The sequence below is a fragment of the Nuphar pumila genome, chromosome 13 (assembly GCF_984573655.1).
Source record: "Nuphar pumila chromosome 13, dmNupPumi1.hap1.1, whole genome shotgun sequence".
In the NCBI taxonomy this organism is placed as follows: Eukaryota; Viridiplantae; Streptophyta; class Magnoliopsida; order Nymphaeales; family Nymphaeaceae; genus Nuphar; species Nuphar pumila.
Window position 1 is genome coordinate 52,723,338 of NC_143261.1, and position 144,179 is coordinate 52,867,516.

The 144,179-nt window shown below is 36.2% G+C and overlaps 3 protein-coding genes across 4 annotated transcripts; all 3 read left to right on the plus strand.

The window, feature by feature from the left end:
* The first annotated feature begins 40,106 nt into the window (after positions 1–40,106).
* Positions 40,107–93,025, plus strand: LOC149818385 (uncharacterized). 2 transcript variants are annotated; one of them, XM_089985636.1, is made up of 10 exons: positions 40,107–40,472; positions 41,803–41,846; positions 43,227–43,332; positions 43,779–43,911; positions 44,689–45,368; positions 83,716–84,103; positions 89,085–89,388; positions 89,957–90,121; positions 90,895–91,395; positions 92,155–93,025. In XM_089985636.1, exons 1-10 carry the CDS (start codon positions 40,301–40,303, stop codon positions 92,449–92,451), a joined length of 2,790 nt encoding a protein of 929 aa, XP_089841762.1. In that variant the 5' UTR covers positions 40,107–40,300; the 3' UTR covers positions 92,452–93,025. The 2 variants fall into 2 exon arrangements, with proteins under 2 accessions (XP_089841762.1, XP_089841763.1); XM_089985637.1 differs by having other exon boundaries at positions 83,719–84,103; positions 92,155–92,585.
* Positions 93,026–97,152: 4,127 nt separating this feature from the next.
* On the plus strand, positions 97,153–105,078 carry LOC149818386 (uncharacterized). The gene is made up of 9 exons (XM_089984887.1): positions 97,153–97,326; positions 97,861–98,046; positions 99,492–99,621; positions 99,730–99,810; positions 99,923–100,110; positions 101,880–101,975; positions 102,059–102,152; positions 104,026–104,163; positions 104,807–105,078. The coding sequence occupies exons 1-9, from the start codon at positions 97,204–97,206 to the stop codon at positions 104,908–104,910; spliced, it is 1,140 nt and encodes a 379-aa protein (XP_089841013.1). The 5' UTR covers positions 97,153–97,203; the 3' UTR covers positions 104,911–105,078.
* A 10,289-nt stretch (positions 105,079–115,367) lies between these two features.
* On the plus strand, positions 115,368–120,435 carry LOC149818387 (serine/threonine-protein kinase D6PK-like). The gene is made up of 3 exons (XM_089984098.1): positions 115,368–115,587; positions 116,219–117,328; positions 119,353–120,435. Exons 2-3 carry the CDS (start codon positions 116,412–116,414, stop codon positions 120,221–120,223), a joined length of 1,788 nt encoding a protein of 595 aa, XP_089840224.1. The 5' UTR covers positions 115,368–115,587; positions 116,219–116,411; the 3' UTR covers positions 120,224–120,435.
* The last annotated feature ends 23,744 nt before the right edge of the window (positions 120,436–144,179 follow it).

The window sequence follows — 144,179 nt, forward strand, 5'->3', positions numbered from 1 at the left end:
ATCTCTAGATTTCGACGCATGGGTTCCCAATATTTTTTGAAATAGTTGGGGTCATATTGTCGTTCCTTATAATCATATGTTATGGCACGAGCACCTCCTTTCTTCCAGCTATCCAATTGTTCCCTGAAGCGTTTGTGCCAATTCACGTTCCTGGCTCCACCACTATTCATCTTCCTTCTCACTTTCGCAGGCTGCTTTGGGGTAGACTGTCTCAAGCCAGCTTGTAGGAGAACTCGACTACCATGCTCCAACTTGGCTTCATAATTGCTAAACAACCAAATATTATAGTCAAACAATTTCGTAGCCTGAGCAATAACCTCTTGGTTATTGTCCTCCCCAGCTTCATACGGTCTTCACACAACCTGTACATTGAAGATTATGGTTTAGGTATAGATATAATTATTTATGCTAATGAATGCTAAATATTAAAATGAATTATAATAACGAGTGCTAAATATATTACAACGACTGTTACTAATGAGAGCTTTGTATTAAAATGATTTACACTAATGAATGCTACATATTATAATGATTTACAATAACGAATGCTAAATGTTAAAACGATAATGCTTTGTACTAACGAAGAAAAAATTCTGCAATGATCATTACTTAAGAATGCTAACAATTACAATGATTTACACTAATGAAAGTTAAATGCTCAAGCGATAATGATTTGTACTAAGGAATACAAAATCCTACAACGATCATTACTTAAGAATGCTAACGATTACAACGATTTACACTAATGAAAGTTAAATGCTAAAGCGATAACAATTTGTACTAAGGAATATAAAATCTTGCAACGATCATTACTTAAAAATGTTTAACATTAGAATGATTTATACTAACGAAGACAAATTTCTGCAGGGATGATTACTTAAGAATGCTAAACATTTCAACAATTTATACTAATAAATGATAAATGTTAAAATGATTATAAATGATTTTAAACCATTTACCTTATTTAATTGCAGACCATCTAAAATGAACTTAGCATTATCTTCCTTGACATTTATTCTTGCCCACCGCCCGATCTTTGGAAAACCACAAATCGCAGGGCCTCACTAAGGATGCAAGGTGACAATATGCTCCCACAACCATGCCTACAAAATCAATATATTAGTAAGACTATAACCATCAATGATCTTAGTCTACAACTACAAAATATATAATAAACAATTACCTGGACAAATGACTAAAACCCTGTGACAATTTTATACCCTTACTCGCACGGTAAAGTTGACTATACAGGTATGCGAGCATAGCAACACCCCATGCATAGTTGTCAACTTTATCTAAGTTTTCTAAGAATTGCAGCCACAAGTAACTTATCCTCGAACTAGACAAATCAGAAAATAAAGTAAGTCCAAAAAAATAAAGAAGAAAGCCACGCAACTCTTGTTCAGCTCTTTCAGATGCATATGTAGCGGATCGGCCTTCCCATTTATTACAGAAAAAATAAACTTTCATCGATGTGAAATTACTTCCACCAGAAATATATTAACTTCAGTCCTCCATCGATATTCCTAGAAGGGTCCTGCACTTGTTCCTTGAGTTATAGTTTGAATCTCGTAATAGGATAACACTTTCATGACACTTAAGGCTCGTAATTTGCCCCACATCTTCTAGGGTCATGATGATCTCAAAAGAATCAAACTGAAATATGTTCGTCTTATGATTTCACTTATTTACCAGGTGGATCATGGTGTTCCAGCATGTTTCAAAATAATGCTGGTCTAGAAGGCCATCGAAGTGTATGTTTCGTAATGAATCTTTCTGATATTCACTCAGTTGTCCATATCACGACAGAACCACAGGCCACTCATACCACACTCTTAGCTTTTCACCTGGTGTTGTACTTCTCTTCTGACCTTTTTGTAACACAAAATAGCATATTATTCGTATCAAATTAAAATCAGTCCCATTTGTACTTTTATATGTTGTTGTATATAGTAATCGCTATCAATAATAATCGTTGCGCACTCGCTATCACAGTAATCGCTATACATAATAATCACTATACATAATCATACCTATAACAGTAAATTGTTCACAGTAATTGCTATCACAATAATCGCTATATATAGTAATCACTATACATAGTAATTGCTATCACAATAATCGTTATGCATAATAATACCTATCACAGTAAATCGTTCACAGTAATCGCTATACATAGTAATTGCTATCACATTAATCAATATACATAGTAATTGTTATCATTGTAATTGCTATACATAATAATACTTATCATAGTAAATCGTGACAGATAGGATCGATTTGCGTACCTTAGTCACACTTTTCTCCTCGTCATCCCCTCCTCCCATCCTTTGCCTTTCTTCTTCCTTCCTTCGCACCTTCGCCTCCCTCCTCTACTTTTCAATTTCTTCTTTCCTTTCCATTTCTTTCTCTTCCTCCTCCTGCTTTTTCCTTTCACTTTCCTTCTCTTTCTCCTCCTGCTTCTTCCTTTCTCTTTCCTTCACTTTTTCCTTTCCCTTTCCTTCTCTTCCTCCTTCTGCTTCTTCCCTTACATTTCCTTCTCTTTCTCATCCTCCTTCTCTTTCTCGTCCTCCTTCTCCTTCCTTTGCCTTTCATTCTCTTCCTCGTCCTCCTTCTCCTTCCTTTGTGTTTCCTTCTCTTCTTTGTCCTCCTTCTTCTTCCTTTGTCTTTCCTTCTCTTTTTCATCCTGATGCTTCTTCCTTTACCTTTCCTCTTCCATCTTCATCATTTGCCTTTCCCTCTCCTCCTCCTCCTCCATTTGCCTTTTCTTCTTTTGATTTTCATTCTCCTCCTCTTTCTTCCTTTGTCTTCCCCGCTCCTCTGCCTTCTTCTTTATTCATTTTCATTTTCTTTCTTTGCTTTTCATTCTCCTCCTCCTTCTTCCTTTGCTTTTCCTTTTCTTTATCATCCTTCTTCTTCTTCATCTTTAGTTCTTTTTCATGCTTCCTTTGCTCTTCAGCCTCAATATCTGATGGATAATGCTCTGCATTATATAATTCCAATGCTTTGTCCCTGTCTTTATCATTCTCAATCTTCATTATATTTTGGTATCTTTTATAACGCTCATATAGATGGGACTGGCAAATAATTTCTCTAATAGTCATCCCATCGAACGACAGGGGATTTCTTGTATGACAAGCTTTGGACGTTACTAACCTGCACAACACATAAATTTAACTGCATTATTATATGTTATAAGTGCTTGCCTAAGTATATAATAATATAAATTATCTCATTCGTTAAACAATCACCAATATTACAAATCATCACAATATTTGGCTTCATAAGTAAACATTGATATAAGATTTAGTAAACTTAAGTACAAATCGAGGTAACTTCATAAACACACATCGCTACTGCTTTAAATGTATAAAGCGTTGTTGCTTCAAACTTACAAATCATTATAGAAATTGCAACATTCATAAGTACATATCGTTGTAACATTTGAGCTTCATACGTAAACATTGTTGTACGATTTATCAAACTTAAGTACAAATCATGGTAATTTCATTAAATCGTTACTACTTCAAACATATAAATCGTTGTTGCATCGAACGTACAAATCACTACTGCATTAAATATATAAATCATTGCTGCATTTCAACATACAAATCATTGTAGAAATTTAGCCTTCATAAGTACATATCGTTAAAATGTTTGACCTTCATAAGAACAAATCGTGCTAACTGTTTTTCGATGCCCATAAGGTAGATAGGTACAAATCGATTTATTTTAGTATGAAAATATGTGTAAGATTTAGCATTCAGGTTTACAAATTAATTTGTTTGCATAACAAAACCTTATACGAAACTCACCAAAATAATACGAGTTTTGGTAATCCGACTGTGGAGGAGAAACACCCAAAAGGTAGACGCAACTGATGGTGGCAACGATGTTGTCACTGCACAGATGATGACAAAGGATGCTCTGACGGTAGTAGATGACGATAAAGGGTGCTCCGGCAATAGCAGACGATGGCAAAGGGTGCTTCGGCGGCAGCAGACGATGGCAAATGGTGCTCTAGTGGCAGCAGATGACGACAAAGGGTGTGTCATCAAAGGGAGCTTCTGTTATAGCAGATGATGCAAAAGTTCACTGCTTAAATCAAAAACAGAATGTTTGGACTTTGAAGAGTTAACATCATCCTCGACTTTCTGAATGGAAGACATTTTTGTCTTTTTCTCGAACCATTGTTTGCCTTTTTTAGATGGAGGACATTTTTGTCCTTTTCTCAAACCATCGTTTCATGGCGAGAATGGTGAGAAAGGGTACTTAAGTTTTTGCAAGCGCACCGAACTCTGATGCTAAGTGATGTCGACACACACGAGGTATGAGCCTCATGTGCTTATATACATGGTGCTTATTCGGACCCCCAAACATGCACTATAGCAAACAGTTCATTTTCGGGGGGGGGGACATATAACCTGCTTCGCTCTCACGCTCTCATTACTCTCTAACACCCCCACTCTCTGCTCCCTCTCTCTTTCTCGTCTCTTCCAAATTCTCTCTCTCATTCTCTCACTCTCTCCCTTACACTCCCTCTTGTCACTCTCTCGTTCTTCCATGGAGGCAAGGGTGTCGACCCTCACCCCCTAAAGTAGTCGACAACACCATCCCCATAGCCACCTCCTATGTCTACTTGACCTGACGCCTAACTGCAGACCGCCTCAGCGTCCTTCTCCTTTTGGTTCTTTGTCAACACTACCGACACCCTACCTTTTTCAGCGACAACAACACCACCTTGGTGCTGCCTCTCCCCTGTCGCAACTGCACCCACAGTCGAAGCACCCTGCTACCACACTGTGGTGGTCGGCCTGAGTTGCCCACCTTCTTTCTTCTTTTGTTGTCCTATAAACACCAGCCCGGTGTCTGTCGCTAACTACACATGCCTCCTCAATCGTGCCATCAGCTTGCACCCACTTGCGCTCCTCACCATCGCCTGAGCCAACGAGACCCAACTACGTCTGCTTCTTCCTCTTCCTGTTTCTCAGCAATAGCACCACCAGAAAAGAAAGGATCGCCACTTCAACGACCTCCCTCCTTCTTGTTTGGTCGTTCAGAGCAGGGCTCGACCCAACCAAGCATAAACTGGGCATAGACCAACCATGGGTGAAGTTGGTGCCACCTGCTTTTCGCCCATCCCCTGCTACCTCTATCGGAGCTCAACCTCGTTACTATGATGCTGCCTTCGTTGTAACTCAGTTTGCCAACAGCTCACATGCATGCCCTCCTTTATCTAGAGAGAGTTGATCATACACTTTCTCTCTCTTCTGTATTTATGGCACAAAAACTAAGGCACACACTATTGGAGTCACCTACGTAATATGGGTGTTACCCACATTAAGGACTCTCGTAAAGGTGCCTTTATCGGATAAGTCGTATGAATGTGGAAGGAAACAGTTACGTAATTGTTACCTAATAAAGACTGATGCTATAAAAGGGGTTGTTGATGAGAGGCCCCTGTGCAGAAAAATACATGGAAATCATATGTGATTTCCATTGTTGGGATTGGATCCTGCTCACCATCGCTGAAGGTGCCTACTCTTATTGGAGGATTGTGATCGATTGAGGAGTCGAACATCCTAGAGTCATTGATTTATGTTCACTTACCAGCTATTTTGCAGCTCGACATGACCGCTTTAGGTATGCCATCACACTTCCCTTGCACGGGCCCCAACATTGGGTTATGGACCCATGCCACGCTTTTTCGTTGTGTGAGCTTGATGGCATTTTTTTGAAGATTGTCGCCATGGGACAATAGTGTTTTCTGGCATCCCATCATCGCAAGGTGATGCGGTTCATCAATATTCAGCCATCGGCGGAGCAGAGTCGTTGTGGGGCGATATTGGTCGTAGGAGGCAACATCCAGACACAAAAAACATGCAGAGTTGGGGTTTTATCTGCATCGTTGGATTGCAGGGAGGCCGACTAATGCCGGGGTTGCCTCATACTGTCATCGGGGGAGGGGGGAGAGGGAGTTGTTTTCGCCGGATCGTCGACATTCATCCAACGACGTGCAACAAGGGTTTTAAAACCCCCTTTTTCCAATTCTCTGTTCCATCTGCCATCGAGCAGTGGGGCTTTCTCACCGACATCTACAGGATGTCATGGGTGTATCATCAGGAAGAGGTGGCCTTCGTTGGCCGCTTCATCAGTGTCGTGGTCCATCCAGCGTCACACGACATCCAGGGCGGCGAAGCCCTCTTTCTTTTTTCATTTTTCGGCTTCCCCTCTACCGTCAAGCAAGGTGAGAGGAGCGTCGTCGACGAGGCTCCGGTGTGGGTCACCGGCAGGCGACGTGGGTTGCCGCTCAGGCGATGTAGGTCACCATGAAACCTGAGAGAAACCCTTTTGGTTTTTCAGGATTTATAAACAGAAATCAAGTTTCTGTTTTTAACGTTGGAACCATTTCGGATCCAATATTTTTGACCCAGTGGCAGGCCTGATCCAAACCCATTCAGGGTGGATTGGTATGTCATTTTTCCTTGGATCGAACCCAGACCCATAATGGTTTCGAGTTTGGGTCTGAACCGGAAAGGCCAGGTCTGACCTGGATTATGGTTAGAACTGGGTCAGACTCAAATTCGGTTAGAACTGGATCAAACCTGAATCCAGTATGTACTGGGTCAGACCCAGATTTGGTTGTACCGGGTCAGACCCAGATTTGGTTGTATGGGGTCAGACCCAGATTCAGTTGTACCAGGTTAGACCTAGATTCAGTTTGTACCGGGTCAGACCCGAATCCAGTTAGAATCGGGTCATACACAAATCCAGTTAGAACTGGGTCATACCCGAATCCAGTATGTACTAGGTCAGACCCAGATTCGGTTTGTACTAGGTCAGACCCAGATCCGATTAGAACCGGATCAGACCCAAATCTGGATCCAATAAAGACCGGGTTAGACCTGAATCCAGCTTATACCGGGTCAGACCTGGATCTAATATGATCTGGATCAGGATCCTGGCACTATTTGAAACTGAACCGGATCTGTGACTGATACGGCCTTTTCTGGGACCAGTTCAAAGTCATTTTTTATTGGTTCCTTTCAGTTTCTCACCGGTTTCGAGATGCTAAGACCTTGTTTTTATAAATAAAAAGATACAGGAATTTTGGCATATAGTTATAGGGTTTTATGAACTTTTGTTCATACTTGACACCAGTTCATAAGGTTTAGAACTGGTTCAAACCCTTAGATGACTGATTTGAGGCTGTTTAGGACTGATTCAGTGTATTTTCAGATTGATTCCAGATTATGGATCCCAAGTTTTACCCATTTAAGCTTGACTTTTGATATTGTTCATGCATTTTATTTGTAATTATGCATGCATAAATAAATGCATAATATTGGCATTAAGGATTGCAAGATGACTTAGTAAATTCATGTCACCAAAGTGACTGAATATACGTATGTTGTCAGTTTTTTTATTCTATCATATAGCTTTGGCCAATATTATTGTTGTACTTAGATTTATGAAATGATAAACGACCCAAAGCTAGTTTTATTATATTTGGAATTTAGGTAGGGTAAAATGAGGCAAATATGTTGAGATACATCTCACATGTGTATTCAAAGGTATCATGTATTAATGGTCTAGCTTCACATGAGCATTAGTTTTACCAAGTATGGTCAGTTGACATAATGATTGTGCGTGTCGAAGCTCTTACCAAAGTAGGTCTGATGACCCCCTACACTCACCAAGAAATAAGCATATGTAGGGCCTTTTATTTATTGTTTTTTCTATCAGGTTTGTCTTGTATATTCTTTCTTTTGATATATGTCTTTTGTCATGTTGTTTCTAGTTATGTGATTCTAGATGGCTCAAGTTCTATTCCTTTTCTTGATGGATCTAATTTTAGTGACTGAAAAAAAAATTGTCATTTTCATGTTAGGGTATATGGATCTGGATTTAGCCTTAAGAATGGATGAGCCTACTGCCCTAACACATTAAAGCACTGCTGAACAAAAGAGTGCTTTTGAGAAGTGGAAGCGCTCGAATAGACTTAGCTTATTGCTTTTGCAATCTAAAGTGACTAAGAATATTCACAGTGCTATCCCACAATGCAGGGCACTGAAGAAATTCCTGAGTGCCATTGAGGCACAGTTTGTCAGTTCCAATAAGGCCAGGGCCAGTACCCTAATGTCGAAACACATAACTATGAAATATTCTGGAGGGGGTAATATTTGCCAGCACATTTTGGAAATGAAGAACATAGTGTCTCAGCTAAATGACATGAAGCTGACCATTTCGGACTCATTCCTAGTGTATTTGATTTTGGCATCTTTACCTTTGGAGTATGGACCTTTCAAAATATCTTACAACACACATAATGATGAATGGGCATTCAATGAAATTATGTCCAAGTGTATTAAAGAGGAAGAGAGATTGAAAGGAGAGAAGGTGTAAAGTGCACATATGGCTTCTCATGGATCCAAAGTAGGACCAAAGAAGAATGTATTTAAGAAAACTGCTAGGAAAAAGTCAGCAAGAGATAAGATATCTCAGAGAAAGCAACATGATTTTGCTCTCATAAAGTGTTTCTTTTGCAAGAAGGGACACAGGAAGGCAGATTACATAAAGTACAAGAAATAGTTAGAAAAGAAAGGTAATTTGTCATTTGTTTTTCATGAATGTAATTTATTATAAATTCTTGAAAATAGTTGGTAGATTGACTCTGGTGCTACTGTTTATATTTCTAACTGTCTACAATCGTTCCTAAACAGAAGGGAACCAACAATGCATGAGAAGAGCATCTATTCGAGGAACAAGATGTGTTCGCATGTGAAGAGTGTTGAGACCTGCAGGATCATTTTAGATACATCCATAAATTTGGATCTTCATGATATTTTTTATATTCCATTATATAGTAGAAACCTAATTTTAATTTCAAGATTGGATAAATTTGGATATTGCTTTTAATTTTAAAATTCCAAGTTATTCATTTACAAAAATTCTATTGAAATTGGTTCTGCATTAGTTTATGATGATTTGTACAAACTAAACGTGAAGATCCAAACTCAGAAGTCTATGACTTTTGAGTACACATTGGTTGGGAATAAATGTAGCATGATAAATGATAAATCTTACATGCTTTGGCATCGAAGGTTGGGTCATATCTCTGAAAAGAGAATAAAGAGACTCGTAAATGAAGGGATCTTGAAATCTCTTGATTTTACTGACAATGACCCGTGTGTTGATTACATAAAGGCTAAGTATACAAACACATATAAAGAGGGTGTCAAATGTAGTAGTGAGATATTGAAGATAGTCTATACGGATATATGTGGACCTTTTACCCCATGTTACAAAGGCAAAAAATATTTTATCATATTTATTGATGACTATTCACGGTATATGTATCTCTACTTGATTTATGAAAAATCTGATATTTTTTAGATATTTAAAGAATTTAAAAAAGAAGTAGAGAAATAAACTAATAAAGTTATTAAAATAGTCAGGTCTGATAGAGGTATCAAATATTATGGTAGGTTTACTGAGATAGGGCAAAGGGAAGGACCATTAGCGTGATTTTTCAAAGAAGAAGGCATTGCGCCTCAATATACCATGCTTGGTAATGCTTACCAGAATGGTGTAGCTGAAAGAAGAAATTGTACGCTTAAAAAAATGGTCAGGGTCATGTTGAATTATTCAACACTTCCCATGAAGTTGTGGGGTGAACCTTAAGGACTGTTGTGCATATTTTGAATAAGGTGCCTATGAAGTATGTGCCTAAAACTCCCTACGAGTTATGGACAGGTAGGAAACCATCATTGTCTTATATGCACATATAGGGATGTCCTACAGAGGCTAAGTTGTATAACCCTAACATTAAAGCCTTTGATCTAAGAACAATTAGTGGATATTTCATTAGTTATTCAGAGATATCAAAAGGATACAGGTTTTACTGCACATCTTATTCATCACAGATTGTTGAAATGGGTAAGGCAAAATTCTTTGAAGATGGTTCAGTACGATTAAATACACTTCAAAACCTTGGTTTTGAGGAAATGCAGGATCCAGTCTCACTACCTGTTAAGGAAAACACAGAAAGATACCATATTGTTATACCTAATGATAATGTGGTTGATCACCCGATTGTTAATGCACAAATCCAAAATGAACCTATTATGGATAATATGGAAGAGTATGAACATGATGAATAGATTCAATCTGAACCTATAGAATGACCTGTTTGGAGATCCGTAAGAATTAAAAAATCTGCCATACATCCTGACTATATGGTGTACCTTCAACAGCCTAATGATTTCATAGATATAGATGATGACCCATTGACTTTTATGGGAGCTGTTGAAAGCAAACAATCTCCGCACTGAATAAAAGCCATGAAAGAAGAGTTAGACTCTATGACTAAGAATCAAGTGTTGGATCTTGTCGAGTTATCTAAAGGAGTAAAACTCATAAGGTGTAAATGGGTCTTTAAGACCAAAAAGAACTCCAAAGGTGACATAGAGAGACATAAGGCAAGATTGGTTGCTAAAGGATTCACCCAGATGAAGGGCATTGACTATAATGAGACATTTTCTTCTATCTCAACTAAGGAGTCAATGAGGATAATTTTGGCCCTCGTAGCTCATTATGACTTAGAGCTACATTAGATGGATGCAAAAATAATATTTCTCAATGGAGATCTGAATGAAGAGGTATACATGGAGCAACCTCTTGGTTTCTCTGAAGATGATTGTTTGGTGTGCAAGCTTAACAAATCAATATATGAACTTAAACAAGTCTTCTGACAGTGGTATATTAAATTTTCCCAAGTCATCATGACTTTCGGATTTACAAAAAACATTATTGATCAATGTATATACCTTAAGGAAAGTTGGAGTAAGTTCATTATATTGATGTTATATGTGGATGACTTTTTGCTTGCAACCAATGACATAAAGTTACTTACAAAGATAAAATAGTTTCTTGCATCACATTTTGATATGAAAGATATGAGTGAGGCTGCTTATGTACTTGGCATAGAGATTCGTCGAGACAGAGCAAAAGGTTTTTTAGGCCTCTTCTAAAGATCCTACATAAATAAGGTATTAAAGCAATATGAGATAGAGAATTGTTCTCCTAGTACAACACCCATATCAAAAGGTGACAAATTGAGCCTAAAGGATTATCCACAAAACAAAATTGATAAAGCATAGATGAGTGCTTATCCATATGCATCAGTTGTTGGCAGCTTGTAATACGCGTAGACTTATTCACGTCCAGATATCTCTTTCGCAATAAGGGTGCTTGGTAGATTTCAGTCTAACCCAAGCATATCTCATTGAAAGGCTGCTAAGAAAGTCTTACGGTATTTGCCAGAAACAAAAGACTATATGTTGATGTATCATAAGGTTGATCACCTTGAGGTCATTGGCTACTTAGATACGAACTTAGGAGGATGCCTTGATAGTAGAAAGTCTACTAGTGGGTATGTCTTCTTACTTGTTGTGGGAGCGATCTTTTGGAGGAGTGGGAAGCAGACGACCATTGTTGCTCACACCATGAAGGCAGAGTTTATAGCATTGTACGAGACTACTTCGCAGACTATATTGTTAAAGAACTTCATATCACAGTTAAAGGTGGTTGATTCTATTGAAAAGCCACTGAAGGTCTACTGTGATAATAAAGTTGTGGTGTTCTTTTTGAATAACAATAAAAGTACTACATCATGTAAGCATATGGAATTAAAGTATTTTGTTGTTAAAGAAAGAACAGAGAATCATCTAGTGTATATTGTTAATATTGGTACCAAAGAGATGATTGTTGATCCACTTGCTAAAGGGCTAGCACTGGGATTGTATTTTAAACATGTATTAAGGATGGGCTTATTAAACTCTTTTTGACATATGCATATGAATAAAGTGATCACATACAGTTTTGATTCCTATTATGGTTGTTTATTATTAATCTCATAAGAATTAGAGATTTAATTAAGGATTTATAGAATAGATTTTCAAGGCCAATCTATTCATCAAGTGATTCTCATAAGGTATTCAGTCAAGGGTTTATCACTTGGACAAGTGGGAGAATGTTGGAGTCACCCACGTAATGTGGGTGTTACCCATATTAAAGACTCTCGTAAAGGTGTCCCTATCGGATAAGCCCCATGAATTTGGAAGGAAACAATTACGTAACTGTTACCTAATAAAGACTGATGTTATAAAAGGGGTTGTTGATGAGAGACCTCTGTGCATAAAAAGATAGGGAAATCATACGTGATTTTCATTGTTGGGATTGGATCCTGCTCACCATCGCTAAAGGTGCCTGCGCTCATTGGAGGGTTGCGATCAGCTGAGGAGTCAAACATCCCAGAGTCATTGATTTAGGTTCACTTATCAGTTGTTTTGTAGTTCGACATGGCCGCTCCAGGTATGCCATCACTCTTCTCTTGCGCAGGCCCCAACATGCACTAGTTTTCGCCCATGTTCAGACCATCAGCGAGTGTGATCCACATCGCACATTTCAGAAAGAAAATCCCTACTGATATTTTTGGGAATTTTTTGCTTCTCTCGTAACTTCATAAATTACGATATGAGAAAATACCATAACTCATATGGTTGTACAGTTCTATTATGTGCATGCTAGTGTAGGAATTTATGCATATGTTTTGAATATTATACACAAGTAAATGATGCATACATATATACATTTTTTAATATTAATTATGCATATTTTATGTCTTAAATATTTAATAATGATTACATATATTGCAAGTTAAGAATTACACATATAGGAAATTACATGTTTTTAATGTGCATGCATGTTCTAATTACACATTTTTGAGTTTCGAATTATGCATGCATGAATTTAACCATTTTTACGTATGCATGAATTTACATGTTTTAATATGCATGCATGAATTTATGAGTTATTATGCATGCATGGATTTATGTGCTTTTAAGTATGTATGAATTTACGTATGCATGCATGGATTATGTGCTTTGATGTATGTTTGAATTTATGCATACATGCATGGATTTTTTTGTGAAAAAACAAGAATGCTTGTGTTGTATGAAAATTCATGAACGGTATTCATGTACGGGTTTGATAAGTAAATCACGTAAAAATGCTTGGTAAGTGCATGTATGATACACACTCAGAAATCCATTTATGGTAATTAGGCATGCTATAATAGAGCACATATGCAAAGACAATTTTGTCATTTGGAATGTGAATTATGATCATGTTGTAAATATTATATTTATGATGTGAGGCATGATTCTTATATGTTGTCACTCTGTGAAAATATGTTCATGTGAAGCATGATTCTCATATGTTGTCACTGTATTTATATAAACCATGATATCGTATAGTGCTATCAGACATGCATGCATGCATATACATGATTTCTCGTAATAGGGCAGGTGACTCAATAGAACCAATATGGTGCCTTAATAAATAAATTACATAAGTGACATATGATTAATATGTTTATACTATAAGACATCAAGGCATGCATGTACGTGTATTGACTCTATAATGAATCAGAGTTTATGACCACTCCTGAGGTGTATCAATGCACCGAGTTATGAAAAAACACATGCACACTTAATTCTCATATTGCCTTCACTTTCAAGATGCTCAATTGATTTAAAGGCACTTGAGCATATTGAATGAGTTATGTTAATGCACAAACTATGTAAACCTACACAGATGAGGTAGATGATGCGAACTGATAGGAGATATATGCAAAATGGTAAATTCGTTTAATAAAAAAAGGACACAGTATCTCATTCATATTTTGGTTCTTATCTAGAGAGATGGTAGGTGGTACAAGCTCCAATAGACATTTTATTACTACTATGCTCCTCGAGTAGCAATGACTTGATGTCCCCAATGATTGAAGTTAGGGGACATGACTACCAATATTTGTCCTAGGTGGTAGATTTCATAACTTCTACAATAAGTTTATGAAGCATCATCGATTATCTCATCCTTTAAAGAACCTTCTCTTAGTTATTACATCATCCCTTTTGGAGTAGATTCAGGTAGTCATTTAAGGTAATAAAATACCAACCATAATAAACCCCCAAATGGTCTCAGTCTATCTTTACGTTTTCATCCTGTTAGTACCCACAGGTGGGATAATATCGAAACAAAGACATTATATTCACACAAATATTTAGAATGAAAACATGCTTTGTTTATACAAATAAGTAGATTATACAATTGCATATTTTGTGACAAATATTCATTATTGCCTGATTGATGTATACATTGCTGAATGTATGATTAAATCTTCATGTATGTTTTAGTTCTCTACTATTATATAATGTTATTGTACCTACCGGACTGGATATAGTTTGACCCCTTGTCATTTCAGGTGATGAGTAGACTCAGTTACGGGCGATGGCGAGAAGGCGCAGACTAGTCACAAAACCACATTATGTCTATTTCTGTTTCTTAGATGTGCTTGATGTTTAGAGATGTTACTTATTATGATAAACCATTTTTAATTCAGCTATGTTTTGAAGTTCTGAATCACCTTTGAATATTGCCTTCTCTATTTTAAAATCTATGTGTGTGGGATCGGACCCAGACCTAATAAGATTGAGATTTATTATTTGTTGTCATGTATTTCTTTGTAACTCACCCAATGTTGCTATCTTAGATTTTTCGAACAATTTCTCACTATGCGATCGATTTGACTTTAAAAAGTTAACTATTACAAAATTTTAAATTTTTCCTAAATTTTCAAATTAGAAATTTTGGGGCATTATATCTCATCTCTCATTGTATACTATTGTCAATGAAAACTTACATCTTTTACACCCAAAACTATGAAGTTACATAATCAAATCATCCCTCTTAATTCGGTTAGGCCCAAACCAGGTGGAAAACAGTTTTAGTAATGCTCTAAATTTTTAGACCCTTTAATTATGCAATTATTCAATTAAATATGTGCCTTCACATTGAGATTGTCATTTAATATTGATGAATATTGTGCCATCATGAAAATTGAAGCTTAAATTGGTCAAAATTAGGTCTAGATTGTACCTATTGTGATTTGGGGATATAATGGTCATTTTGAGAATATTGATGGCTTTTTGGTCAAGGGACATGCTTAGTATTTTGGAGAAAGACCATAGATATTTTTGGTATTGGGAATACAAATGAAAAATACTTGTAAAAGACCTTGGTTTTTAGGAAAGAAGGTAGACTTCTTATTTGGTTTCACCCAAAGAGCATTTTTGGTATGGAGGGGCATGCTTGGTATTTAGTTTGCATTTGGGGGTATTTTGGGAAGATCCTTATTTTTGTTGTTGCCATGTGGCTTCCACTTCGTCCCTTGTTTAGCCATGTTAACCCCCCAATCTATTTTTTAATGGAGTTATTTCCCCTTAACTCTCTTTCTCTCCCCGCTAATGTGTGCCCCCCCCCCCCTCCCCTCCCCCTCTCTCTCGTACGCTCTCCTTTGCCTCACCTGCACACTATCCACCCTCATTTTTATAGCCTCTTATTTCTCTATCATCTCTATCTTGTTAGTGGAGCTAGACCGGAGGAGGAGATTTTTTTTTGCATCTTGGAGCTTTTCGAAGGAAGAGACAAGTTTTCAACGGTTTAGAGCTTGAGGCATGTGGTGGACCTTGGATTGGTATGGACTTTTATTATGTTGGGCGATTTCAAGGTATGGTCCATAACTTTGTAATTTTCTTGCTAGCATGTAGCATGGGAGTAGATATCATGCTGAAAATTAGAAAACCATGTTTAGATGTTGATTTTGGGAAAATCACATGTATATGTTTTGATCTTGGGAGAATAGCATGATTAATCATGATTTTCATGTTTATTTCATGAGTTTTAGCATGTTGCGTGATGATATAATTATCCTACATGTTTTGGAGTTTCTTGAATCAAAATTCTTGAGAAATATTTATGTTAGCATATTAATTGTGTGGTTACTGTAGGATGGGTTATGATTCGGCTTTTATGAGATGATTTTAGCCTTATTATGAGTATTATTCGTGTGGTTTTTGTTATGTCCTTGGGTGGAACGTGATTTCAAGTAATGGTTGATTTTATGGATTTCAATCCTATGAAAATGTTGAGGAAAATTGTGTTAGATTGATTGGAAACGCCCCTAGGAATATTAGGGAAGAAGTCCATATGTTTTGGATGCATAGATCCTTGAGTTTTCAGTGTTTTGAAGGTGGGAAACCAAGAGCAGTGTTGTGAAGGGTCGATTCTTGCAGTTCAAGAGTTGACTCCCTATAATATCTGTAAATTCTTTTACAATTATTCAATAAATAAAGATGATTTTTCATGTTTAGAATTTGGGTTGAATTGCTATTTGAATTAGAATTTCAATTTAAATGTGAATCTCAAGTTAATCTCAATTTGAATTTGAGTTTCATTTAGGATTTAACTTCAATTTGAGTTGAATTCCAATTAAGATTTAATTCTAATTTGAATTTAAAATTTAATTGAATTTGGATTTGAATTAAATATGAAATTTAATTGAATTTGGATTTAAATTTGATTTGAAAGTTAACTTGGATTTGGATTGAATTTGGATTTAAATAAAATTTGAATCTAATTTGGATTTGAATTTAGTTTATGAATCAATTAGGATTTAGATTTAGGTAGTAATTGAAGTCAATTAAGGAATCTAGACCCATAGGGTGGGATGCCCCCCTAGTTTTCTTTTTTGATTTAATTGAATTCTAATTTATTTGGTGTTCTACTTAGATAATTCAATTAGAAACCTAAATATTATTAGAGATACAGTTCTTAAATGAGAAGGGAGTCTATTATGTGATTGACTCTACCTAATCAAAGGATTGAAGGGAGGTGGGACGGCCCCACCTACCTTATAATTTCAACTAGATTAGCTAAAATCAAATTAGTAAATAAGGTCGTCATAAAGTGTTAGTGAAGCAGGGGCATCAGGATCCATGCTCCACATACGAGGAGTAGAAGCAAGATCCAAAATGCAAAACTAAAGTTACCCGATCCATTTTTTAACCATTTGGGCCAATTCGGGACTCGAGTGTATTTTGGTAATTTTACCTATAGTAATTTTTTGAGAATTTTGTGAAATATATCTCAGAAAATTCATTTTGTATTTGGTGGCTATTTTGTAAATTTTTGAACATCGAACAATATTATAATATTTTTATTTTTTGTTTTTTTAATAAAAAGCAGATCTTACAAATCCAGATAATTCTTGCACCATGTAGAATCCGTTTTGTGGTACTAAAGGGTGTAGTTGGTCCATGGTAGATTTTTTTTTCGAATACAAATATGAATCCAATTGAGTATGAAAGCCCACGTGACAAATGGTTTAATGTAATTGATTTTGGAGGGAGGTGGCCACTTAATGGAGGTGCCGCCCAAGGCCACTAGTCCATTCTCTCGTGGTGGCTCCTCATTGGCCAGCCAAGAGGAAAATATGACAAACAATTTGAAAAGTAGTTTCTTATTGGCCTCCAAGGCGGTGGCCTCCCTTGTGGCTAATGAAAAGTTATGCTACATTGTTTGTCATTTATAAAACTTTTTCAGCAAAAAAGGTGAGGGTTTTTTGTCTAACTTGAAAAAAAAAATCTGGAAAAAAAGATGGAAGAAAAATGGAGAAAATGTTGGCTTATGAGGAGTTTTGCATCTTGAAGAAATTCTAAAAGGCCAAGTGTGGGAAAACAATGGAAGAGGAATATGAGATCATTGCAAAATTTGTGTTTAGCATCATTCCTTGGAGAAAATGAACATCTAGTTGTTGTTGTTTGTGTTTAGGGGTGAACTTAACACCTTAATGAATTTGATCCATGTGTGAGAGCATTGAGTGAGCTCAAGAGGTCGAACCTTGTGCGAGAAGGGTGACCCTTGTGAGTGAGGCGTGATTGTGAAGAGTGAAGGGCGCCCCTTCTTCTTCAACGAGAGCTTCTTGACATCTACTCAAGGACATCATTGGTGGTTGTTGTACCAGCAAGGGCATGGTGTGAAGGGAGCTACCGAGGAGCTCATTTGGTGCCGGAGCCATTCCTCGACCATTGGATTTTTTAGTGAAATTTCTGTTCAACTCTATTTTTTTTGTTATAACCAATAGGCTAAACTGAATCTATTTTTGTGTACTGCGTTAGATCTGAAAATAGATTAAATCAAATGGTTCTCTTTATGTTGATTATGTTTTGAAATATGATGTTGTGACGTTGGAAAATATGGTTGGGTGTTGCATGTTAGTTAAATTAAAATTGTGACACATTGTCTTATATTTTTATTGATTAGCATATGAATAGAGTTTATAAAAATTTAAATCTCATATTCAGAATTGAACACCATGTCATTGAGTAGGTTAAAATTACTTTAGAATCGTTGGGAAAGAACTTGAACCGAACTCTTTCAAAAATTATAAAAAAACTTTGTTTGAACAAAATCGGTAGCTTAGAAAATATATAAATCATGCATTTTTTTCCAGATCTGTAACCTAGTTAAAAATATATTTTGAGGGTCTAATACAATCCTTAAGACCTAGTCCTAGGTCTGTACCAACTCCTCTTAAAGCGGAGAAAGTGATTTCCTAGGTTTTGCAAACGTTCTTTCCAATTTGGAAGAACTCATTTCTCATTTGCTTGAAAATTTCATCGGATCTTTGGTATCTTTGATTCCCATCGATGTGATTTGTTTATATATGTTGTTGGGCGTGTTTTGGAAGTGATCCAGACCACCTACACGTCATATCAGACCAGAAATGGGTCAAGTCTGATCCGGGTCCGATCCACTTTGATAGGGTTAGGCGATTTTGTCTATTTTTAGCATTTCAATTCCAAAAGAATAACACTTGTGAATTTTGATTTGATTTCAGTTTCTTAGTGAATGTTTGCCTACTATTACAAATCTGTTTAGGGATTAAAAATATTCATGATTAGGTCTTATCCATTTCAGATCTGATTTGGATTTGATCCACGAATCCATTCTATGTGGTTTGTCCCATTTGAGCGTATAAGCTCCAAAACAAGACAATTTGCATTTGTGGGACTGAAACTCATACTAGGCCACATTATTACACTTTTGAGGCATTTCTTAGGCCTGAGATCGAGTCTGATGTGAACCTATATCTAATCTGGTTCAGTGGATCACACTTTTGTGTTTGCATCCATTCCAAGTCGTGTTATCGAGTTCCAAAATTTGCAATATTCACGTAGCTAACTTGTTGGGTGTAAATACTCTATTTTTGAATTGTTTATGGACTGATTTATCAAACGAAATGAATGTTTGAATGAATGCTCAAATCTGATATATATATATATATATATATATATTCACATATATATACATATATCTCTCTCTAGATATACCTATATACATTTACGTAGATTGTCTTAGTTGAGTCCAACATAGTTAGTATTTTATTTTTGAAATACAACAAAAATAGTTTTCATAATTTATTTTCTCATTTAGGTTTAGTAGCTTCCGCATCATAGGTTCTTAGATGTCTTATATTGGAAAAAATGGTTTATAATTGAATTATGATTTGTATTATATGTTAAATATATGATCAATATGTATTAAATATGATCCATGTTAAATATGAGATTAGTTGCTCATGATTGATTTAATATATAAAGTCATCTACATGAAAATTGATTTTTTATTCATGGATGAATGATCAGTTTATATAAGATTCTTGATTATTGTTTGGATTTATTAACAATATGAATTAAATGAGATTCATGTTAAAATTGCTATTAGATGTGTACATGCATATATGATGTGTTTATGTTGAATCAATTCATTAAATGCATGTTTTTGGTGGTTCTTTGTGAAAGTCATCAAGTTCTTTAAGTGCTTCTTGAAAATGCATGTTGTCTTGTTAATTTTATTCTCACTAGTTTTAAAAAAAAATTATACTTCTCTAAAATGGTGTACTATTTTTTTTTCAAAATTTAGAAAGATGTTTCAGACGTGTAGAAGCATTCTAAAAAAAAACTTTAGGCTCATTTGATTCCTGGTTGGGATATACAACCTCTACAAGTCAGCACAAAATTTCTGTCCTGACATAAATTTTGTGTAAACTGCACGTTTTTGTAAATTTTACTGCTCCCAAACTATTTAAGATTTATAACCAATAATTTTATGTGTGTTAATTTATATATTAAAGAACATACGATAAAAAACATGTGTACTGATTAATTATTGTTTGGGAACTAAAAATTATGAAAGTTTGTTCTAAAACCTAAAATTTCTGAAATATAGTCTGTCAAAAACCAAAAATAGGTTGTGATACGTGATTTCTAATTCTTTTTTAGGATGTAGTTTAGAACTGATTTCTTTTTAAACTTATTTTAGACACACCAAGCTAGCTACAATAAAATTTTTAGAATTTATTTTATTCTATAAATTCATTGGCAGATGGTTCTTCAAAAAAATTAAACTAGATAAGTCTATTTTGTGAACAGAAAAACAAAATTCAGTTAATGAATTAGTATTCCTTGATTCGAAATGAGTTTTAACCTAGGTTTTTTTTATGTAGATAGGTAACACATATGTGCATCTACAGTAAAAATCTTATATTTAAATGTATTATATACATCATCAAATTTCTACTAATTAAAAAATTTTGTCCTTAAAGTTATGAATTTTGAACTCGTGTTTGCATACATGTCATGGTTCAAGAAGTGAACCAGTTGGACATGATTGGATCCAAGAGCTGGACCAGTTGAACACATATCTTGTTAGAGTACAATGTGTGGGTCTAATAAGGCTACATGGTTGTGCCTTTACTTGTGATCATTTATCGATTCATATGTTGTAATTTTTGTTATAATGCTAAAATGATTGAATGTTATGTTAATATATTTATATAATGACATGATATGCAATAAGATGATATGATATACAACATGAAGTTATGATATATAATATAATGTTATGGTATGCATCATGATGATTTATGTTATTATTATGTGCTACGAGACATGAAATGCATGTTTGCACATGTGAATACTCGTGAATGAACTTATGGTTCAAGAAACCAATGTAGTGTTATGAGAGCACGAATTTAATATGTTGCATATTCTTATATTATGATATGTTGTAAGACATGAAAAGGCATGCATGCACATGTTGATGAATGAATTTGTGGTTCAAGAAACTAATGTAGTGTCATGTGTGCACGAATTTGATATGTTGTATATGACTATAATGTGATGTGTTTGTAGTTCAAAGGAACCTAGTGCCTTGAGTGCACAAGTATGTATATTATGTGGCATGTGATGATGGTGTGTTGTAAGGCATAAAAATCATGTATGCAAACATGATCACTTATAATTGAGCAAGGGGTCAAAATAACTCATTGGGTGTTAAAAGTGCATCAACTTGTAAAATGAATACACATGCAAACATAACATAAAGATACCTGAGAGCAGATGAGGGGGTAACTGGCTATGAAAGGGCCGAATATTGTATGGCACATATGAATAAACTACTTTGATCTATTGTCCTTAATAAAGATAACTCTATTTGGCAAATTTTGGATACACTTGAAAGATGTATGCTACCAGATATTCGTTGATTCTAGGTATACTTGTAAGGTGTATGTTACCAGAATCCTATATTTTACGTATACCTTGAAAGGGGTGTATGTTACTGGATATTCCAAGACCTGGGTACACTTGGACGGTTTATGTTACCAATGATCCCTGGTTTACCATAGTAGAGTGTAGGTGGTACAATTCCCGAGTGACCACGTAAGATAATTTTGTAAGCGCAAGGCATTTTATCTGGTCTTCGGTCCTCAAGTGATAGGAGGCATGAACTGCTAATGTGTCATAGGTGGTAGGTCTCATAACTACTCGAGTGATAGGATGCATCCTAGTTTATGTTGACTTTGTGGGGTCTCTCTCAGACAAGGTTCGTCTACTTAGGGATCTGATTCATTAAGTCACTTTGGGACAAATAAATATGCCATAATAAACATCATTTGTGGTCTCTTTTGTCTCGATGATTTTTTCACGCGTACCCAATGAGAGTGGTAATCAAGAGAAACAAAAGACCTTATACTTAATCACATTTATTTTGTAAACTTGTGTTAAAATACATCCTAATAATTTAAATGCATATTTATGAACTTGTCCTTGTTTTGTGACATGTTGCATAAAGGTATTGGCTATGTATGTTCAGTTGAATGCCTTGTAATGATTAAGTTGTAGTATATATGTTTTAAATGATGTTTGATTCTATGGCTGCATAGTTTTCGTATATGCATGCTTATTTTGGTAATGATGCATGGATTTGATTGTTATACTTTTTCAAGTGAATGCACACATTTCATAATGATGATATTTATTAGAATAAATTATGATATGATTGCATGAAATATGTTTTAAAGAATGCATATTTCCATGTATGCTTGTTTTTGTATACATATGCATTGTTGTGGTGTTCTTATTAAGACTTATAAGTTTAACCCTTATATTACTAATGTTCAAGTCATCAGTAGGAAGCTAAATCTTGGATTTGTTTTGGAGATTATTTATAAATGGTTAAGACTTGTTAATTATTTTATTATGTTTCTTAAATAATTTAATTAAATTTATGAATGATATTGTTCAATTTCTATATTAGATATCAGATTCTCAAGTTGAAACTGAATCATGAGTTAGACTTGGACTCGAGTCCAATAAGAAAATTTGATCCAGTCTCATGTGCAGTTATCATATATGTAACTCATCCAACATTTTTAACCAAAGTCAAATGATTATTTTTCGTTGTGTTTTCGGTATTTATTTAATAAAGAATTCTTATCATTGGTTGCCTCTTTCTCGAACTCAGTTATAGTGAGCTAATATACGCTTGTGCTTAGGTGGGCCCCTTAGTGCTTAGTTTGTTTAGAGCAATGCCATCGATAAGGCCTTGCATAAAAAAATCTTGTATTTTCGGGTTATAAATTTTGGGGTATTACACTCCCTACTATTGTTTTGTTCTTATTCGACCTGAGAGTCAACTTTTGCTAAGGGAGAGTAGACTTTTGCTGAAGGAGAGTTGACTCTTGTTGAGGGAGAGTCGACCCTTACTGGGGGAGAGCTGACTCAAGGGTCCAGGAGGGTCGACTCCTGAGTCCACCAAGTATGGTTTTAGGATTTCTTTTGGTTGCTTGGGTGTAGGTTTTTGCTTTTGAGCCTAAGATTTAAGGAATGCAACATGATATTAGTGTGGAGAGGGTTTGTGGGACCCTACCTTGCAGGTGTTAGAGGTTTTAGGCATGGGTTTCGCTTTCATAATAGGGTTTGGGCTGAGGGTCAACTCTTACATAGTAGGAGTTGACTCCCTAGTGTTGGGAGTCGACTCCTACAAAGCAGTGGCTGGCTCCCCAGTGTTGAGAGTTGACTCCCCATTGTTGAGGGTCGACTCCTGCTGAGCATGAGTTGACTCCCTAGTGTTGAGGGATGATTCCTGTAATGAAGGGGTTGACTCCTTGAGATGAAAAACATGATTTTCTCGTGATGGAACTTGGATTTTTAGCTATTTTGTCTGAGATTTCAGTAGATTTCGGTTAGGGCATTGTGTTGTGTTTGATTTGATGTACTTGCTTATACCGTTGAGCACATAATTCATGGTATATATGCGATGATGCACCAATATGAGTTTGGTGGTCCAAGGAGAGACCTAGTTCATATTAAGATACACGGGTGGTACACAAGCATTCATGTGGCAATACATAGATGTGAGTCCATGTAATGCATGTTGCATGAATATTTTTCTTGTTCTTTATATGATAAGTTGCAAGTATGACAATGGGATACAAATGCATGAGGCATGTTTGAATGAATAACATGATTTATGTTTGTATTGCAAGTATGACATTACGTAGTTTGAGTATTCATGAGAGTTGGTTTGTTTGAGGATCATATTGCAAGTGTAGCAATAAGTAACTGTGGTGCCTATGTGAGCATAAATTTTTGAGATTATATTGCAAGGTTGGCAATATTTTGAGAATTGCATCAAACATTATCATGAATGTTAGATTTGGGGTGTTGACCCTCAGTGTGGCTTGTGTGGATGTTGACCTGTGGTACCAAGAGGGTATTGTTTGATGCATAAGCATTAAAACAAAATAATAACAAGCTATACTAAATGATTGATTTAGCTCACCAATGTTTGTGGTTGAAGCTCGCTTTTCAGATGTAAACAAGCACACACGAATCTCGTAAGAGTTGTTAGATTGTGGATTGAGTTTTTGTCTTTTATATCATAGGGATCCATTCTCCACCATGGTTGCTTAGGAAACACTAGACTCCGATACTCAATGTGGAGGTGGAGTTGCTGCAGTATACCTATTAGTGCAGTACGTTGATCACAGTGAGAGGGACAAGGTATTCCAGACTTTGGGTCCCAAGGAGGCGAATGACCTTGACAAAGGATTCTAGACTCTGATGCAAGTGTTTCGATGTCCTCCAATGGTTAAAAGATTCAATAAAATGAATGAATGAACACTCCCTTGGATGGGTCAGAGATGCCCATTGTTGTTTGGAAAGTATTGCCTCTATGGTGTTAATTAGGATCATACTAATAAATGTGAGTAAAACATAGCATATAGTGCAAAAACAATTAAATAAAATTATTTAATAAGATATTCATGCATATAGGTAGACATAGTATGAGTTTGTGGGCTTGGTGCATAGGGCACCTGAGGGTCGACTTCTGAGTTTGGTAGGTCAACTCTTATTTTATTCAGTTTGGTGTTTATATTGGACCGATGGTTGACCCCTCAGTTGGGAGGTCGACTCCTCTTTTGTTTTATGTTATGTTCTGTTCTGGGAGTCGACCTCTGGGTTGGGAGGTTGACTCCACCTTGTTATTTTTGTAAGATTTAACCCAGTTGAGGGTTCACCCCTGAGAGTGCAAGGTCAACTCCTTGTTCTTTTTGTGAGGTTTAATCTTGTTGAGGGTTTACTCCTGAGACTGTGTGGTCGACACCTTCATAGTTTAATTTGTTTTGCCTTTTTATTTTAAGGTTGACCCTTGGATTGGTAGGGTTGACTCCTCCTTTAAATTCTTAGTTGTTGGATCCTCTTATTAGTTGACCCCTGTGTTTAGGAGGGTCGACTCTTGAGTTACCTAATCATGGTTTCTTGGTGATTTTTTGATCGGGTAGGGGATATTAAGCCATAGATTCGATAAAACCAACCTAGGAATGAGGTGTAGATGGACATTGTGATCAATTCTTGTTGAGATACGTGGTTTTTGAGCTAAGATGTACTGATTTGAGATGTGTTGGAACAAGAGAAACTCAGTTTGTGCAAGAGAGCATTGTTTGCATATGAGTATGATTGAAGGTGGTGTTTCGCATATGTGATGGTTGGATCTCAATTACTCCAGTGTTGGATTTGAGTTTTGGCCATAACAAGCTTTCCAACATTAGATGCTTGTTATGCTAGTCTTGTGATTCATGTTGAATATTGGATCATGCTTAGACACATGTAATCTCACCCCAGTATTTGAATTAATTTTAGGGACTCAGTAGGTGGTGGGCGAATGGTACAACATGGTGGACTCGATGGCATCTGCGTAGCTGGACCTGAGACTACTTTTGGGAGTTATTTTGTTTTTTTATACTATGCTATGAATATATGATGTATTTTGTAAACTTATACATTGTGAAATGAATAAACATATTTTGTGCCAAAACCTTGTCTATGAAATGAAAATGTTTTAGGTATTGACCTGGTGTCGTAATGGTACATAAAGAAAATGATAATTTTGCAAAGATGTGTAAAGTATTTAAATATTTAAGGTTCGGGTTTGTAACTCATGTTTTCAAAAGGGGTTTTACAGGAAAAAGCCTTTCGTTGAACTTGCTTTCGAAAAAGGAAATTTGAAAATGTGTTAAAAAAAATGGGTGCCAAAGTTTATACCCAAATTAAACCACAATAACCACATTTTGTAGACTTGAGGGATGTATGATTACACTAATTTTAATCCAACCCATTATAAATCATATACATTTAAATCAAGTCCAAGCCAACCTGTTAAAGACTTGGTCGAACATGTACTCAACTAATTGAATTACTTATTGAAAGTGTTGCAGGATCGAAGAAACGAGCACTAGAGGGGGGGGATGAATAGTACTTTTAAATAACGTCTTTGGAATTTTAAAGGATTTTGAAATTCACACAGCAATCACACAAAGAACACAAGATTTTATCCTGGTTTGGTCTTCCAGACCTACATCCAGTCCCCAAGCAAAACTCACTTGAAATATCCAGTATCAACCTTGTGTCACCACAAGAACATACAGATCAAATCTGGTCTCACTTTCAGTAACAACCCTACTGAAAGCAAACACCTCATTTAAACCAAGGAGATCTTTTTCCTTTTACAGAGAAAAAGAAACAAACAACTTACAGTCAACCTGCAAGCCTTTCTTATAAATGCAGATAAAATGCAATTAACATATGAGGTTGTTGAAATACTCAACTCACGAATTCACTATCTCACAAAAGAATTTGAGTGAAAAACTGAAGTGAAAATATCAAATGAGTGAGAAAATGAATACTTGAATGAATAAAAGTGAAAAGCAAAGAATTAGATCTTTGTAATTCAATGTAATTTAATGTTTTTGAGTGTAGAATTCACTCTTATTTATAGTTGAAAGATTTCATACGTTGAGGGTATGAAAGGGTGTCAAAATAGTCACTTTTAAACAGTCAATTTGTTTGAAAAATAAAAAGACACACCTCTTAAAAGTTACATAAAAATAACTATATTAGTCGACTAGAACAGTAGTTAGTCGACTAAAATCAAATATTAGCAGACTGACAGTTATCGCCAGTCGACTGCTGTGTTTAACATAACCGTTTTAAAATCTAAAGTTTGAATTTTAGTCGACTAAAGAAAAGTTAGTTGACTGATGAAATCATAAGTAGATTGAAAAATCTTTCAGTCGACTCTTGCTAAATTTTTCTAAAAACAAACATTCTGTCCGATCGACTAAGAAAAATCTTCAGTCGACTCCTGCTAAATTTTTCAAAAATCAAACATTCTGTCTTGTCGACTAAGAATCAATTAGTTGACTAATCAGAAAGTTGACATTTTGCTTTAAAAAATTAGCGTGAAAAAGTTGGTCGACTGATGAGTCTATTGGTCGACTGATAAACATGAAAATGTGAGTAAAGATTTTTCTAAAATGGTTTTCGTCAAGGGTTCTTTTAGAAAAGTTATTTAAAAGAATTTTTAGGTGTAATGCAAGTGAGATATGCACTCTAAGTAAGGCTCTTACAAGAATCTAAGACATTTAAGGAAATTTATATATGCACACTAGTCTTCAAAGATTCTTCATCAAATTCTTCAATTCTTGTTATCTTTGTTCATTGACTTAGCTGAAATGCAGTTGATTCACTTGTTCATCATCAAAACCTTGTACTTGAAGTTTCATGTACAACTTCATTATCGTAACAATCTCTCCCTTTTTTATGATAACAAACTAGTCATAGATAGAGCAATGGTACACATATGAAGATTTTACTCTCCCTATCAATATGATGTCAAAACATAAGAAGTTAGCAATATTAAAGCATATATAACATATGGTTCTTATGAAAATTGTTTTAAAGCATATATAACATATGGTTCTTATGCAAATTGTTTTTCTTCTCTCCATATATCGCATACTTCTCCCCCTTTGTCATAATCAAAAGGAGTAAGTGCAGTCATCGTATAAGCAAAATGCAAATTCAAGTTCAAAATATTACAACTCCAAAAATTATCAATGTTCAGGAAAAGAAATGTTGTTTTATCAAAGCAATAACAGTAAACAAAGTTCAAGAGAAGTGTTGCTTAATCATATCCTTGAGTTCAGCAATATCATTCTGAATGGATGAAAGCTTCTGAGTAACATCTTCACGAAATGTATGTTGTTGAAGTTCCAAAGCTTCAATGCATTTGAGAATTTCATCATCATCTTTTCTAGTAGAGAATCTCTTCCTTTTGCCTTGAGATGGAGGCGATACAGGGGATGGTGATGGTTCAGAAGATGTAGGAGATCCAAATAATGAAGAAACTAGATAGGTAAGTTTCATGCATTTAAAAACAGTTTAATCAAAGATTTCCTTTTGCGAAACAAATTTTTCATTAGTCAAAGGCACTTTGAAATATTTGAAAATGCAGGTAAGAAGACATCCATATGGAAGAAAGGGTTTTTGTTTCCACAACGTAGTAAAATATACATTTGCCCAATTCACATAAATATTTACAAATAAGACATAAAAAGCAGTAGAAAGATCAGTTGAAAAGTAATCAAAGGATCCAGTTTTAGGGAGGACATTATGGGCAAGAATTCGTTCGACAATGCGAGCGCGAGGTTGAAGATTAGTATTTTTGAAGGGAAGACAATGAGGTGTACCGAGAAGAAGAATCTGTTCAAAATTATTTTCATTATTAAGTTCAATAGAATTGAATGAAGTTTTCGAAGATGGAACATCGAGGATTTGTCCAAGGAGTTTGGAATCAAACTCGATTTTAATGTCTCTAACAAGAGAGAAAATAAAACTGGTATTGTGATTGATTTGCAAATTTATGTAAAACAAATGAATTAAGAACGAATAATAATCACGATCAGAAGATGCATAAAAAAGATGTGAAATCCCTGTAAACAATGCCTTACGACCATATCATGAATAAACGTAAAAAAGAACACTTCTATTAGGTAAGATGGGAAGGGCTAAAATAGATCCAAATGTATCGTATAGAAGGAAATTTCTGAGTAGGCTAAGAGAAATCCATGACGTCCTTTGCCTGTAGGTGTAGATAAAGGGGAACCTTGTGTGGAGGCGGCTTTCTGATGAGGCATGTTCGTCAAGAATCAAAGATAAAAAGAGTGAACCTGTCGAGGAGAAGCAGTACCACAGGGAGTGGCTGATCGACGAGGTCACAGAGAGGAACATATGGAGATGTTGTGGATGTCGGCTCTCCAACGCTTTAAGGATGGCGTTTGGTGAGAAGATGATGTCATTCAACGTCGTGAAGGATAATCAGTGTTGCAGAGGGATGCTAAGGTGTCGTAATCATGAGCTACTGTAGACGCACTTTATCACAATCAAGAAAGTTCCGGCGAGGAAAAGGAGTGCGATCGGTAAGAGATTAAGTCTACTAGGGTTTGTGGAAGAGTGACAAGAATGGCAGAGAAGAGGGAGTATGTACGGCTTCTAAAGAAGGGAAAACACACAGGCGTGTTTTTTTTTTAAAGAATAATGACTTCCTTTTTAAACAAAACCAAGGGGTATCGGGTCCCTTCCTTTTAAAATTTAAAAGAAAGTTATCAGTCGACTAATCATTTTTCATCGGTCGACTAAAAAAATCGATTTTGAGATTTTTTCACAAACAAAATGTTTAAAAAAAATTATAAATCTAAAAATGCGCAAATGCCTAACTCTCTCCTAATTATCATAAAATCTTTTTTTTTATGTGGTTTAGTGAAGATATTGGCATGTTGTGCATTAGTGAGTATAAAATTTAATGAAATATCTCCTTTTAACACATGATCTTGTAAGAAATGATGTCTTACTTCAATATGCTTAGTTTTTGAGTGATGAATAGGATTTTTTGAAAGATTTATAATACTAGTGTTATCACAATAAATAGTTATTGTGGAGTAATTCAAACCAAAATCTCTTAAGGTTTGTTTTATCCATAGAACTTGTGAACACGCTAAACTAGCCGCTATATATTTTGTTTCAGTTGTCGAGAGTGACATTGAATTTTGCTTTTTATTGAACCAAGAAACTAAGAAATGCCCTAAGAAGTGACAAGTTTCACTAGTACTCTTGCGATCAGACTTGCTTCCAGCAAAATTTGCATCACTATATGAAACTAAATCGAAGAAAGATGATTTTGGGTAAAACAATCCAAAGGCAAAAGTATCTTTTAAGTATTGAAGAATTTGTTTTACTACAATTAAGTAAGATTTCTTCGAATTGGCTTGAAATCTAGCACACATACAAACACTAAACATTATATCAGGTCGACTAGCAATTAAGTATAATAGAGATCCAATCATACCTCTATAGAGCTTAGTATATACAGTTTTACCATTTTCATCTTTGTCAAGAGAGGTAGTTGTGCTCATAGGATTTCTTCTTGATTTCGATGAATCTATGCCAAATCTTTTAAAAAGTTCTTTTGTATACTTGGCTTGGTTGATGAAGATTTCTTCTTCTGTTTGCTTTATTTGAAGTCCAAAAAAGTAGGTCAATTCACCCATCAAGCTCATTTCAAACTCTTCATGCATAGCTTTAGCAAAATCTTTACTAAGAGAATCATTAGTAGAACCAAATATTATGTCATCAACATAAATTTGCATAATAAGAATATCTGAATTAAGATTTTTAATAAATAAAGTTGAGTCTACCCGACCAATGGAAAAACCAGATTGTTCTATAAAATTTTGTAGTCTTTCATACCACGCTCTTGGTGCTTGTTTGAATTCGTACAAAGCTCTTTTTAATTTGTAGACATTTTTTGGATATTTCTTATTTTCAAAGCCTGGAGGTTGCTCTGCATAAACTTCTTCATTGATGTATCAATTTAAGAATGCACTTTTAACAACAAATTGATATAACTTAAAATTCATGTAGCTAGCAAAAGCAAGCATCATTCGAATTAACTCTAATCGAGCTACTGGTGCATAGGTTTCATCAAAATCTATGCATTCTAGTTTGGACACCACTCTTTATTTCTCCAATAATATACTCATGTGGATGATTGAGAACTTCTTTCCAAACCAGTGGAAGAGAAATATTTTCTTGAGAAGTGCTCTCTATCAAGAAAATGTACCGTGGTGTATGTTGTTTGTTGATGATATTGTTTTGATTGATGAGTCTAGAGCTGGGGTTAATGCTAAGTTAGAATTATGGAGACAGACATTGGAAGCTAGAGGTTTTAAGTTGAGTAAGAGTAAGACTGAATATATGGAATGTCGGTTTAGTAAGCAACGAAGTAGTGATGGGAGTGTAGTGAAGCTTGGTGAGCAAGAAATATCGGTGAATGATTATTTCAAATATTTGGGATCCATCATTCAAAAGTATAGAGAAATTGATGGAGATGTAAATCATAGGATAAAGGTTGGGTGGATGAAATGGAAAAGTGCAACTAGAGTATTGTGCGATCGTAGAATGCCATTGCGGTTGAAGGGAAAGTTTTATAGGACGACTATTAGACCTGCTATACCATATGGTACGGAATGTTGGGCTGCCAAGAGACATCATATTTAAAAAATGAGTGTAGCTGAGATGCGGATGCTTAGATGGATGTGTGGAAATACAATAAAAGATAAGATTCAGAACGAGGAGATACGTAAGAAGGTAGGTGTTGCACCCATTGAGAATAAGATGCGAGAGAATCGTTTACGGTGGTTTGGACATATTCGGCGAAGGCCTAATGATGCTTCAGTTAGAAGGTTGGAGAAATGGGAAAATATATTAGTTAAAAGAGGTCGGGTTAGGCCTAGGAAGACTTGGATGGAGATGATAGGAAAGGATATGAATGCTTTGAACCTCACCGAGGACATGGCATTGGATAGAAATGATTGGAGGAAAAGGATTCATGTGGAAGACCCAAAATGAATTTCTTTTTTGGTTCATATCGCTGACCCCAATTGTTTTGGGATGAAGGCGTAGTTGTTGTTGTTTGTTGTTTAAGTGCTCTCTATCAAAGGTTCTCCTTGAAGTATGACTTCTTCTCCTTCGCTTAGATGTATAATCTGCTTACTATTCTCATTAAATGCAGCATGTAAAGAATCTTCAATGCAAGATGTTCTTTTATTAAAAACACGATAAGCTTTACTTCTAGAAGAATATCCAAGAAATATTGTTTCATCTGATTTTGAATCAAACTTATCAAGATTATCTTTGGTATTTAACAAGAAGCATTTACTACAAAAAATTTTGAAATATGAGATCTTTAGTATACGATCATAATATAATTCAAAACATATTTTATGTAAGAATGGTCGAATAAGAACACAGTTTAAAACATAACATGTTGTATTTATTGCTTTAGCCCAAAACTATTTTGGTAAAATTTTATCTTGAAGCATGGTTCTAGCACATTCTTGCAAAGTTCTATTCTTTCTTTCAACAACTCTTTTTTGTGGAGCCGCTCTAAGAAAAGCAAAGTTGTGAGATATATCATGTAAATCACAAAACTTTAGAAAAGATTCATTTTTAAATTCACCACCATGATCACTACAAATGGTAATAATGGATGTAGATTTTTCATTTATAATTCTTCTACAAAGTTTGAAAAATTCAGAAAAAGCATCAATTTTGCTTTTTAGAAAAAACACCCAAGTAAAACGAGAATAATCATCTATTATAACAAAAGCATATTTACTACCATTCAAACTTTGAATTCTAGATGATCCAAATAGATCTAAATGTAAAAGTTCAAGAGGACACTTTGTTGAAATTATCTTTTACTTTGAAAGAACTCTTGATTTGTTTACCCATTTGGCAAGCATCACATAAGTGATCCTTCTTATATGGTATTCTAGGTAGGCCTCTAACAAGATCATTCTTTGATAACTTAGAAATTAATTTGAAGTTAATATGTTCAGGTCTCTTGTGCCATAACCATTGAATTTCATTTGAAGCGATAAGACATTTTTCATTAAAAGTGGGTAACTCATCTAGATAAAGTTCATATACATTATTTTTTCTTTTACTTTAAAAATGATTTTTTTAGAACAAAAATAAAAAATTAAGCATAAATCATGTTCAAAAGAAACGAGAAAACCTTTATCACATAATTGACTAATGAATAATAAATTATGCATTAAACCATCTACTAAAAGAACATTTTCTATCAAGGGAAATTTTGGATTATCAATGTTACCAATATTGATTACTTTTTCCTTGTTATTGTCACCAAAGGTGACAATTCCTCCATCCTTATTTTGGAGGGTGGAAAATAATTTCGGCCTTCCAGTCATATGTTTGGAACAACCGCTGTCCAATATCTATTTGCTCCTTAGACTCCTTTTTATTTTTGGGTCTATGAGCGTTAGTCTTAGGAACCCATATCCATTTGGATTTTGGTTTTCTTTGAGAGTAAATATTCTTTCTATAAAAAGATTTAGCGTTTCTAGAATAATCATGTATAGGCTTATAAGCTTTATAAGTACCATGATTAGATTCATTTCTATTATAACTAGAAAATTGAGTTCTTTGAACCAATGATTGAGAATTTTGACTTTAATTTTTTACCACATAATTTGGTCTATTTTGAGTATCAAATAAACTATATCCCAATCCAACTTTATTAACCGAGCAAAATTGAGAACCAATAAGTCTTTCTAGATTTTCTTGGCCATTAGTGAACTTAGTCACTATAGAAAGAAGATCATTTGATTTTTCTTTCAGACTTGATATTTCTTCTTGTAAGACATTGGTTCTAATTCCAATTTCTTTTATCTCAGATGCTTGACAAGAGTTTTCCTTCTTGAAATCTTCTATCTCTTAAAGTAACACTTTATTTTTAGAGTCAAGAGTTAAGTTTTCAGTTCTTAACTCTTTGTTTTTAGAACTTAGACTCTTAAATCTAGTATATAAATCATTTAAAACTTCTAAGAAATCATCATACTCAAATTAACTTACCGAGTCTTCTTATGTTATAAAGCACATATTACCGATTTCTTCATTTGATTCTTCGTTGGAGGAGGAATCACTTTCATCCCAACTTGCTTGAAACGCCTTTTTCTTCTTGAATTGGTCTTTAGTCTTGATTTTGAGAAGAGGACAATTTTTCTTTATGTGTCCTGCCTTTTTGCAGTTAAAGCACTTGACTTCATTAGGATTAGAAAAATCAGTTTTCTTTACCTTCCTTTGAAATATTATCTTTTTGATGAATCTTTTGAATTGCCTAGTAATAAGGGCAATATCTTCATCTTCTTCTTCATCTTGCCTAGTGATAAGTTGGACTTTATATGCCATTAAGTTGCCAACTAAATCTTCAAGAAAAAAGGTGTTTAAATCATTTGCTTCCTCTATTACTGTGGGTTTTCTCTCTCATTCAGGAGCTAAACACCTTAGGATTTTTCTAACTAAATCCACTTACGAATATTCTTTTTTAATAGATTTTAGAGTGTTAGTAATATTGGTCATTCTTGTTACCATGTCCGATATAGACTCATTTTGCTTCATTTTAAATAATTCAAATTTATGAACTAAAGAAGCAATCTTAGATTCCTTTACCTTTGACATACCTTAATGAGTAATGATAAGAGTATGCTAAATTTTATTTGTTGTAAAGCATTGAGAGATGTGATTGAACTCTGCCTTGTCAACGACACAATATAACGTATTCATAGCTTTGACGTTGAGTTAAACAGTCTTCTTTGCTTCATCGGTCCATAGGTTGGAATCAGTTGATGGTGCTTGATACTTTTTTGAAACAACTATCCAAATCTTGAGATCCATAGATTATAAGAATATTGTCATTCTTACTTTTCAATAGCCATAATTCGTTCTGTCAAAGAGAGGAGGATGAACTAAGGAACATCCTTCTTTGTGTTGAGAAGACGATGTTGTTGTCATGCTAGAGATGGTAAAATCATGATATAGCAAACCTTTTTCTGATACCACATGAAAGTGTTGTAGGATCGAGGCAACGAGCACTAGAGGAGGGGTGAATAGTGCTTTTAAATAACGTCTTTAAAATTTTGAAAATTTTTAAAATTCATACACTAATCACACAAAGAACACAAGATTTTATTCTGGTTCAGTCTTCCTGACCTACATCCAGTCCTAAGCAAAACTCGCTTGAGATATCTACTATCAACCTTGTGTCACTACAAGAATATACAGACCAAATTTGGTCTCACTTTCAGTAAAAACCCTACTGAAAGCAAACACCTCCTTTAAACCAAGAAGATCTTTTTCCTTTTACAGAGAAAAAGAAATAAACAACTTACAGTCAACCTACGAGCCTTTCTTATAAATGCAGGTGAAATGTAATTGGCTTCTGAGGTTGTTGAAATACTCAACTCACGAATTCACTATCTCACAAAAGAATTTGAGTGAAAAACTGGAGTAAAAATATCAAGTGAGTGAGAAAATGAATACTTGAATGAATAGGAGTGAAAAGCAAAGAATTTGATCTTTGTAATTCAATGTAATTCGATGTTTTTGAGTGTATAATTCACTCTTATTTATAGTTAAAAGATTCCATACATTGATGGTATGAAAAGGTGTCAAAATAGTCACTTTTGAACGATCAATTCATTTGAAAAATGAAAAGACACACCTCTTAAAAGTTACAGAAAAATGACTATATTAGTCGACTGAAACAATAATTAGTCGACTAAAATCAAATATTAGCAAACTATTGTGTTTAACATAACTGTTTTAGAATCTGAAGTTTGAAACTTAGTCGACTAAAGAAAAGTTAGTCGACTGATGAAATCATCAGTAGACTGAAAAACCTTTTAGTCGACTCCTGCTAAATTTTTCTGAAAACAAATATTCTGTCCCATCGACTAAGAAAAACCTTCAGTCGACTCCTGCTAAATTTTTCAAAAATCAAATATTTTGTCCAGTCGACTAAGAATCAATTAGTCAACTAATCAGAAAGTTGACATTTTGCTTTAAAAAATTGGCGTGGAAAAAGTTGGTCGACTGATGAGTCTATTGGTCAACTGATAAACATGAAAATGTGAGTAAAGATTTTTCTAAAATAATTTTCGTCAAGGGTTCTTTTAGAATTTTTTTTCAAAAGAAGTTTTAGGTGTAATGAAAGTGAGATATGCACTCTAAGTAAGGCTCTTATAAGAATCTAAGACATTTAAGGAAATTTATATTTGCACACTAGTCTTCAAAGATTCTTTATCGAATTCTTCAATTCTTGTCATCTTTCTTCATTGCCTTAGCTGAAATGCAGTTGATTCACTTATTCATCATCAAAACCTTGTACTTGAAGTGTCGTGTACAACTTCATTGTCATAACACTTATACCCTGCTCTAATAACTCCAATGAGTTTGAATTTCAAAAGCTGATTCATGTCAATTTTGGCTTAGCTTTTTGACCAAAACAAAGGGTTTGATGAAATCATAATTAGACTAACCAACTCCATTACTAAAGAAAACTAGTTGAATTCAGGTCTAGTGTCCATCTTTATTTCCAAAGTAATGTATTACATGTCCAATTTTGTCTGATAAGTAAAACCATAGCTAAATTGAATATGAAATTTGTGTCATTATTGGTGTGCAATGGTTTTACAATCTTGTTTAGGTCTTGGCGTTACAGTCGAGCAAGAAATACACTAGGCTAAGGTCATATAAAACAAAACCCAACTTGCATGTTTGAGCGACATCTATTAGTAACTTGTTATGTCAATATCATGCCATTTAGGACAAATTAGAAGTCATGCTAACCAAGTAATATCCAATTTTTTTCATAGCAAAGCTATGGGCATTAAGCCCCCCTCCTTTTACAACAATATAATCAGTCAAATTGATTTGGTGCTCTAGATTTGAGTTTTTAATTTAGTTTTGAATTGAACTTTCCAATTCCAATTTAGGTTTGAACTTGAATTTGAAATTCTAGTTTGATTTGAAAATTTAAGTTCTAGTTAACATCAAACTTGATTTTTAATATTCAAGTTTGAGTTCAAAATTGAATTTGAATCTCATATTTGGAATAGTATTTGAATATGAAATTTGATTTTAAATATAAAATTTAAATTAACATCAAGCTTGAGTTAAAACTGAATAAAGTTTGAATTTGGAATTCAACTGGAATTCAATAGCAAAATGCAAGTTTGAATTCAAATTCTAGTTAAAAATTCATCATTGATTTTCACTTTAAAATCAAATTTGAATTTGCATGTTTAATTCAACTTGAAGTTTGAATTTTTAATTAAGTTTCAACTTCAAACTTTTTTTTTGAAATTTACATGGAGAAACCGCCTCTAGGAACAAAGACCTAGACACGTTGGCTCTGCTTGCCATACTTACGATCACTGTCCTGTCAATGTAAAACTTTGTGAGCTTACCACTTGCCTTCATGGAGTCACCACGCTTCGACTTGCGCAAGGAGTGACACCCATGAGATTTGAACCTAGACAGCCTGCCTAGCGGTTAAGGTCCCATCCCACTATGCCAAACTCCTTTGGGATCAACTTTGAACTTAAATTTGAAATATCTAAGCTACATTTAATTTAAATTTGTTTTTTAAAATTAAATTTGAATTTAAGTATGCAAATTGTTTTTTTTAATTCAACTATATAATTCTCAAACAATGATGTTGGACACTCGAGATTCTATTATATTAATTGTGAAGCTTTGTGGTTTCACGTAGAGCCAGAGTAAGTTCATTGTATTAAGTTGTTGGATAGTCAGTAACAATGTTGAATTAAGAGCAAGAGTTGGGGGGATTGACTTGCTTCAGCAGCGCTGAGTCAACATTTCACTCCTCCTTCTATCTTGAATTCAAATTTATATTTGAATTTCAATTTTAATTATCATCAAAACTTGAGTTTCAAATAAGGACAAACTTTTTGCCCCTAATATCAATTATTAATTCTTTAGACATACTTTTGCAGAAGATGACATCAATGTTAGCTATAAAAATGTCAAGAGCAGAAAAATAAAATAAATTATGTCACAATGGAAATGCAACTTTTAATAGAATGAGAAAATCTATTAAAATATAATCATCCTTATTTTAGTTTGAATACATGTGTGTCTCTATATATATATATAATCTTCCTCGTTTTAGTTTGAATACATTTATGTAATATAAGCCGTTTTTATATATCATCTAGTCTTTGGATTATGGTTTGGTTGAGTGCAATATCAATTGATTATAGGTTGTTTCAAAAACATGTTTTTTAGTGTTTATTGTGCAACCAATTTTTTATTAGCACTTGACTTACTTAAAACTAAGATGAATAATATGTTTTTAATTGTCTCACTCTGGTGAGTTTCATATAAAAAGTGCTATTACCTCCACTAGTCATGACATAATTATAGTAATTAGTGCTTAAACTGAGTTAAAGTAGAGTTGCAATTTAGAATGATTCAAGTTTGACCAAACTGTTACTTCAATGTATTCAATAGTGCATTCAAACTTCATTTTGACTGGCAAAAGAAAAAGTGAGTTGATAGACATCTTAACAAAACGTGGGGTGGAACTAATTGACTTTATATGCGTTTTTTCACAAGTAAATGCCTTGAGCGTGCATAGGATGACCTACATTATCCATATTTTGGATGAATCATGTCATTAAACAAGTAACTCAGGGTTATAGCTATAAGTGACTAAACAAGTAACTCATTATCTTGGGTAGTAATGAGTTGTCATAGACAAAACTTTTAGTACCATCGAATTATTAGGACACGATGAGGACAAAAATCAACAAAATGCTCACATATATAATATAATTTGATGACTTACAAAAAAAAAACATTTCACATGGTGTTCATAAATTTGTCATCATAATGATCTTTTTATGATGTTGCTTCAAATGTGATGTCATAAAGCGGGACACTTATACAACATAACAAGGATATGGACCATTTGATCACATATAAGAAACTACCAAATCAAATTGTTTTTTACGTTCTATCTAACATATATATGGTGATTATTATTGGATTACATATGCCTCAAATACCAATAACCTTCATGTGAACATGTGGATTTCATAGTGTTTTGACAAAGATTTGGTTTTTGAACTGAATCCGGATTAGTTGAAAAAAATATGGGATCCCGGCTTTGCAAGTTGAGCATTTTTTCTTCTTCAATGAGAAGGGATCAACCTTGTCCTCTTGATCTTGGCTTTAGCGTGAAACACCATGTACCTTGTACACAATCCTATGAAATTAGTTGAGCTTAATGGTGTAGAGATACCACCAAGACTTGAAAAGATCCAAAACAAACAATATTGTATCCATTAGATAAACCCATACTTAAATAAAATAAAATAATAGATAAATAAAAAATATGTGTGGGTATGAATCTCACCTTGAGACTATAGTTCATAGATGAAAAAGAGTGAGCTCATAGTCACTTATGTACATCTTAAGAGAATCCACAACCAAGAGTATTGGTAATGAACTAGTCTTCTTACAAACATAAGTTAAAACATGGATTAAACATACATTTTCAAAGTTGATCAAGTAAAGTAATGGAGCATTGTGATAATCTAATCATCTCTAATATACAGGGATTCTGCATATCTGCTTAGCTGGGTCAACTTAGGGAGGTGTTTGATTCGTTGACAGGGGATGACAAGGACACCATGTCCTATACCAAGACAGCCTTTGACAAAGACACAAAAAATGTGTTTTTTATTTTTGTTGTTTTCTCAAAGGTGTCTAGGTGTTGCACACGAAGTCTCAAAGAGTCTTGCAGCATGCCAATGGTACGGGAACCCGTGATCATGCTCCCTTCTTCCATGGGTTTCATGTACCAAAAAACATGTCTCAAAGGGATGTGCGGGACATAGCATCTCGTGTTTGCCCCAACGTATGATGGATATGACGGATGACGGATATTCACACAATCAAATGCTCTCTTAAGGATTTTTTGATGACGAGAAACCTTAGCTGAAGTGAGGGAAACCTCGGGTGGGTCCCCATGATCACCCTGCCTTACGTAACCCACTTTCGAACCCCGCTGGCCACAGAGGCAAACCCCGGTGTGGTATAAGGAATTCAACTTAAAGGATATTAAAAGCTTGATATTCCGGGTCCACTTCTTTTACCTTAAGGCTGAAGCAAATAGATCCCCTAGTGAGCAAGAGGTTTTTAACGTTATCGAGGACATATGGGTAAGGCATCAATCTTCTTTTCAGCCTTTTGGACCAAAGTTTTTCACGTTAGATACAAAATAAAAGTCCCGTCTTTCCTTATCATCAAGATAATTATGTTTCAATCAAAAGTGTAACCCTTTTTGAAAAGGCATACTCATGTAAATAAATTGAAATCCATGTCCCAAATATCCATACAGAAAAAAGATTATAGGCATTTTGGTAATTTACCACCTCGTGGAAAGGGTTTTCCCTTATTGCCTTTTTGTGTGTGTTTTATTTTGAATAATAATGTTTGATATCGTTATTGTGAAAAGCCCTACTGCATATAAGTGTTCTATTCTTCCCCTCACCTCCTCTTTCTCTCTCTAGACTTAAACAATTCAAAACCCTCTCTCTCTCTCTCTCTGCCACCCCTCACCACCCCCATCAATTGTTTTTTAATATTATTGCTTTCTCCATTTTCCCCCTTCCTTTACTCCTAAGCTGCCCTCCCTCCTCTCTCTCTCTTTCTCTCTTCCTCTCTTACCTCCCTCCCTCTTTCTCACTCTAAAAATGAACGGCGGATTTAGGGTTGGGGTCTCGAGCTCGGTTCCCGCGAGCGTGCGGAAGACCATCCAGAACATCAAAGAGATCGCGGGAAACCATTCCGACGATGAGATATACGCAATGCTCAAGGAGTGCTCGATGGATCCCAACGAGACCGCTCAGAAACTCCTCCTTCAAGGTACTTCTCTCTCACCCACAAAATTTTTTTGTAACGTTTTCTCCCTTTTCCCCTTTGTTGGTGTCTCGCTTTCGGGTTTGGGGTTTGTTGGGGTGTCGCGAATCGGAGTCAGAATCGGGTTTTGAGGCAAGGGTCGCTGGTTTCTGTGGGAAATCTGAGGTTGGTCGTGTCTGGGATTTGATTTTGATGGGTGTTCCCTTTCTATTTTCCTGTTTATTTAACGAATACTTCGACGGGTTATTGTTTTTCCGGAATTTAAACGCTGCTTTTGGTCTTATTTTTTATGGAACTACTGTAACCTTTGATTGGGGAGGAGAAGATCATGTTTTAGGGATGATGTATGGTTTTGATTTGGCTAGCTGTTGGTTTAGCAATTGGATCTGATTGGCCATAGTGTTGATGCCGGTGTTTACGTGCACTAGAAAGGATCATACATTTCTTTCCCTCTCTCCCTACCTTTTTTTTTCTCTCTCTCTTGGTTGTTGGGTAGTTTAATTTTGATTTTACTTCTAGTGGGCTGAGTTGACTTTGAAAAAAACTGAGATTTGTTTGATTTTGTGCTGGTTTCTGAGTAATTACTAAATTCTTCTTGATCCTGCCTATGCAAGGATTGATAGTTGTCAATTCAATCAGATGTTAACTTGTGATTCTTGAGAAAGGGCTGAAAGGCTTCTACCAGAGCCAAGGGCACTAGCTGTGTCTGTGTTCTGATGGTTATGCTGTTGCTTTTGCCACCAGATCTTCCATATTCTGGGCAGATTATTTAGTTTCTTTTTTATTCCGTAGCTCCGTCTGAGGTTACGTTTACTAACATGGTTGATTTACTTGGTAATTGCATGCCTCCTGAAAACAGAGCAGAAGAACCTGTTTATGGACCACAGAAAGAGGCATCGGTGCTTAAGAACTTTAGAGTCTCAAGTGATAGGTGGTTCTTACAGACTGGATCCTTAGTTGGATCAAGTTGTCGATAATGATGAAGATTTAAGAGAAAAGAAGCGATACCTTTGTAGGTTTTTCTTTGAGAATTATCTGTCTAGATTTATTCTGTAACATAGGAAGTAGCTTCCTAGAACATTTACACAGGCTGGTAGCTGCTTCGTGCATTGCGACGTCAATAACCCTCGATTTTAAGTTTGTCCAACGCTTTATATGCTTTGTTTGCAAGGTGGGTTTGTTTTCCCATACTTCAACAAGTACTGTTTCCTCATAGAATGAATACCTAGTGAACTTGTTACTTGCAAACATAGTTTCTTATCTTTTGTTTATACATGTTTTCATTTCTTCAGCCATCTTGAGGAGACAATTGTAACATACATTTATGGTTTTGCAGATACTTTCCACGAGGTGAAAAGAAAGCGTGACAAAAGGAAAGAGGTATTTTGTTGTGTTGTATTTTGTGCTTGTTTTTTTGACGTTTGGATCCAGGAATCAAGAACTTGTATAATTTTATTCTAGAATATCTATTTGTTTTGTGTGTATATTTGTTGATTGGCATATGCTCTGTTATGAAAGAGTTCTGCTGATTAAACTTATGGTTTCAAATACTGGCTAACTACTGAAGATATTGATGGTTTGCGTGGTATATAGAATCATTCAGTGCTAGCTAATGCTATCTTTAACTGTTGTTTGATTGGTTTTCATCAGGAGTGAAATATGTAACTTTATGTAAGACAATTCCATGTGGAATGATTTATAACCGTGTGGGTGTTGTTGATCTCTTCTACTGCATGGAACCCTTGTATTATTGCTTATCCTCTTTCTAAGTGAAAGTAGGTGTCTATGGATGTCATTTACACATGTATTGAACCCTTTCGTGCAATGTTAATGCTTCTTTTATGGTGTTTTGGATAAAACATCTGCTCAAAAAATGGAAAAAAATATTCGTGTTTTTTTATTTCTAAGGATTTTTTAATAGGAGTTACCTTGTAAGGGAACAGGGGCACCATGCTTGTCATTATCTCAATCTTCTCTTTCACAGCGTCTGAATGCCTATCAGCATCCAACTGTAGCTCTTGTGAGGTTCTGGGGTCTCAGTAAATGGCATTAGGAAAAACCAAAATTTGAAGTCCATATAAGCCTAACTTTTTGAATTTAAAGAGAATGACTGAAAATAAATCTGAAGAAAAGATCAGCTAGAAAAGTGTGAATAGAGATGGATCTATTAATAGATTGTTCTTTGTGGTTTTATTGTATAGCAGATTTCTTCTTTGCATTGTTCAAATACCAGTAGTTGTGGTTGGTCAGTTGAAAGATCATAAACAGTAATTCGGATATGAAAGGGGGTTTGCGCCTGCTGTTTAGAAACGCACATTGTCAATTAACCCTGTTGGAATCAGCTAGAAGCCTTGGATGGAAGCCCAATTGAACTCTCTAAGCATCAACATAAATGATAAACAAAATAGGCTCTGAGTATTGGTATCATAACATTTCCACCCAAGCTGCACATTTCTTGAGATGCACATTCTTTGTTTTCTGCTATTTTGTATTGTCAATAGTAATGTGATGTATGGTGTTTATCAGGGAAGTATGGAGCTCCTCTAGATCTGATGAATACTTTATTATTCTGTTAGAAATCTTGTTTATATGTTTTCTTAGGTTTTTTCTTCATATTGAAATGAATTCCATGATATGTTTTGTTTCACCTTGTTATCTGGTGGTAGATTAACGTTTATTTCAGATATGCAAAGAGTTATGAGATGACTCGTTCCTCTTCTGCTTGATTGTGATGCTATTTTTCCATAAATGGTTTTGTAGAATGCAAACAACAAGGAGTCTGGTGATCAAAGGTGGAGAGGTGGTATGCAAGGCCGTGGGGGGAGGGGTGGGAGAGGGAGTGTGTCTTCTCGTTATATCTCACATGGTATGATTTTTTAAGACTCGGTGCCAATATATTTTCATTTTGGTAGTCTGGTTATTTAACTGGATCCAGTCTGAATTCTTACTGATGTATGAATTAATTCTCATTTTCAGTTGACAGTTTCAACCAATTTCTTTTTCCTGCCTGTAGTTATCAGATAATATGATGCTTTGTTAAGCAGAACTTGACTACTTTGTTTGTATGTGTGAACTTCTTAAGCTTGTTTCGTATATTGCTCTGTTTGTATATTTTACAATGAGCAAAATCCAATAATGCATATGAAAAAAAATATGAACCTCTGTGATTGTTACTAGTTTTTTTCTTTTTTTTTTGCCCTTCTGTTCCATGTGTTTCAAAGGGTAATATGTTACCTTCCTCTCTCTTACAATTGAAGCTTGCGAATGTTTATGGAATAATATGAAGATTTTTGATGTTTTCTATCTGGTCAGATGTTGGTGGGAAAAACTCTAGTGTTGTGAAGGAAAATGGGGTTGACCAAACAACAGACAAAGGAGCTCCACTGGCAACCTCTTCATCTGCAACACAGACTTTCGAGAACAAGATGAAGAGTCCTGTATCAAGGTAACTTTAGCCATAACCTCTCCATGCACATCCAAACATCTAGGAACAAAAGATTTGAGTCATCTTATGTCTCCATATTTTTTGACATTGGACTTTTTCTTGAATGTAAGTTTATTAAATTCCGTGTGACACGTGTATCTTATCTGCATTGCGGCTGTGTTTATGAGCCACTGCTTCCCTTGTGTTATGACCATCTATTTGTACTACACATGTGCAACTGCATGCCCTGCTGCCATGGGAGCTTGTCTGATGCAGCATGTTGCTGGGAATAATAAGAAAGCTTGACTGATGTTGACACATTTAAATCAGTAAAGGTTTTAAGAGTATGCTGTGATGATTTAACTTTTATGGTAAAAATGCATTTTTCCTTGAAGGCTATAGTCGACCAGTCAGTGCTGAAACATTTACTGTTGGAAGTTGTTTTACTTTTGTCATTTGAAGTGTTGGGCTAGCTAAAATTGACCAACTCCAATATTTTTCCAATGTATGAAGAGGTATTGTAATAGTGGCATCCATTGGGTATCTTCACTTTTTCCTCTCTTGATTTCATCATCAAAGCACTCTATTTGAGGGTTTTTATTGGTTTTAGCTTATCATAAAGTGTGTGGAAAAGAAGGCAGCCTTTGTAGTTTGTACTCCACTGGCCAACAATCTGTTACTGTTTATTGAAATGATATTTCATGGGTGTCTTATATGCTTTTGCATGTGTCTTTGAAATATGTGATGTTTACATGCTTTATTTGCACAAAATGCTTATTGAACTTTTTCTGTTTGCAGCCCAATATCAACAACATCTAATGGCCCAGCAAGTGCAACATTTGAGAATTCTACTCATGGTCATGCAGCCCAGGTGCATGGAATAGAGGGTTCTCTTGCCAGAGAAAGTTTGGTTGACAGTAACAAGACAGGAAGTCCAGAACTGCCACCATCTGAAGTAGAAAGAAGCACTGCTTCTATAGTTGCTGCTAGGAGTGGACAAGTTGCAGCAAATCCTAGTCAAAATTTATCAACTCAGACCCCACCATCTCTGTCAGGTGTTTATTCGTCATCGTCTGATCCTGTGCTAAATCCATCTCATGGTCCAAGAGTCCCGGGTGTAGTTGGAGCTATTAAACACGAAACAGGAAGTCATCGACCAAATCATGAGGCAACTGCTACAGTTTCTTCAGACGTGAAGTTGGTCACACCATACTTGCCAGATCAGCTGCACATCAATAAACTTGCTTCTGGTGATGTAACTGATTCCGAGCAGTCATCGTCCGTGAGTGATAAGGCTGCGTTGGGAACTGGAAACTCCTTCCTGCATGGGGCAGTAACAAGTAAAACTCAAGGAGTGGAAAGAAACCATCTCCAGGAGGCTCAGTCTGTCGTGGTATCCACCCAGTCTGGCTGTATCATTAATAGGCCCTCATCTAACTACAGTTCACGGTCACAACCACTTATTGGTCCTCAGAAAGGTATTTTACTGTTATGCCATTGATTTTTATGATTTTTCTTTCCCATTTTTTCTGTCCAAATGGTGGTGGTTCTGCATTTGGACATCTATCAACTCTTCTTTTTCTTCTTGATTGTGATTCTTTTTTCTGTTTTATAGTTGTGTATTTCCTATTTTATGTAGTATGTAAACATGTTGCACAAACTTGCCTCTCTTTAATTGGTCCAAGATTTACTCGTATATTAAGATTGTGGTTCATTGTTTTGCTTTTCTTGTAGTTTGCTAATTGGCCAAGAACCCTGGTACACAAGGGTAGGATCATTTGGACTACGTCCCTGGTAAACTAGGATATGATCCTTTAGGGTATGTTTGATTGCTTATCCAAGATTAGACAGAACAACGGAACATAACAGACATAACATATGTTTTGTCTATTATGTAACAACTGTACTACGTCCAGCGTTTGTTTCAACTGGGCAAGAAACTGTGTTCCTTGTGCCCGGTGTTTGACTTTTACATTGTGCGGACAACTTGGACACATATGGATAATGGGTCGGATATATTCATTTTGGATTATACGACTCGATTCACCCCACCATATGAGTGTTTTAACATGTTTATTATGGATTTTAGCTCCATATATGAATTTAAAGACCAAAAATTGTTTAAAATTTGAATAATTTGAGAAAAAATAAAATTTGATATTTTTTGATATATAAATGCTTTAATCAATGTCATATTGGATCTAATTTTGAAAGTTTATCAAAAAATTATGGATTTTAACACCGAATATTGATCTCAAACTTGATCCAAATACGAGAAAAAATGTTTAAGTTTTAGGTAATTTGAAAAAAAAATTAAGAATTCATTTTTTATATACAAATGCAAAAACCATAAATAAATCATAAAACCCTAAAATGCAAGAAAATAAACTATAAATAAAAAAACCCTCAACTACAAGAAAATAAATCATAAAATCAAAGAAATTATAAATAAATCATAAAATTAAATATAAAAAGCCCTAATTCAAACACTAATAAAAGAAAATCAAAGAAAAAAAAGCTTAATCAAATACAAGAAAAGCCATAATCAAATTAACTATAAGAAGTTCTAATTAAAGAATTTGATGCAAAGCCCTAATAAAAGAAAATCAAAGAAAAAACCCTAATTAGATCAAAGAAAATCCCTAATCAAATTAAATATCAAAAGACTAATTAAAGATATTTGATTCAAATCCCTAATCAAAGGAAATCAAAGAAAAAAACCCTAATCAAATAAAAGGGAAGCCCTATTTGATTCAAAGCCCTAATCAATGAAAAACCCCTAATCAAATCGCTAATCGTGGCCTTCATCAAAACCCTAATCAGAAAAGAAGAAGAAGAAGGGGTCACGAGAGAGAGAGAGAGAGAGAGAGAGAGAGAGAGAGAGAGAGAGAGAGAGAGAGAGAGAGATGTTGAGAAACTATGTTTTGATGATACATGATAAATATGATATGCTTTCATGATGCATATATATGATACATGATATGCTTTCATGAGATATGATAAATATGATATGCTTTCATATGTGAAACTGAATATGTTATATTATGACTGGATATGATGTGCTATGTATTTAACGAGTATTTGATGCAAGGTTATTTCACTTAAGAAGAGTGAAGACAACTTGATCAAGTGCAACTATTTGATGCGATCATACTACTCTGAAGAAAAAGCTTGATGGGCCATACATTCATAAAGATTATCCAAGAAGATCGGCTACCTCAAGATGGAGATTTTTTTCTTCTTTAGAGTCATATGTAACAGAACCTTCAGAAGCATGCATATTTCATATTAGACTATATGCTTTGAAATCATACAAGCCATTTATTTACAAAAAGTTAAGCTTTCATAAAAGGATACGTTATGTATATTGTAGCATTTCAAAAACACCTTTTTGAAACAAATCATTGTACTTCCTACAAGCATTTATGAAAAAGACATTTTGACAAGATATAATAGCTCATGATTTCAAAAGCATTAATTGTACTTTCTTACAAGCATTTATGAAAAAGTCATTTTGACAAGATATAATAGCTCATGATTTCTAAAGCATTAATTGTACTTTCTTACAAGCATTTATGAAAAAGACATTTTGACAAGATATAAAAGCTAATGATTTCAAATATGAAAGAAAAAGACAAAATGAATTAATTCATAATACACAAACATTTACGTAAGAAATTTTGGTTCATAATACATAAACATTTATGTAAGAAAAGACAAATTATGAAAAGATAATACACAAGCATTTATTTGAGAAATGACTATTTGTAATATAAGTATTACTCAAGCATTTAGTGTACTTCACAACCATTCATTTTAGAATTGACGATTTGAGAAAATAAATATTATTTTATTAAAAATGAAATGACCATTTATTTCTTTAAGCATTAAATGTCACCTCAAAAAGCATTTGAGAAATGACTATTTATTTATAAATAAAACTCACACTCAAGAATGTCGACTTACTTAAAGTCATCATTCCTTCTGTAAACATTAAATGCTATTCCAAAAAGCTTTTAAGAAATGACCATTTATAAATAAAGTACTCAACAGACATTTATCACACTTACATACATTTATTATAAGTGACGACTTGTAAGAAAAATATTAATATACTAATATTCATTAAATTGAGTAAAGACAAAATTACATGATAGAATATATTCCAACGTTCAATGTACTACAAACCATTAAATTGAGTAAAGACAAAACTACATGATAAACTACACTTCAACGTTCAAAAATACTACAAAACATTTATTATGAGAAAAGACCTAATACAAAGAATAACTCATTTCAAATACACCAACGAATAGTGTACTCCAAAAATACTTCCTTTGGAAAGAAGACTTTTTGAAAAAGCAATATAGTACACTTATCTTTCTTACACTAAGTTGTTTTTGAAATGACCTGACTTCTCACATCCCAAAAGGACAATCATTTCAAAAAGACAACGACTAGTTTTCTAAAGACTATATATATACAAACACAACAGTGTGAATAGACAAGCAAGCTTTCAACGAGAAAAATTCCTGCTCGACACTCTGAGAAAAGAGCTTAGAAAAAGAAAGAGAAAAAGTCAAGAAAGCTCTCAGAAAAATACAAGAGTGTGTAAGAAAAGAAAAAGATCATTCTGAGAATCTTCATACGTGCATTCATACTCTGCATATCATTCTGAAGGTTCTATAGGAAAGTGTTGTAACTTTCTGATTTCTGTTGTATCCCTTCTCTGTTGAGAGAAGTAGACCTCTGTGAAAGAGGGTGTTTTCCTTCTCTGTTGAGAGAAGTAGACCTCTGGGAAAGAGGGTGTTTCCCTTCTCTGTTGAGAGAAGTAGACCTCGGAGGAAGATGGTGTTTCCCTTATCTGTTGAGAGAAGTAGACCTCTGAGTAAGAGGGTGTTTCCCTTCTCTGTTGAGAGAAGTAGACCTCTGAAGAAGATGATGTTGTACTATTTATCCGGTAACTCGGATGTTATAGTGGAAGGCTCAAGTGTTTTACTTGGGGACTGGATGTAGGTCAGTAACTCGGCCGAACCAGTATAAATTCTGTGTTTATTGTGTTGTGCTTTATTGCCTTATTTTTTATTTTATCGATCTGCATCGTATTTCACTATTCACCCCCCTCTAGTGGAATTTCATTTGGTATCAGAGCAGGTTCTGCTGGTTTCGACATAACAAGTCTTCCAGCACAAAAATGACATCAACCTCTTATGCTCGTGATATCGAAGGTCAACACTCATCTCGCCCTCCTTTTTTTAATGGCACTAACTATGGCTACTGGAAATGTAGAATGATCATATTTCTCAAGTCTGTAGATTTTGCTGTATGGAATATCGTAGAATATCCATATTCTTCTCCTACATCAGACTACTCTTCATGGACTGATGAAGAAAGAAAAATGGCAAACTTAAATGCAAAAGCCATGAATGCTTTATACTGTGCCATAGACCAAAATGAATTTAACAGAATATCCATTTGTGATTCTGCTCATGATATTTGGCATTCTCTGGAAGTTATTCATGAGGGAACAAACAGAGTAAAAGAAGCTAAGATCTCATCATTGGTTCGAAAATACGAACTTTTCAAGGTGATCAAAGATGAAACCATTACTGAAATGTTCACTAGATTCACCAATATCACCAATGATCTTAAATCTCTGGGAGAAACTCATTCCCAGACTGATAAGGTAAAAAAGATCTTGAGATCTCTCACAACTGACTGGGAGAAAAAGACTACAGCTATTGAAGAAGCCCAAGATCTTTCCAAGCTTATTCTGGATGACTTAATAGGCAATTTTATGGCCTATGAAGTTCATATGAAGGAAAGAAGGGAAGAAGAACAACCTCCAAAGAAAAATCTAGCCTTCCCAGCCATTTCTGAGAATGAGGACTCAGAAAAAGAGTCTGAAATTGCGCTACTTACTCGAAGATTCCAGCGCGTTATAAGAAAGAATAGGCTGTCCAAAAAGCACAAAGATTCTAAAGAAGATACCATGTGCTATCAATGCAATAAGCCAGGTCACGTAAGACGTGACTGTCCGCTTCTGAAAAGAAAATCTAAAGTCGAGGAACCAAAGAAAAGGTTCTTCAAGAAGAAGGCTCTCCATGCTCAATGGGATGATTCAGAACCATCCACCAGTGAAGAGTCAAGTGACGATGAAGCCGAAACTGCAAACATGTACTTCATGGCAAACGAAAGCTCTGCAAGTAAAATTTATGACTTTTCCTTTGAAGAACTTCTAGATGCTTTTCAAGAACTATTTGAAGAATCTAGAAAAATGAGTCTAAAAAATAAAGTTTTAAAATCTGAAAATTTAGAGCTTTCCCAGAAAAATGAAAAACTCAGTATTGAAAATTCTGAGTTGAAAAAGAAAAATTTTATGCTTACTTCTGAAATCTCTTCTACTAGTTCCAAGACTAAAAATCTTCAAGTAGAAATTTCAGAATTAAAAAGTAAAACTGAAAACCTTATGAAAACGGTTTTCAAGTTTACCAAGGGAAAAGAGAACTTGGACAAACTCTTATCCTCTAAAAAATTCTCTTTTTACAAGAATGATATTGATTACTCTTATTATAATAAACCTTCTTGTTCGAATCAAAAGACCACTTTTGTCAAAGGTTCTGTTGAACCTAAACAGGAGTATTATAATTGTAATTTTATGTACTCCTCTAAGATTATAGATAAACCCAAATCAAAATGGATATGGGTTCCAAAATCTAACAAAAAGGGACAAAAGAGTTTCTACTTGATCTATTGCAGGCATTGAAAAAGAAGAACAGATGGATATCGGACAATGAATGTTCAAAACATATGACAGGACATCCAGAATTTTTTGCTGTTCTTCATCATAAAGAAGGAGGAACCGTCACCTTTAGAGATAACAACAAAGGTTTGATAATTGGTATTGACAATATTGGTAATATCGATAAACCTCTTATCAAAGACGTTCTCTTTGTTAAAGGTTTAACACAATCTCTTAAGCATCAGTCAAATGTGTGACATAGGATATAATGTCAGTTTTAAACATGATGCATGCTTCATGGTGGATACAAACGAAAATATTGTTTTAAAAGGTATAAAGAAAAATAATGTATATGAATTATACTTAGATAATATTACTGAACATTGTCTCATAAGCAAATAATGACTCTTAAAATTTATGGCATATGAGAATGAGACATGTTAACTTTAAATATATCTCTAAAATGGCTAAAAATAACTTGGTTCGTGGGTTACCTAAAATACCATTTAAAAGAGACTATTTTTTGTGATGCTTGTCAATTAGGAAAATTGTCAAATTCATCCTTCAAATCAAATAATATTGTGTCAAGTAAAAGACCTTTAGAGCTTCTCCACCTGGATCTTTTTGGTCCTTCTAGGGTAGCTAGTCTTAATCATAATAAATATGCTTTTGTCATTGTTGATGATTACTCAAGATTCACTTGGGTAATATTTTTGAAAAAAACAAAAGTGATATGTTTTGTGAATTTGAAATTTTATTACAAAATAAAAAATCCTCTACAATTGTTAAAATTCGTAGTGACCATGGAGGAGAATTTGATAATGATCTTTTTTTTAACTTGCATGGTATTTCTCATAACTTTGCCTTTCCTAGAGCTGCACATCAAAATAGTGTAGTAGAAAGAAAGAATAGAACCCTTCAAGAATCTGCTAGAACTATGCTTCAACATAACAATCTTGCTAAATATTTTTGGGATGAAATTGTTAATACTGCATGCTATATTTCAAATAGAGTACTTATTAGACCTTTGTTGAATAAAGCTCCCTATGAATTATTCTATGACAGAACTCCAAGAATAGACTACTCTAAAGTCTTTGGTTGCAAATGCTTTATCCTCAACACAAAAGATAGCCTTGATAAATTTGATGATAAATCTGTTGAAGGTATATTTCTAGGATATTCAAGTCATAGTAAAACATACAGAGTTTTCAATAAGAGTACTAATACTATTGAAGAATCTATGCATGTCAGTTTCTATTGGTCAATCTTTTCATAATAAGACTAATGATGATGATCTTGAAAGTACAAATTTTCTTTTAGATAACACAGCTGAATCTAATGAAGATGATCATCAAAGAACATTTGCTGAAATCAGAGATCATCCTCAAAAGCATATTTTGGGAGACCTGACCAAGGGGGTTCAAACAAGAGCTCAATTGAAACATATTGCAAATATGGCCTTCATTTCTCAACTTGAACCTAAAAAGATTGATGAAGCCATCATAGACGAGTTCAGGATGCTAGCAATGACTGAAGAACTTAACCAGTTCCAAAGAAATGATGTGTGGGATCTTGTACCAAAACCAAAAGATCATCAAATCATTGGGACAAGATGGATTTTCAGAAATAAGCTGGATGAATCAGGTAATGTTGTAAGAAACAAGGCAAGGCTAGTGGCTCAAGGATACAATCAGGAGGAAGGTATTGACTTTGATAAAACATTTGATCCTGTTGCTAGACTTGAATCTGAAAGAATGTTTTAGTATATGCAAGCTATATGAATTTTAAACTATATCAAATGAATGTTAAAAGTGCTTTTCTAAATGGTTTTATAAATGAACAAGTTTATGTAAAACAACCTCCAGGTTTTAAAAATGAACAATTTCCTGATCATGTTTTTAAACTAAAATGTGCTTTATATGGATTAAAACAAGCACCTCGTGCGTGGTACGAGACTTAAAACTTTTCTATTTTACACTCGAACTAAGCACATTCAAATTAGACACCACTTTTTAAGAGAACAAGTTCTAAACAATATAATCAAACTGAAATTTATACCCATTAATAAACAATTAGCAGACATTTTCACTAAACCTTTAAAAAATGAAGACTTAGTAAGAATTAGAAGAGATTTAGGAATATGTAAATTAAGTGATTTATAAAATTAATTCAAACAACAACAACAACAACTACGCCTTCATCCCAAAACCATTGGGGTCAGCGATATGAACCAAAAAAGAAATTAATTCATATGACTAATTAAAATATATAAAAATGAGTCTACTCGAGTTCACCTTTATAAAATATTAAAATATAATCTTTACTTGACAAAATTCATCTTAACCAAAGCTGAATGGTAAATTCACTTTATGTCAAATCTTGGTTTCATTTACAAATTATTTTTTATCATAATCGAGTGTTTGTCTTTCTTATTTTGTCTTCATCTCATTCACCACCTTTTTCAAAGTTAAAAAAAAAAGGTCCTTCATGTATTCACGTACATCACATGTTACCTTGAAAACAAAGACTTTATGTCATTTTTTTTCTATCTCTTAAAGTACAATCTACTTTTTGTCCTATCATCTTTCACACTTTTCTATAAAAAAAATCCATAAAAAGACTCCTTCTCGACAAACTTGTCTTTCATCTTATCTTTTAATTATTAAATGTTCTTTACATTAGTACCTTTAGTACCATCCTTCTCTCTCTCTTTCTCTCATACGAATTGAGCCTCCATTCTTTTCAATCTGTGATTTTGACTCCTTTACTAGTTTAAAACTTAACTTTATTCTCTAAAAACTATGAACTTCCTCCAATCGAGTTTCTTTAAAAATATGTTTATCAAATAAACATTAATTCATGTCAATCATAACTTTATTTTATGTCTTTCATCTCATATCAATCATGAATTTTTTCTTGTTTTTTTATTCCTATCATACTCGAAAATCCATATATTTCATCTCACTTTTCTTCATGTTTATTCTTATTTTTTAATCTATCATTTATCAATTCTTATTTTTTCTCGAATATATTTTTGACTCTTTCTCTTTTTGTCTCATAATCTCTCTTACCACTATTCAAAGTCAAAGTGCGTCCTTCTCATATTTACGCATACTCATAAAAATTACAAATATGAAAACACATTAATCATGACACATTTTTTAAGTCATTCTTTTCTTTCAAAAATGTCATATCTTTCAAAGTACACATCACATGATCACCCTATGACCTATTTTCTTTCACGTTTATCCATAAAAACTATTTATATATTAAATAAGCAATCATGACATTTCTTTATCTCTTTCATCTCATATCACTCATTAATTATTTTTGTCCTCTTCTCTATCCATGTCTTATTTGAAAATCCATGTCTGTCATCACTCTCTTCATACGCCCAACTTAAAATTTCTTATTATGTCTTTTCAGCTTGACTTTATCTCTATTCATCTCTCTCACATGAATTGAGCTCACTTCCTTCTTTACTTTGTCTCAAAACAATGGATCGCCCCATGTATTATTTGAAATCCATTTCTTGACTTGTTGTCTTCAACTTGCTTCAACCTTGTCTATAATATTAACTCTTTGACTCTGATCCCTCCTTTTTGTCAATGACAAAGGGGGAGAGAAAACCTACCTCTCCTATGTAGGAGAAAAACGTTTAACTCTTTATCTCATACACATGAAGTATACACAAACTTTTTTAATGTTAATTATGGTGTTTTTTATGATTACTATTTCTATGCATTTTTTATTTATGATATCATATTTAAATCATCATAATATATATGGCTTATTGACAGGGGGAGCATATATTGTCATCATAAAAAATGGGGAGAATGTTGAGAAACTATGTTTTGATGATACATGATAAATATGATATGCTTTCATGATGCATATATATGATACATGATATGCTTTCATGAGATATGATAAATATGATATGCTTTCATATGTGAAACTGAATATGTTATATTATGACTGGATATGATGTGCTATGTATTTAACGAGTATTTGATGCAAGGTTATTTCACTTAAGAAGAGTGAAGACAACTTGATCAAGTGCAACTATTTGATGCGATCATACTACTCTGAAGAAAAAGCTTGATGGGCCATACATTCATAAAGATTATCCAAGAAGATCGGCTACCTCAAGATGGAGATTTTTTTCTTCTTTAGAGTCATATGTAACAGAACCTTCAGAAGCATGCATATTTCATATTAGACTATATGCTTTGAAATCATACAAGCCATTTATTTACAAAAAGTTAAGCTTTCATAAAAGGATACGTTATGTATATTGTAGCATTTCAAAAACACCTTTTTGAAACAAATCATTGTACTTCCTACAAGCATTTATGAAAAAGACATTTTGACAAGATATAATAGCTCATGATTTCAAAAGCATTAATTGTACTTTCTTACAAGCATTTATGAAAAAGTCATTTTGACAAGATATAATAGCTCATGATTTCTAAAGCATTAATTGTACTTTCTTACAAGCATTTATGAAAAAGACATTTTGACAAGATATAAAAGCTAATGATTTCAAATATGAAAGAAAAAGACAAAATGAATTAATTCATAATACACAAACATTTACGTAAGAAATTTTGGTTCATAATACATAAACATTTATGTAAGAAAAGACAAATTATGAAAAGATAATACACAAGCATTTATTTGAGAAATGACTATTTGTAATATAAGTATTACTCAAGCATTTAGTGTACTTCACAACCATTCATTTTAGAATTGACGATTTGAGAAAATAAATATTATTTTATTAAAAATGAAATGACCATTTATTTCTTTAAGCATTAAATGCCACCTCAAAAAGCATTTGAGAAATGACTATTTATTTATAAATAAAACTCACACTCAAGAATGTCGACTTACTTAAAGTCATCATTCCTTCTGTAAACATTAAATGCTATTCCAAAAAGCTTTTAAGAAATGACCATTTATAAATAAAGTACTCAACAGACATTTATCACACTTACATACATTTATTATAAGTGACGACTTGTAAGAAAAATATTAATATACTAATATTCATTAAATTGAGTAAAGACAAAATTACATGATAGAATATATTCCAACGTTCAATGTACTACAAACCATTAAATTGAGTAAAGACAAAACTACATGATAAACTACACTTCAACGTTCAAAAATACTACAAAACATTTATTATGAGAAAAGACCTAATACAAAGAATAACTCATTTCAAATACACCAACGAATAGTGTACTCCAAAAATACTTCCTTTGGAAAGAAGACTTTTTGAAAAAGCAATATAGTACACTTATCTTTCTTACACTAAGTTGTTTTTGAAATGACCTGACTTCTCACATCCCAAAAGGACAATCATTTCAAAAAGACAACGACTAGTTTTCTAAAGACTATATATATACAAACACAACAGTGTGAATAGACAAGCAAGCTTTCAACGAGAAAAATTCCTGCTCGACACTCTAAGAAAAGAGCTTAGAAAAAGAAAGAGAAAAAGTCAAGAAAGCTCTCAGAAAAATACAAGAGTGTGTAAGAAAAGAAAAAGATCATTCTGAGAATCTTCATACGTGCATTCATACTCTGCATATCATTCTGAAGGTTCTATAGGAAAGTGTTGTAACTTTCTGATTTCTGTTGTATCCCTTCTCTGTTGAGAGAAGTAGACCTATGTGAAAGAGGGTGTTTTCCTTCTCTGTTGAGAGAAGTAGACCTCTGTGAAAGAGGGTGTTTTCCTTCTCTGTTGAGAGAAGTAGACCTCTGGGAAAGAGGGTGTTTCCCTTCTCTGTTGAGAGAAGTAGACCTCGGAGGAAGATGGTGTTTCCCTTATCTGTTGAGAGAAGTAGACCTCTGAGTATGAGGGTGTTTCCCTTCTCTGTTGAGAGAAGTAGACCTCTGAGGAAGATGATGTTGTACTATTTATCCGGTAACTCGGATGTTATAGTGGAAGGCTCAAGTGTTTTACTTGGGGACTGGATGTAGGTCAGTAACTCGGCCGAACCAGTATAAATCCTGTGTTTATTGTGTTGTGCCTTATTGCCTTATTTTTTATTTTATCGATCTGCATCATATTTCACTATTCACCCCCCTCTAGTGGAATTTCAAGAGAGAGAGAGAGAGAGGGAGAGAGAGAGAGAAACGAAGAAGGGGAAGAAAGAAGAAAAGGTGGGAGAAAGGAACAAAGAAGAGAGAGCGGCCCCTGCCAGATTTTTTTAGCCTTCCCACCATCTTGTTCTCGGCGTAACAGGGAGGGGTGGAACAGTGATTCACCATTCCACGGACGTGGCCGACAGTACGCGTTTGCCGCATCCAACATTTCATCGCCACGATGTACCTCACATCTGCGGCATCCTGCGCGATGCACAATCAAACATCCCCTTAAGTTAGTGGTTGGGATCTAATTGGAGGATCCTGTAATCTATGTTACAGGGACACTTCTCCCAGGCTGAAGTGTCGGTGTCAGAGACTTCTCGACATTGACACTGACATGCTGTTTTTAATATCAGGAGGGTCCAAAAATTTGGACACGTGAGTGAGTGTCCATATGAGTTTCTTGTTTCGTGCATCATGGACACAGGTGTCCAAACAAGGAAGTTAACAAGTGTCAAGTATATGTTTTTGTTGTTCTTTGTTTTGCCTTAGAAGTGATGTTATTGATTAGTCTTGATGATTTTTTTTGTACTTACAATCTTATATGTTTATATTATGTCATTGACATTTGTGCAAATCTCCTATGATCAAATTACAAATGAGAAAGGAATGTGCATTTTATATTTTATGCTTTTGTTTTCATAATTCTTTAATCTCTCTTTTTCTCTTTTTTCTCTTATATATATGGGTTAATATAACATTAAACTAGTTGCGTTTAACATTAGATGGATTCAACCTTATGAAAATGATTAAAACACCCTTAAAATAATGGTATTTTTGAAAATGCAAGGTTACTTTTTTGAGGTAAAAAAGGTAACTTTGATAGCTTCATAATGTTACTTTTTTGGAAAAGATGCTTGACTTTTCAATTCCCTCCAAGTTCAAAAGACCTACAATGCTAAAAAAGTAACCTTGCATTTTGGAAAATGCTATTATTTTAAGGGTGTTTAAGTCATTTTCATAAGGTTAAATCTATCTAATGTTAAAGACAACTAGTTTAATGTTAGATTAACCTCACATGCACGAGCACACGCGCGCGCACACACACACACATATATTAGAGAGAGAGAGAGTAGGGCGCAATTGCTGAATCAATAGCTGATTAACCGTAGCTTAATCGCGCTGACCGTCCATCATGCTTGTTGATGGACGGTCAATGCACAAAAAACAAAAAAAATGCTAAAACATATCAAAACACGCAAATGGGGTTTTAGCAGCACTTTTGAAGTTCCACTGGGACCTTTAGCGACACTAAAAGGCAATGCTAAAGGGTCAAGGGATAGCGACACTAAAAGGCAATGCTAAAGGACAAAGGGATGCATGCGGCATTAGAAATTTTTAATGCCGTGTGTGTCCCTTTGGGGCTTTAGCGGCTCTTTTGAAGCACCACTAATGGCCTTTTTGGCCCTTTTTTGTGCATTTTTCCCGTTTTGCATAAAAAATGCTGAGTGTCCATCGTGCACATGATGGACGCCCAACAACATCAAGTAGGTGTTCAAACACCTATTGTTTCAGCAGCTACGCTCTACGATATATACACGCACACACACCCCAAAGGGGTTTGGCATAGTGGAATGGGGGCCTAGGTCACTGGGAATGTGGTCTAGGTACAAATCCTATGGTCATCACCCCTTGCGCAAGCCAAAGCGTGGCGACTCCCTGGGGGCAAGGGGTTAGCCCACCAAATTTTACACTATCAGGACAGTGATAGTAAGTGTGGCAAGCAGAGCTAGTGCGGCTAGGTCTTTGATCCTGGAGGTGGTTTCTCTGTGTAAATATATATATAGGGAAATGAAAACCTCCCCAATGGAAAACCTTCCCAAACCTCCCCGATGGATGTTTTATTGGATTTTTGGTGTTTTTTTCAAAATTTTGACCGTACATATGTGATCTATATGCTTGTTTTTATAGGAATCAGTTCTTGGAGGATTTGATTCTGATGCATGGATATGTTTTCATAAATTTCAAAATCAACGGCATACAATTCTCATAAATTTTTGAGGCTCCAAATACCATTTTTTCTATCCAAAATTCATGATCCAAGTGTTGATTTATAGTAAGTCAATCATACAGTCAGAATTTTGGAAAAAACACCAAAAAAATTTCCATTGGGGAGGTTTGGGAGGGTTTCCATTGGGGAGGTTTTCATTCTCCTATATATATAGCCATGTCCAAGTGTCTAGTTTTTTTAAGACCTTTCGTGTCTGACATCGATTCCCATGTTGCTGGCAGGCCTACCGGGATCTTTTGCTTGGCAAGCTACACCAGCAATTACGATCTTATGACCATGGATTGCACTCTAAACCATGACATTTAAAGTGTCAGACACACATGGTTCATGTGCTTTATTGGATAGGGAAACTAGTGTGTGATGCTGTGTGCTAGAGACTCATGATCCAAGATCTGGGACAAGTCACAGGTCTGGGCCAAATTAGAGAATCTGGTGGTTTAGAATTAAAAACAGCAGTTGTGTAGGCCCATGAGGGGGTACTTATAAGGTTTCTTATAAATATCGCTGCCATTTCAAAATTACCAGAATTCATGGGAGAAGTTTTGGAAAATGAGAAAAAAAATCATTGTTATGTTAAAATTATGAGTATCTCCAAAATATTTTCTATGATGAACTTTTTTCATTAACTGTATCCTTCTTTGGGGGTTTTCATATAATTTGAATAAATAACTGAGCTCTCAAATTCCTTCCATCTTTTCTTCTTTGTTATAGTACTTTGAAAACTTTGCCTAGTTTTGACGATACCCACAATCTTTTTTATCTGGCATGAAAAAGGAACCATGTGCATCACCTGGTCAATTATTTTCTACAATTTTTTATGGCTAGGCCCTTTGAACGGTTAAGAGGGAGGTCACAAACCTACACAGCACTATATCAGCCTGTTAAAGCTACATGCATTAATAACTTCATTGATGCCATAGGTGAAGTCTATTCCTTAAATGCGGCTTGGTGGGTCAAGGTAAACTGTTCATGGGAGATCACGGAGCCTAATTTATTTAAGCATGTCGGTATTCATTGGCATTTAGTGGCTGAATGGATTGTGAGAAGTAAACTAAGCTGAACAATCTGAATCCTAAACAACAAATGAGTTTTGCAGTAAATACGGTACCATGATTTTATGCAGGAAATATGTAGGCTCATCCAATTATTGGTCCATATTGGAAAGTACACCTAATTTAAAAACTCAGATAAGTTTTCGATAACACCCGGACATCCAAGTAATTGGACATTTGATATAAGTAAAGACTTTCCTCTGTCCTGTTTAACTCGTTGAAAAAAAATCATCCTTTTCCATTTCTCAATGAGAATGGCTTCTGGATATTCCCAATCCAGAAATCATGGTCATGTGCTTAATATCAAAATTATCAATAAAAGATCTAAAACTAAAGTCTAAATATCAAATGCGAAAAACTGCATGCATAGCTAGAAGTTTTCTCTAATCCTCAAGTGAAAACAAAAAATTTAGTCAAAGGTAAAAGGAAACTGTTTTTTAATATATATATATATATATATATATATATATTGTCTGCGTTGCACCCATTGAAAATAAGATGAGAGAGAATCGTTTACGGTGGTTTGGACATATTCGGCGAAGGCCTAATGATGCTCCAGTTAGAAGGATGGAGAAATGGGAAAATATATTAGTTAAAAGAGGTCGGGGTAGGCCTAGGAAGACATGGATGGAGGTGATAGGAAAGGATATGAATGCTTTGAACCTCACCGAGGACATGGCATTGGATAGAAATGATTGGAGAAGGATTCATGTGGAAGACCCAAAATGATTTTCTTTTTTGGTTCATATCGCCAACCCCAATTGTTTTGGGATGAAGGCGTAGTTGTTGTTGTATATATGTATATATTGTCTAGATTGCCCATTAGGGGTATTTTTGTCTTTTGACAATTGTTTCTAGAAACAACTATTTTACTAGGTTAGATTTTTAGTTTTGTTTAAATATAATTTTTGTTTTTTCTTTTTTTAATCACATTGGGGGCCCCACAATAGAGTTGTTGGGGCTCTAAAGGTCATAAATATGACCATTGGGAGCTCCCAATGGTCTCTCGTTTCCTCTTTGTGTTGTATAAATAGGGGATGTCTACCTTTGTTTATGTTGCCTTTTTAAGGCTTTTGTTTTGTCCCATCGTGGACTTTTTGATTGTATTATCCTTGTGCCATTGTGCTTGTCCATTATTGGACTTTGTTGATGCTTTTGCATCTTTGGGTTATATTTCCGCATACTTCATTACATGGTATCAGAGCAAGGTTGTGCTCTTGATTTTGTTAAAGGTATCTATTGATAGATTGTGATTCGGGAATTTCTTACATATTTTTTGTTCATCTTCTCTCTAAGTCATTATAGAGAATGAGCATAGATTGACCTTTCCTTCAAGTTAAATGGCACCAACTATATGATGTGGGCATCCGCCATTGTGAATAACCTCATAGGCAAAAAGTTTTGGAGATACGTGATGGGCTCCATTCCAGAACCACAACTCAAGCTTACTAAAATGGAAGGAGGACAAGAAAAGGCTCTAGAGGGAAATGCTTGCATCAAAGTTGTAGAAGATGCACCGAGCCTTAGATATATATATATATATATATATATATATATATATATAGAGAGAGAGAGAGAGAGAGAGAGAGAGAGAGAGAGAGAGAGAGAGAGACGGCTGCACAAGAAAAAGAGAACTCAATTTTGTTATTAGGGCCTCTCTCTATGTTAAATAGAGAGAGACTTAAAAGCATAATTATAATCAAGCCCCATTATAAAAGCAAAAATACAAATAACATCTAATATAAAAGGACTTAACTTAAAACCACCTATTCTCAACACTCCCCCTCAAGCTGGAGCATAGATATCAATCATGCTCAGCTTGTTACAACATTTTGAGAAATTTGGTCTAGCAAGAGGTTTTGTAAACACATCTGCAACTTGGTCTTCCGACTTTAGAAATTTGAACCATATCCCTTACATAGTGGCAATCAACCTCAATGCGCTTTGTTCTCTCATGAAATACGTTCTCTCATGAAATACAGGATTGTTCGCTATATATGTTGCAGCTTTGTTATCGCACATCATGGTCATGGGAGAGGAAACCTTCACCTGAAGATCAAGAAGAACAGTACGAACCCACATCAATTCAACAGCTGTTTGGGCCATAGCCCGATATTCTGATTCTGCACTCGACCTAGAAACCACATTTTGTTTCTTACTTCTCCAAGAGATCAAGTTGTCTCCCAGGAACACACAAAATCCTGTGGTAGATTTTCTATCCACTACAGATCCTGTATAATCAGCATCAGAATAGGCCACTATCTCCAGAGTTCCACCTTTCCTGAACAATAACCCCTTTCCAGGAAAAGATTTTAGATATCTGAGAATCATAATAGCTGCATTCGAGTGTACCTCAGTTGGTTTGTCCATAAACTGACTAACTTTGCTTACTGCTAAAGCAATATCCGGCCTGGTCACAGTTACATACAGTAGTTTCCCTACTCGGGAGCGATAGCTTTTGCTATCAACCAGTTTTGACCCTTCTTCAGACAACTGAACTTTATGGTCCATGGGAATATTTGCTGGTTTAGCTCTCAACATTCTCGTTTCCTTTAATAAGTCAAGAACATACTTCCGTTGAGACAAAACCATCCCTTCACGGCTCCTGGCAACTTCTATACCCAGAATACCTGAGTGAACCAAGGTCTTTTGTAACAAAGTGTTTTTGAAGATGAGCCTTTGTGGCTTCAATAACTTTCACATCATCTCCTGTAAGAATGATGTCATCCACATATACCACCATAACAACTATGACAAAGCTAATTTTCTTTATAAATAGTGTATGATCTGCTGCTGACCTATTAAAGCCAAAGCGTGACATCACTTCAAACAACTTTTGAAACCATGCACGAGGACTTTGTTTCAAGCCATAAAACGCCTTTTTTAATCTACACACCTTCTGACACTCCCCCTCAACCTCGAATCCTGGAGGTTGTTGCATGTAAACGGTCTCAGATAAGTCCCCATATAGAAATGCATTTTTCACATCTAATTGGTACAAGCTCCAACCATGCTGAACAACTACTGAGAGAACAAGACGAATGGTACCCATCCGTGCAACAGGAGAAAAAGTTTCAAAGAAATCAATACCATATGTCTGAGTATACCCTTTGGCTACTAATCTGGCCTTGTACCTTTCAATAGAACCATCAGATTTGTACTTTATGGTATATACCCATTTACATCCAACAATGTCAGCATATGCTTGGGAATCAACTAGATCCCATGTATGTTGAGATATTAAAGCATCCATTTCTTCTTGCATAGCCAGCTTCCAGCGAGTATCAAGCTCTGCCTGCTGATAGTTCAGAGTAATAGTTTCAGCAGATAAGGCTGAAATAAAAGATTTCATCTGATTTCCAATTCTGGCATCGGAGACAAAATGAGATATGGGATATAAGGTACATTGTCGTGTCCCCTTTCGTAGAGCAATAGGCCTGTTATCATCATCATGAAGATCACTATTGTCAGGAGAACTTACCTCAGGGGAAGAAGAAGATGAAGGCACTTGCAGTGGTGGATCTCTACGCACATATACCAATGGAGGATTATGAAATCTGGAAGAGGATGAAGTTTGGTTCGGGAATGAGGGCACGGATTCCAAAGGAAAAGGAGGTATAGGTAATGGACAAGACTCAACTGGATCAACCTGCAGCGGGGAACCGGTACTAGAGTAATATGGAGTGGATTCCAAGAAAGATACATCCGCACTGACATACTCTCAGCGAGAAGTAGGATCATAACATCGATATCCCTTTTGATTTTTGGGATAACCTATAAATATGCATTTTGTAGCTTGAGCAACTAATTTATCACGGTCAGGGCCAAGTTTGTGTACAAAACAAACACATCTAAATACTTTGGGCGAGAGGGAGAAGAGGGGGTATTGGGTTTTAGGATATGAATTGGAATTTGATCACCCACAGAAGATGAATGCATGCGGTTGATCAGATAGCAAGCAGTTGTAACTGCATCACCCCAGTATAACACAGGAACATTGGATTGAATCATAATGGTCCTGGCAACATCAAGTAGGTGACGATGTTTTCGCTCAGCCACCCCATTTTGTTGAGATGAATAGGCACAAGAAGTTTGGGGTTGGATGCCATTATCTTGGTAAAATTGTAAGAGACCTTTTGATTTAAACTCGAGAGCATTATCAGTGCGAACAATCTTGACACTAGATTCAAACTGAGTTTTTATTTCAAGAATTAAAGATTTGATAATACTTGGAACGTCAGATCGTTCCTTTATTAAAAACACCCATGACAACTTAGAGAAATAATCAACAATAACTAAATAGTATCGACACTGAGTCCTAGTAGGAATCTTACTAGGACCCCATACATCTGCATGAAGATTCAAAGACTTTATTACTAGACTGACTCTGACTCGAAGGGAACGAACTTCAATGATGCTTGCCTAGCTGACATGCTTCACACTGAAATGATGTGGTGGAATGAATCTGAGGAAAGACCGAACGGAGCTTTGACAATGAAGGATGACCAAGACGACGATGCCACTGAACAAGACTGAATGAATGTTCCACTGCAGCATGAACAATACCCATTGGATGATGTAGGTAGTAAATTCCATTTTCTTCATAGCCTCCACTAATCTTCTTCTCCGTCAGCAAATCCTGAAAATGACAACCCATTGGATCAAATATTACTCTACAGTTTTGTTCTTTTATAAGGCAACTAACAGAGAGTAAACTTTGAGAAAATTTTGGAGCATGAAGAGCATTTTTCAACTGTAATGAGGAGGCTATAGAAATATTTCCCTGACCAACAACCGGGGAGGAGCTCTCATCGGCTAATGAGACTCCAAGCTGAGCCTTAATATCCTTTAGATCTGAAAAAACAAGTGAATTTCCACACAAATGTCTGGATGCACCAGAGTCAATAATTCACTTATTGTCAGTCGGATGAAGATGATTTCCAATAGAATAGGCAACACCAGCTACAGGAGGGGTGGAACTCAAAGGACGAAGAGCTATCAGCTCATCATATTCAGCACGACTGAGGGTGATACTACTGTCACTTGCAGAGATATTTTCCTGTGCCTTTGTTGCCTCGAGAGTAGTAACATTTGCTTTAGGAGCATATGACTTTGATGAAGAGGAGGTTGGCCGGCCATGCTTATCCCAGCAACGATCTTCTAAATGTCCAGATTTTCCACAGAATGTACATTGAAGCTTTCCTCTGCCTCCCACACCTCGTCCGCGACCTCGTCCTCTGATGTTCTGAAGATTTCCACGCCCATAACCAGATGAGACAACTAAGGCAGATGACTGAGTCACAGGCTGAGAATGTGGAAGAGAGATCGCAAGTCTACGTATATGCCTCAGCAAGAGTAGGTACATCCGAACTAGTTAACATTTGGACTTTTGCAACAGAGAATTCTGAAGATAAACCTGTAAGAAACCGAGCAACCATAGTTTGTTCTTGATGATCCTTTTGTTTCGAACAACAGAGGGGTCTGTGAGCATTAAGTCTTTCAAAGGCCGCTTTTACGGAGGCATAGTACTGGGCCAAGGTTTGATCTCCCTGCTGTAAATTATATATTTCCTGTTCAACTTGCAGGATGCGACTCACATTAGTCTCTTGTGAGTACGTATCTCAAAGATTGTCCCACATCTGTTTGGCTGTATTATAGTAAATTAAACCATCTGCAATATGGGGTTCGACACTATTCATAATCCATGACATAACTATGTCATTATCTTCATCCCAGGTAACATATTTTTCCACCTTTTCAGTGGGTTCGTCTTCCAACAAGATATGTTTTTTATGATGTCCAGATATCGACATCATAAATGTTCTGGACCACCTAGCATAGTTAGTTTCATTCAACCTTACAAACGAGCCGTACGAAAATGGATTGACAAATGCCTTATATTCTCCAATATTTTCCAATTTTGAATCACATTTCGAAGATTCAGCCATACTTTTGGTTCAGCAAAAAAAAACTGGACAGACTCCAATCAACACAGGGAAAGCGTGTGTTACACTCACACACCAACCGATATGACAATCAGCAGCTGTTCACACACGAACAAAAAAACCCACGACAGTAGTGAACAACAACCCACAAACATGAAAAAAAAATTCAGCACGTCAGTGAATCACGACCAACATAACTTCTGCATACGCAGAACCTGTTTCATAACAGGGGCATCTCCCCAGACATATAGAGCTCGACAATCAGTCATTTTTCAATCATGAGCAACACCACTACGAGTTGAATTGCTGTTTCTAAAAAAAAAACAGGAAGTCACAACATGAAATCACGATAAAAACAAACTCAGGGCCCAAAAATTAGGGTATCACGACTGAAATAAAAGCACTGATATCTTTCACACATTCACTGCAGATCAGAAAGCAAAGAGAGTAACACACAGGAGCTAAAGTGGTTCAGTGCAAACTGTACCCATGTCCATGATATCAAGATCTCACGCGATAAAAAAAAACTGGGCCCAAACATTTGCAGAATCACCAACGGCAATCAAACTCCCAGCGTAGGTAGTCACGAGAACTCACAGCGAAATTACAACCAACATTTTCAGAACCACCAACAGCAATCAAACTCCCAGCGTAGGTAGTCACGAGAATCACGAGAACTCTCAACGTAGGTAGTCACGAGAACTCACCAACAACAATCAAACATTTGTAGAATCACGGCAGGAACTACCAACTCGGCAGTAGGTAGTCACGAGAACAAAAAAACAACAACACCGAGGAGCTACGAAACCCACAGCAAGCATCCACGACCAGCAACACGCCCAGATCTGTCATCAGATCTTAAAAAAATTTTTAATCGCTGACCTGATTGGAAAAATATTCATTGGATCGAAGTTTGATCACGATCAAGAAAGCCTCCACGATCGACTGTGCTTTGATCACACTCGATCACGCGGCTCTAATACCATGTAGAAGATGCACCGAGCCTTAGATAGAGAGAGAAGAGAGAGAGAGAGAGAGAGAGAGAGAGAGAGAGAGAGAGAGAGAGAGAGAGAGAGAGAGAGAGAGAGAGAGAGCTGCACAAGAAAAAGAGAACTCAATTTTGTTATTAGGGCCTCTCTCTATGTTAAATAGAGAGAGGCACAACAACAACAACAACAACTACGCCTTCATCCCAAAACAATTGGGGTCAGCGATATGAACCAAAAAAGAAATTCATTTTGGGTCTTCCACATGAATCCTTTTCCTCCAATCATTTCTATCCAATGTCATGTCCTCGGTGAGGTTCAAAGCATTCATATCCTTTCCTATCACCTCCATCCAAGTCTTCCTAGGCCTACCCCGACCTCTTTTAACTAATATATTTTCCCATTTCTCCAACCTTCTAACTGGAGCATCATTAGGCCTTCGCCGAATATGTCCAAACCACCGTAAACGATTCTCTCGCATCTTATTTTCAATGGGTGCAACACCTACCTTCTTACGTATCTCCTCGTTCCGAATCTTATCTTTTATTGTATTTCCACACATCCATCTAAGCATCCGCATCTCAGCTACACTCATTTTTTGAATATGATGTCTCTTGGCAGCCCAACATTCCGTACCATATAGTAAAGCGGGTCTAATAGTCGTCCTATAAAACTTTCCCTTCAACCGCAATGGCATTCTACGATCGCACAGCACTCCAGTTGCACTTTTCCATTTCATCCACCCAACCTTTATCCTATGATTTACATCTCCATCAATTTCTCCATACTTTTGAATGATGGATCCCAAATATTTGAAATAATCATTCACCGGTATTTCTTGCTCACCAAGCTTCACTACACTCCCATCACTACTTCGTTGCTTACTAAACTGACATTCCATATATTCAGTCTTAGTCTTACTCAACTTAAAACCTCTAGCTTCCAATGTCTGTCTCCATAATTCTAACTTAGCATTAACCCCAACTCTAGACTCATCAATCAAAACAATATCATCAGCAAACAACATACACCACGGTACATTTTCTTGAATTGATCTCGTAAGCTCATCCATCACTATCGCAAATAGGAAAGGGCTTAAAGCAGATCCTTGATGTAACCCAACCGTTATCGGAAAATTGGTTGTCACCCCTCCACAAGTGCGGACATTGGTTACTACTCCTTCATACATATCTTTAATTATACTAATGTACTTGAGAGAAACACCTTTCTTCATCATTGTCCACCAGAGAACGTCCCTAGGTACTCTATCGTATGCCTTCTCTAAATCAATAAAAACCATATGCAAAACCATATGTTAAATAGAGAGAGGCTTAAAAGCATAATTACAATCAAGCCCCATTATAAAAGCAAATATACAAATAGCATCTAATATAAAAGGACTTAACTTAAAACCACCTATTCTCAACAAAAGCCATTGAAGATCACCAATCCAAGATAGAGGATTGGGAAAGTAAACATGTAAAAATCTTTGCATGGTTTATGAACAACGTGGAGCTCAAGATATGTGCAAACATAGCCAAACTCCGCAAGACAAACATGACATGGTTTCTCATGAAAGGTATGTATAAACAAAAAGACCTTGCAAGATAAATTTTTCTTCAAGAAAAAATACGTACTATTAAGCAAGGGGACATGAGTGTCCGTGATTATTTTAGCACCCTTAGTCCCTTATGGGATGATTGCTAGTGAAGATATTGAACTTAGAAGAGAGCAAATGGAAAAAAGAACATTTTTTTCAATTTTTACATGGGCTTAGCCGCTTAGGCTCGAATATGAACAAGTTAGATCTTCCCTCCTTCATGTATCTAAGCCCCTTCCCTTAGAGGATGTCGTTGCCGAAATATGCCTAGAGGAAACTCGTCTTGGCATGTTAAAAGGAGGAGATGAAGTATTTGTTGTATCTAAGCCCGACAATAACGTTAAAACTTATAAGCCTCCACACTTTGAGAGGCAAAATGGCTATAATGGAGGCTATAGGAAAGCCATTTGCCATCATTGCCATGAACCGGGTCATATACGGCCTAATTGTCCCAAGTTATATGAAACCTTAAATAACAAAGTTGCTTCCGTCGAAGAATCTACACCAAAGAAGGAAGAACCAACCAAAGGAAAGAATTATTTTTTGCTTGCTCAATTATCGGAGGCACTTCAAATTCTACTCAATTACTCATCCACATCGGGTGCCGCAATTGCCTCATCTTCACCTTCACGATCTTCAGTCCGGAAGGCTGATTGGGCAAGGTCATAGGAAGGGAGATCTCTACTACATGAACTATTTAAATCTTCCTACCAACTCTTTTTGTAGTTATGTCGAAGATAACAATATTGAAACTTGGCATAAAAGACTTGGAGATCCAAGTTTATCTAAGATGTACCTTTTTTCCTTTGGAAAAAAATGTTGTAATGAGAAAAATTTTGCAGGTAAAGATTTTATCTTTGAAAAAATGAAATTATCCCCCTATGAAAAATTATTTGAAAGAACACTCGACTTCAATAGGTTGCGGATCTTTGATTGTAAGTGCTTTGTGTTTTTTCATAAAAGAGATAAATTGTTTCCAAAAGCCATTGAATGTGTATTCTTGGGTTATGGAGAAAACAAAAAGGGATATAGATGTTTTGATCCTAAAAACAATAAATTATATGTTTCTAAAGATATAACCTTTTTAGAAAATGAAAATGGTTTTGAGAAGACCAAAGACAACAATGAAGTTGTATATACGTTTTTATTTGATCTTTTACCACAAGAAGAGTTGAACTTTTATGATGATTCTTTGGGTGACGGAGGGGATAATCCCCTAAATGTCAATGAAAATGGTAATGAGAACATGGATGAAGAAATACATATAAATGATGATATTGTTGATAGACCTATACAAACTTATACCCGGCGTGATCAAAGAAATCCTCTAAAGTCTTTCGAAAAATATTCTCAAAATTTAACTTTAGAGGAAACCTCTCTTAGGAGATCCAATCGTATTTTCAATCCACCAAATAGATTTGTATCTTAGGACACATTAACACCAAAATAAAGGTTATGTTTAATTGCATTACATTCATTTCATGAACCATCTCATTATAATGAAGCAAAAATTCTTCTACAATAGGTTGAAGCTATGCATTTAAAACTTAGTGCTCTCGAAAAAGCTAAAACTTGGGAGATAACTTCATTACCCATAGGAAAGAATTCTATAGGATGTAGATGGGTTTTCAAAATGAAAACCAAGAGTCATAGGTCTTTAGAACTTTACAAAGTTAGACTAGTGGCAAAGGGATACTCTCAAGAGTATGATATTGACTATGAAAAAACATTCGCCCTGGTTGCTAGGATGACTAGTGTTAGGATCCTCATAGCCGTTGTATCTATTAAACAATGACCCATTTATCAACTGGATGTGAAAAATGCTTTTTTAAATGGTGAATTAAATGAAGAAGTTCACATGGATCCTCCGTTGGGGGTTTGCATTGGAAAAGGAAAAATTCTTAAACTTAAAAAAACCTTATATGGTTTGAAACAAGCTCCAAAAGCTTGGCATGATAAATTTAGTAATGTAATGACTCATCTGCATTTTCATTCATGTTATACTGACACTACTTTTTTTGTTAAAAGTACAAGTCAGTGACATTATTTAGGTTTCTTAAGATACTTCTTAGGTATTGAAGTTGCGTACTCTCTCAGTGGGTACATTCTTTCTCAAATGAAACTTGCTGCTGGCATTTGTACCAAGTCTAGTATTTCAGATGATAAGAAGATAGAAACCCTAGAAGTCATTAACGCCAATTTGAAGCTGAAAGATGGGACACTACTTGAAAATCCTACCCCTTACCGCCAACTTGTTGGGTCACTCAAATACTTATCCATCACTTGGCCTTACATAGCTTCCGTGAGTCAGTTTCAACATGCTCCTACCACTGTGCACATGAGTGTTGTCTTAAGAATTATTAGATATATCAAGAATATTATAACCAAAGGGGTTTTTCTTTCCTCATCCTCTTCATTTGATTTATATGCCTATACTGATGCTGATTCGGGTGAAAATCCCAATGATAGAGTCTCAACTACAGGGTTTTGTGTAATTTTAAGTGACTTTATGATTTCATGGAGATGTAAGAAGCACCACAAAGTATCTCTATCCTCAATGGAGATATAAGAAGCATGAAGCTTGTGTGGCTTTGAAGTCTTCTCGGTGATATGAGCATAGTCATCTCCACACCTTCGAAGATGTGCTGCGATAATAAAAGTACAATTTACATCGCAAGCAACCACACCTTCCATGAGCGTACTAAACATATTGAGATGAACTCTCACTATGTACGTGATAAATATCTGAGAGGAACTATTACTTTGTCGTATATCACATTAGAGTACCAATTGGCGAATTTCTTCACTAAAGCTCTTCCTGCTCCTCGTTTTAATTTTCTCCTTAACAAACTTTTGGTTATTTCTCCGTAAAGTTTGAGGAAAAGTGTTAATATATATATATATATACGTGTGTGTATATATATATATATACATGTTTTGTCTAGATTGCCTGATAGGGGTATTTTTGTCATTTCACATAGTTGCTTCTAGAAACAACTATTTTACTTAGTTAGATTTTAGTTTTGTTTAAATGTAATTTTTTATTTTTTGAATCACATCGGGGCCCCCGTCATAGAGTCGTTGGGGCCCCAATGGTTATAAATATGACCATTGGCTCCCAACGACTCTACGTGGGAGCTCACAATGGTCTCTCTTTTCCTCTTGGTGTTGTATAAATAGGGTTTGTCTCTCCTTGTTATTGTTAAGCATCTCAAGCTCTCTTCAATAAAGATTTTATATTCTTTACTTGTTTATGTTGCCTTTTTAAGGCTTTTGCATTGTCCTGTCGTGGACTTGTATTCTCCTTGTGCCATTGTGCTTGTCCATTATTGGACTTTGTTGATGCTTTTTTATCCTTGGGTTATATTTTCGCATACTTCAGAGCAATTGATAGCTTAAGACCAATTGTTCTATTCCATCTGATTTCAAAGGTACGATCTCCTTTCCTAAAATCATATACTTTGCATTTGATCATTTTTCCACTTTGATGCTATATTTTCGAAAGTAAAGTAGAGGAAAAGATAATGTCACAAGGTGGTGATGTTGATCTACAGCTCATGGAAATATGAAGAGACAAAATCTATGGGATTCATGGAGCCCAACGAGTGGTGCTGCTCACAAAATCTCTTTTTCTTTTTCTTCTCTCATCTATTCTTTCTTTTTTACACTCTTGTAAAAGATGAATGACAAATCAGCATCATACCCATGAAATTAAATGACACCAACTATGTAATGTGGGCTTCAATCATGAAGCACCACATTTAGGGAAAAAGGTTGTGGGGGTATAGTTGATGGTTTCGATTCGGAACCAAAACTAATTCTTACAAAAGTTGAGAATGACAAAGAAGTACCTCATACGGAAGAAGAGAAGAACAAGGCATTGGCAACCTATGAGAAAAAGTAGAAAGAATTGAGAATAGGTCTCGCCAAAATTATGTCATGTCTAAGTAATAGCGTTGACATAAAAAAAAATGCTCTAGTTTTGCTAAATTTGTTCATGCCGATAAAGCTTGGAAATATCTTAAAAATATGTATTCCCTCAAAGACATTGCACATGTGTGCAATTTACAAGACAAAGTCCAGACGATGACTCAAAATGACAAAACTATTAGAGAATAGTACAATGAGTTATCCAAACTTTGGGAGGAATTGGCTCTTCTTGAGCCAAAATGACATTGTTTCAAAGATATCGAGCTTCGCCAAAAGCAATTCGATATGGAACATTTTTATCAATTTTATAAGCGGTTTATCGGAATTTGAGTCGACTAAATCGACTTTTTTAAATTGTGGAAAAGTTTCCTCTATCATTGAAACTATAGAGGAACTAACTATGGAGGAAAACAAACTTAGGAAGAATACTCCAAAAACTGAAGATGACTCCATTCTAATTGTGTTTAGACCGGGTAACTATGTCCTCACTTATAGGCTTCGAGTTGTTGGACTAGGTCTAACGACTCTTAGGAAGAGCTCTTCCCACCTCACTCTCCTCTTGTATATATATGGGTGACCCCTTCTTTTGTATCTCAATGCTTTTTAAGCATCTCTTGTGAAGAAATAAATATTTATTATTTTAGTGTGTTGTTCTATTTTTACCTTTTTATGGGTTGTGCTTGAAGTGTCTCTAATAGACACTCTTTTGAAGGTTTCTCGGGATTTTGTAGAAGACCACCATTTTATTACATGGTATCAGAGCTTTGAAGATTCCTGCTTCGTTTTCCGTGCTCCCCTTGCAAGGTGTGTTTTATCCTCTTCTTCGTTACTCAAGTGATCGTTTAAGGAAAGGACTTTGGAGGAAGTTTGGCTACGAAATTTTGCGATTGTTCTCATTCTTCTCCTCTCTTATCTTTTTCTTCTCTCATCTATTCTTTCTTTTTTACGCCCTTGTAAAAGATGAATGACAATGATAATATCACCATCATACCCATGAAATTAAATGACACCAACTATGTAACGTGGACTTCAATCATGAAGCACCACATTTAGGGAAAAGGGTTGTGGGATATAGTTGATGGTTCCGATTCGGAACCAAAACTAGTTCTTGCAAAAGTTGAGAATGACAAAGAAGTACCTCTCACGGAAGGAGAGAAGAACAAGGCATTGGCAACCTATGAGAAAAAGTAGAAAGAATTGAGAATAGGTCATGCCAAAATGATGTCATGGCTAATTAATAGCGTTGACATCAAAAAATGCTCTAGTTTTGCTAAATTTGTTCATGCCGATAAAGCTTGGAAATATCTTAAAAATATGTATTTCCTCAAAGATATTGCACATGTGTGCAATTTCCAAGACAAAGTCCAGACGATGACTCAAAATGACAAAACTATTATAGAATATTACAATGAGTTATCCGAACTTTGGGAAGAGTTGGCTCTTCTTGAGCCAAAATGGCATTGTTTCGAAGATATCGAGCTTCGTCAAAAGCAATTCGATATGGAACATTTTTATCAATTTATAAGCGGTTTAAGATCGGAATTTGAGTCGACCAAATCGACTTTTCTAAATCGTGGAAAAGTTTCCTCTATCATTGAAACTATAGAGGAACTAACTATGGAGGAAAACAGGCTTAGGAAGAATATTCCAAAAACTGAAAATAAATCCATTCTAGCTGTGTTTAGACCGGGTAACTATGTCCGCACTTATAGGCTTCCTTACTTTGGTAGACAAGGTGGTGATTTTGACAAAAGAAAAGTCATTTGCTATCATTGTCATGAACCGGGGCACTATAGGCCTCAATGTCTTAAGCTCAAGAGAAGAGACTAAAAGAAGATTGCATCGGTCGTATCAGAATCAAATGATCAAGATGCACTGTTTTTTATGGCTGAATTGATGGAAATTCTTCAACCTCTTCTCAAGGGATCCTCCTCCTCAACTGAAGCCTCAACTGGAGCAGCTATTTCATCATTCTCTGATTTCGGTAACTTTCTTTGGCTCCTTGATTCTGGTGCTTCTTTTCGGTTGACCCCAAATGTCAATAACTTATCCGAATGTTTGAAAAGTAACTCAAGTGTGTCAAAAGTTTTCACAATTGATGGGACCTCTCTTGAAATATAAGGAATAGAAAATTTTGAAAAACTTCTTAAAACAAAGAAATTTTTTATCCCAGAAGTTAGATATATCCCTAAACCGAATTTCAATATCTTATTTGTTTCTCAAGTATCTGATTATGGGTGTAATATCTTCTTCTCTTCTCATGGTTGTTCGGTACAGGATCTTCAGTCAGGAAAGCTGATTGGGAAAGGCCATAGAGAATGAGGACTCTATTACATGGATTTTTTTGAATTGCCTAAGAATGCTTTCTGTTATAATATTCAGAAACTAGAGTTGGACTTATGGCACAAAAGACTTGGTCATTCTCATATGTCTAAAATCCAACATTTTTCAAGTTTAGGAAAATTTTGTAATTCTAAAAGTTTTATTTATAAAGACTGTATCCTTGGCAAATTGAAAAGATTACCATTTCAGGATACAACTTTTGTTTCCTCTAGACCACTTGAATTAATACATTCAGATGTTTGGTGTTCTGCACCAATTATTTCAAAAGGTGGATATGCATATTATGTTATTTTTATCAATGACTATTCTAGGCATACTTGGATTTACTTCCTTAAATACAAATCTTATGTTTTTTCACATTTTCAAACATTTCATAAAATGATTAAAAATAAATTTCAAAATGATATTTCCATTTTTTGCACTGATTTAGGGGGAGAATTTATGTTCAAAGAATTCAAAGACTATCTCAACTTACATGGCATTACACACCAAAGGTCTTGTCCATATACACCACAACAAAATGACCTAGCCGAATGTAAACATTGACACATTTGTTAATATATATATATATATATATGTATATACTTCATCAAGAACTCTCTTTTCTTTATTGTACATCCAAAAACCTGATAGGGCTATTTTGGTAATTTTTCTGTACCATTTTTTATTTTTAGGATTTTCTTTTAATTTTTTATTCTTTGTATTCTTTTTACTTTTTTCTTTTTATTACATCATGTAAAAGGACTGCATGGGGCCCCACCCATTTAGTCGTTGGGGCCCCAACGATCATTAATATGACCGTTGGGGCTCCCAACGACTAGAAGGGAGCCCCATGTGGTCCCTCTTCTTTTGGTTTTTCATCATCTATAAATAGAGGGCTCTCTCTCTTGTAACATATGGCTTTTCAAGCCCTCATTCAATAAAGTTTATATTTTTATGTGTTGCCTCTTTGAAGGCTTCTTGTGTTGTCCCTTAGTGGACTATTTCTATATTCTCCATCGTGGGTTTGGGTTTGTCCATTCATTGGACCGTGTGAATGTATTAAGCATTCTTGTTATACCTTTCCGCATACTTTCTTACATGGTATCAAAGCTCGGTTATAATCAAGCTAGTCCTTCGGTGCATCGAGAAGCGTGATATTCAAAAATTTGAAAAAGTGGTGAAGTGTTTGTTATCCCTTATCTCTCTTCCTTCTGCTTGGAATTACTTGGCATGCATTCTTACACTTTTCAAATATTTAGTCCATGCATTGTGCATGAGAAAAACTTGTTTTTTCTTTACCATTATATATATATATATATATATATATATATAGAGAGAGAGAGAGAGAGAGAGAGAGAGAGAGAGAGAGAGAGAGATGTAAACATATATACATATATTTTGCATGATTAAAATAAAAACGAAATGTATGTTTTTTTGAAAATTCTAAAATAGTATTTTAACCATCATTGAACTTGTTTTAAGGAAACTAGATATGTGTATTATGTTTGAATCTTGAACCTTTTATTTTTATTTTTCTTGAAGCTTTTTTGAAAAATAACTCTAATATATATATATATATATATATATATATATAAAAAACCATGAATTATTAATTTTAGATGTTTTCTTATCTTAATGATTTGATAACGATGTCTTATTTTATAAAATATAAACTTGTATTTCATATATATATATGTGATAATTGTCAAATACAATTTATATTTCATCCTTGATAGACATGCGTGTTCATGTTTAAAACTTTTTTGACTCATTACATGCTTAAAATGTAAAATTTTATATAAATCCTATCACTTGCATTTATTTGGTTGTAAACATGTCTTTTGTATAAGATATGTGGCCTTAATTATTGCATGCGTTTTTTCCCTCTATGAAAATATGTGCACATCCATAAAATGATATGTGGCCTTAATTATTTCTATATTTCTTTTATTTAACTCTCTTTAATGATATTAATTGTCTCATAATCATGTTGTGAGCAAAATCTAAATAGTATTTTTCGATATCATTTACATTATTCTAAGAATCATTGGATTCCTTGCATATGATATGCCTTATTGCATTTATCTCTTGATTGATGTACTCATGAACTTTTTTGAAGAATTGCTTATAATAAGCATGGTTCTTATTAAAACTTACTTTTCTGTGTGGGTTCATCCCACTTTAATGAGATATTTTAACCATCATTGAACTTGTTTTAAGGAAACTAGATATATGTATTATGTTTGAATCTTGAACCTTTTATTTTTCTTTTTCTTGAAGCCTTTTTGAAAAATAACTCTAATATATATATATATATATATATATATATATATATATATAAAACCATGAATTATTAATTTTAGATGTTTTCTTATCTTAATGATTTGATAATGATGTCTTATTTTATAAAATATAAACTTGTATTTCATATATATATATGTGATAATTGTCAAATACAATTTATATTTCATCCTTGATAGACATGCGTGTTCATGTTTAAAACTTTTTTGACTCATTACATGCTTAAAATGTAAAATTTTATATAAATCCTATCACTTGCATTTATTTGGTTGTAAACATGTCTTTTGTATAAGATATGTGGCCTTAATTATTGCATGCATTTTTTCCCTCTATGAGAATATGTGCACATCCATAAAATGATATGTGGCCTTAATTATTTCTATATTTCTTTTATTTAACTCTCTTTAATGATATTAATTGTCTCATAATCATGTTGTGAGCAAAATCTAAATAGTATTTTTCGATATCATTTACATTATTCTAAGAATCATTGGATTCCTTGCATATGATATGCCTTATTGCATTTATCTCTTGATTGATGTACTCATGAACTTTTTTGAAGAATTGCTTATAATAAGCATGGTTCTTATTAAAACCTACTTTTCTGTGTGGGTTCATCCCACTTTAATGAGATATATTTTTCTCTCTTGGTGTGTGCACTGTTTTGAGTATCTCGGTTCTTGTGAGTGTGTTGAATGAATCTTTGTGTTCATTGAGAAAGATCTCTTGTGAGCTTTTTTTTGAAATTCCGTTTGGGGTTCTTAAAATTGATTAGTTATGAAGTTTTATCCCACTTGAATGAAATTCATTCCTCTTTTATTTTTTGCTTTCTCTTTATTGTTCTTATGTGTGAACCCTAGTGGTTCGTGTGAGAAAGCCTTATATGTGAACCTATATGGTTCTTGTGAGAGATCATTTGTGAAGAATCTTCTTGTTTGTAAATTCTATCTTCTTACATTGCCAAAATTATCATAAGAAAAATTTTGGAACTTTATATGTTCCAATCGGTTCCTTTTATAAACTAGATCAAGTTAGATGTTTATAACTTGCTTATATTCACAATACTTATAATTACATGAGCATATAAGTTCAAGTTTTTCCATCTACCATTATTTGATTTGAAACCATGTCTTTTTATCAAATCGGTACTTTGCTTGAAAAATAACTTCCATAAATATTTGTTGCCTTCTTATGGCATTTGTATAGACCACCACAAACTTTATACAATGCATCAATCTTCTTGGACTTGTTATTATTGAATCAGATGTTTGTTGAGGTGAGTTATGTGCACCTTGTGTTATGTCATTTTAGATTGTCAACTTGTAGTTTGACTCTAAATGACATGTTATGTGATATCTGATTATGAGTGTGTCACTCGTTTGTTTTTTGCTATTGATTTTATTATGGATGCTCTTAATTATGTATACCTGTGATGGATGTCTAAGGTTTGAAACCATAGTGTTTCAAGGTTTATTGAAAAATTGATATCGTTCCTGTTAAATGTTTTTCATTACAAGCCTTCTTGCCTCAAGTGTCTTCTCTTCTTATGCCTCTTATCTAAGTGTCATCATATATAGACAAGAAATATTGTTCACACCTTTGTATGTGTTAGCCCATTGTTGGATTTGTTCTCTTGATCTAGTAGCTAAACACACTTATTTTGAGCATCATTATATGTAGACAAGGCTTATCGTTTCGCACCATTGCGTGTGATGTAAGCCCATGGTTGACTTTTGTGTCATTGTTCTAGTCGTTGATACACTCATTTCAAGTGTCATTTTATGTAGACAAGAGATGTGTAGTTACACCTTCGTGTGTGTTTTAGCCCATGGTTGACTTTATACTCTTGTTCTAGTAGCTGAACATACTTGATTTAGAGTATCATTATATGTAGACAAGAGATGTTTATTCACATTTTTATGTGTGATTTTAGCCCATGATTGACTTTTGTACTCTTGTTCTAGTCGTTGATACACTCATTTCAAGTATTATTATATGTAGACAAGAGGTGTTTTTACACACCTTTGCGTGTCTTTGACCTTTAGTGTCATTATACTTATGTTCTTGTTCTAGGAGCTTATACACTTGATTTATGAGTTTTGGAGGACAATAAGGTGATTGCTTGTAGTGGATGAACTATTGTTGAAATTTGCAAAATTTCATTCTTAATTTGTTTTTGATCTGCATATATCATATGAGATTTCCTTCTAAATGAATTTTTCCTTAATCCTTACTACTTGCAAAGAAAAACATTTTGTTGATAAAAGGATCATATCATTGATATGCATATTTGAAAACCAATTTTACATTTTGGCATTTACCCTATAGGGAATTCAGGTACCTTGCATATTAAGTGTTTATGGTTTTCGGCCACCTAGTGAGCTTTTGTATTTGCAAATATTTGAGTGAGAAATTCCTCAATGTGTAAGGTTATCTACTCAAATAACATTCATTCTTGACTCTTAGGTGGATGCCTTTATTATACTTAATTAAATCATGTTCTTGCATGACATTTGTTGGTATAGACTTTTTTCTCTCTAAGATGTGTGAGAAATCATTAACTCATCTTTTGTTGATAAAATATCTCCTTATTATTGATTTGTGTGTGTTAAACATGCTTTCTTTCGTGTGCTCTTATACACATTCTCTTGGGAGCAATTAGTTCTTGTGTGAACATTGTCTTTTTAAAGATATTTCTAATACATGAAACTTTTCTAAAAGAGTCTTGATTTTAATACAAATCTCATATTTTGTGTGTCTTCGTGCACTTGTGAGTGTTCTCCGTGTTCTTTTGTGCACACACTTCTTACTTTCAAGTATTGATAAATTCCTTTGTGAGTATTTTTTGTGCCTTTGTGCACATTTCTCTTTGTGGTATTTGTGCTCATAGTGCACATTATCTCTTTTTGAGGTATTTTCACATGACATACCTCTTTGTGGAGTTGGCATCTCTCTTATACATTGTCTCTTTGCAAGACATTTTCACATGTTTTCTCCTTTGTGTCTTGTGCCTGGGTGCATATATCTTTCTTTAAGAATATAATGAGTTTATCAAATTGTGTTTATGTTTGATTCTTAGAAGACCACTATTTCTTCTAAAGACATTTTGTATGTATAAGTAATTATCTTGTCTTAATGGATCGTGTTCTTTAAATAAGATAATTATGATTTTCTTAATGATATTTTCACATAGTGCTCAATTGAAATGCAAAGATATTTTTTACTTGGAGCTCTTTTGTTTGTTCTACTCATTAAAGACAGTTAAAAGCTGACATGTACAAAATACTTTCATGGGCTATAAAGACGACGACTTCCATTGAAGACTCTTGAAGACTTGAAATCCTTCCTTTGTATCTTCAAACTTTCGGTTATCCCCACGTAAAGTTTGAGGGGGAGTCTTAAAATATATATATATATATATATATATATATATATACTTCATCAAGAACTCTCTTTTCTTTATTGTACATCCAAAAACCTGATAGGGGTATTTAGATAATTTTCACGTACCATTTTTTATTTTTAGGATTTTCTTTTATTTTTTTTATTTCTTTTTATTTTTTTATTTTTTTATTTTTATTATATCATGTAAAAGGACTCCATGGGGCCCCACTCATCTAGTCGTTGGGGCCCCAACGATTAGAAGGGAGCCCCATGTGGTCCCTCTTCTTTTGTTTTTTCATCCTTTATAAAGTTTATATTTTATACGTGTTGCCTCTTTGAAGGCTTCTTGTGTTGTCCTTTAGTGGACTATTTCTATATTCCTCATTGTGGGTTTGAGTTTGTCCATTCATTGGACTGTGTGAATGCATTAAGCATTCTTGTTATACCTTTCCGCATACTTTCTTACAACATCATGGAAACTACTAGGACCTTACTAATAGCAAATCAAGTTGCCCTAATTGCTACCTATCTTATTAATCAAATGTCATCTTCATCTTTGAAAAACATAACTCCAATAAAAAAACTTGTCAATTTATCTCCTGATTATTTTAGATTAAGAGTCTTTGGATGTAAGTGTTTTGTTTTCACCAACAAGAATGACAAACTCTCTTTCCGTGCGATTCCTTGTGCCTTCTTAGGATTTGCCGATAATAAAAAAGGCTATTGGTGTTTTGATTTCCAAAATGAAAAATTATATGTATCAAGAAACATATCTTTCTTAGAGAAAAAAAGTTTTTTTTGAATTCAAAAAACCCAAAGAAGTCACTTAATATTCTTTTTTAATAGATTTAACTTCAAAGTCCAATGAATGAGATCTTGAATGTGACTTTGACAATGATCAAAGTCTTATTGTTGTTGAACACAATGATGATACTGAATAGCAACCCATAGGGACGTTAGTATACAATATTCAAGACGTAGAGGTTCAAATCTTTCATGTGCCATGAAAACAGAATTGGACGCACTATAAAAAGGCTAACACTTGGACCATTCAAGATATTCCTCCAGGTAAGAAACCTATAGGCTTTCGATGGGTCTACAAAGTCAAAATCAAGAGTTATAAAACCCTTGAAAGGTATAAAACCCGATTAGTGGCCAAAAGGTATGCTCAAGAATATGTCATTAATTATGAAGAAACTTTTGCCCCAATTGCTCATATGAGCACTGTAAGAACATTAATATCTTTGCTTCCGTTAGAAACTGATCCATATTTCAAATGGATGTCAAAAATGCTTTTCTCAATGAAAATCTAGTTGAAGAAGTGTACATGGAAGCCCCACCTGGTATTAGTATCCCTAATGGTAAAACTATTCGTTTAGAAAAAGCTCTTTATGGTCTTAAATAGACACGAAAACCCTGGTATGATAGATTTAGTCATGTTATGATTGATATTGGTTTTCGATCTTTTTTGACTGACACTGCTTTGTTTATTAAGAATTCGGATGTAGGAATTATTATTCTTTTTCTCTATATGGATGACATGATCATCACCGGAGCGACAAACAGAGAGTTGAAAACATTAAAAAGCTTCTTAAAACTCATTTTGAAATGATTGATTTAGGTTTATTTAGATATTTCTTAGGAATTAAAGTTACTTATTCCCCTCAGGGTATTTGATATCTCAATCTAAATTTGCTTTTGCTATTGTTTTCAGGCCTATACTTACACATGATAAGAAAGTGGACACTCCAGAAGTTGTCAACGTTAAAATGCGAATTGATGATGGAGAACCTCTACATGATCCCACTCCTTACAGACAACTTATCAGTGCACTTTCCTATCTTTCTATTACTAGACCAGACATAGCACACGCTGTACACATAGCTAGTTAGTTTTAGCTTTCACCTCTGTTTACATGGGAGCCGTTTTACGTATTATTAAATATATAAAGTCTTCTCTTTCACGAGGCCTATTCTTGTCTGCTTCATCTTCATTAGATTTAATTGTCTATACTGATGATGACTGGGGATGTGATCCTAATAATCGACACTCAATCATTGATTTTTGTGTTTTCTTAGGTAAATTCTTAATTTCGTGGCGGTGCAAATCTCTCGTCCACTGAAGCTGAATACCGAGTCATGACAACCATGACCATGAAAATAGTTTGGCTCAGACGTCTGCTTGCTGACATTGAAGCTGAAACGACACAAGCTTCACAAATGTGTTGTGACAACAAGAGTGCGATCTATATTGCAAGCAACAAAACATTTCATGAATGCACTAAACATATTGAGACGGGCTCTCACTATGTCAGGGAGGAATATCTACATGGGACCATTGATCTGTCATATATTACATCAAAGTATCAATTACTAGACTTCTTCACCAAACCTCTCGTTGCTCCCAGATTTCACTTTCTCTTAAATAAACTTTTGCTCATTGTACTGTAAGTTTGAGGAGTGTTAAAATGTAATACATATATAAAATATATATTAATAAAATAACATATAAATATATTTTTTATTTATTTTCTTCTTTTTGTTTTCTAGTTCATTTTGAACTAGTTGGTCAAGATCTAGTTAGATCTTGACCATTTTTATAGTCATTGGACCTAGTCCAACGGTTACAAATCGAGCATCTCTTGTGAAGTATATATGGGTGACCCCCCTCCTTTGTATCTCAATGCTTTTTAAGCATCTCTTGTGAAGAAATAAATATATATTATTTTAGTGTTCTTTCATTTTTACCCTTTTATGGGTTGTGCTTGAGGTGTCTCCAATAGACACTCTTTTGAAGGTTCATCGTGTTTTTGTGGAAGACCACCATTTCATTACAGGTTTCTGTCCTATTTATGATTGAATCAAGAAAAAGTAAAAATGGTCGAAAAAAAGGCATTGTTTGCATTTCAGCAACTTTGTCAATGGGTTGCCTCTTGTATAATGCTATTTTGCGTGTTGATATTAATAGTTCCCTCAAACCAGCATAGTAGTGTCTGTTCATCTCTTTCTATAAGTTGTGGATGGCTTTTCATTGTTCTCTCCTTGTAAATTGTAATGTTTATCTTCTTTCCAACAGCATTCTTCTTGCTGGTGTTTAGGGGAAAGAGAAGCATACAATCACCATTCTGACATACTGGTGCATCTTGATTGATCTTTGTCTGGATCAGCAAACACAAGATTTTCTGGTGGGCACCACCTTTTTTTTTTGGTGTCCTCACATTTATGTTTATCCAGACATGTTGCGGATATTTGTACTCTTATTATTGCTGAAGTAACTTTTTTGTAGGTGTTGCTTAGCCCAATGCAGCATTATATGCATGGATGAATACTTGTCCCTATGGGCAATGGTATGCAATATGACTAACATGGGTGCAAACCTTCTCTTCTCCAGCAGTTGGACCTAGTAAGGAGTGGAAACCAAAGCCCACTATTGCAAGTTCTGCTCAACTTTCTGGAAACCAGAGCACATCCACTACCATGACAAGCGTGAATGAAGTGAATTCCCAGCCACTGCCTTCACAATCAATTGCGTCAGAGGAAGCTACTTCAAAGATTCAAAAGAAGCTGGAAGAGTTTCACTTCTCAGACGGTCAGCATGTCATTATTCCAAATCACCTTCAAGTGCCTGAGGCTGAAAGGTCTGCTTTGAGCTTTGGAAGTTTTGGTGCAAGTTTTGAAGTGTATGGAGTATCAAGTGATCTGGATTGTGCGAAAAGCTCTACACCTCTATCTGAGTCATCCCAAGTGGTAGATGAAACTGCTGAGGAACGTTCATCAAGGTACAAAACTTCTTTTCGTTGTTGGATATTTTCCTGCTTTTCATCTTGAGTTGCATTTATCCCAATTATTAACTTTATTGTGTGTTTTCTTGCAACTGTAAGTTTTCCTACTGAGTGGGGACCTGTAAGTTCACTTAGGGTGTGTTTGATGGCTCGTCCAAGTTTGGATGGAACAACAGAACATAACAGACAAAATATTTTGTCTGTTCTGTAAGAACTGTACTATGTCCAATGTTTGTTTTGACTGGACAAGAAACTGTATTCCTTGTTTCCAGCGTTTGATTTTTATGCTGTGGGGACTTGGACACATGGATAATGGGTCGGATAACTTCGTTTTGGATCATACGATTCGATTCACTAAACCTTGAGTGTTTTAACATTTTTATTATGGATTTTAGCTTCATATATGGATCTCGGATTGGATCTAAGAACTAAAAAATGTTTAAAATTTGGGTAATTTGAGAAAAAATAAAAATTGATATTTTTTGATATATAAATGTTTTAATCGATGTCATATTGGATCTAATTATGACAGTTTATCAAAAAGTTATGACTTTAGTCCCAAATATGGATCTCAAACTGGATCCAAGTATGGAAAAAATGTTTAAATTTTGGGTAGTTTGAGAAAAAAAATAAGAATTCATGTTTTTTTATTTACAAATGCAATAAAACCATAATGCAAGAAAATAAATCATAAATAAACCAAAAAACCCTAAACTACAAGAAAAACAAACAATAAAATAAAAGAAACCGTAAAATCAAATATGAAAAGTCCTAATTCAAACCCGAATGAAAGAAGATCAAATAAAAACAACCCTAATCAAATATAAGAAAAGCCCTAATCAAATTTAGTATTAGAAACCCTAATTAAAGAAATGTGGTTCAAAACCTTTATAAAAAAATCAAAGAAAAAAAACCCTAATCAAATTAAACATCTAAAACCCTAATTAAAGATATTTGATTCAAAGCCCTAATCATATCAAAGAATAACCATAATAAAATTAAATAACAAAAGCCTTAATTAAAGATATTTGATTCAAAGCTCTAATCAATAAAAATCAAAGAAAACCAACCCTACAACAACAACAACTACGCCTTCATCCCAAAACAATTGAGGTCGGCGATATGAACCAAAAAAGAAAATCATTCTGGGTCTTCCACATGAATCCTTCTCCTCCAATCATTTCTATCCAATGCCATGTCCTCGGTGAGGTTCAAATCATTCATATCCTTTCCTATGATCTCCATCAAAGTCTTCTTTGGCCTACCCCGACCTCTTTTAACTAATATATTTTCCCATTTCTCCATCCTTCTAACTGGAGCATCATTAGGCCTTCGCCGAATATGTCCAAACCACCGTAAACGATTCTCTCTCATCTTATTTTCAATGGATGCAACACCTACCTTCTTACGTATCTCCTCGTTTCGAATCTTATCTTTTATTGTATTTCCACACATCCATCTAAGCATACACATCTCAGCTACACTTATTTTTTTAATATGATGTCTCTTGACAACCCAACATTCCGTACCATATAGTAAAGCGGGCCTAATTGTCGTCCTATAAAACTTTTCCTTCAACCGCAATGGCATTCTACGATCGCACAACACTCCAGTTGCACTTTTCCATTTCATCCACCCGACCTTTATCCTATGATTTACATCTCCATCAATTTCTCCATACTTTTGAATGATAGATCCCAAATATTTGAAACAGTCATCCACCAGTATTTCTTGCTCACCAAGCTTCACTACACTCCCATCACTACTTCGTTGCTTACTAAACCGACATTCCATATATTTTGTCTTACTCTTACTCAACTTAAAACCTCTTGCTTCCAATGTCTGTCTCCATATTTCTAACTTAGCATTAACCCCAACTCTAGACTCATCAATCAAAACAATATCATCCGCAAACAACATACACCACAACACATTTTCTTGAATTGATCTCGTAAGCTCATCCATCACTATAGCAAATAGGAAAGGGCTTAATGCAGATCCTTGATATAACCCAACCGTTATAGGAAAATTGGTTGTCACCCCTCCACAAGTGCGGACATTGGTTACTACTCCTTCATACATATCTTTAATTATACTAATGTACTTGATAGAAACACCTTTCTTCATCATTATCCACCAGAGAACGTCCCTAGGTACTCTATCGTAAGCCTTCTCCAAATCAATAAAAACCATATGCAAATCTTTGTTCCTCTCTCTATTTCTCTCAATAAGTTGTCTAAGAAGATGTATAGCTTCCATAGTTGATCTTCCAGGCATAAAACTAAATTGATTCTTCGATATCATGACAACCTTCCTCAACCTAGACTCAATCACCCTCTCCCAAAGTTTCATAGTATGACTTATGAGTTTTATACCACGATAGTTTGTGCAATCTTGTATATCACCATTATTCTTATATAGAGGCACCAAAGTACTCTTCCTCCACTCATTAGGCATCTTATTTGTCCGCCAAATCTTGTTAAAAAGATTTGTCAACCATTCTAAACCTTTCTCTCCCAAGCATTTCCAAGCCTCGATAGGTATACCATCTGGGCCAACTGCCCTTCTTGATTTCATTTTCTTCAAAGCCTCTGCAATTTCTTTCTTTTGAATCTTGCGCATGAAGTCACGATTCATCTCATGAAAAGGAATGAAAAAGTCTCCAAGATCCCGAGCATGACTTTCATTAAATAGCTTATCAAAATAATCTTTTCATCTCTCCTTAATCTCCTCATCTTTGACTAAAACCCTTTGCGTTTCATCTTTGATACATCTAACCATACCCAGATCCCTCGATTTCCTATCTCTCATCTTTGCAAGCCTATAAATATCTTTCTCGCCCATTTTGTTATCCAACTTGTCATAAACCTCCTTATATACCTTATCCCTCACGTTCCGAACTACTTTTTTAGCTCCCTTCTTTGCTATCATATACTTCTCCAAATTCTCATTATCACGACTTTTACTTAGATTTCTATAACACTCTCTTTTAACCTTAATAGCTAATTTGACATCCTCGTTCCACCACGATGTATCCTTACCTAGCGGTGCACCGCCTTTAGACTCACCCAATACCTCCTTAGCCACCTTTCTCATGCCACCTGCTATCTTATTCCACATAGTTTCTGAATCCTCCTCGAGACACCAATCAACTTCCTTAACTACGCGTTCTACAAACATTCCTTGTTTAGCTCCTTTCAGTGCCCAACATTTAATTCTAGGATCTATCCTATGTCTATCCCTTTTGCGGCATTGTCTAATTTTAAGATCTAAAATTAAGAGTCTATGTTGTGTAGCTACACTTTCTCCCGGTATAACCTTACAATCGATGCAACAACCCCTATCTCTCTTTCTAAATAGGAAGAAATCTATCTGACTCGTATTAACCCAACCTTTAAATGTTACTAGGTGAGACTCCCTCTTCCTAAACCAAGTGTTTGCTAAGATCATATCATAAGACAAACCAAAATCTAAAATCCTTTCTCCACTTTTGTTTCTTTCTCCTATACCATAGCCTCCATGGATACTCTCAAATCCATCCCTATTAATGCCTACATGCCCATTAAGGTCACCGCTGATGAAAAGCCTTTCTCCATAAGATATCCCTTGTACTACTCCATCTAAATCTTCCCAAAATTGACGCTTAATGGAATCATCTAAACCTACTTGAGGTGCATAAACACTAATAATATTAATAATATCCGTACATAATACTAATTTAATAAATAAAATCCTATCACCTTTCCTACGGACCTCAACTACACTATCTATAAACTCACGACTCATAACAATCCCTACTCCATTCCTATTTATTCCTGTATACCAAATCTTATATCCCCAAGGTTCTATCACTTTTGCTTTCTCACCTACCCATTTGGTCTCTTGTAGACATAAAATATCAATCTTTCTCCTACACATAACATCTACTAACTCTACCAACTTACCAGTTAAAGACCTTATGTTCCAAGTGGGTAACCTAATTTTATGGTCTTGGACTAACTTCTTTACCCCCACCCGTCCAACAAAGTGAGGGAACCCTTGCCTATTTGACACCACACCCGGGCGCCGGTGTGACGCGTCGCTTCCGGGCGAAGACCTAGCAACCCTTGCCCATTTATCACTGCCTACGGGCCTATAGAGTACAGCGCGTCGCTCAGTAGTGAACGCCCCAACGAAATTCTCATATTGGTTCATATTCATAGGGTATGATTAAGTTTTTATGCTGGCTGTCACAGGCCTACCACAACCCTCCTCCTTTATCCGGACTTGGGACCCTAATAAGAGAAAATCAAAGCAAAAAAAATCTAAACAATGAAAATCAAAGAAAAAACCCTAATCAATGAAAATGAAAAAACCCTAATAAAAAAATCAAAGATAAAAAAGCCCTAATCAGAGAGAGAGAGAGAGAGAGAGAGAGAGAGAGAGAGAGAGAGAGAGAGAGAGAGAGCAGGCCTTTTGCCTCGCCGCCGGCCTCCTGCCCAGCGGGTTGAGAGAGGCTTGGGGTTAGAACCCCCTCTGCCCGATTTTGTTGTTGTTTTATTTTGTTTTGTTTAAGTTGTGTTCCCCCTGTCCTGTTCTCAACGTTACAGGGATGTCTGCTCTGCGTGTTCGCCGTGTTCGCCGCATCCAGCGTTTGATCGCTGCGGCATCCCGCATGATCAAACACACCCTTAACCTGCAGAAATTGTCCTTCTAGTAGCTTGCTTTAAAAATGTGCTTCAGCATGCTTCACAAAGGAAAGCTGAGTTCCTAGGTGTGAAACCAAATTTCTGTCAGGGGATTTTGTTGTAAAAGTTAATGGTGTTTCTATTTCATGGGGGTTAAATATGGTATCTGCCAAGTAGAGTACATTTATAGGTGATGGTTCTAATGTGTAAAGTAACTCACTTGGGGCTGTCCATCAGTGTACCTTGAAAAGAACAGTTTTTTTTTTCATCTATATCTCTTCGTAACTTACCGGATGTTTGAATTGGTGCAGCACTCCTCATGAGTCATTAGCTAATCAAAGCGAGTATCTTGATGCCCCACAATCAACCTCTCATGTAACGGAAAATTTATCCACTGATGCCAATGATTCGACGAATGCCGTAGGGGGTTTGGAATCTGATCAATCCAAGTCAGATGAAGGTATTGCTCCTGGAGGTCCACAGTACCCTGTGGTACAAACTACTCCTAACTATTCAAGCTTTGGTTTGATTCCGCCGATACTGGGCAGCCAATTTCCTCCACTTGAAGGCAGTGAATCTCAGGGCTGTGATGTCTCTCGCCTTCCAAGCTTTATTGTAAGCTTTTTAACCTTTATATCTGAATATCTGACTTTCATTATTCATCCTCCCTTCTGTATCTCTCTCTCTCTCTCTCGTGCAATACATTCCTAACAGCACATCTTACCCTTAATGATGGGAGAGGTCAAGATATTAATGATATGTAGTTATTTGTTATTTCTATAGAATTTCAAAATTTTATTGATTTTTTTGAGTTTGGTAACTGTTTAATATGCACTTGGTGAATTTTCCCTACTTTATGGTTTGGAAGTTTTGATCTAGGTGAAGTTTAAGACCCTCTAGAGTAATTAACTACTGCAAGAAGCCAACAACTACTCCTTTTGAGTGTTTTGGGGAAATTTATTAGGAGTTGAAGATCTGGGCTTTTCATGGCAATTTCAACTCCTTGTTTTGTCATGAATACATTATATGTTCTAACTCTTTATTATTCAATTATTGTGAATAAATTATTCTCATGTATGTGATCTTTATATCAAGCAGAGAGTTTTGTCATGAATATATTGTGTCCTAGCTTTCCATTCTCTTTGTGAATTAAATTGTTCTCATGTTTCATTCTGTTGTTTAGGTCCAGCCGCCATTTGATCCATCAGCAAGCTATTACACTCCATTCTATCGGCCTGGCACTGATGGTGATGCTCGTTTTACCCAATTCCTTATGCCAGGTTCTGCTGCAAAATACAATGGAAATATTGCTGTATTATCAACTCAGTCAGGCCCATCGCTGCAAGAGGTGGTTGAATTCTACTTATTTCCATCTATTTTACATTGCATGATATTCATTACTGTGGTTTCTAGTTCTGAATCACCATAATTGCCTGTTTTGTGTTTCTAAGGTGACATATAGACTGCCAATGTTTCAGTTGTCATTGTCTTTTTGTTTTCAATAGAAGTTTGCTACTCAATATTTTGTAATTCTACTTGAAGAAAAGCTTTTATGATGGGAAACTAATGTCATAATTACTTCTGTTGTATTCTGTTTTCAATTTTCAATGGTGTTCTACTGCATATGCGTGCCTCTGTTGTATTCTGTTATCAGTTTTCCAATGACGTGCTACTGCATGTACACGCCTAACTCTATATCCTTCAAAATGTTCTGTAACCTTTTTGTTAATTCTCATGTCACTATCTGATTTTGGTGACATAGCAGCACTTTGTCTAGCTATTGGCAGTTCAACTTATGAACTGTACATGTCACTGATTCAATACTCTCTGAAACAGTGGTTGCTAATCTATTTGATGTACTTCTCAACAAAGCTAATCTATTTGATGAACTTCTCAACAAGATTTCAAGCCTCTTATGAAAATCATATGACATTTCACAGCGCATAGCTGCATGCAAGAACACATGCAGATGCTATTGGCCATGGATTTTTTTCCCTGTTTGTTCGGCATTGTCTGTTGTTTGTTTTTGCCCATAAATTATTGAGGATGTGTTCATATCTCTCTTATTTTCTCGATACTGATTTACTATTTGAGTATTGATTACTTATTTTGTGATGGCAGAGTGGAAATTCTCTTGTTTTATCAAGTGCTGGACCCTCACCTATTGGCACTCAAACTGCTGGAGTTATGCAGAGCTCTATTGCTGTAAACCAACAGCCTGTGCCTGTATTTAGGCAGCCTGCTGGCATGCATATATCACATTATCCTCCTAACTACCTTCACTACAACCAATACTTCCCTCCTCTCTATGTTCCACCACCATCTATTCATCATTTTCTGAGTAATGCTGCTTTCCCTCAGCAACCTCCAGCTGGTCTGATGTACCCACCACCCACTGCTGCAGCTGCAGCTCCAGTCAAGTACTCTCTTTCTCAGTACAAGCCTGTATCAAATTCTGGTAATGCAACCAATGTTGGGATGCCAGCAGGATATGGTACTTACAGCTCATCTCCAGCTGGATATAGCCCCAGTTCTGCTGTGACTGTAGGAAACTCTAGTGGGAATGATGATATTGGAGGGTCACAGTTCAAAGAAAATAATGTCTATATTGCTGGGCAGCAGGTATGCTTCACACTATCTTTACTTCAAGCTTGATTGCTTATTTGGTTGCTGTGATTTTTGTTTTGTGACTGATGTAACATGGTTTTTTCTACCCAAGAAAAGTGCAAAGATTCCTTTTGTCTTTTGAAGGAGAGACTAGAGAGAGACTTCAAATAGATCTTATTCCGATATGGAAAATAAATAAATAAATAAATAAATAAATAAATATATATATATATATATATAAACATAAAATGTACATAGAAATGTATAATACATGATGCTAGATAGTATGTACTTTGTAAAATGTGTATATATACAAGCACACAGGAGCATGAGAAAAGGACATAAGAAGCATGAAAGAAATATATGTAGAGGTGCGTGATACTAAAGATAACAATATTTATTAGCATATGAGAAATTACAGAAATAGTCATCATAACCAGAATGTGAGGACTAAAGAATATGAATACTTGATCATTGCTGGCTAGGGTATTCAATAATTTTAGGTATTTTACTGAAGCGCGTGCATGGAGTCTTGTGCCAGTGTTTTATCTTCGTGCAGGGTCTGTTTTCACTTTGTTTTGTATGTGCATGTGTGTGTGTGTGTGGGGGGGGGGGGTGCACTGGTGTGTGTGTGTCCTGTGTACAAATCAATTTTTGCATCATGGTTATGAAGATAATGCATGGCCATGGATCAGTTTTTGCATCTTTGTTCCATTTCTCTGAATTTCAACTAAATTAGTCTTGGTTGACAGCGATGAATTGTTTTGGTTTCAGAGTGAAGGCTCGGGTGTCTGGGTTCCTGCTCCTGGCCGGGACGTTTCCAGTTTTCCGGCTAGCTTGTTTTACAACCTGCCTCCTCAGGGGCAACAAATGACATTTGGTCCTACACAAGCAGGCCATGGTGCATTTGCAGGGGTGTTTCACCCAGCACAGACCATGGCAGCAGCGTCAGTCCATCCTATTCTACAGCAGTCACAGACCATTGGCCCTGCCGTGGAAGTTGTGGGGCCACAAGCAGGAGTGTATCAGCAACCACAACGTGCACAGATCAATTGGGCCAATAATTATTGAAAATTGATAATTTGACACAAATTTCTTAGGGAAAAACAGAATGAGCAAAGTGCATGGATCATCGGCCTGGGATCTGTGAGTGTAAATATTTATACAAAAAGAGGCCGACAAGGAATGTGGAAACAAGTTCGGTTTCTACCTAGTATTCAAAGAGAATGTCAAATTCCTTGGTTGGAAGGAATTCAGTCATTGACTCGTTATTAACCATTTTAAGTTAGTCAGTGAGGGTATGTGTAGGTCCTCTTCCCTTTGTCCCTGTTGTTTCTCTGGTGAGTTCTAGTTTGGAATTATTGTGGGTGGTGAAAAGCTTAGCATTGTTCTTTTTCTTTTTCCCTTCAGTTTCACTTGAAATTTCTTGAGGTCTTAGGTTTGGTAGGTAAGTATGAAATGGTGGGGTTTTCATTATTTTTCCACTGTCTTACCTCTGTAGAGTAAATTTTGGCTATAGCAGATGTATTAAACCTGTTGTAATTGGTATAAGGGAATTACCATCTCATTCTGATTTCCTTCTTGTTTCCCTTTTTGACATTAAGGTTAAGCATTTGAAAGCAAATTATCAGCTCTTTCTCCCGTGTATTTTAGTTGTTTTCATTGTTGTTATCGTTCTTTATGAGTGGCTTACTTGTGTGGTTCTATGCCTTTGAATCAATTTCATAAACAGCCAAGCAACATAAAGCAGCACAGTTATAATACCCCCACACAAGAGTAATATGTTTATACAGTTATTTCCATTCATTGTCTAATTTTGAGCTCACACTCAAAGTTTTCACTTAATTGCTTCCACCATGGTACCTGAATGGTTGGTTATTCCACTGCTACAGTAATGCTGCATCACTGATTGTTCTGGGTTAGAGCATCCTAAAGTGTATTTTCATAACATAGATGTTGGAAAAATGAACTCTTTCTGTCTGAAACATTGTTATTTGATGGTTTATGGTTGATTCTTCATACATATTTGATGTTTGTTACTTGGTTGTTATTTGATGTTTGATGATAGATAGTTGATACTTTCTAGATATGTTTTTTGGAAATGAAAATAGATTTTAATTTTTCTTTGTGTAAATTTTAATTGTGTAATCATTTTGTTTTCATTTGATTTTTATTTATTTTTATTTTTTAGAAATTATTTGATTGTTTATTTTCTCTGAGATTTTGCTGATAAAAACTCGAGAAAAATAAATTTTTTTGAAAATCTCATGAAAAAATCACATTCGAGAAATTGCCATTTTAAACTTGTTACTATGATTGCAGCTTGTAAATAGCAAGAATTTTCCTTGATGTTTTCTTGTTATTTGTTACTTTTTTTTCTGTTGGAAAGCTTCTTTAAAGTTATACAACGTTTGTGGACCACAAAAAGAAGCATGAAAAACCTTGGAAGAGAAGAAGCTTTTGTATTATTCCCCATATTATCCATCACTATGTTTTTTTTTGAAAGTCAAGCTGGGGTTAGGCAGACCCCTACCAGATATCTCTTAAGCCCCATGTTCAGAGGGATTCGAACCTGGGCCTTCAGCTTGGCACAGGACCCCGCTTACCACATGGGCACTTCTTTGACCATATTGTACTTAAAGCCCAGTTTGGTAAATAGTAATGGAGCGAATTTGTTGTTAGTAAGTTGGAGGGGAATTGTGAAGAATATATTTGTAAAGAATTAGAAGAATTGATCTTGTTTGCCAGCACCTTCAATTCTTTCAAGGATTCAGACTGCATAATCTCCATTTTTGTTTTGATATATTTCTTTTTTCATATAAAGTGGGGAAGATTAGACATGTATATAGCAAATAAGGTAAAATGAGGATTGGTAAACAGAAAGATTCACCATCCTTAATTTATTGGCCAGTTGTTTCCCAATTCAATCACAATCCTTTAAGAAGAATTTGGCAAATACTTCCTCTTTGTGAAGGAAACAAAATAAATTAGAAACAGTTTATGAGGCTGAATTAATCAACCTATAATTTGGGAGGACTAGCATTTATTAATTTCTCCTCACTTAAACCTGTTTTTTTTTTATAAGCAAGTTCAGATAAACCGCCCCAAGGGGGGTTGGCGTAGTGGAGTGGGTCCTTGGCTGCTAGACAGCCAGTCAAGGTTGTTGCCCCTCTTCACAAGCCAACGCGTAGCATAGGCCTCTGGGGCAGGGGTCTTAGCCTTGGAGTTTTATGCTGCTAGGTATGGCTGGCTGGGCTAGTGTGACCTGTCCTTCATTTGGGCTGCGGTTTTTTCAGGTTATAAATAAAAAAAAAAAAGCTCAGATAAACCCTGTGGGATATGAACTTGAAACCCGTATGACCCAATCATCCATTTATCTCATTCAGCTTCAGTTGTTGGAAATGACCCAGGAATCGAGGATAAAAAGATATGAAAAGATTTAGGTGGAATCCGCTTGTTTGACGACACCACCAGCAGGCTTTCATAGGAAAATTTTAAAAAGGATTTAGTAATGTTGTCTTGTTTGTGAAGTAAACTATGTTTTGAAGGAAAAAAATGGATGAGTTTCCCTCTTAATTTTATGATTTCATTGACTTTTTACATGATTTCTATTGTTTTAACACTAAAGCAATGTTGTCAGAATCATATCAGACCCTGAATAGATTTTCAAAATGATTCATTTTTTTACAAATGTTTAAAAATAAGCTGAATCAACTTGGTTTTGTATCAAATTTTTGCTGATACGATACTGACAACATTTCCCTGAAGTAATTTCTTTTATTTTTTTTAACAGAAAGCTGGGGTTAGTCAGACCCCTTACCAGTTATACAACTATACCATTGGGATTGGAACTTGCAACGGCCCAACACAAGGTGACGTGCACTAACTGCTCCTGCCAGACAAATACCAAAACGTGGAGATTGGGGTGCAAACGGATCAGATGTGGACTGGATCATGCCATATTTGAAATTGAATCCAAAGTCCCACTTCTCGCCCAAATCTTGTCTTGAATGTGGGCATCCGGGCAGCTTGCGTCCTTGAATGCAAATGCCCCGTATGGTGGATGAAATGCAGGACGAGTGTGTTCAGTCATTGGTAGACTTCACGTCATACATCAAACGTGGGATGCGGGACACTATTGTGGCACCCCAGAGGGTGTGACAATTCTGTCCTGGATGCGGCAGTCCAGGACGAGTTGCCTTAAACTGCTGTGTCTTGGGTATGCCTTTTTTTTATATGACTAGAACCCTCACCGAGAACCGGACCACTTAATGAGCTCACTCCCATGAGAGGTAAACCCCAGGTGGGGGTCACCGACACCCAAACCCTTATGAAGCCCATTAGTACACTCTGTGGGAGTCGAACCTGGGATGGAGGGGTCAGCACCTTCACCTCAAGCCCACTGCCATTCGGGTGAACCTGTCCACGTAATTTCAAACACTACCGAAGGCACATTTGATTGGCAAGACACAATCATCTGATAGGACAACTGCATCTCGTCTTGGTGGTCCCACGTAGGGATGTCAATGGGTCTGGTTTACCTGGACCCGACCCGGACCGAACCCTATAAGGTCCATGTATGGTAAGACCTGGGTCCAGACCCGGTCTGATTAGTACATGAATCCGGGTATAGTTTGTGAAATTTTATACCAGACCCGTGCTCGACCTGAGTTCTGGTTAAGACCCTCAAATTTTCAATGTAAAATTGATACAAAATATTATTTTACCGGGTCTGGTTCATGTATTTCATATTGGGTCCAGGTATGGTTTCTCTTATAGTCAACCCGATTAGACTTAGGTCCAGACCCGATACTATACCCAAAAATTGTGTCCAAGTCTGATTCCAGCTGGGTTCAAACCAAACCTGACCCGTTGACACCCCCTAGTCCCACGTTTCTCGTCTAATTCAGGACTCTTGCATCCACTCCTAATGCCCCCACCCCTTCCGAATTAGGGATGTCAATGGATAAAATTTTATCTGATAACGGACCGAATCCAACTCCGTTTAGTCCCATTTAGTAAGCCAAAAATACGTCCAATTACAAACGGATGGGGATATGGTTTTCAATTTTTACTGAATCTGAGAATATCCGCATATGGTTACCGGTAAAAACCCACATTTGATGTGAGCTTTTCACCATCTGATTCCTAATCCAAATTGGAATCCGCTTTACCAACATCCGATCAGTTGAATTAGGAATTGGCCACATCTGACTGAATCTGAACCTTTTACATCCCTACTGCCAACTCTTGCAACCGGGACGCCTGCGATGCAATCATACCCTGTATTGTCATGACCCGATTCGAAATCCACCCATGAGTCCATGACCCATCACAAGCCAGACTACTACCATGACCCGAATTGCATCCGACCTGATATAGAAAACCGACCCATTTTAGATTCATTTCAGCAGGCTAGGGTTTAAGCAGGCTGAGAGAGAGAGAGAGAGAGAGAGAGAGAGAGAGATCCTAAATTCGAATTCCACCCATGATCCATCACAAGCCGTTCCACTACCATGACCCGAATTGCATCCGACTCGATACCCGACCCATTTTAGATTCATTAGGGAAATCAGAAACGGGGTTTCATCAGCTCTTATGTATATATATATATATATATATATATATATATATATAGAGAGAGAGAGAGAGAGATTCGAAATCCACCATGATCCATCACAAGCCGTACCACTACCATGACCCGAATTGCATCCGACCCGATACCCGACCCATTTTAGATTCATTAGGGAAATCAGAAATGGGGGTTTCGGCAGGCTAGGGTTTAAGCAGGGCTTTAGCTAGAGAGAGAGAGAGAGAGAGAGAATGGGGGAGAAGACGGCAAGGGTTTCGGCTCTGGACATGCCGGACGTCCCAATGGGCCAGTTGCCGGAGCATCTCGAGCTCCAGAGGACCCGCGTCATCTGCGCCTCTGACGCTCCCATTCACGTAAGAATTTTCCTTTATTTTTTCTTTTTGTTTTTTAATTTTATTTTGGGTGTCTGTTGGAGTAGGGTTTCTGAGATTCGTGGCCTGTTATGTGATTGTAAATGTTTTTTGAAATAGGGTAAAAGTTGAAGATTTGCTTTTAATTTTCATTTTTTTTTTCAGTTGATTGATTAAGATTGGTTTCCTGATTGATTTGCTTATATGGGTTTGAATTTTTATTTCGTTTTTTCACTTTTAAGTTTTAGTTTTCTTTGTTGGTATTTTTTAGGTTCTATTAGTTTTAGAGTTTCTTGTGATTTTGTATTTTTTGACGGTTTCAGGTATTTTATATTGTTTTAGTCTTGGTTATATTTTATAAAATATCTAAATTACAGTATTTTGTTTCTATTGTTGATAGAGTGTCTTATCGATTTGAAAAGTTATTGGTTTTTATTGTTAAAATGTGTAGTTTTTCTCTTCTATTTTTTATTTTTTATTTTTTTGTCGTCTGAATTTCATTTTTTTTGGGTGAAAATGTTATGTTGGTCTGTGAAGACAGAGGGCATACAATATTCTGGAGCATACGCGGCAATGGGCTTCGATATCAGTAAGGGAGTTGATAGATTCTGCAAAGATTTTAGAGTGGAGATAACTAAACTTACAGAGGACATGATTGAGTTTGATATGATTGGGATCGATGCGTCACTGGCTAATGCATTCAGAAGGATCCTCATTGCCGAGGTTTGTTGGAAATTATACTGAAATACTGAAATTGCCACAATTGCGAATTTACTAGTTGTATTGTATTGAGTTAACGGCAGTTTCCTGCTTTTTGAGCTTCTTTCAGTTTGTCTCCTTGATGGTAAACTGCATTAGGGCATGCATCTCAAACATGTCTTATCATGTTTATCAATTACTGAACCATTGAGTCGTTGGCAAAGTGAAGTATTTGCTGTTTGTGTTTTGGAAATGAATTTGTTTGATTTTCATCTGTAGTTGGGATTAACTTCATGGTAGTATTGTTAGAAGTAGGAAGGAAATGCCTTCTGCTAAATATTGTCAAAATTGGAATTGATTCCTGCTATTTGGTCGATCACATAAAGAGTAGAGTAGGATGACTGATCAGCAGCACCCTCTGTGAGCTGCAACTAGTGATGTGGTGCTTTGCATGCGTAACTGCAATCAATCTCCAAAATTGAGGGCAGAGTTGTGTTATTTTTGAATGGGCTTTTCATCATTTACAAACTGCTAGAATCCAGTGCATTTTTAAAATGGATGACAGTTACATTATGTTCCAGTTTTTTGTAACTCATGGCTTATTATTGTGGTTAGAAGTTGATAACTACATTTTGGATTTAACTAAGGCATGATTGTGATTGTTGAGTTGGTCTCTCAACATTTAGTCATTAATGGATGGTGGTTTCCCATATAATGTTGCATGGCCACATTTCACATGTCACATTTAGAAGCAGAGTGTACTCTGACAAACATGAAATTTCACCAAAAACCATGACTCTTGGATTGACTCCTATAGCGTATGCTAAGTTCTAATTCTAATTTTTTCATAGTTGTTCTTGAGATTATGAATTCATCCAAGTTATATGAGTTGAAAAATTGTTTATGAATTGATAACGGTCTTAGGGTTTGACTTGACTCAGGGCATTACAAGCTCTAATTTGGCTCTGTTACTTTATCATATTTTTTGGACTAAAAAACAAAACCTATATCTCAATGTCGTGTTATTTAGGTTCTGCTATCAATGTCTAATTGATGGTTGCACAAATTCACTGTTGTGCTGTACGTTCTGTTTCTCCTTATGTTCAGTTAAGAGAAGTACCCTTGCAAGATCCTATATCAATCTTTAGACTTGAAATTTATGTTGATCAAGTGTGTAAGGCAGATTGCACTTTTAGCATTCAGGTTTTGCTTTTACTGAATTTTCTAAACTGTCTTTGGATGTTTGAATGTGTTTGGATTCATATGTTTTAGTTTTTTTTTGTTTTTTTTTAGCACAATATGTTTTATGTTTCCAACAGGTGAAGATAAAAAAAATCAAGTTGTTTTTATGTGTGTGTTCATCATAACTATGGTTATAAATTTTGGATTCTTACTTGTCAAAGTTTATTGTGATGGATAACCATTATTGTTTGATCTCAAACTTCTCATAAATCTTTCTTTGGTTGTAGGTTCCGACTATGGCTATTGAAAAAGTCCTCATTGCAAATAATACATCAGTGGTTCAAGATGAAGTACTATCACATAGATTAGGTTTAATACCCATTAAAGTAGACCCACGATTATTTGAGTATTTGTCAGGTATTGTCACTAGACCATTGTATTTCATCAGGTTTTGTGGATGTATGTACGTGCAAACATGAATTTACAATCTTATATCCCATAAACAAGTTTATTTTTTCTTGGCAGAAAATGATGTTGCTAATGAAAGGAACACAATCGTTTTCAAATTGGACATACAATGTAAAAGAGGTGGTCCTCGATTGACAGGTTTGTCTTATATGATTGCAATTGTTCCTTTTCCCCCTTCAGTACTTCCATCTAGCAAATTCAGTTCAGTGTGTAAAATTGGCAATAATTTGTGATTTCATTACTTCTACAGTGAAGTCTGAACGACTTCAGTGGCTGTCTAATGGGAGTGAATTTCAGAAGGAGACATCAGATTCATCTTCAAAGCCAAAAACATACACTTCATTTAGTTGTGATCAAAGAACATTGCTTGAATTTTCGAGCAATCCAATCACTGTTAAGCATCCCGACATTATCATTGCTAAGCTTGGGCCTGGTCAGGTAGTAATACTGCAACTTGTGGTTCTAAAAATTGTAGTTGGTAGTAGTTAAGGGGATTCATATAATGCTTTTAGATGTACTAGTAATGTGCTCGTGTGCTTCACCAAACTGGAGAGAGAGAGAGAGAGAGAGAGAGAGAGTTTGGCAAATTTTAAATTTAGACAAAAAATGGATTGAGTACAAATATATTGTGTCCAAATAAAGCATGAAACCTTCATGAACCTTTCATTTTTTTTTCTTCTTTTCTCTCTTTCTCTCCTAGACAATTTCATGCATAAAAAATTGGTGAAAAGTTTTTTGCATGATAAGGAAGATATATGATGCTGAACATAAACATGCAAGATTGGAATCATACTTCATTTGTACGTGTCAAACCCAACCTAGATCAATTGAAGTCATTTTTATGCAAGTCATTTTTATGCATTGCACTAGGATCTCCAATTGTACTTGTCAAAATTGGTCACACTAGGATCTCCAAGTCATTTTTATGCAACTTGTTCATATATATGACCTACATTGCGATTTTGGTTAATTAATAATATGTTTGTGCATTGCACAAAAGAATAAGGGGTTCTACTATAGTGCTCAATTATGAGTTTAACATATAACATTAGCTATTTGAAGTTGGTAGCAAGCATTTTATGTTTACTTATCATAAAAAACATTAGCTATTTTATGTTTCTGGGAAGCGGGCTTCCTACCTATCTAAGAAGCTTTCATTAACTCTGGTTCATACAATGAGTAGGACGTGATTAATTCAACTTTTTTTGCAGGTGTATTAGAAATTGCAAATTGAACAAACATATATCATTTGAGCATTATAATATTTTGTATGAATACACTCTTAAATGTATGTTTTTTTTTTTCAAATTGTGAAATTCCAATCCATGTACAGTTTGCAAGCAAGTTTGTGTTTACTTAAAAAGCAAAACCTACACAATTTTTTATCTAATTATAAATGTTTTAAGTTTTATGATAGGTAGACATAGAATGTTTACTACCAACGTGCGCTAGTTGATGTTATATGTTTAACTCATAATCAAGCGCTATAGTAGAATCCATTATTATTTATTTCCATGCACAAACATATTATTATTTAACCAACATCAGGATGTTGGCCGTACATATGACCAAGTTTGCATAAGAATGACTTGGAGATCCTACTGGACGGACCTCTTCAATTGGTCTAGGTTGGGACCGTTCGACAAGTGCAAATGAAGTCTGACCCTGATCTTGGTTGTTTACGCTCAGTATCATACGTATTCCTTATCATGCAAAAAACTTTGCACCATTTTTTTATGCATCAAATTGTCTAGGAGTGAGAGAGCAAATTCTCTCTCTCTCTCTCTGCAGTTTGGTGCAGCGCATGACATTCCCTTGTGCTATGCCGAGTTATTGGTAAAAATGATTTTATGCATGCAAACGGCATGCACTTGCACATTGCACAAATGTAAGTGCATACATACTTACATGCATTATATATGTCACATACATAAATATTTTCTGTTTTTCTAATGGAAATTCTTGTGTTCATGATGTTGTAAATAAGCATAGTGTGTGTTCATTATGGATATGAGTAAGCTTTAGTTGGCCGTTTGTTATCATTCAAAATTTATTTGTATTTTCCTATTATGGTTTGAGGATAGCGTTTCTCACGGGAAATATAAAGATGATTCTGTTGACATTCTTCTTAAATAAACATTGTCTTGATAAACTTTTCCAGTGGATCTTTGTAGGACTGTCTACAATACACCCATTTCTGTTTTCAGGCTATTGAACTTGAAGCCCATGCTGTGAAGGGGATTGGAAAAACTCATGCCAAGTGGTCTCCAGTGGCTACAGCTTGGTATAGAATGCTTCCTGAGGTAAAAAGATAGCCTTTATTTTCTCTCTTTCTTAAGAAATTGGCACCACATTTTGGCACATTAACTCTGGCGTTCTGTGCAAGGTTGTGTTGCTAGAAGATGTTGAGGGAGATACTGCTATAAAGCTTGTGAAAAAATGCCCTGTTAATGTCTTTGATATTGAAGATTTGGGTAAAGGTCAGTTGAGCTGTTAATTGATTGTTAAAGGACTTCCTTTATCATAGTTAGCTTTGGCAATCTGTATTCTGGTGTGGTATTCCCTCTAAGAGTTTTGCAAATAAAACTTCAGCATGTATTGAATATGTTTGTCCTATGGTGTGGCCTGGAGACTGGATTTTGATAACGTTCCTCTTGTAAGGCTAGTGGGATCCTTATAATCTTTATCTACTCATCCAAATGCTTTCCAATATGATTGTGAAAGAGTTAGGATAGAAAAGGGCTCATGGTTGAGCAACTAATGTAACAAATTATTAAGACTCAGCACATGATTTTACATTTGTACGCTCAAAGAAATAAAGAAATTCGGCAGATCTGGATCCTGTCTGTTGATGCTCATTTTTTTTTAAGTTTGGGGTTTAGAACTTTAGGATGCATTTGGATTTGCCAGCTCCATTATATGGAGGTAACTATGCATTTTAGGCTGTTCAAACTTGATGGTAGAAGCCCAGATATTAACTATAGGCTGTTGAACCTCAAACTATGGATTATCTGCACCTTTACCAGGACCATATTAAGCTCGCAGTTGTCTCTCTTATATCCAGAACCTTGTCAATCTTGTGGAACATTAAGAATGCCCAGCTTGTTTTTCCCACATACTTTGTTCACTCTGTTGTTTCTGTTCCTTTCTCTCTTGCTTTTGCACTGTGTCACCTGGGTATGGGTGCAGGTCAGGAATTCCAAAAAATGTGGGTACGGGGACATGGCTATATATATATATATATTATATATACTGAAAATATAAAGTTATAAACTGAAAATACAATTATAAATTATAAAATAAATACAAACTTGTATGTATGGAGGGTAAAATGGTGTGTCTGGGTATCGACACTGGGATACACATGTCAACACAGGTACGGAGGACAAAATGGAGTGTCCGGGTACCGTAGCTTTTGTATCTCATATTTTTAATAAAGTTTTCCTTCTCTGTTTCTAAGCCCATGCACAAACATATACATGCACATACAAAAGGTTAGCTGATCTTTGAATGATACAGTTCAACTATCTTACCTTATATTGCTGTTGCATACACAATTCATGTGATGGTTGGATGTTAAAGTAAACCCATCTTAACTGAGGGTTGATCGCTATCACACAGATACAGCTGTGGCTGCAGGGATACAGCCATTTTTATGCCTATATTACTTGTATATGGACATGAAACGGGAGACAACAAATGGAGTGTGTGACATGGATTGCAATTTTAGTGGGGTGCTATCTTGCAGTTTTACTGATAAATAAAAGATCAAGGCATATACCAGTTAACGTATTTCTATTTTTCCGTTTTTCCAAGTACTGCAAGAAAGTTTGCGTTTTTGTTTATTTGCAATTAGAGCATTTTGAGAGACCAAAAAGGGATATCTGACCTAGACTTTTGCCATGTTGGTAAATCATTCTGTTTATATGAAAGTTTTGTTTGTTTTCTTGAAAAGAAAGTGTTCCACTCAAGTGCTCGTTATGTCAAAAAGATACAGATAAAGCCTAGACTATTTTTTGAATGCCCCTTATAGTTTCTAACAATTGCAACTCATTTTCAACGTGCTTGCTGATCTTCATGAGAAGCCAAATTGCCCCTATTCTATGAGAGAAGTTTGTCTTGTGAAAAAGTGAAAGAGTAAAGAAAAACTAACTTCTCAATTTGGATGTTTTCTTTGTAGTTTTTCTTTTGACCTGTTATTTTGATAACAATTTTTGCCATAACGTTAATCATCCGTTACTTTCTATTATTTTCTTTCACCATGCTGTGCCTACTGTGCTTTTCATGAATTTTAGAAGTATCTTAGCATTTGCTAATTTCTATGACATGACAAGGTGCTTGGAAAATGAGCAGGTAAAAAAAAGGCAGTTGTTTCCAGGCCGCGAGCCTGCACCCTGTGCCGAGAGTGCATCCGTAAGGATGAAAAGGAGACACCTGTGGTTGATTGGGAGAAACTTGTGCAACTACGTCGTGTCAAAGATCATTTTATCTGTATGTGGCATTGACCCACTATTCCTACTGTCTCATTTAGTCGTCCTAGCTTTAGTCTGAGTCAAGGTTCACAAAGACTTGGGGGGATATACTGCTGACCTTTGGTGGACTTTGGCAGGTTCTCTTGAAATGCATGGAAGTCAATGAAGGGTCATTGGTGGCAGTACTGATCCCCAAGTGAGCTGATGTGCACTGAACCTTCACATGAGTTCTGTCAGACTTGTTTCTTGCCTCCATGATTTCATGTTTGGTTGCATCTGATGTGATTTGGAATCACGTGAGATGGAATCACGTGATTTCAAATCACATATTCCACCTTATGATTTGAAATAACATGAGATTCACCGTAAACGTGATTTCAAATCATATTCAGTCTCTCATTTTCATTTTCTGATGTTTGGTTAGTTTTGAAAATGAGATCCATTCTCATTTGCATGAGATTCTGAATCTCATGAGAGGTTACCAAGCCTTCCCATTTCTAATTAGTTGTGCAGACTGATATTTCCAGTTCAGTAATCTAGTTATAAGTAAGAATAAGAAGAGTCTGCTTGATACAAACTCCCCAAGAACTGTGGTCTTTTGAACTAAAATCAGGAGAGAGATTGAAAAGAAACACTAATTCTTATATGGCTTTGCTTGGCAGTCACAATTGAGTCAACTGGTGCGTTGCCTCCAGAAATGCTGTTCACTGAAGCTGTGAAGGTACTAGAAGAGAAGTGTGAGCAGGTCATTATTGAACTTTCATGAGCTGATACTGCAAGCACGTGGAGGAGGATGAAGATGTTTCAATGTGGAGTTGTGAAATCTATTTTGCTGTTATCTTTGTAATATATCAGTGAAAATTTTGACTGGGTAGTGCATGTGTATACATTCAAATCTACATGTTTGAAATGAAACATATTTTACTTAATGGGAGTTTTAGATGCGCTTCTGGCAAATTAAAGCACTTTTTGTAACATATTAGTGTTTTGGATGCTCTCTCCATTTGGTAAAATATGTACCTTTGATGGCCTAAAAAAAGCATTTATCAGCTGCATTAAAGTTGCAGTTGCATTGATCAGTCCAAATGGCATGATGATCCATTCGTATAATCCTTGCTTTGCTTGCCTTTAGTAACTGGCACGGCATCCTGAATTTCAATCCATCTTGGTGAAGTAACAGGTTCACTCAATCAATCAAATGGGAAGAAGACATCTATTCTTCCCTAGCTTTTGATAACTTTATATATATATATATATATATATATATATATATATATATATATATATATATATATATATATATATATTGGAACCTACAAAATACAAAACCTATTAAAATAAACATGCCATTGAATTTTAATGAATTTCTGGTGTTTTTTCAAAATTCTGACTATACAGTTGTGATCTATATGCTTGTTTCTATATGAATCCCATTGAAAATAAGATGAGATAGTATCGTTTACGGTGGTTTGAACATATTCGACGAAGGTCTAATGATGCTCAAGTTAGAAGGATGGAGAAATGGGAAAATATATTAGTTAAAAGAGGTCGGGGTAGGCCTAAGAAGACTTGGATGAAGACAATAGGAAAGGATATGAATGCTTTGAACCTCACCGAGGACATGGCATTGGATAAAAATGATTGGAGGAGAAGGATTCATGTGGAAGACCCAGAATGATTTTCTTTGTTGATTCATATCGCCGACCCCAATTGTTTTGGGATGAAGGCGTAGTTGTTGTTCCACTTCGTGGAACATTTGGTTCTCATGCATGGATAGGTTTTTATAAGGTTTCAAAAATCAACCGCCTAAAATTTTCATAAATTTTTGAGGTTTCAAAAACCACTTTTTCAACTTAAATGCATGATCCAAGTGTTGATTTTTAGTAAATCAATAGTGCTGAACACATCTGAGGTTGGAATTTTGAAAAAAAAAACAGCAAAAATCCACTCATGTTTCATTTAGTAGGTTTTATGGGTCCAGAATTTTCTAATAAACACCAGAAATCCAATATCATGTTTCATTTAGTAGGTTTTTCTTATATATACACACACGCTCACACACGCGAAATCCTTAGATCTAAAGATCTCAAATGCACCTTAAAAAAAATATTTTCTTTTTTACTTCTCAATTTTTATCAAATAGTACTTTCTAAAGAAAAGCCAACAAGCTTCATATACTCAACAAAGGTAAAATAAAAAACGTAGCATTCACATGATCTATGTGGGTCCAAAGTCACATTCAAACTGGTGTCGCTGCTGGATATGAGGATGACAGTGGACTAGGGTGGAGGCATGGGACAAGGTCTCCACCCCGCCCCGTCTCAAAATTCTGCCCTCCATCCCCGCCTTCATCCTCGCATGCATTTTGATTTTAACCTCCATCCCCGTTTCATGTCCTCCATCTCTGGTCCAAATGAGGCGAGGTCTCCCCGATCCACTGCCATCCCTAAAGGTATTTTGGTTATTTTACTAACGGGGATTAGAGAAGGGGCAGGGCGGAAAAAGCATAAGTTCATCCCTGCATGAGTTTTGATTTTAACCTCCATCCCAATTTCATGTCCTCCGTCCCTGGTCCAAACATAGTGAGGCAGGCCGGGGTGGGGGGGGGTTTGGCATTTTCCCCTAGTCCATTGCCACCCGTAGCTGGATCTGAACATATCTAACCTGTTGAAACCCAAATATTGGTTAACTATACAAGTTCAAATATACTAGTTAATGATCTAATCCGCATACAGTTTAAACCCAGTTATATATATTGGTTTTAGTTTAGAACTATATCCCGTTCTCACTGAATTCAGCTAGAAAATGAGACCTTATAATATGGGTTCACTAAGAAAAAGTTATACCTATTGATACTTTTATGTAAAATAGGTCACTTTACCCTAAAGATACTTATCCTGGATTTGATCCACATTTGGTTAAGTCTTATGCAAAATTAAAATATAAGTGGATATAAAACAGATCTAGCTCTAAACCTTATTAATCACTTATAATTTCTTAAAATATAAGGGCGAGTGTACTTAAGTTCATAACGATGAAGAAGGATGATATATGCAAAACAAGTATTTTAAAACAGTTTAAATCGTTATATTTTAAAACAGTTTGAATCGTTAAGTCATAAGGTTAACTTAAGGCCTTCTTTCGTTCATTTTGAGAAAAAGGCAGGTCCGGGATGGGCACCGGCCCGCTAATGGACTGGGTTGGCCCAGTCAACGGCCCAGTCCATTTACTATTGGGCCGGGTTTTAGCCTGGTTCTTAATGGGCTCGGATGGGCCAATGTGAAGTGGGCCGAGTTCGGCCCGCCCCAGCCCAGCCCAAATCCATTTATTTCTCTTTATTTTCATGATACAACACCAGAACCTAATTCTTAATTAGTGTAACTAATTAAGTAAATAGTAATAATTAACAAATAGCAAGTTCTCATGCAACTAATTAAGTAAATAATAATAGTCATCCAAGTTACTATGTAATAGTTAATTTTTAAAATTTTAATATTATTAAAAAATTAATAAATAACTCAGGCCCATTGAACAGGCCGGGTAGCTCAGGGGCCGGGCTGGCCCAGGCCTGGAACCAACCCACGTATATAACAGACTAGGTTTCGGCCTGGTACACAACGGGCCCGAGCCTAAAATCATGGCCCAAACCCTGCCCATGACTGACCGGGTCAGCTTGGTCTGTTGCCCACCCCTCAAGAATCAGATAGGTGATACCTGACATGAAATTTCAAGTAAAAGTTGGGACTGGATCGAAACTTAATTAAAAAAAAAAAATTCTTTCAATAGGATGACCCGTTTTTATCATCTCCCAAAAAGTAAAAAAAAGAGAGAGAGAGAGTAAAAGACATTGAATCCATCACAATTTAGTAAAAGACAAAAAAACCTAAAAAGTAATCTAGTCATTCTGCATAAAGTTGCGTGATGGGGGTATTTCTATAAAAATAAAAAGTAGTAAACAATATAACAAATGACACTCAATCCCCAACAATGACCTTTGTCATTTCTAGAAAATGTAGCAGCATTGCTGTGGACCCCATACAGCCATGGATCTCATCAATTTGGACCAATCCAACCCAACTCTGTGTGCCTAGCTAGAGCCAATCTTGATAAAATCCCCATTTTCTCAAATAGCTTACAAGTTAAGTTTTGTACTGTTTAGTATTCAATTGGATCTTGGGCCAGACTCGGGTCTGGTTTGTTACTTTCATGCCAGGCTCAGCTCAGGCAGGGCTAGTAAACAAGTCGAGCTTGAAGTGTTCAAGCTTGGCTGATTTTTGCTTCGAGCCAACCTGAGTTCGAGCTCGTAATGAGCTTGAGTTATAAGAGCTGAGTTCGAGCTTGCTTGTTTACATAAAAAATATGTTGTTTTAGAACGGAAAGAAATAGGACTACAAAAAATGCATTGATTGAAGTAATAAGATTTACATATACTATATGATGTAAAATATGTCTAAAATATATTTTTACCAATTAACGAGCTCATATGAGTCAAGCCGAGCCGACTATCTATTGTTCATGTTCAGCTTGCCGAGCCTACATTACAATATTGAACAAGCTCTTTATGAGCCGAACATGAACCTAGCCACTTATTTCCCAGCCCTAGGCACAGGTCGCTACTTGGATCTTGTGAGTTCAACCAAAATAAATAATTGGACTTACTTGGAAGGTCCATAACCTAATATTGCCAGGTCAGTATCGGGTCTGGTAGGGCAGGACCCGTCTCTTTGACAGGCCTAGTTCAGTTTCAGGAAAATGATAGTGGAGAAAGTGCAGATTCTGTGTCCCAGTCCATGTATTTGGAGTTTCTACCAAAATTGTATTTTGCAAACAGATACATGGATTGGGTTAGGTAGGTCCAAGAGTTTCTGGCCCATTTGGCTGTGTCGCCGAGGCCCAGTTTGGACGACTTTTTGGGTGGACAGCATAAACTCTTGGGCCTTTGATGGATTGGATCCTGAACTGAATCAGATAGGGACCTGCATAATGGGTCCAGATATTCACTCAAAAATCTCCTTCTTGGGATTTTTCTTTTGGGTAGGAAAAAATCTCATGATAAATTGATTTTTTTTTTTGAAAAAAACATCAAGAAAATATTGCAATATTTATAAAAATATGAATGGAAATAATGAAAGCCCTGTAGAATTTACAAATAAATTTTATGGCTGATAAGGGGATATTTCTTGCTATAAATTCGTGATAAATTTCAAATACCAGTGATTTCTGTGACCATGCAAAATATATAAACCTTTGAAAAAATTAAAATAAAGAATCAGGATCAAAGCAATTATCTTGGGTCCATGGCCTCACCCCTCTGAATCCAAATCCATAATTGGGGGATCCATTTTTTTAGTAGCCTTTTAGCGAGCGCAGATGGTTCGGGACCCAGTGTTCGACTCGCTACTGCCCTAAGTGGATCCTCATCAGCTTGAACTACCATCGTTAATCAATCATTTATGGGCAGTTTTGGTCATTTTGTGGAATACAACTGATAGGCATTTAAAACCAAAGGATAAAACGGTCATTTTATCTGAGGGTATTTTAGTAAATTATTCTCTTTAGCCCGAAATGGTAGGGATGGCAGTGGGGCGGGACGGGGGACAAGGTCTCCACCCCCGCCCCGCCTCAAGATTTTATCCTCCACCCCCGCCCCGCCTCCCTGGCGGGGATGGATTTTATCCTCCACCCCCGCCTTCAGCCTCGTTTCACGTCTTCCATCCCCGGTTTAAACGGGGATGAGGCGGGGCGGGGTGGGGATATTGCGGGGAAAAGTGGTCGTGGCGGGGAAAAGTGCACGTCCATCCCAACCTCCACCCCCGGACGGGGATGGATTTTAACCTTCGTCCCCGCCTCCATCCCCGGTCTAAACAGGGCGAGGCAGGGCCCGCTTTCCCCCGGTCCACTGCCATCCCTACGAAATGGATGCCATGAGGCTCCGGTTTTCGTGGTGTAGAGCAAAAACCCTAAATTGAATAGTTACATGAAAGCAAGTGCATGAGGACCATTTTGGTCTTTGACTTTAAATTTGACAAAACTACCCTTGTTGAAGCTGGTGGGCCCATTTGTCTCCCCCTCATAAAGCATTGATGTTTACATCATGGGCTCGGTTTAAATCAATGTTTGGATAAGCTCATCCTTTAATCTAAATGACATATTCCCCCCCCCCCCCCCCCCCCCCTTTTCATTTGCATCTTGTTACCACTCTAAACCCTAAATTTTATGGATTTTTTTTTTTAAAGCAATATTCGGATACCACCATGGAACCTAAAACTTGTTGGATTCTATTTTCAAAAAACAGGAAATTCAAAAACCAAGAAATTCTGGATTTATCTTGCACTGGAAATGCAGCAGAAAATATTTAAGTTTCTCAGTTTGTGTTCCCTTTTAATAATTTGAGTACCATCAGACATAGCATTGAATTTGGAATATCTACAACTTGGATGGAATGGCCAAATTTAAGGGTGTTATAGTGCTTTGTCCAGATATCAATCCCTTCCACACACTTGCAAGAAAATGCCAAATATTGGGCCAAGATTGGTTTTATGGTTAAGAGTTTAGTAACCTAGGATTATTGCATCCCAACATCTATATGGGTCAGGGACTTTTTTTTTCTCCTTTTTTGGGGATAATCGAAGAAAAAACCTCGCTCACCAATTCAACACTGTTGAGGTGGGTGGGCTGAATTGAGGTTGCCTGATCAAACTCCACTGGTTCATGGGTGTGTGTCCATAGCTTTCAGAGGTGGGCCACATAAGGCATGGTGATCGTGGGGCTCCACCCCGGGGTTTTTCTGGCTTCTGTGACTGTGACTGTGAGGGTTCTTTACAATCATAGAGACCAATAATATACCAGCAAAATCTCATATTTTCCAAAATTTGTTGTACTCATTTGGAAAAGAATGAAACAAATGCACATTAAGCAAAGGTTGATGATGCAAGATAATCCCCAAAAGCAAGCAAGGTTGACACAAAATTTACAATTCTCTAGTGCTCCAACCATTTTAGTTTTTTGACTTGATTTTACCAAGTTAATGAAAAAGAAAAGTGAAAATCAAAGGCACCAAGTTTGTTGGTGGTAATAACTTGTTATAAAAAAGGAAATTCGGTATAAAAGAAAATGGGTGGTCAGTTTCACAGTGCAGACAGAGAAGGGACCACCAGTTGATTATGACCGGTTTGAAAGGGGACAAAATAAATGACGAAATTATTCCATGTGAAAAAAAATCACTGTTTACTTTTTTTTGACACCCTCACCTTTTTCCTTTTCACAAGGTTACCAATAATGATACGGTTGTTTCTCACAAATTACCAAAATGTACTCAAATCTTTGGTCAAGTACATCGTTAGCCATTGCTTTCCTTTTTGTTTATTTTTACTCGTAACCCGAATAAACCGCACCTTGGCTTGGCTTAGCCTGCCATACCTATATGGTCGTCATGCTGGCAGCATAAAACTTTGAGGCTAGAACCCCTGACCCCAGGGCCTATGCTTTTCTGGTTATTTTTTGGTGTTCGATTCTCACGAGCGCTGCCCCTTGTGTTAGCCTATGCTCAGCATAGGCCCGGGGGACGACTTGACGAGGGTCCTAGTCTCAGAATTTTAAGCCGCTAAGACGCTGGCTATGTGTCCTTGCCCAGGTGAGGTTTCTCTGGGTTATAAATAAAAAAAAGCAGACCAATAACCCTTTGAATCAAATTGATCACGGCACCAACTCTATACTAGACATTGCTTTGTTTTGGCCTACAAATCACGTTTTTTAGAAAAATCACGGTGAGGTTAAATCTTGCAATATTTTCAACAAATCTAGTTTTTCTTGATTTTTTTTTTTGTAAAAAATATTGATAGAACTCAGGTAGGGATGGCAGTGAATCGGGGCAGGCCGTGGGGGCAGGGTGGAGCGGGTCACCCCGTCTCAAAATCATACCCTCCATCCCCACCTCCATTCCCGCACGGGTTTTGATTTTAACATCCATCCCCGTTTCATTTCCTTCATCTCCGGTCCAAACGGCGTGAGGCGAGGCAGAACCTCCTATCCCCTTGGTCCACTGCCATCCCTAAAGAAGGATCGGAGACAGGGCGGGGCAAGGTGGGGATGGGGCGGGGTAGGAGAAAATGTAAGTCCATCCCCGCCTCTATCCGTGCATGGGTTTTTATTTTGACATCCATCCTCGTTTCACCATCTCCGGTCCAAACTGGGCGAGGCAGGGCAGGGTTATGTTTTCCTTGGTTCACTGCCATCCCTAAACTCAGGGGTTGCTTACATGGTCTTGGTTACGTGGATGGAGAGGTCTCTACTTACTCTGAGTTCGAATCCTTTTGTGGGCACCCCCTTCTGTAAGGGGAAGCAAGAGACTTCTTGAGGGTCTAGGAGAGTGCCCATAGGTCCTCAAAACCGCGATTGTAGTTATGATAAGCCAAGACTAAAGTTGTCGGGTCTCCAATCCGGGGTGCAGTTTCTCTATATAATAAAAACAAAAAATATGTAAAATAATATAAAAATATTACAAAAAAGTCTTTTATTGCATTATAATATATTAACATTGCACAAAATGCATGGCATTTCAATATAGGTGTGTTCCAAAATATCACAATAACTTTTATTATTGGCTATTGAAAATGACACTAAAATCACAACATTTTCAAAATATCGGTGATATTTATGACATAACTAGGTTTGGCTATTGCTGAATAAAAAAGATAAAAGATGCATAGAGTGAGCCTCCTTATCTCTACAATGGCTAAGCATATGTCTTCAATCCATTGTTTAAAAACTGGCCGAGTCAACCCAATGACTCTGTTGTCTCGGTACTTTACTGGGTCAAACCAGCAAATGACCTGAAAATGAACAAAACTTAGTGAGTCATGGGCTGACTCCGACAAGTAAAACGAGTTTTAGCATGACTCAACCAAGTTTTGTCATGATTCAACCGAGTCATATATATATATATATATATATATATATATATATATATATTATATATATATATAATATAATCTAAATATTATGTATATAATACATAAAAAGATGGTTATACATATATTGATAAAATATCATATAATATGTATTATATATAAAATATTAGTAATATGTTATAAAATATATATTATATATTTTATATAAAATATAAAGTTTAACATGACTTGGCCAGGTCACGAGTCACTGGGTTTTAAAACTATGCTTCAATCCACTTTCCACAAAGATATTATAAGTTTATAAAATTTCATGTTATTGATTATCAGATGAAAAGAAATGCAACATTTTACATGTCACAAATGACTAATTTTATGAGTTGTATGGGGCATTGGTCATCATAGAATAAATGCGAAATTTGGTGACTTAATATCAGTATCTATATTACGCAATATATTACACACGTGACATGAAAATATCTTGAGACATATCAATTGGATCCAAATCTGACCTATACAATCCATCGTCATGTTTAGCATATACGTTTTTGTTCATTGAGACTTCTACCCAGTAGTAATTGATTTACATATTTAATTTTGTAGCTTTTAATTTTTCTTTTTCTCATTATTTCTATAGAAAAAGAATTATTAAAGAAAAGAAATATGACTTGTAAGAGTGCTATTCAAGTCTCCATAGGAGTTTGGCATAGTTGGATGGGGCCTAGGCTGCTAGGAAGGCAGTTTAGGTTCAAATCTCATGGGCACCACCCATTGCCTAGGGATGACAGTGGACCTAGAAAAATGTGGCCTTCGCCCCCTCTTTGTTTAGTTTGGACCGAGGATGGAGGATATGAAACGGAGATAGAGGTTAAAATCAAAACTGGCACGATGATGAAGGCGGGAATAGACTTACGCTTTTTTCTGTCCTGTCCCGTTCTCGATCCCCGTTAGTAAACCTTCTCTCATTCTTTAGGGATGGCAGTGAAACGAGACCCTGCCCCGCCTCGCTCCATTTGGACTAGAGATGGAAGACATGAAACAGGGATGGAGGCAAACTAATATTCCATAATCCAGACATGAATTCATAAAGCAAATGAATATCATGCTATAATTGAGAGGAACTATTTAGAAGTATATGGAATGTCATGATTAAGATCTAAAACACGTCCTTTTTATACCTGAACAGAGAAAGCAGGTTAAGATATCAATCCCTTACATCTCTTGTAGTTTATTTTTTCTTGTGTGGTTGAAAGTGATAACTTGGCCTTGGTTGTCGTGGTTGCAATATCTTAATTAATGATCTTGCCCTCTTGTCCCATGCTTGCCAAACTCAGTTTATACACTCTAATGACCACAGGATCCAATGCCTAACTAAAATGGTATAACTAGCTCATCTAGTAGGGGCAACTCATAAGACTCACCAAACCTAAGAGATGCCAAAACATATACATACGCATCTATTGAAATAGAGTGTAGCCCTTTATGAGTAAAGGGGACATGAGGTACCAACGGGGGCTGCGCTTGTCTGGTAGGAGCAGCTAGTTCACGTCACGTTGCAGGTTCAAATCCCAATGATATAGTGGTATTACTGGTAGAAGTTTGCTTAACCCCACATCTTGTCTTTAAAAAAAAAGGGACATGAGTTTTTTTTTTTGAAAAGCAAGCTGGGGTTAGGCAGACCCCCACCAGTTACACAACATACCATTGTGTTTTGAACTTGCAACGTCCCAACACATGGTGACGTGCATTAATAGCTCCTACCAAACAAGCTGAGCCCTGCTGGTGGACATGAGGTTTTTACTAGGAATGCAAATGGGTTGGATTCATAATGGAGGTTTGAAAATTTCTGGATGCTCAAAATCTGGCTGGATCCTCGGGATCCGAATAGTTTGCATCCCTAACTTTTACATCAATGAGTTCACAAGTGAGTGAGGGTTTTCTTCAGTGTCTAAGAAAAAATGCTATAACTTAGGAAGGCCTTATTGTTATTGGCAAGGTGTTGGCTACAACTCAGTTGTGGCAACTGGCGAGTCTGAGAGCAATGATGAGATATCACAAGTTGGGCAGGTGAGATTTCCAAATTCGATTCCAATCCCAAAGTGTCCGTGAGAGTTGGCATCATTGAATGCAGCGATAAATCTATGATTTCAGTGTTGGATTCCTTTGTTCATTTTAAAGATTTCAATCACACTAAAGATTTATTAATCAAGTGGTCAACCTTGAGGGACACATTAGCCATTTTGAAAATGAAAGAGCATGGTAGCCATATTAAAAAATATGCAAGGACAGAGAAGACCCTGCTGTGAACTGAAAACTTGGTAAAATAGAAAATTATGAAAATGGATTAAAAATAGCAATACTTTTGAGTAGGAACACAGTCCAACCGTCCTCTCTCTCTCTCTCTCTCTTAATCTTTCTGCTTTTTTAACTATCACCTTTCTTTTCTTCTTCTGTGCTTGGAGGGAACCATTTGGTGCGTCTTCCTTTTCTTCTTTCTGGTAACGAGCAGACTAAAGGTTCATTCTCCAGTTTTTCAGGTATTTCTCTTATACCCATCTTCCCTAGCGTGGACTTTTTCTGTTTTCAGTTGCTTCTTTTTCTGTTTCTGTCGAGGGAAAGGCGGTGCACGTTAAAAATGGGTTGTTGGTTGAATTGGGAAAGATTAATTGATGTTGGTCTTCTTGTCAAGGGCTCTGGTGCAGAAATCCGAGACCCCATCTTGTGGTTTTCTCCTCTCTTTCTTTATGGTGCAGAAATCTTGTTGTCTTCCTTTTCCGTGGTTATGCTTCTTGGAGTTTTTGAAGAAATGGGTTCCATTCGTTTCCCTTTCTTGTGATTTCTATTTGTTTGCTTTCCATGTGATCTCGCTTTGTTTGAGCTGGTTTGAGTTTTTTCTTGCTTTCTTCTCCTTTTTGGGTTTTCTTGGTCCCTTGGTTCTGCTGATGCTTGAATCTGAATATCTTGAGATGTTGGCATCAATAATCCTAGTTGTAGATGTTGTAATATTGAAATTTTTGTGTTTTCTGTGCGTTGTGTTAATATCTGTTTTGCTGGTTGTGTCAGAAAAAATTTAGTATGATGGTTTCAGATCAATTGCAGCCTAAAAAGCTTAGTTGGATGAATATTTTGCGTGTTCCCCTTAATAGTTCTTTATTTATGTGCTTACAGAAGGGTCATCAAATCAATTGAGGCAATGAGTACTGCAAAGGAGGAAATTTTGGGTGTTTGTATTAGACCTCGATTGGTTATATCCGTGTTTGGGATGTGTTGATGATGAATGGGTTTTATCTTGTTTGATCAGTTGAAAAAGATTGTGTTTTGGCTTCTAGCTTTAAAATTAAGAAAGATAGAGTAAGTCTCAATGAAAAAGTCACCTCAACAAACTGATGCAAAGCAGATTGTATCCAATGCCATAGTGGATATTGCATCCAACTCTAATCCAGCTGATGAAAAGGGTAATCTGAAGTATACTTCAGAAAGCATGGGTCCACCTGTTGCAGATCAGAAACGCCCAAGTTCAATTGATTCTGCCAGCTCCGGAAATGGGGAAGCCCCGTCTAGTGGATCACAACTAGCACAAGCTGTACAGAAGCTTCATTTGGATCAGAAAACAGGATGTTTGGAAGGCAATGCTGATCAAGAAACCAAAACTTTGGGGCAAAATGATGACACGACAGACTCTCAGTTGCTTGATGGTGTGAAAGATAGTTTGGTGTCTACCAAGTTTAGTGATGGGGCCAGCAGCGTTCCTAAGACCAGCGAGAGCGCCAAGGTTAGTGATCATGTGGAGTATGTTGAAAGTGGAAAGAGTAGTATGTGCAGGGGTAGCACTAGCACTGATGTCAGTGATGAGAGCACTTGTAGTAGCCTTAGTAGCAGTGTGAGCAAACCCCACAAGGCGAACGATTCAAGATGGGAAGCCATCCAGTTCGTTCGGTCAAGAGATGGGGTTTTGGGGTTGAACCATTTCAGGTTACTGAAGAGGTTGGGGTGTGGTGATATCGGCAGTGTTTATCTGTCGGAACTGAGTGGGATCAAGAGCTATTTTGCTATGAAGGTTATGGATAAGTGTTCCTTGGCAAGTCGGAAGAAACTGCTAAGGGCTCAGACAGAAAGAGAAATCCTTCAGTTGCTTGACCATCCATTTCTTCCTACACTATATACACACTTTGAGACAGAGAAATTTTCATGTTTGCTGATGGAGTTCTGTCCAGGAGGAGACCTGCACACCCTTCGTCAGAGGCAACCTGGAAAACATTTTTCCGAGCAAGCTGCAAAGTATGATTCCTGGTCCTTTTAGTTCATCTGATTTCAATAAAAAGATGAAACGTTATATCACTTTATCCACTAGTGCTATAAATTTATTTGTGGTGCGTACAATTTCTTTTGTCAAAAAATACAAATCCTCCCTTTTCCTATCTTGAAATTTGATCACAATAAGCAGAGCACTGGAAAATCTAGCAGTTGATGAGGAGGGGTGTTGGTGGGATCTTTGCTGATTGTTTACCAAATGCAAAGCGTGGAGCCCAGTCTAGTTTTCGTGTTTTTAGTTTACTGATACATGTAATGTTTTCAATTTGTTGTGATAAGTAAAAGCCACAATTGGGTTGCATGGCTGTACTGTGTGTCTGTGATAGCGGATAAGGGTGGACCTTTTTGAGGCAATGGATGGTGATGGGCTGGTCGACTTGAAGTTTGGTAACCTAGGATTCCTGTTATGACCCTGTTGGTTTAAGATCCTAGCAATATGCACCTTGATTACTCTAGGGATAGAGGTGGGCAATGGGCTGGGCGGCCTGCTGGCCGGCCCGGGCTGAGCCGTGGGCTGGGCTGGCCCAGCCCATATATATATATATATATATATATATATATATATATATATATATATATATATGGTTTTATATTTGGTACAATCAATTGTACCTACAATCTAGTTTGAATCTCTCCATGCGACATGCGAGTTGTTTTGACACAATCTAACCTCATGGATGTGTTCAACATGCTCAATTTAGTAGGTATTGACTCTTGGATCTTGTTTTTTCGATGAAAGAACATGTTTTTATGAGTCGGAAAAATTCAATGCCTTGTAGCCATTGTTTTTTGTATCGCTGGAAAAACCTGTATATAGGTCGGGTTCCAGCGATCCAAAAGCCGGTTCCCACTAAACAAAACATGTAGAATACATCTATGTTGTTAGATGTGAGAAGAAAAACCAAAAAAGGGGGATCCACCACATTTTCTAGGTCGATTGCACCTACAATTGACTGTGGCATTATATATATATATTGTGTGTGTGTGTGTGTGTGTGTGTGTGTGTGTGTGTGTGTGTGTGTGTGTGTGTGTGTGTGTGAAAAAAATAGGCCCTGCCTGATTAGGCCCATGGGCCTAACGGGCGGGCCGTGGGCTGGGGTTTTCCCAACTGTCCTGCCTGGTCCATCAGCAGGCTGGGCTGGCCTGTTGCCCACCCCTACCTAGGGATTCTTGGTGTATATTCCGCCTTAATGATGGCCAAGTTCTTGTCAAGCCAGGAAGGCTTTCTTGAGGCTTTTTCTGGTGTCGATCTTTGCTTTTTATGGATCTCTCCTATGGCTGGTTTTCTGCATCTCAATAGGTTATTTTGTTCAGATGGCTTCAGTGCAACACAAATCTCAATCCTTTTGTTGTGAAGAAAGTAAAATTATTTAAGAGTTTATGTATTTTTAATAAAATCTATTAGATTGCCATTCATCATTAAGTTTTAATCTCCTATTTATTAAATATTCTCAGTGATCAATACTGATTTGTTTTGGTCAGTCTGCTCCTAGACATGTAGTCCACTTGGTCCAAAAGAAATTCCATGTAGGCTGTATGTTTCTTTGGCAAATCAGTTCTAGGTACGAAGACCTGATGATTATTTTACCTTTGTTACTGTGTTGTCATTACCCTTCAGACATTGTATTTCATGCTCATGAATGAATCTATTATTTTTCATGTATGATGTATGATTGATATTTTAATTATTTTGCTTTACTCTTTGCCACATTGTTCCAACATTTTAAACATATACTTCTGGTATTCAAAATTTTGCTAAATTCTTTGGTTATCTTGAACTTTTATATTGCCAATGTACACATGTATTTCATGTATAACTAACTTCAATTAATTTTGACTGTTACCATATACAGTAGAATATCACTTGACATGCACTTTCGAAGTTAGTAGTTCTCTGTTGAAAAAGTTTTGAATGCCTTAACATCCCAAGAATGGTACACATCTTGTTCATTTTCTTGGAGTTTCTTGTGCATGATTGTTCCACCTCGCAGGTTTTATGTGGCAGAGGTCCTCCTTGCTTTGGAGTACCTACACATGCTTGGAATTATTTATCGGGATCTTAAACCAGAAAATGTCCTTGTAAGGGATGATGGGCATATCATGCTTTCTGACTTTGATCTCTCTCTGCGCTGTGCTGTTAGCCCAACTCTTGTGAGATCATCCTCCATGGAAACAGATCCATTTAGGAAGAATCCAGTCTATTGCGTCCAGCCTGCATGCATCGAGCCATCATGTATCCAGCCTGCTTGTGTGCAACCCACATGCTTCTCACCTCGCCTCTTCAAGAGCTGGTCCAAGAAGGAGAAGAAATCAAAAAATGAGATTGGGAATCAGGTCAGTCCACTTCCAGAGCTCATAGCTGAGCCGACAAATGCACGATCTATGTCGTTCGTCGGGACACATGAGTATCTTGCCCCAGAGATCATCAAAGGCGAAGGACACGGTAGTGCTGTAGATTGGTGGACATTTGGAATTTTCCTTTATGAACTCCTCTTCGGCAAGACCCCATTCAAAGGTTCTGGAAACAGGGCCACCCTCTTCAATGTTGTTGGGCAGCCACTGAAGTTTCCAGAGTATCCGGTCGTCAGTTTTGCAGCAAGGGACCTCATTAGGGGCCTTCTTGTGAAAGAGCCCCAGCACCGGTTAGCCTACAAGCGTGGGGCGACAGAGATCAAGCAGCATCCGTTCTTCGAGGGTGTGAATTGGGCCCTGATACGTTGTGCAAGCCCACCAGAAGTTCCGAAGCCAATTGAAATTAATCCAGTTCCATTGGCAGCTGCTTCCACAAGCGAGAAGAAGGTTGTAGGTGATGCCACTCATGTGAAATCTTCTGGTAACTATCTGGAATTTGATTTCTTTTAGATGTGCTTATTATCAAGCAGTTGAAAGTGCTCTATTATGATCTGAATCCTCCCTGTAGTTCTTGCTAAATTCACAAAAGGTGGACAAAATCTGATTAAAGATGGGTTTTGAGATATATATCATGTTCAAGTTGTTGGAAGTTCTATTGTTCTAACTGGAGATCTGGTTTCTTATGTATATTTCTATAGCCAGTGTTGATTTTGATGGTTAAATTTACTTCTTTATTTGGAATTATAAGGTGAATGTTTGCCCATTTCTTTCGTATCGCCCTTGTACTTTGAGAGAACAGATTCCCGTGCGGCAAATATCGCTGATCTTTTTAAAATATCATGAAAAAAATGCGATATATTTTCTTACCGTTTTAAAATTTAAAATATCGCAATTCGACAAAACCTAAATATTTATCATGATATTTATGTTTTTGTTGCGATATTTAAAATAAAAAAAGAGGCCTTTACTTGCTTTAAATTTATTTAAAATGCATTGAACAACATTATTTTAAGGGAATAAATTCTCATTAAACTATATTGTATTCATCTCTCTCTCATTTAATAGTAATAAAACTTTCTCTCATCAACCAAAAACATAAAAGGAGTTTCTCTACAAGGCAGCTTTGGAAAGTGTTGATAAATAAAAAACAGTTTCATAAAATCTATCTTGGAAATTAAATGCTTTAAATGCATTGAGAATAGGAAAGGTCTCCTAAAGTCCAATGTGTAAATTAAACCCATATTTTGAAGTTTTAAATGATTTTATTTTAAAGTTTCAATGTTGGACGAGACCTTAAACCCCATGTCATTTTCCAAAAAATTTTTGCATAATTTATTTTTAGCCAATATTTTCTAGAAAAAAACTTGAGATAAATACAAATTTTCAAAATCTCACGAGAAGGATCTTGGCAATAACTTACTGTTTTAAACTTTTGTCATTGTGTTTGTGACTAGGCGTTAATGTGTGTGTGTTTTAACAAGGGGAACATCCTTTTTTTTAAAGGCAAGCTGGGGTTAGGCAGACCTCCAACAATTATACAGCGTACCATTGGGTTTTGAACCTGCAACATCCCAACACAAGGTGACCAAGGTTGTTAAATGCGATGAGGCGAAGCGAGGCGTTGAGCCTGCGCTTCGCCTCTGTCTCACAACATGAGATGATTTCAATATTTTTAATATATGTTTATTTTTTACACTTCTTCATTCTTTTTCCTCGTAGGGTATGGGCCGATAAAATATTGAAGCGTACGCCTACCTGATGGTACCTGATTTCAATATTTACCTTAGGCACATCACTGCAACGCCTCAGTACCTTCAGCGTGCGCTTCACTTCTGAAGCGTACGCTTCAGGTACTAAGGCGTATGCCTCTCACAACACTGAAGGTGACGTGCACTGACAGCTCCTACCAAACAACCGGTGCCCCCATTGGCTTCGAGCCATTGAAGCACACCCAAGGTATCAAACTCGCAGCTTGGGCATCTTAAGTTGACCCACCTAGCCAGGTGTGTGCAACCCTTGGGAGCTACTAGGCATTAAGGATCTGCAATGGGTAACAAGCTTGTGGTGCTACTAGAAAATGACGTAGGACGTTCATCTTAAGATTACCAGCATCCAAGCCAGGAATCTAAACTAGGGTGGACATAAATATAAAAGAAAAAAGGAAATTTTTTTATTAATAAACTATACTAATAATATGTTAAAAAATAAGTAGTTATTTAAAGTATACCTTTTACAATTGACAACAATGATTTTTCATATTTAGAAAATAATTCATAATTGATTCATTGCTAATTCATTAAAACATTAGCAATTGATAAAAATCATGGCGGTCTCATCTACGCAAATTGATAAAAAATAAAATCCTTAATATTCTAACCAAAAGCAAACATGTATTATTCATGGATTCATGTTTAATGCTAATTGAAAAAGAAAAACATATAAAAACCCTAAAACTATAATTAAATATTCATAAAAATTATAAAAATCAAATCAAAACTTTAATTCCTATAAACAACATAATTTTGCATTTATGCTAATTGATAAAAAAAATAAAGGCCCTCATATTCTACTAAAAATCAAACATTCATTACTTATGAATTCATGCCTAATAGTAATTAAAAAATACAAAAACTCCTATAATTATAACTAAACATTTATGTCATTATATAAAAACTAAATCAAAAGCCTCTCACTCCCACTTGTTATTATGGCACAAAAAGAAGTCAGGTCAGGTGGTGCCCACCCTGAACGGATCTCTCTTTGGGTGGGCAGTCGGACCCGACTTTCCCTGGGTTAGGGTGGGCACTGCCCACCCTGGCCTCAATGTGGCTCCACCACTGCATCCAAGGCACCCCTTGTCTGTATTACCATTAGGGTGGCCCCTCACCTGATCGGGTCTCACTATTGAGAGATTTGTGTACAGTGCTTGCTTGCTTGATCAAAGAACGTCATGTCTGTCAACTTCAGCTTTGCCGTGGTCGCAATCACCCGTTAAAGTCTGTTTTATTACTAATGTGTGCGCATTCAAGTAACATGAACAAAAAACTTGTTCAACATTATTCCCATCCCTATATATATATATATATATATATATATATATATATATATATATAGAGAGAGAGAGAGAGAGAGAGAGAGAGAGAGAGAGAGAGAGAGAGATTGGACAGCCTAACAGTCATCAGATGCTCAAGGAGCATTCGATTTTGCATGAAATTATGAAAATCATGATTTAGTGGCAGGTTTTAACCACTAAATCATCAATTTGAGAAAAAAAAGGAGCGTCTTTGTTACTCTCTCTCTCTATATATATATATAATCACTAGAACATGAGAACTAATGTGTGAACCGCGATTTTCATAGATTTTTTTGTTTTTTTTTCTTGAATCTAACCATAAGGATGTGATCTACATGTTTGATTTTATAAGAACCCACTATTGAATCATCTGATTTTGATATATAAATGAGATTTTTTAAGGCTTTAAAATCAATGGCTCATAATCTCATTGTACATTTTTTTGCTTAATCCTGACTATAGACACATTGATTATTGCTTGCTCACTAAAATACATGCTTTTGATTAAATCAATGTGACAAGAAGGTTTGATTTCTATTTCAAGCTTAGGTGCATTATAAGCAATCAATTTTTTATCACTTTAAATATAAATCTAATCTAACACATGAAACTTTGTCCTTTGAAGCCGTTTGGGATGGTTTAAGAGATAAGACTGTTTAGAAGCTTATATATATAAGGGAGTAACATTGGACAGTAAAATGTCCAATATTAAGTTAGGCCTTCGTGACTTAAGTGTGTAAAAAAAAGGCTCTATCCGAGGACACTGATCGCCCTAAAACTTTTTTTGGTGGATGTGGGGTGCGTCACCATGCATCTGACAATTTGATTTTTTTGTTGGATCTTACTCTTTATATATATATATATATATATATATGAGAGAGAACTACCATGTATGGACTTTTTATTATTTTGTGTTGAATCTAACCAATGTGATGCTTGGTTTTATAAGAACTATCTCTTGAATCATTTGATTATTTGATTATGATGTATAAACATGATCTTTTAAAGCTTTAATATCAACAACTCATATATAATAAGAACATCATACACCATGACAACCTTATAAATAAGTTGCCTATCTTCATCCATGGCTACGACTATTGGAGACACAAGGAACTCGAAACCTAGTTGTCCCATGTTGACCCAAAGTCAAACAACCTTCATGATATCTTGTCTCATATTGGTCATCTCATATCCAAGATATATTAGTACTTAGAAACAAAATGATCCAAAAGAATAAAAATAAATGCATTAAAAAATATTTTATTATATTTTCAGGGCACATCTAACAGATAAAAGCGTTGGAAATGCCTATATTTTCAAGAGTTGTTTCCTAGCAAATTTACACATAATAACATGGTTGGATTTGTAAAAAAAGCGTTGAAAATGCTCATATTTCCCATTCTCATATTTTATAACTGGAAAGATGAACCATGATTTTCACGGTTTTTTTTTTTATTCTTTTCTCTTAAATCTAACCACAAGGTTGTGATCCATATGCTTGGTTTTATAAAAACTAGCTCTTGAATCATTGATCCATATGCTTGGTGGTTTTATAGAGACTAGCTCTTGAATCATCCAATTATGATGCATAAGCAAGATAAAAAATAAATAGAACACAGTATTTATGTGTTTAACAAAAAAATAGTGAGAAATTGAAAATATCCCATGAAATTGCTGTTTTTAACTTTCAAGTAATTCTCACGATATTTTAGCAAGATTTTCATAAATTTCACTAAATTTGTCACTATGCCCTGGTGAATGGGCAGGCCTAGGCCCGGTTTGGGCAGGGCCATGATCCAAAAAAATCAGCCCAAGTCCGGCAAGTAACGGGACGTGTCGGGCTGGCTACAAGCCATGAAGGCAAGGCAAGGGGATTGAATCATCCTTACACAGCTTGTTGCCTCCATGAATCCTTTCAGGATAACATGAAACTCCTACTGCAAACTTCTCAAGCTTTATCTTTACACATCTTTGATTGCAAGAATAAATTGTATATACAAGGAAATCAATCTCAACACTGGTAGGAATAGGATCACTCAACAAGTACAACAAATTCCCTTTTTTCCTCTCCCCTTGCCTGTAACAAAGTAAAAGAACCTGGATATAAGGCAACCACAAGAGACTGCATTTTTGTTCTCTTCATCTTGAGACTCCACATCCCCATCCTTATTTTGAGCTCAATGGTGAGGGTGGCATCACTGGTCAAGAAGGCATCTGATCACCTTCTGCAACTTCTTTACCATTGTATATGATTTTGATCTCACAGACTTTAGGGGCATGTCTCTTTACATATTCTGCAGTCCCACTTCCCTTCTTTCTGTGTGTGCGAGAGAGAGAGAGAGAGAGAGAGAGCACTGAATTGAGTGTTTAATGCAACGCAAGAATGATGGAGCAAAGACCCATGGGGTTTGGTGTAGTGGGGTGGGGCCTAGACCATTTGACAGGCAGTCTAGGATCAAATCCCATGGGCATGACCCCGAAGCTTGGCGACTCCTTGGGGTTGAGGGGTGTAAGCCCTCGGAGTATTACGATGACATGGACAGAGACCATATAAGTACCTCAGACTGAGCCAGCACGGCTAGGTCTCTGCGCCTGGAGAAGTTTCTCGGAGTGAAAAAAAGAATGGTGAAACAAAAATGCAATGTAAAACTTAATCAGTGACAGCAGGAAAACAACAATCAAAAGGATGCTGCTTAGGTGTAGGTCAGTTTTGTGGGTGTAAGTTCACACATTTTTGCTAACAGTAGATCCTACAAGAAATAAGGGATGGACTAAATCAATGGTTTAACATATGTTTGGTAACGTTTCATGTGATTCAGACTCTCGTGCAAATGAGGGAATGAAAGCTCGTTTTCACAGCTAACCAAACATCAGAAGATGAGTATAACAAACAGAATGTGATTTGAAATCACATTCGGGGTGAATTTACTCACATTTCATGTGATTTCAAATCACATTTTCCACCTTGTGATTGAGAATCATGTCTCCAAATCACATGTGAATCCATCTCATGTAATTTGGCATCACATGAGATGCAACCATAGTCATACATGTATAGAGACATTTTGCTTTATAAAACTAACGAAGGGTTGTTTGGTCTATGCCTTGCGCTTTTGTAAAACCCTCCTTCCCTTGTGCTTTTTTCTTAAAAACATCTGCACCGTCCAGATGTGCCTTGAATTCCATGTTACAACTCTGACACGTCACTTGAAGAAAAACATATTGAGGAGTCTTTTGGAAATCTGTGGTGATAGTGGAGAGAACTAGGGATGGCAGTGGGGCGGGGCGGGGTGGGGGACAAGGTCTCCACCCCCGCCCCGCCTCAAAATTTTATCCTCCACCCTCGCCCCGCCTCCGCGGCGGGGATGGATTTTATCCTCCACCCCCGCCTTCATCCCCGTTTCATGTCCTCCATCCCCGGTTCAAACGGGGATGAGGCGGGGCAGGGCGGGGATCGTGGCGGGGATGGGGCGGGGCGGGGAAAAGTGCATGTCCATCCCCGCCTCCACCCCCGGACGGGGATGGATTTTAACCTTCGTCCCCGCCTCCATCACTACAACAAAGCAGCAGATTAGCGACGACCACATTCCGTCGCTAATCCGTCGCTAACAGGCGTAGCGACAGATTAGCGACAACGAGGCGACGGTATGCTTACGTCGCGAATATTTCGACGCTAACTGGCGACGAATTTATTCCGTCGCCAGGTCCGTCGCTGATTGCGACGGACTAACGAGCGATGTATTCTGTCGCCAATCCGCCGGTACTAAACGGTGACCACGGCTTGGCGACGGATTTACTTCCGTCGCTATGTAGTCGCTAGATTTATATGAATAGCGACAGATGGTTCCGTCGCAAACACGAAAAAAATAAAAAAAATTTATTTGAAAATTAAATACCGAGAACGGTACAATTTATATTTCCTGTACAATTTATATTTTCTGTAAATAAAAAACAAACCACACAAAAAATTCCATATAACAAGAATCTACAACAATTAATTGTTCCACCTTAAAATTAACAAGTTTAATTATTTACAATTCAACAATTACAATTAGGAAACATAAAAAAATAGAACTTCTTCAACACAGTTCTCTAATCATCGCCAAGATTTTGTGCGTCTTCTTGTTTATTGTCTTTATCTGTCCCTTCAGCTCCACTACGCAGATTATCGCTAGCAGCCTACACAAGAAAAGAACAGTCAATATTGATAAACAAAATATAATGAAATAAATTACACACTATATGTGATTCTATCATGTGCTCATGTATGATCTAAGGCAATAAAAAAACTCTATATGTGATTCTATCATGCTCATATGTGCTCTAAGGCAGGCAAAAAGTTATATATGTGATTCTATCATACTCATATGTGTGCTAAGGCAGTCAAAAAATTGAATATGTGATTATAGCATGTTCATATGTGTTCTAAGGCAGCTAGAAAAACTCTATATGTGATTCTACCATGCTCAGATGAGCTTTAAGGCAGGCAAAAAACTATATATGTGATTCGATCATGCTCGTATGTGTGCTAAGGCAGTCAAAAAATTGAATATGTGATTATAGCATGCTCATATGTGCTCTAAGGCAGGCAAAGCAAAAAAAATTATATGTGATTCTATCATAAATGATATATGTTCTAAGGCAGTAAAAAAACTCTATATGTGATTTGTGCATGCTCATATGTGTTTTAAGGTAGTCAAAAAACTGAATATGTGATTATAACATGCTCATATGTGTTCTTAGACAGTCAAAACACTGAATATGTGATTATAACATGCTCATATGTGCTCTAAGGCAGGCAAAAAAACTTTATATGTGATTATAGCATGCTCATATGTGCTTTAAGGCAATAAAAAAACTCTATATGTGATTCTATCATGCTCATATGTGTGCTAAGGTAGTCAAAAAACTGAATATGTGATTATAACATGCTCATATGTGTTCTTAGGCAGTCAAAAAACTGAATATGTGATTATAGCATGCTCATATGTGTTCTAAGGCAGTCAAAAAAACTTTATATGTGATTCTGTCATGCTCATATATGTTCTTAGGCAGTCAAAAAACTGAATATGTGATTATAGCATGCTCATATGTGCTCTAAGGCAGGCAAAAAATTTTATATGAGATTATAGCATGCTCATATGTGCTCTAAGGCAATAAAAAAACTGTATATGTTATTATAGCATGCTCATATGTGCTCTAAGGCAGGCAAAAAACTTTATATCTGATTCTATCATGCTCATATGTTCTCTAAGGCAGACAAAAAGTTATATATGTGATTTGATTATGCTCATATGTGTTCTAAGGCAGACAAAAAACTAAATATGTGATTATACCTGAGAGGGACCTGGAATCGAAGATCCCCTGTTCAGAACAAAATTGTTGATCTCATTTCGGAGAAAGGGGGTGACAGTGTCATGGAAGTAGTTATTCAGTGATTCCGTAACGATCTGGCGTACATCATCACCGAAAAGAATAGTCTGCTGCTTGGAGCTTATGTCGGCGTAAGAAGTCGGTGAGCCGTAACTGAAATGAGCAATAACTGGTGAAGTGTTCATATTACTCCCAAACCCGAACACGCGATCTTTTTTGGGTTCACCTGCTGCAGTCACCCATGCTGTAGGATCAAATGATGGATGCTGAGTAGCGTTATCGTCATATCGCTCTACCATTTGTTGCTCATATGCCTCATACAAAATAATGTTTAAAGTATTCATTAATAATTAATGATAACATTATGATAACTTGCATATATATTGCAATGATTATTAATAGAATTAATACATACCGTTGTCGTTCTCGCCTTCTTTGATACGAAGACTCCCGTGGTCTTCAACAAACACATCCTTATATGGTACACTGCCTTCTTTTTCTGCTTCCTGCGAAGTTAAATGACAAAAGATTAAATACACAAGTTTGCAACAATACTTATAAAATTAATATTATATATTGATGAGTTACCATTTTCTTCAGGTGGCTCCCAAATGTCTTAGATCCACCTGTGTGTAGATGGGCTTCGAGCATCTTCGATCGATTTTGTGCAGTCTTCGCAGAGCGATTTCTAAATGCATCTCCTGCCCACTTATCGCACATTTCATCCCAATAATCTCCTCTGATAGTAATAGGACCATGGCTTTCCACATTAATGGATCATCTACTACGCTAGATATTTTTTTTGCTGCAGTCTTTATAGTGTGCAGCATGTCTGCAAATCGATTGGCAGTCACCTTCTGCCACACCTTCCTTGCATCATTTTCTTTCACCGTAGTTGCAAAGCGATTCGAAGCCTACAAATATTTTTAGAAACTTAGTAGACATTACTTAAATAAATTAAATATGAAACACATTAACTATGAGGACTACAATCTGTCTAACACCTCCTTTGGGTACTCTTTCCATTGAGCAACCGGTCCTGGTAGATGTTGAAGAAGTGAATTCCTAATCTCCCGTACTACTTGTTGTGGCTCAAACCTCGTGTTGCACATGAATTGTTACACAATAAATATCAATATAAAATATTTATAAGATATGCAATAATTGAAAACAAAATACTTACGGTCGATTATCGATATACACTATTTGAATGAGTCTTCTTGTGCCAGCCTGAGAAGACCATGTTTCCTGTGTTGACTCTTGACTTGTGTGATCAACTGGTGTAGGTGGGTCGTGTACAAGCGCAACATCATCTGTAAAAAAATATGTTAGAAATTCTCAAAATGCACATTTGAACTAATCAAGCATCCAATTAGTTATATGATATACCTATCACAGGAGCCCGTGAAGATGAAGGCTAAGCCTGGCTACTACTGGATGAGCGACCACTATAACCTCCACGAACCATATTCTAACAAATAATACATGTCATACAATACATTCAAATAATTCGCATCAAGTATTACAATGTATTCAAGTCATTCACATCAAGCATTGCAATGCATTCAAATCATTCGCATCAAGTATTACAATGCATTCAAATAATTCAAATCATTCACATCAAGTATTGCAATAATTCAAATCATTCGTTGCATAAATTATAATACATTCAAATAATTGAAATCATTCACATCAAGTATTGCAATGCATTCGAAACATTCGTATAAAGTATTACAATACATTCAAATAATTCAAATCATTCACATCAAGTATTACAATGCATTCAAATCATTCGTATCAAGTATCACAATACATTCAAATAAAATTTTTAATCATTCACATCAAGTGTTGCAATACAACTCATGCATTTGCATCAAGTATTACAATACATTCAAATAATTCAAATCATTCACATCAAGTATTGCAATGCATTTGAATAATTCGCATCAAGTATTACAATACATTCAAATAAAATTTTTAATCATTCACACCAAGTATTGCAATGCATTCGAATCATTCGTATCAAGTATTACAATACATTCAAATAAAATTTGTAATCATTCACACCAAGTATTGCAATGCATTCGAATCATTCGTATCAAGTATTACAATACATTCAAATAAAATTTTTAATCATTCACACCAAGTATTGCAATACAACTCACATCAAGTACTGCAATGCATTTAAATAGAGGTTTGTAGTATAAGATTTTGCTCACTAGCTTGAGAATTCTTCCTCGTTACTAGTTTGACTTTCTTCTTCTTCTTCTTTTTCTTCTTCATTGTTTGCCCATCCACTTGGTACATCATTTGGATCACATTCCTCTATGAATGTTTCATCAGCCAATGAAACATGCATATCATGCGCAACATCGTGACCATAAGCGAAGTCATAGACATCATCTGATTGATAGTAATCGATGTCTTCAGCTAACTCATCTTCCTGTAACTGATCATACTCGGGGTATAGTTTGAACTTCACCTTGCAAACTACCCACCATTCATTTTTATCTGACTTTTTTATACTCGGATATGAAGTATAATAAACTTGTTGAGCTTGCGAGGATAATATGAATGGTTCATATGTTCCAAACCTGGATTTATGATTCACCTCCACAATGCCTGAAGCTTTGTCGAGTCTTGTTGCAGTTGGATCAAACCAATGACACTTGAATATCGTAACCCTGTTATTCATGCCTAAGTAAGTCAACTCCATTATTTCCTCTATAACACCGTAGTAATCATGTTCATTTTCACCGTAGCTGCTACCCTTGACACACACGCCACTATTTATCCTTGATTTGTTTATATCGTAGTCTTTTGTATGGAATCAATAACCATTTACGATATACCCGTTGTAGCATTGCACAACTTTGGTCGGATCATTTTCTAAATCACATATTCCTTGATCTTTAACATCACCATGGCGAACCTACGCACAAACATAAACAATGATTGTGATCACGATCAATTAAGTAACTTAGTGTTGTTTATAAGTACAAAATTTACGTTAGCTTCTTTACCAACTGTTTCAACCACTCCGCAAACTTAGTTTCACGTTCTTTTTGTACTTCTGCATCAGTGAGATGTGAAACTTCGCTTTGCAACTCCAGATCAAATCGTCTGCAAACCACAAATACTTATATTACCGAGCCACGTATTCACATATAGAACATAAAAGGATTTATAATTGAGTTGCATATACATATACTTACTCGATGTATGGGTCGATCATTGAGCAATTAAAAAGAATATAGATGTGTGCTGCATCTTGCTCTCGATCTGTCAATAGCCTTGATCGGCAACTACCAAATGCATGCCCAAGTGGTTGAAATATCAACAGCTTGTCAGCTACAGTTACTTGTTCTCCATCATCGTTACGGGGCGGGCATGTGTAACGTGTTGGAATATGAGGTTCGAAGTACATAGATGAGAAATTTGAAATCTCTTCTAAAGTGTACGCCTCACAAATAGAGCATTCTACTCTTGCTTTATTATGAACCTTTTTTTTAGGTCGAACATGCATCTGACAAGAATATACATTTCAAATTTTAAATATCTGTCATTAAAGAGACAAATATAAAAAAACATATACCTTTCAAATGGGTACATCCATCGATATTGCACAGGGCCACCAACCCTTAGTTCATATGGCAGATGTATGATCAAATGTTCCATAACATCGAAAAATGCTGGCGGAAATATCTTTTCTAACAGACAAACAGTGGTGATGACAGAGTCCTCGAGATTCTTTACATCTGATACAACGACCTCCGATGCGCACAATGTTCTGAAAAATCCGCTCAACTCAGACAATACCCCCCATATAGGTTTGTCTAACATATCATGGAATGCTAGGGGTATCAATCGTTGCATAAGGATATGACAATCATGGCTCTTCAACCCATATAATTGTCCATCGTCAATCTTCACAGCCCGAGCAATGTTAGAGACATATCCATCTGGAAATCTCAGTTGTCTCAACCATTGACATACATGTTTTATTTTATAAGGTCCGAGCACGTACTTTGCCTTTGGTTTCAGTACTTTGCCATTATACTCTTTGGGTTTCAATTCTGGTCTTTTACATATTAATTTTAAATCCATACAAGCTTTCAGATTATCCTTCATTTTTTATTTAATATTCATTACTGTATTGAACACATTATCAAACACATTTTTCTGTACATGTATCACATACAAATTATGTCATATCAATAGGGTCGGCCAATACGGTAGTTCCCAAAAAATAGATTTCTTCGTCCAATTGTGATCATTCCCAAATCCACGGAAGGGTGTAGGACTGCGGGCATCTGTTAATACATCTGGAAAGTATCGCAATCTTCTTAGAATCTCTATGTCGGACAATCTTGAGGATGGACCTTCTGTTTCAGTTGTGCCTGCTTTAAACACATTCTTTTGTCGTCGGAATGGATGATCGTTGGGTAGAAATCGATGATGGCACTCAAACCAGTAAGGCTTCCTTCCATGCCTCAATCTAAAAGCTTTGGAATCCTCCATGCAGTACGGACAAGCCAACCTCCCATGTGTGCTCCAACCAGATAACATACCATATGCAAGGAAGTCACTGATTGTCCATAGAACAACGGCCTTCATGTTGAAATTTTGTTTTTTGTGGGCATCATACGTGGTAACACCGTCATCCCAGAGTACTTTTAGTTCATCAATCAATGGTCTTAGATATACATCAAGATTTTGGCAAGGTGAGGTCGGACCAGGGATCAACAAAGACAAGAAAAGATTTGGACGTTTCATACACAACCTTGGTGGAAGGTTGTATGGAGTTACAAATACTGGCCAGCATGAGTATGGGGTTGATCTACCTCCAAATGGATTAAATCCATATGTATATAGACCGAGTCTAACATTTCGCACTTCCATTGCGAAGTTCTGATGAGTACGATCAAATTGCTTCCAAGCTTCAGCGTCAACACGATGCGTGATCTTGTTTTCATCGTGTCGAACTTTATTTGCATGCCATCTCATGTGTTTAGCTGTCCTTGAAGACATATACAATCGCTGCAATCTAGGAGTGATAGAAAAGTAGCGGAGTGACTTGTATGAAACTTCCTTTGATCTCGTGCTACCATTGCCTCTTGTCTTTGGCTTGAACCGAGGATGCCCACATGACGGGCATGATATGCCGTTTTCCTGCTCCTTGAAATACAACATGCAGTGATTTGGACAAACATCAATCTTTTTGTAACCCATACCTAGAGCATTGACCATAACTTTCGCACGATAGAAATTTTGTGGCAATTTCTCATCTTTAGGCAACATACTCTTCACAATCATGCACAAACGGTCAAAACATGATTGACTCAAATTATACTCGGACTTCAAATTCATTAGTTGAAGAACTGCAGACAAGATAGTGTGACTCTCACAACCATTCCAAAGTGGCTCATCAGCATCTCTAAGTAAATCATAAAATCTACTAGCTGCATCGTTTGGTGATTCTTCATCTACGGCAGTTCTTACATCACTAGAACTCATAGCAGAACCCAGTTCTGTTCCTGCGGCATCAAATATCAAATTCGTATATGGATTATCGTGCACCACATTCACCCGTGCATCAAAATCGTTTCTAAATTCTTCTCCATGAAACGTCCAGTTCTGATAATCACTCACAAAACCCTTCCTGTATAGGTGATGTCTAACGCCATGAGGTTCTACAAATCGATTATTCTTACAAATCTTGCAGGGACACCTAATCCGACCTATGGGATCTACCGTACTGACACTTGCCGTTGCAAATTCAATAAAACAATCAACATCATCCATATATTCATGCGATAACTCATTGTCCACTATCCTACGGTACATCCATTCACGGTTTGCAGTCATTCTGTCGTATGATGTTACGAATAGTATCCTAACCAGTTAAAAGAGAACCATCGGAATGCTATGATGAAAAAAATATCAAATTTATCATGCAATATATGATGTCATACAATCACAAGAATTATGATGCATGCATTGATAACTTAATATTTTCATGTGCAAACTATTCATGACACGATACATTCATTTAAAGCATGCTTTCAGTATACAATTTCGCATGGAAGACATAATCAAATTGAAAGTAACTACATGCAAGCATGATTACAATCACATCAAACATTGCAATACATCAAAATAATTCATATCAAACAAATGTCAAACATGTACCTGCAGCAAACACACTTCAATATCCCACTAACTACTACCATGCCTAGCATGGACTCCGTACTCCAAAAATAAGAACACTTCTATATTTATACATTAAAATCATGCTAAGCATGATCTCCGAACTCCAACAAAGTAGTCCTAGATATCAACAACTAAGTGAGTGTGTGAACAATAAAGTGTTACATTCAATAAATTAAATAACATGTAATGTGCTTGCATCACTTACTCACCACGGGTATTTACCCGATTTGTATTGTTTTTGTCACTTACTTACCACGGGTGGCGGGGCACAAGTGAGTTCCGTTGAGAAATCTGCAAAAAACACTGTGTTAAAATGAAGTCACCACCTCCCAAAAAAAAAAACAAGAGGCAGATGCAGTTTCACAGAACGCAGGGGGCGATCCCTTTGCCAAAAACGCAAGGGGGCAACCCCCTACCGGAAATGCAGGGGGGCAACCCCCTGCCTGCCAGAAATGCAGGGGGGTCGACCCCCCTGTGACGTGTTGCCGAATCGCAAAGGGCGACCCCTTGTCGGAAACGCAGGGGGGCGATGCGACCCCCTGCTGCCGGAAACGCAGGGGGTCGACCCCCTGCCGGAAATGCAGGGGGAGCGACCCCCTGCGCCCTGCTGCCGGAAACGCAAGGGGTCGACCCCCTATCGAAAATGCAGGGGGGTCGACCCCCTGCTGCCTGAAACGCAGGGGGGTCGACCCCCTGCTGCCGGAAATGCAGGGGGGCGACCCCCTGCCGGAAATGCAGGGGGTCGACCCCCTGTCGAAAACACAGGGGGGGCAACCCCCTACTGCTGGAAACGCAGGTGGGTCGACCCCCTGCTGCTGGAAATGCAGGGGGGTCGACCCCCTGCCAGAAATGCAGGGGGTCGACCCCCAGCCGAAAACACAGGGGGGGCGACCCCCTACAGCCGGAAACGCAGAGGGGTCGACCTCCTTCTGCCGAAAATGCAGGGGGGTCGACCCCCTGCCGAAAACGCAGGGGGGGTCGACCCCCTACTGCCGGAAATACAGGGGGGTCGTCCCTTTGCTGCCAGAAATGATTACCTGCGCATCACCGAACGGTGGCGGGAGGCTGACGGGGAGCGACGGCTGGCGAGCGGTGGACGGTGGGGGCCGGATAGAGGTCGACGGGCGGTGGGAGGGAGAGGGCGTCGGACGGGAGCAAGACAGCGAAACAGAAAAAAGAGAAAGAGGGATGAGATTAGGGATTTACACGACATTTAGCGATGGCTAGGCGACAGAATAATTTCGTCGCTAAGCCGTCGTAAATCAAAATACCAAAATAGCGACGAAATATATTCTGTTGCTAATCTGTCGCTAATTAGCGACGACATAATTCTCTCTCTAAATCCTTCGCTAAAATGGTTTTCTTGTATTAAGAATTAGCGACAAAAAATTGATGTCGCTAATCCGTCGCTAATTAGCAACGAATTAGCGATAAAAGTTGTTTCCTCGCTAATCTGTCGTGAATTAGCGACAGATTCATGAAGAAAGGTTTCTCTAGCTAATCTGTCGCTAATTAGCGACGGAAAAAATCCGTCGCAAATTTTCGTCGCTAATTAACAATTTTCTTGTAGTGCATCTCCGGTCCAAATGGGGCGAGGCGGGGCGGGGCCCCGCTTTCCCCGTCCACTGCCATCCCTAGAGGGAACCCACCACTGGTGGGGGTGCAGGGGCTTCACTCCGGTTGTAGGGACCTGATCCATTTTTAACTTCTTATAATTACTTTTTTAGGGTTTTCATGTTTAGATAACTTTTCTGAGTTTCGGTGTTTTGTGCTGCTTTAGGTTTTCTGTGACAGAAATTGTAATCTTTTTTTTTTACAGTGAAAATATTTGCTCATTGCTGCCCGTGGACGTAAGCAATCGGCCGAACCACGAAAATCATGTGTCATTGTGTGTGCTTGTCCTTGAATCTCTCTTTGTTTTGTTTGTGCAACTTTCTAGCACACACCTTGGTTAAGCATGGTTATGACCATTTAAAATGATCATTATACCCCTAATACATAGCTGGATAAAAATGAAAGTCTTAGTCAATATGACACTTTTTATTATGTCTAGCCCAGATAAATCGCTCAAAGGATCAAAGACCTCTTAGAACAGCATAAAACTCCATAGGCTTACCCCTTGCCCCTAGAGAGTCATCGTGCTTGGGCTTGAATAAAAAGTGATGTCCATGAGATTTGAACCTAGTCCGCCTCCATCCTACCATGCTAAACCTCTTTGGGGCTAATTTGGCACAATCTGCAAAGTGTTCTTTCAAATCATCTCTAATGGCAACTTTTTCCATTATGAAAACAATCATTTTAGCAGTTTTTTGCAAAATCATCTATGCCTTTATAGGTTTTCTCAAACAGTTCATTCAGTGATGGCAAAAGAGTTATTTGGTTGCCCAATTCTCAAAAAGGTAGAGACTAGGCAAGGACTTTTACCCTAATGACCAATAAGGCAGGAAATATTTTGCAAAAGAGCTATTTTTTTTATGCAGCAGCACTGCATGCAACTCTGCTGCTGATGAACACCCATCTCCAGGAATGCCAAGATCATTGCCTGTCCAGCTACGCTGATGATGACCATCCATCTCAACATTTCTGAAAATGAACACCACACCCATCTCAAGAAATGCCAAGATAAACAGGTGTATGCATGTTAATGTGAAGTCTTAAAACCGTTATTGAAGTATAATTTAATTTGTGACAACAATGAATGAAAGCACCATGATATTCTGAACTTGTTGAGACAAAATGATGTGAACTCAAGCAAGTTTTTTTTTTATATTTACTAGGAGAAACCGCCTATTGGAACAAAGATTTAATTGTGCTAGGTCTGCCTATAGTACTTACAGTCATTGTTCGGACCAAAGTCGTCAGTCGAGAAAGTGAGAGTAGAAAGTGAGGCACTTTCAAAATTTTAGGAAGCGGGGAGCGTGGGACGACTTAATAGCAAACTAGGAATCGTCTCAAAAGTGACTTATGAAGCAAACTGAAAGTGACCTAGGAAGCGAGGAGGAAGCAAAAATAAAAATAAAAAGTGAGAAAAGTGAGGGAGAAGAGAGCTTCCCATTTTTTCGCTTCTCGAAATGCATTTTAAGAAAGTGTGTTTCCCCATTCCCACTACAAGAAAATTGTTAATTAGCGACGGAAATTTGCGACAGATTTTTCCCATCGCTAATTAGCGACAGATTAGCTAGAGATACAATCTGTCGCTAATTCGCGATGGATTAGCGAGGAAACAATGTTTATCACTAATCTGTCGCTACTTAGCGACGGATTAGCGACTACAATTTTTTGTCGCTAATTCTTATTACAAGAACACCATTTTAGCGATGGATTTAGAGAGGGAACTCTGTCGTCGCTAATCCGTCGCTAATTAGCGACGGCGTAGCGACATAATATATTCCGTCACTTTTTTGGTATTTTGATTTACGACAACTTAGCGACGGAATAATTTCGTCGCTAAGCCGTCGCTAAATGTCGCGTAAATCCCTAACCCCATCCCTCTTTCTCTTTTTCCTGTTTCGCTGTCTTGCTCCCGCCCGCCGCCCATCGGCTCTCGCCACCGCCCGGCCGTCGCCGCTCGCCAGCCGCCGCTCCCCGTCCACCGCTCGCCAGCTGCCGCTCCCCGTCAGCCTCCTGCCACCGCCCGGCGACGCGCAGGTAATCATTTGCATCTGCATTTTCTTCTTCTTCTTCTTCTTCTTCTTCTTCTTCCTCCGATTCCTCATATGCATTTTCTTCTTCTTCCATTAATTTTGTATAAAACAGAATAAATAAAAAACAAAAACAAGAGAAATAAAAAACTATTTTTCTGATCATGAGGGTGGTTTCTTAGTTTAAATATGAAAAAAAAAAACTCACCCCCACAGGAAACCTTTCGGCAACTCGTTTACATGGCACGAAACAAACGCACCCTTAGTAGGGATGCCAACAGTTAAGAGTTGGGATCAGAAAATACATTGGGGGAGTCATATAGGTTCAGATCCAGGACAACCTAAATTTCCAAAAAAAAAACCCTTACTAAATCTGACCCATTTGCATCCCTAACCCTTAGTTTTCTTTCATTTTCTTATTGTGTTTCACATACTTGTTGGTTGATCTTTTTGTGTAAATGTGTTGGCTCAATTCATGATATGAATGACCTATCAGTGACCCATGTTGAGCATGTTTCTTTCATGAATGAAATGTTTATTTCTTACTTGTGTTGGGGCTTGGGAAGAACCTAATCTTAAAATTAATAAATAAGTAGATAAAGGGAACTTGTATACATCATATAAATCTGATTGATGTTGAAGCCTGAATTCATGCATGCATGGTAGTGTGGAGTTATTGATTCCTAATAGTCATACATTGTTTGATTAATTAATGTGTTCCTAACAGCTATTGGTTCTGTTTGGTATGTGTCAATTTTGAGTTTATGCCTAATTTATGCACAAATATACCTGTCTTGTTTGATGTCATTTTTTTATTTTTTTATCATTGTTGAATTTCCTACTTTTCAATTGAGTCGGTTCCTGTTTGCTTTCTTTTTCAGCATTGCATAACCTGTTTTTCATTTCTGAATTTTCAGTAATTTTCTGTTTGCTTTACTGTTTACATTAGGTATAGTTTTTAGTTTTTTTTTTCTGTTGCTAATTGTTCCTGTTTTTAATTTCTGGTTCTAATTTCCTGTTTTTAATTTTTACCTGTTTTCTTTTCTTTCATTCAAAATTTTGTTTGTCCAGTTTTATGTTTCATGCTTTTATCTGATTTTTTTATGTCTATTTCATTCAAATTTTATTTTCCTGAATTTTTTTACAAGTTCATTTTTCTGTTTTCCTGTATTTCAATTTCCAATTGTGTTTTTCTCGTTATTTTCTTGTTTCATTTTTCTGTGTTTGCTTTTCATCATTGCATTTCATGTTTAGATAATTCCTTGTCTGCATTTCTTGTTCTGCTAATTTTTGTTAATCTTTTAGTTTTTCATTCTTGTAAAAGTTCTGTTTAGTCTTTTTGCTTCCTTTGCATAAGTGTTTGTGTTTCCCTAATTAGCTTCAATAGTCATTGCAGTACATTACTTGCACACTTTATTTCATCGCATTTCATCATTAGATATATCATCAACAGTTTAGTTGTTTTTTGCATTGCATAAGTGTTTGTGTTTCCCTAATTAGCTTCAATATTCATTTTAACACAGTGTTTTTTGTAGATTTCTCAACGGAACTCGCTTGTGCCCCGCCACCCGTGGTAAGTAAGTGACAAAAACAATGCAAATCGGGTAAATACCCGTGGTGAGTAAGTGATGCAAGCGCATCACATGTTATTTAATTTATTGAATGTAACACTTTATTGTTCACATACTCACTTAGTTGTTGATATCTAGGACTGCTTTGTTGGAGTTCGGAGATCATGCTTAGCATGATTTTAATGTATAAATATAGAAGTGTTCTTATTTTTGGAGTACGGAGTCCATGCTAGGCATGGTAGTAGTTAGTGGGATATTGAAGTGTGTTTGCTGCAGGTACATGTTTGACATTTGTTTGATATGAATTATTTTGATGTATTGCAATGTTTGATGTGATTGTAATCATGCTTGCATGTAGTTACTTTCAATTTGATTATGTCTTCCATGCGAAATTGTATACTGAAAGCATGCTTCAAATGAATGTATCGTGTCATGAATAGTTTGCACATGAAAATATTAAGTTATCAATGCATGCATCATAATTCTTGTGATTGTATGACATCATATATTGCATGATAAATTTGATATTTTTTTCATCATAGCATTCCGATGGTTCTCTTTTAACTGGTTAGGATACTATTCGTAACATCATACGACAGAATGACTGCAAACCGTGAATGGATGTACCGTAGGATAGTGGACAATGAGTTATCGCATGAATATATGGATGATGTTGATAGTTTTATTGAATTTGCAACGGCAAGTGTCAGTACGGTAGATCCCATAGGTCGGATTAGGTGTCCCTGCAAGATTTGTAAGAATAATCGATTTGTAGAACCTCATGGCGTTAGACATCACCTATACAGGAAGGGTTTTGTGAGTGATTATCAGAACTGGACGTTTCATGGAGAAGAATTTAGAAACGATTTTGATGCACGGGTGAATGTGGTGCACGATAATCCATATACGAATTTGATATTTGATGCCGCAGGAACAGAACTGGGTTCTGCTATGAGTTCTAGTGATGTAAGAACTGCCGTAGATGAAGAATCACCAAACGATGCAGCTAGTAGATTTTATGATTTACTTAGAGATGCTGATGAGCCACTTTGGAATGGTTGTGAGAGTCACACTATCTTGTCTGCAGTTCTTCAACTAATGAATTTGAAGTCCGAGTATAATTTGAGTCAATCATGTTTTGACCGTTTGTGCATGATTGTGAAGAGTATGTTGCCTAAAGATGAGAAATTGCCACAAAATTTCTATCGTGCGAAAGTTATGGTCAATGCTCTAGGTATGGGTTACAAAAAGATTGATGTTTGTCCAAATCACTGCATGTTGTATTTCAAGGAGCAGGAAAACGGCATATCATGCCCGTCATGTGCGCATCCTCGGTTCAAGCCAAAGACAAGAGGCAATGGTAGCACGAGATCAAAGGAAGTTTCATACAAGTCGCTCCGCTACTTTTCTATCACTCCTAGATTGCAGCGATTGTATATGTCTTCAAGGACAGCTAAACACATGAGATGGCATGCAAATAAAGTTCGACACGATGAAAACAAGATCACGCATCGTGTTGACGCTGAAGCTTGGAAGCAATTTGATCGTACTCATCAGAACTTCGCAATGGAAGTGCGAAATGTTAGACTCGGTCTATATACATATGGATTTAATCCATTTGGGGGTAGATCAACCCCATACTCATGCTGGCCAGTATTTGTAACTCCATACAACCTTCCACCAAGGTTGTGTATGAAACGTCCAAATCTTTTCTTGTCTTTGTTGATCCCTGGTCCGACCTCACCTTGCCAAAATCTTGATGTATATCTAAGACCATTGATTGATGAACTAAAAGTACTCTGGGATGACGGTGTTACCACGTATGATGCCCACAAAAAACAAAATTTCAACATGAAGGCCGTTGTTCTATGGACAATCAGTGACTTCCTTGCATATGGTATGTTATCTGGTTGGAGCACACATGGGAGGTTGGCTTGTCCGTACTGCATGGAGGATTCCAAAGCTTTTAGATTGAGGCATGGAAGGAAGCCTTACTGGTTTGAGTGCCATCATCGATTTCTACCCAACGATCATCCATTCCGACGACAAAAGAATGTGTTTAAAGCAGGCACAACTGAAACAGAAGGTCCATCCTCAAGATTGTCCGACATAGAGATTCTAAGAAGATTGCGATACTTTCCAGATGTATTAACAGATGCCCGCAGTCCTACACCCTTCCGTGGATTTGGGAATGATCACAATTGGACGAAGAAATCTATTTTTTGGGAACTACCGTATTGGCCGACCCTATTGATATGACATAATTTGTATGTGATACATGTACAGAAAAATGTGTTTGATAATGTGTTCAATACAGTAATGAATATTAAATAAAAAATGAAGGATAATCTGAAAGCTTGTATGGATTTAAAATTAATATGTAAAAGACCAGAATTGAAACCCAAAGAGTATAATGGCAAAGTACTGAAACCAAAGGCAAAGTACGTGCTCGGACCTTATAAAATAAAACATGTATGTCAATGGTTGAGACAACTGAGATTTCCAGATGGATATGTCTCTAACATTGCTCGGGCTGTGAAGATTGACGATGAACAATTATATGGGTTGAAGAGCCATGATTGTCATATCCTTATGCAACGATTGATACCCCTAGCATTCCATGATATGTTAGACAAACCTATATGGGGGGTATTGTCTGAGTTGAGCGGATTTTTCAGAACATTGTGCGCATCGGAGGTCGTTGTATCAGATGTAAAGAATCTCGAGGACTCTGTCATCACCACTGTTTGTCTGTTAGAAAAGATATTTCCGCCAGCATTTTTCGATGTTATGGAACATTTGATCATACATCTGCCATATGAACTAAGGGTTGGTGGCCCTGTGCAATATCGATGGATGTACCCATTTGAAAGGTATATGTTTTTTTATATTTGTCTCTTTAATGACAGATATTTAAAATTTGAAATGTATATTCTTGTCAGATGCATGTTCGACCTAAAAAAAAGGTTCATAATAAAGCAAGAGTAGAATGCTCTATTTGTGAGGCGTACACTTTAGAAGAGATTTCAAATTTCTCATCTATGTACTTCGAACCTCATATTCCAACACGTTACACATGCCCGCCCCGTAACGATGATGGAGAACAAGTAACTGTAGCTGACAAGCTGTTGATATTTCAACCACTTGGGCATGCATTTGGTAGTTGCCGATCAAGGCTATTGACAGATCGAGAGCAAGATGCAGCACACATCTATATTCTTTTTAATTGCTCAATGATCGACCCATACATCGAGTAAGTATATGTATATGCAACTCAATTATAAATCCTTTTATGTTCTATATGTGAATACGTGGCTCGGTAATATAAGTATTTGTGGTTTGCAGACGATTTGATCTGGAGTTGCAAAGCAAAGTTTCACATCTCACTGATGCAGAAGTACAAAAAGAACGTGAAACTAAGTTTGCGGAGTGGTTGAAACAGTTGGTAAAGAAGCTAACGTAAATTTTGTACTTATAAACAACACTAAGTTACTTAATTGATCGTGATCACAATCATTGTTTATGTTTGTGCGTAGGTTCGCCATGGTGATGTTAAAGATCAAGGAATATGTGATTTAGAAAATGATCCGACCAAAGTTGTGCAATGCTACAACGGGTATATCATAAATGGTTATTGATTCCATACAAAAGACTACGATATAAACAAATCAAGGATAAATAGTGGCGTGTGTGTCAAGGGTAGCAGCTACGGTGAAAATGAACATGATTACTACGGTGTTATAGAGGAAATAATGGAGTTGACTTACTTAGGCATGAATAACAGGGTTATGATATTCAAGTGTCATTGGTTTGATCCAACTGCAACAAGACTCGACAAAGCTGCAGGCATTGTGGAGGTGAATCATAAATCCAGGTTTGGAACATATGAACCATTCATATTAGCCTCGCAAGCTCAACAAGTTTATTATACTTCATATCCGAGTATAAAAAAGTCAGATAAAAATGAATGGTGGGTAGTTTGCAAGGTGAAGTTCAAACTATACCCCGAGTATGATCAGTTACAGGAAGATGAGTTAGCTGAAGACATCGATTACTATCAATCAGATGATGTCTATGACTTCGCTTATGGTCACGATGTTGCGCATGATATGCATGTTTCATTGGCTGATGAAACATTCATAGAGGAATGTGATCCAAATGATGTACCAAGTGGATGGGCAAACAATGAAGAAGAAGAAGAAAGTCAAACTAGTAACGAGGAAGAATTCTCAAGCTAGTGAGCAAAATCTTATACTACAAACCTCTATTTAAATGCATTGCAGTACTTGATGTGAGTTGTATTGCAATACTTGGTGTGAATGATTAAAAATTTTATTTGAATGTATATTAATACTTGATACGAATGATTCGAATGCATTGTAATACTTGATGTGAATGATTTCAATTATCTGAATGTATTATAATTTATGCAATTAACGAATGATTTGAATTAGTGCAATACTTGATGTCAATGATTTGAATTATTTGAATGCATTGCAATGCTTGATGTGAATGACTTGAATGCATTATAATACTTGATGTGAATTATTTGAATGTATTGTATGACATATGTTATTTGTTAGAATATGGTT

Coding starts and splice junctions, on each gene's coding strand:
- LOC149818385 (XM_089985636.1), top strand. CDS start 40,301: ATGAACGGCGGATTTAGGGTTGGGGTCTCGAGCTCGGTTCCCGCGAGC. Junction 41,847..43,226: donor AGCGTGACAAAAGGAAAGAG/GTATTTTGTTGT, acceptor ATGGTTTTGTAG/AATGCAAACAACAAGGAGTC. Junction 43,333..43,778: donor TTCTCGTTATATCTCACATG/GTATGATTTTTT, acceptor CTATCTGGTCAG/ATGTTGGTGGGAAAAACTCT.
- LOC149818386 (XM_089984887.1), top strand. CDS start 97,204: ATGGGGGAGAAGACGGCAAGGGTTTCGGCTCTGGACATGCCGGACGTC. Junction 98,047..99,491: donor GAAGGATCCTCATTGCCGAG/GTTTGTTGGAAA, acceptor CTTTGGTTGTAG/GTTCCGACTATGGCTATTGA. Junction 104,164..104,806: donor TGTCAAAGATCATTTTATCT/GTATGTGGCATT, acceptor TTTGCTTGGCAG/TCACAATTGAGTCAACTGGT.
- LOC149818387 (XM_089984098.1), top strand. CDS start 116,412: ATGAAAAAGTCACCTCAACAAACTGATGCAAAGCAGATTGTATCCAAT. Junction 117,329..119,352: donor TTTTCCGAGCAAGCTGCAAA/GTATGATTCCTG, acceptor TCCACCTCGCAG/GTTTTATGTGGCAGAGGTCC.